The sequence below is a fragment of the Melozone crissalis genome, unplaced genomic scaffold (genome assembly GCF_028551555.1).
Source record: "Melozone crissalis strain CALT ecotype California unplaced genomic scaffold, PUWL_Pcris_2 ptg000056l_1, whole genome shotgun sequence".
Classification (NCBI taxonomy): domain Eukaryota; kingdom Metazoa; phylum Chordata; class Aves; order Passeriformes; family Passerellidae; genus Melozone; species Melozone crissalis.
In genome coordinates this window covers 714,336-858,514 of record NW_026535834.1, presented here as the reverse complement: position 1 = coordinate 858,514, position 144,179 = coordinate 714,336, and the positions used below count along the sequence as shown (strand labels likewise).

At 43.9% G+C, this 144,179-nt stretch overlaps 3 protein-coding genes across 18 annotated transcripts; 1 reads left to right on the top strand and 2 right to left on the bottom strand.

Annotated features, from left to right (window-relative positions):
- Nucleotides 1–5,247: 5,247 nt before the first annotated feature.
- TRMT61A (tRNA methyltransferase 61A) lies at nucleotides 5,248–28,529 on the bottom strand. The gene is made up of 4 exons (XM_054286754.1): nucleotides 28,462–28,529; nucleotides 25,480–25,843; nucleotides 15,338–15,604; nucleotides 5,248–7,154 (listed from the first exon to the last, which is right to left on the bottom strand). The coding sequence occupies exons 2-4, from the start codon at nucleotides 25,808–25,810 to the stop codon at nucleotides 6,826–6,828; spliced, it is 927 nt and encodes a 308-aa protein (XP_054142729.1). The 5' UTR covers nucleotides 25,811–25,843; nucleotides 28,462–28,529; the 3' UTR covers nucleotides 5,248–6,825.
- A 4,281-nt stretch (nucleotides 28,530–32,810) lies between these two features.
- Nucleotides 32,811–42,270, top strand: CKB (creatine kinase B). 2 transcript variants are annotated; one of them, XM_054286747.1, is made up of 8 exons: nucleotides 32,811–32,894; nucleotides 34,407–34,594; nucleotides 35,076–35,230; nucleotides 36,118–36,250; nucleotides 37,148–37,319; nucleotides 38,769–38,892; nucleotides 39,589–39,778; nucleotides 40,308–42,270. In XM_054286747.1, exons 2-8 carry the CDS (start codon nucleotides 34,417–34,419, stop codon nucleotides 40,484–40,486), a joined length of 1,131 nt encoding a protein of 376 aa, XP_054142722.1. In that variant the 5' UTR covers nucleotides 32,811–32,894; nucleotides 34,407–34,416; the 3' UTR covers nucleotides 40,487–42,270. The 2 variants fall into 2 exon arrangements, with proteins under 2 accessions (XP_054142722.1, XP_054142721.1); XM_054286746.1 differs by lacking the exon at nucleotides 34,407–34,594 and adding an exon at nucleotides 33,748–33,960.
- Nucleotides 42,271–60,924: 18,654 nt separating this feature from the next.
- Nucleotides 60,925–123,018, bottom strand: MARK3 (microtubule affinity regulating kinase 3). 15 transcript variants are annotated; one of them, XM_054286809.1, is made up of 20 exons: nucleotides 122,674–123,018; nucleotides 114,522–114,560; nucleotides 109,997–110,188; nucleotides 104,190–104,243; nucleotides 97,286–97,334; nucleotides 96,469–96,534; nucleotides 93,918–93,988; nucleotides 88,715–88,771; nucleotides 87,568–87,804; nucleotides 87,305–87,424; nucleotides 86,551–86,650; nucleotides 86,174–86,286; nucleotides 85,280–85,433; nucleotides 83,577–83,794; nucleotides 78,219–78,322; nucleotides 73,345–73,509; nucleotides 72,333–72,548; nucleotides 70,032–70,058; nucleotides 65,437–65,481; nucleotides 60,925–63,379 (listed from the first exon to the last, which is right to left on the bottom strand). In XM_054286809.1, the coding sequence occupies exons 1-20, from the start codon at nucleotides 122,722–122,724 to the stop codon at nucleotides 63,034–63,036; spliced, it is 2,424 nt and encodes an 807-aa protein (XP_054142784.1). In that variant the 5' UTR covers nucleotides 122,725–123,018; the 3' UTR covers nucleotides 60,925–63,033. The 15 variants fall into 15 exon arrangements, with proteins under 15 accessions (XP_054142784.1, XP_054142787.1, XP_054142780.1 ...); XM_054286812.1 differs by having other exon boundaries at nucleotides 72,333–72,506; XM_054286805.1 differs by having other exon boundaries at nucleotides 72,333–72,590; nucleotides 122,674–123,017.
- Between the last annotated feature and the right edge of the window lie 21,161 nt (nucleotides 123,019–144,179).

Sequence of the window (144,179 nt, the reverse complement as noted above, 5' to 3'; positions counted from 1 at the left end):
AACTACCATAAACAGCTGATTTCTATGAGGCAGATGTATTTATAGGCTTGGGATAGAATGTCGATTTTTAAAATGCCACTTTTCTACTTCAAAGAGATTTGACTTACATTTTTAATCTGTATAAAATTAATGCAGCTAATTAATGAAAATGGCTACAAAGTAAAATGAATTAAAGTTTCAGAAGATCATTAAGCATTGATATGGCTGCATGCTCTGATTTGGTAATGAGTTGTGACATGAGTCAAGACATTATCTAACTGTATTTGCATCCAGGTACTGTAAGAGCTTGTGGGCACTGGGGTGCTGCCATGTGAGAGTTTTGCTCTGGAGGAGATTCTTGCTGAGCATTAGGAGAGCACTGTTATTTAAGAAGGAGCTGTGAGGAGATCTGGAGCATCAGGTCCTGTTTTCCATTCTGCCACTGCCTTGCACAATCCCCTCATGCATCAGCCTTTGGAAGGAGCATGGTGCTGTGAGATTCCCAAAGAAACCTACACAGCCAGGGCCCAGGTGATCAAGGGAGTTGTGCTGAAATCCCACTGAAATAAATAAGAAAAATCAGTAGGAGCTGGGGCATGAAATCCCTTTACCTTCTTTGAGAAACTGCACTTTCTTCAGGCAGCTCCCTGACGCGGAGGTGCCACCGCGCTCTCACAACAGCCGCGGGGATTTCCAATCTCCTGCCACAGCCATTTTGCAAAGCCCTTCCCCTCTCTTAGTAAATGTTTGCAGGATCAAAGTCAAACTGCATGATAAATGAGGAACTGTTTCCTTATGAAGCAGAAATCCTGTCTCACACAGAGATTTACCATGAGGAAGAGCTGCAGTTTCTATTCCTGGGCAAGCACGCTGCACCTTGACTCTTGGACTACAGCTCTGTCAGAAGCGGCACAGAAATGGCAGGTGCAAAGGCACTTAGTCTGAGGGGAACTGAGCCCTTGTGTTCCTTGGGGACAGAAGATGCTCCAAGGGATAATGCTCAAGGCCCAGCACTGTCCCTGAGGTGGAGGAAGCCCTGGGTTTGCTGTGGTGCCACATGGTTGCGCACAGGTCACACTTTGCTGGTGGCTTTGACCAGGTCACACTTTGCTCATGGCTTTCTCAGCTGTGACAGGTTCATGTGTTCAGCCCACCTGGGCCTCTTGGTGCTGCTCTAATGCCAGCAGTGCCCAGGGCTGGCTGTAATGCCTTCAGAGGAACACAGTCCCATTTATAGTTTGTGTAAAAACCTAAAGGAGCCCAGTGCTGCCATCCTGGCTCTGAGATGTGTCTGCAGGCTGGTGATCAGCTGTGACCATGAAAAACCTGCACACCCTGCTGCAAAAGGGCACTTCCCTCTCTCTTTAAAGGGCTGCTAAGATCAGTGAGGAAATGTCAGCAATGAAGGATCCTCCTGGGAACACTGGCTAGTAAAAACTAGAGGTCAGTCTCCTGTCTGGGAAGATTGATGTGCTTGTGGGGTCTGTATTCCACCCAAATATTATCCATTTTCTTACATGTTTTGACCTTATCCAACAGAGGACACAAAAACACATCAAGAGAACATGCAGAAACTGTAGCTGGTTTCTTAGTTAAATCTGATTTTTCAATATAGGCAATCAAATCTCTGTTACTCAATTCTCTTGCCCAGTAATGCCCTTAAATGGGTGATTCTTTATTGTATAATACATAACTACATTGCATATTTTGCTGACATAATTTGAACCATACTGAACTCCTCTAACAGTGTGACATGATGCACCTGTAATCCAACAGGCTGAGCTGAATGCAGGCTTCTTTCCCTCTCCCTCCCTCCTTTCCACTCAATCAGCTGTAGATCCCACCCTACATCTCCTGTTAAAACAGCCTGATTGAACTGACATCCTCACTAATGAGCATTTCTGAGCCACAGCTTTCAAGAGGAGAATCTGGAATTTCCTGGGAAATTGCCTCTTTATTGCAAAAGGCCAGGAAAGGAAGGGCTTTCTCCTAGAAATCATTCTCCACCTTACTACTGCTCCTTCCCCTGCTTCCTCCAAGCAGATTTGGTTCTCAAATCCAGCTGATTCCTACAAACAGGTGGCCCTTGATTCTTTAATTATTCTGAAATGGTACTTTATGGACAATTTCTAAGGGGAGGAGGGGCCAGTGTGAAAAATATCAGAGCCTATAACTTTAACATCTTCCTCACCACTCAAGTGGAATAAACTTCTGGCTCAGAATATTTTGACATCACAAACTTTCATTCCATGTGCCCAGGGACCAGCCATGCTGAATTGCAGACACATGGTAGGCAAAACCACTGCAAATGTATTTTTGGCTCAGGTTAGAAGGGGGGAATACAGCTCTCCCAAAGCAACATGAGGGAGAGGAAAATCCCACTCCAGACTTCCCCTTCCTGCACGGTGCCCAATACAAAGGGAGGTTGCTAAAGCAACAGCTTCTCTGAGCTGGCTAGACCTAGTCATGCACATGGGCTTCATGGTGAATCAGGATCAGAAAGATGATGGAAAAGGCTCAGAAAGAGATGGAAAAGGCTCCTTCTCCTCCTTACATAGCTTTGACTGCTCAGCTTGCACCTCAGGCAGCAGAAGCTCTGAATTCACTCAGTCCTGGTCTCTGACATATCCTGCAGCTACCCGAACCTCTGGGGAGAGCTCCACTGGAACCACTCATGCAGATTGCCCTCTCAGCAGCTGTAAAGGAATATGAAATTTAGCATCAACCCACTCAGCCCCCACTGAAATAACTTCAGGCTGAGGTCTTCAGCAGCTCCAACCTGCTGCTATCTGCAGGTGCCTGGTCAGGAGCACCCAGCTGTACCTGCAGATCCTGAGGGGTGGCAAAATACAGCCCTGGTCCTGCACTGCAGTAAAGAGGAGAGGAAACTGCTCTGCTCAAAGCCTGGCTGTGCAATCTCAGTGGGCTGGGAGCAGCAGGAAGAGTTGGTGCATGCTGTAGGAATGGCTGCTGGCTTTGGGTCTGAGGGCAGGAGCAGGGATGATGAGAGAGGACCCCTCACAGCAAGGAAAAGCCCAGTTGTGGGCACTTGACTTTAGCAGCCAGGGGGAAGCACAAGGTGCAGTGGGATGCCCACAGGACTGCTCCCAGCTGCCTTTGTGGTTGCTCCTATCAGCAGCATATCAGCCAGTTTACCTCAGAGTTCAAGACTGCTGCCCTGCAGCAGAGGACAACAGCCTGCAAAAGGACACAGATCTCCTGGGTGAGATATGCAGGTAAAGGGCTAGATACCAGTGAGGAGATTTATTTTTATTTCACTATTTAATTCAAGGTTTCTCTGTTGCCTGTGTTGGTGCTGATGCAGATTCATTCCAGTTCAGAAGCTTTCACGTAGGGAGAAAGGAAATAACAGAGTCTGGCTCCCCTCTTTTGGCATCTAAACAACATCATTCCTCAGGAGCACTCGAGAGGCCAAGCAGCATGTAAATGCTTTCCCTCATGGTGACAGAGAGAACTTTCTGGTACTCCAGCAACCCCTTTCCTCCCTTTGACTGGTCACAGCTGCACGTACGTTTGGTGTAACATCATGGTTATGCAACGCTGACTCTCCCACTCTGCTCTTATCATGCCTCTCTCCTACTTGTGCAAGCACAAGCTGAGACTGAGTCCAGCAATGGCCTCCAAGAGCTCAGGCATTTCCCAACCTTCCTTTTCTGAGCCTGCTCTGCTCCACTGGCACAGAGGTGAGCTGGGATCACCAAACACCCTGAGCTGCAGCCCAGGAGGGCACAGTTCTCCAGTCTCTGACCAGAACAAACCTGGAGGGCATGAACACCCAGGCTGCCCAGTGCACTCCTGAAGCCAAGTGATGCAGCCCCTGCAGGAATGAGCACTCATTCCCAAGTACATCACTGCATCTCTGGGCCCCCCTCGTTTCTGGGTCACCATGACATCCTGCTCACCAGCACTAATGGAGCACAGATGGATTCTCAAGGGAGAGAGTGTGAGCCAGAACCCTCATCTCTGGAATGCTTCCCAGCAAGAACCATCTCCTCACCATCACGTATCCCAAAGTACCTAAGGAGAAGGCAGAGCAGGAAATGCAACAGAAGAGTTCTGAATTTTTGTCACTTTATCCCTTTAAGGTTCTCAAGCAGGATTTATGATCATCTTCAGAGAAGAGTGTTGTGCTAACAGGTAGGCAGGAAACAACCACAGTGAGATGCAGATCTGTGAAGCTTTAATTAAAGCACAGGTAAACTGTGAACAGCAGCAGAGCTCTGAGTGTTTCTCATGTCACTCATCTTCGTCACTGCTGTGTGCCTTGTGGGCTGCCAGGTGTCACAGCCTGCTCTCCATGCCAGCCTGCAGGGCACAGGGCACAACAGGACCTGGCTGCTGTGCAGGGCTGTGTCCTAGTGCTCATCCATGGCTGAGGGATCCTGGTGCATGGCAGCAGTGAAAGGTGCACCTGAACATGAGACTGAACTGCACCAGGGCAGGAAGAAGTGTTTTGTTCCATACTGGAGACCAAAATGTATTCAGAAGAGAAATGTAAAAGTATGGCCCAGGCAGATTCCCCCAACGTGGAGGGAAAAACCCATCTTTTTGATCTCCCACTACCACTTTTGGCAGGGAGTGCAGCCAGAATGTAGGACACAGGTGACCATAAGCAGCATTAAACAGTGGAGGGTCTGTCAGCACAGTACTGTCCACATTGGACAGTGTGGGATCCTCCCTGTGACCCTGACAACAAGGCAGCAGCAGGAAGTGGTGCAGTGCTGCTGGCCATGGCTGTCATCAGCAACAAAACCACAGAAAGCCTTTTAAATATTGCAAAGACAGAAATGAAATCCTTCTCTTCTATGCAATGCTTGCCCTTCCTCAGCAGAGGTCAAATCAATATGGCATCAAGCAAAGTCAATGGTTTATTTCAAGGGGTTTTGAATTGGGCTTTGTAGGCAAAAAGGCATCAGCCTTGTTTCAAACTCCAGGAAGACACATTGGTATTTCCATTCCACATCTATTTGTAGCACAGAAACGTGACTTTGTTCCTTTTTAGTCCTGTTTAGATGTTACATTACTTTAAAATAAGGCCTGCCTGGCCCCCAATCAAGTTTGGGGCTGGAATTATCCCTGGAGAAGCTTGGGGATCCCCCTTGTTAGTGAATGAGGATGACCTTGAAGGAAGTTAAGGAGAACCTTGTGGTTGTAATTCCCCATCCTTTCCTCTGGAGTCTGGCAGTAGCTGTGCTGTGCTGCTGGGTGGTGATCCCAGCACACACAAACACAGACACACACACAAACACACACGCAAATACACTCACACATTCTAACACAGCCACCAAACCCCACACACAGCATCAGCAGCACAGCCTGGAGAACACGAACAGCAGCAGAAAGGGAACTTTCCCATAATTTCTGGGGAAATGCTGCAGTTGTAGGCCAACTTACATAACTGATTTAGCTGAACAGAATTGCTTTCTGCCTTTAATCTGCTCAACAGTTTATCTTTGCAGCCGTGATCGGTTGAGCTCTCTTTAAACCGTTATGGATTAGCGTTCTGCTGAACCACGTTAAAAGCTTAGCTTTGTTTATTTTTGTCAAGAAAGGGGGAGGGATATCAGGTTAAATGTTCAGGCAGCACTTTATGAATGGCTGCTTCCCTTGCACAGCAATCAATATGCTCAGGTACATGCAAGGCACAGCTAAATGCTTTGAGTGGCAGCACTAGTTGCTGGGTTAGGAATATTTGTAAATTTACTATTAAAAATAAAATCAGAAAAAAAGAAGGAACTTTAATAAATTTGCATTATTATTTTAATCTATAAATACAAAATGTAATCCAGCATTCAAACAGTTCCTCACACCCACCAGCTCTGTATGGAAGACCAAAAAGTAAATGATCTGAAAACTTAATTAATAAGGTTGGTTGAGGATTTTACTAAGTTTGCATTATTGATGTGATTTGGAGACAGAAATCCTGCCAAAAGCAATCTTTCTGTCATTCAGCTGCAGGAAAACAATACACCATAATGGAAAGAAACCACCAAACAACTGGAAACTCATCCACACCACTTACAAAGAGGTGGTCAGATAGTATTAGCCAGCTGTTCAGTTAATTTTCACAGTGGATTCATCAACTATAAAAGTGGCTGTTCTTTTAGAACACGACCGTATGGATCCAGGTTCAAATTTCTACTACAAAATGATGAGCACAATATACCAATTTAAATTAAATCCAACAATTACCACACTTCTTTGACCTCTGTGTAGTCAAAATGATTTGCAAATGCCAGCTTGGAATGGAGTGAGAGGTTGTGTTCCTGAGTGTTGCCAATAATCCTCTGGAACACTATTCCACGGAAACACTGATTCTGTGAACAGTTGTGCTGGCAACCCTGCAATCTTGGAACTTTCTTATCTAAAATGGAGGAAGTAGGCACTTGCACATTCTTCAGAGCAACACAGACACTAGAGAAGTTAAAAGAATAGTGTCCAGTGGTGCTAGGGAAAAATAAAAACATAAACCTGGGAAAGTAATTCAGAAAAAAGGGAGGAAAAAATCCAACTTATTTGTAATTTGTCTGTTGTTTGTTTTGCTTACTTATGAGAGATCTCAATTCTGCACATTCCAGTGAATGTCCATTTGCTATTAATTTATCTTCTTTCTGGCAGCAAGTGGAGCACCATTCCAGAGTTTCAACATTCCCTTGATGCTGCTCTGCTTAATGCTTGTGTGCTATTTAAACAAAGCATATTCCAACCAAATCTGACTATATATGGAATTCCCTGACAAGTGAAACTTTGGATGCCATACAGAAAAGAGCCATGAAAACAGAATACACTCAAACTCCACTCCAGACTGCACAAACTGGGCAGGTACTAGAGCAGGCTCTTGGTGGCAAAGGTCAGGTACCCAGTGTGCCCAACCACCTCCCTCAGTGGCACGCCACTCTTGAACTGCACAGTCCCTGGCTGCAGATTAGCACACGAGCTGCCTTGATGGGATGGGCTGCTGCTCTCAAAGCCAGGGCTGGAATTATCCTCAGCTGCTTTTCCAAGGTCAGGGATTTGCAGGCTAACTGTCCTTACATTGTACACTCGGAGCAGAATTTCCAAGGTGTTAATCTCTGTAAAACCAGATTCTTCCAGGGCCAGGCAGGTTCTCTGAACTTGCTCAATGCAGGGGGAGAAAGAGCAGATGCGGCCACCTGCAAAACAAGACAGGTAGTGGAAAAGAGGGCAAAAGCCAAAATGAAGCACTTTTCATCTTTTTTCAAATTCTCACAGATACCCATAGAATTACTGTTATACAGGCAAAGTGGAAACATTCTTCAAGAAAATCTTCACATGGCAACTTTGTTGGTTTAAAGTGTCAGCACAAAATGAAACACTGACAACCCCACAGGATGCTTCAGACCCTTTAAAAACAACAACAGCAACTTCATTCATCTTCCACATCCAATGCTGCCCTCCACATTTGCTCACAGCAAAACTGTTGAAGTTGGTCCCTTTAGAGCACAACTCTTTTGGAATCACTCTCCACTGTTCTGGAGTGAGCACCGAAGTGCAGCTGGCACGTACACAAAGCCAGAAGTCATTCTCCACACAGTGCCCAGGCTGCAGCCCCAGCACTGCACACGCCCTGACAAAGAGGCTGTGTTTGCTGAGGACGATGGTATGCGTGCACAGAATAAAGGCAGCTCTCCAGGCCATAGATGGAGTGCTGTTAAGGCTTTACCCTTTTAGTCAACATGTCTCCTGAGCATTGAACTTTACTGGATATCACATCGTGCAGGCTTACAGCAAAATGTTGTAAAACTCAAGGACAAGATTTTCAAGTGATAAACTAACACTTGTCTCCTTGTCTATGCACAGTTCTGATTTTTGATTCTTAACACGGGCTATTAATAGGCCCCCTACACCTTTCTAAGTGCTACAATGTCACCTTAACAGCTGAGAATAGAATGATTCAGATTTACTCTGAAAAGCCACAGCCAAATCAGATCAAAGAATTATAAGGACACTGTCTGCCATAAGGCCAGGGCATGTGCTTTCACCCAGGACACAGCGTCCCCCAAGGCAACTGCCCTTCCTGAAAAGCTTTTGTGCAGGAGGAAGGAACACTGGGCAATGCAGCTTCAGCTATTGTTGCATTTATTACAATTAGATGAAGATGCCTGCTGGCCTGATTTGCATTCCTCCCCAGTCCTCTCCTGGGCTCCAGTCAAACCTTCCAATGCCAGCCATCCAAGCAGTTAAAGAACCCGTGCAAGCCAGAGCAAAGCATCCTGCTAAAAATAGAGGCAATGCTAGCACTACATGAAGCCTGCTTTATCTCAAACTCCCCTTTTTTTTTTCCTTTTTCGTTTCTAAAGTCAGATCTCTAAAAAAAGAAAGCATCAGGTCTGAAAGCGTCACTGTAGCACTCCAGTTACTGTGCAGCAATGATGTGCTCGTGCTGCCTGGGGAAGAGCACTTTCCACAACCATTAATCCACCATACACTAAGCAGGATTTAATTTTAGTCCTCAAATGAAGTCTCTGCACCAAGGGGTTCTTATCATGAATCTTCAGAACAAAGTACCCTGGACAAGTAATTCCCTGGAGTGACAATTAAAACTCAAATCTAATAATCACCTGCAAAACTAATGCTGGTATGTGTCTTTATGAACCAAGTCTGTTGATGCTGATTTAATTGCACGCCCAGTCCATTAACTCCCATGAAATTAGATTTGTATGTTCATCAGGATGGCCAGCACTACCAAAATGTCCCTGAATCTGACAGCTAATCTTTCCTGCCCAAAGAACTTACACACTCCACTCTACGGTTGCAGATGTAAAACAGAAAAGCTCAGGAAAAAAATTCTGTTACATAATAAGAAAGCTACTATGATGCACACATGTTACAAAGAAAGAATTTATATTCTTATTGTGTAGGGAACTGAACAAATGTCTGACTTAACTAAATGTCAGCTCACAATAACTCTTTGTCTGCAAAGCAAGAATCTGAGAGACCAGAGACTACTACTTCATTCAGGCTTTTTGGTTTTGAGGTTTTATATTGCAATAAAGAAAGCAAAATATATTTACATCGACAGTAAGCCTGTTTTTTATTTATTCTGACTGTAAGGGTCTGAAGATAGGTTTAGGCTTTTGAATTCACATGCTCTGGATTTAGAGTCAAAAACTCAAAGCCTGCACACAGCTGTTGCCATGCAAGCTGCAGAGCCACCTACGGTTCTTGTCAAGCCTTCAATTAAAGGCAGAGCACCCTTCCCCTTGCCTGGGGCTGGTCAGCTGAGCACAGCACGTCAACACCAAACTTGGTGAAGATTTATCAGGCTGCCTCCTCACAGCTGCTGGGGGAAGTAGGGTTACAGAAAACAGCCTTTCAAGCCGTTTAATAAGGAGAAAGCTCTTGCTTGCAGTAGCAAATATCCAGAAGGCAAGCACAAAAATTATTACTTTACTTCTTGCACTGCTGGAAGTTTCTCAGGTGTGAAAGATGAGAAAAGAGTGAACTTCCATCTAACTGAGACTATCCAATGGGTTTTAATAGTTCTGCCAATTTTGTTTTCCCCTTTCATGCCTATAGTTCTCATTATTTTTATACATTCCTCCCAAACAAATGTACCTACAAAGGGCTTAGAAGCAAACCCATCAAGCATCTGTCCTTACAGATCCTAACAAGTGGGAGAGGAGTCCCCTCTGCTTTTTCTGTACCATCAGGCAGGCCAGATCTGACTTGCAGCTACAGGCTGGAATTATGTGATTAAGCAGATATTAGGAGTGAAGATTGGAAAGCTACAGTTAGCAGAAGGCTGCAAGGCAAAAATGAAATTGCAGCTCCAGACTGCGAGAGGCTGTCTAAAATAGAAACATTTGGAAGTTTCAATTCCTGTGGTGTGTTTAGACCAGCAAAAAAGAAAGTAGAAAACCAGCACTCAGAAGGAGATGCTCATCTGTCCCAGGAGCAGAGACACTGTCATCTTGAACAGAGCAGATGCTTCTGAATTCTGCACTCTGAGGGCTGCCCTCTGTACCCAGCTGGACTACCAGCCAGGCAACACCCCTTCTGTCACAATCACCAAACAAATATAAATCTAGGTTTCAGCATTCACACTTCTCAGACTCTTGAGAGCCCTCTTGTCCTTTAGACACCAAGAGGCTTCCAGGGCTAAAAGGAATTGAATGTGCACTGCTTTGTCTTGCCCTGCCAAGGATTCCTCAGTGAATGAAGAAAAGACATGAACTCCCCACCTCTCCTCCCTGGGGCACATTGCTCTGTCTGTGGATCACAAAGGGATGGACTAGACTAGAGAGCAGTGAAAACATCTGAATGGAAACTTTTTTGTACAAATTGGGTTTGTGTTCCTTCAGAACTCTCCTTTTAGGAGAGCTACCGTTCCTAAATTTGGTTAATGAGATCTGTGTGTCATCATAAATTGATATAGTAATTATGAGAGATTAATCCTGTTCACATTGGGAAGCTGTGTGAGCTTTTTGATCTCAAGAGCTGTCTAAAAATGTGTTTATTCATGTATAATGCATCTGACAAGTGCTACAGTTGAGGAGAAGAGAATAATGAGACTGTATGAAAGACTTAAGTTTTTTTCTACCTTCAGTTTTACAGGGAGTGAGTTAGTTTGAAGCATTAATGGAGAGGTTAAATGTCCTGAATCCATAGCCTGGAACAAGCCCACACAGTCCTGGCAGTCATTGTAACCAGCAACAGGGTTGAGAGGACATGAAAATGGAAGTACAACTCTGACTGGAATGATTAGAAAAATGAGCTTAAGGGAAGAGGGAAGCAGAAGATTTTCATCCATACAGTACTGTACATTTCAACAGACTTTATCTAATTGGTAATTGAGGGACCCACCACTGCATCTCTACAAGAAGCCAGTGCCTCAAAAGTTGCCAGAATATTCCTGTGCAACTCTAACAAACAATTTTGTTTGTGGTTTGTCTGAGCAAGGACTAATATCTCTACCAGTTCTGTTTAGCTGTTGAGTGCATTAGGTTTCAGGTGTGGAAAATCTCAGTGCTATTATTGACAAGAACTCCAGTGTATGCTTATGATACAGAAAACATGTCCAAGAAATGTGCTCTTATTTTTGTAGGTTATTGTATGTGTTACAAGTGCTCTGACAGGTTCTTTCATCATTTCAGTATTATTCAGATGATGCACATGAAGTGCAGCACCATTAAGTTTTAGGGAAAATGGCCAGTAATTTTTAGAATGATTCTGTGACATAAAGAACACAGCACAACATTTTTACCTCTGGCAAAAGAACACAGCTTGGGTGTGGGACTTCAATGCATTGTCATAACTGGAAGATTACATTACAAAGATCCCAAGGAACAAAAAAAAAACCACACAGGCATTATCATTGTGTAGGGGTGAGGCAGGAGAGTCACTGAGCAGCATCACTGTGGCATTTACTGTGTGACAAAAATATTGTCTCTGCAAAAGGGGACAGAATGTCCTTTAAGTGCGTGTGCTCGTGGGCGATTTGATGTAGCTTCCCTGACAAGTGAAATTAGAGGATTTGGCTGTTGGAAGAAATTAAAGGATGTTTCTTGATTCAGAAAAGAGAATTTTCTCCAAATCACTTGCCAGCTCATTAATAGGAGCTTGATGTGATTTTCTGCAAATGTGACCTTAACCTCTGCACTTGTAGGTGCATCATTCAAAAGGAATTTACTCCTGCTCATTATTGTGGGCTGGTAAAAGCATGTAACAAGGAAATTAAAGAATCAGTCAGCTCCATACTGGGGAAGAAAACCTAACAACTTTCTTTAGGGATCCTTTCATCCCAAACTACTTCCTTCAAACTGTGTCAAAGCCAGTAGCTTGGCTGGCCAGTGAGGATTTTGATGCAGGAATCTTTCTGCTTGACTCTCTACATGTGAAAGAATCACTTCAGGCAGGCCCAGTGTGTGCAGCTGACCTACCCAAGCTAGGGATGAATTAGGAGTCCAAGTCCTTCACATGGTGAGGGACAGAAGCTGTGCCTCAAAGCCATACCTGGGTGGTTTAAAACTGGGATCTCTTCTGGAGATCAAGAAAAATAGCCAGTGAGGCTTCCTACATGGACGTGGAAGTGCAGAGGCCCAAAGAGGGAGATGTTCAAAGTGAACTTTATCTGCAGAGCTCTGGGGGGAAAATTGAGAGCACCATGTTACCTGATTCAGTTATTTTCAAGGATCACAATTTGATAAACTCATAATTTAGGGGCTTTATGATGCTCCAGAGGGAATGGAGAATCTGAATTAAAGAGTAAAATCTTTAAAGAAAGAAAGGAAATAAAAGAGAGGTGGTTTTAATAATTTTGTGACTCAGACTGTTAAACACCATAAGGAGCAACTTAAAATATAAGAGGCTAATCCACCCTAATACATGGCTGTAATTTTCCATCCCCCTACCTGAAAATTTAAAATCTGTATGAAAATTATTGTACCAGTGGGTTTCTCCCTCATCTTCCACAGCTTTGGAAGAAATAGACAGTATTTATGAGAGTAGAGTAGGTGGGTGCAGAATTATATTCAAAGCACTACAGTATTCAGCTGAGAAATGACTGTGAGTCAAAAGTTTCAGGGCATTTAAGAACTGTAGAATATTGAGGATATTTTTGTTACCTCACAATTTTCTCATTTTCTTAATTTTTAGAAGTTTAGCCTGAAGGGGTTAATGTCAACTTTGCAAAAACCACCAAGGTCAGATATTGGGAACAGCAGCTATGACAACAGAAAAGCATTAATCAGCAGATGCTGCAGAAGAAAAACAGTGCAGGTCTGGCAATGAAAGAAGTTCTGCAGTGCAGCAGTGCCTCAGAGATGCCACAAGCAGCTTTTCTGCTGGAAGTGTGACTGGTGACATCAGCACAAAAGGATGCAGCTGAGATGCAAACCTGAAGCATCACCAGAGAACAAGAACCTTCCAGTCACAAACCTCCTGTGCCATTTTATTTGTTCAGCTCTTCAGAGGCTGGCAGTGCTTTAAATGGGAGGCCAAGCTGCTCCAAGCAGTGTATTTACAGCATCCTGCAAGGCACAACGTGAGTGATAGTTGCACTCTGCAAATAGGATCATTAACACTCAGCCTACTAGGAGTGGCAACTATTCAGGACCTTGAACTGAAGTGGAAGAGAGAACACTGATCTGATAAGGTTTTGTAAGGCTGAGAACTCTCCCATATTATCTCAGCTGAACTCTATTGTGAGTATTGAGGTTTGAAGGAAGAGAGTAGCTAATGCTATATTTAGAATTTCCTTAACATACCTTAAGACTTCAGGGACTAAATTACCACTATCTGGCAGTACAGCAGGGCACATCACAAAACCCACAGTGTGAATGGTTCAAATGTGACCCTGTCCAGATTTGAGAGAGAGGGCGTGGACAGAAAAGAGTGGAACTCATTTCCTGCAGTGATGCTTTATCACTACACCAACCCTGGAACAGTAACAGCAGAATGTGCACAGGCTGTACTGCAGAAGAAGCTTCACTCTTTGAAAACAAAACAAAGGAGCACTATTAAATTATCTGCCTGTGGTAGGGAAAGGGAAGCAGTTACAGATAACCTTCTGCCATATTTTAGATTTAACAGCAGTAAAAAAACCACAACAAAACTACCCCCATGACTCAGGATAAAACAGGGAAGTGTCTAAGTTTTTACATTTTACTATGACAATCAATTACATTTTATATGAAAACTGGTTTTTGTTTATATGCAAAATAGCAAAATTTTAAAAATGCACCTATTCAGTCAGGTACAAAGTTGCCCAAAAGAGGAGCCTTAGATCAGTACCAGATCTCAGACATGGGAGGCTGGCTGCAGCAAAAACTGCAGCAAGGATCAGCAACTTCCCCTTTTGAGTGGCTCATGAAGTGAATGACACCACTCCACAAACACGAAAATGTGGGATTCTGAAGTATTATTTATATTGCCTAAGCAGATGTAACCTTGTAGCAAAGCACAGAAAAGCATAGCCAGATGGTACGGCCGGTTTGGGACTGTATTACATTTTCTAGGATTTCAAATGCTGGAGTGAGACAAGGATTCAAAACTTGGAACTGTTCAAGCAGCCCTGCTTAGTATGCTAAGCATGCACCACTTAAATAATTCAAATTGGACTGCGCAATGCAGCGCCTTCTAAGCTGGGAAGTCAGCTGAGCGTTGTGCTCACTAGATTAGATAATTTGAGCATGGGAAGGGCATTGTACAGTGCAGTGATTTTCTTCCCCCTCAGGACACACTGGGAATCTGCTACAAATTGAACTGTAACCATTGCAGGTACAGAGTGCTAACAAGGCTCACTGTGTTTATTCACTTTTTAAAGGCAGTGTGTTACGTGGGTATCACAAAGCTCTGTAGAAAATTATCAGTAGCAGCTGAGGTAGCCTAACAGCAGGGCTGGTCCTGACTCAGCAAGGCAGTGCACATCCAGTGACCTTTAAGAACAAGCTTCAATCTTGTGATTTCAAGAAGACTTTGTAATTCACTTGAAGTCCAGCCTGTGACTATATATTTTAACAAAGAACTGGGCCTTGGCACATAATCAAGTTTTTTTAAACTCACGTCCCAGCATGGACACTGTTCAGCACTTCATGCTCTCCTGATTAGAGAAGTCACTTTTGCAGATGGAAGCAATTTGGCAAAAGTTAATTCAGATCCACAAAATCGTGAACTTAATTAAAACTTATTTCAGGATAAAAGAATTATTTATTCACTGAAGTTTATTTTTCAATAGGGTAAAGAGGTATAATAAAGTGATGAAATCTGTGCAAAATCTCAACATCAGTTCTCACTTGCTGTCAGAATCCCAGAGTAACTGGCATAAGCTGAGGCATCCTTTATGTTCCATTCCCACTGCATCCAATGGCAAACTTCTCACTAGCTCCAATCACAAAGATTTAGGACATAAACTGGCAAGCATATTTCAGTGTAATCACATTTTTTTTAACATTACCATTGGGGTGCTCTGTTAAACGGGTACAAATCTGCAATGATTGATGTGAACTGAGGCTGAACACCTTTTATACAAACACCTTTCTACTGAATTGCCAGAGAAATTTGTTTTCAGCATTTATTGTTACTTCTGCTTCCCACACACCTCAGATCTAGCAAAATGCACTTGAGAATGGTTCAAAGGAGTTTTTATAAACTGCCCATGCTAATTGTAGCAGTTCTCACAGGCCTGCAGGAAAAAATTGTTCTTCTCCTTTCAAATCTTCCACTGTAAATTGAAGACGCCTTTTGAAGGTTTTATAGCCTTAGAAATGCCTGGAGATTGACATTTGAGAACAGTGATCACACCAGGGAAGGGAGCACACCTTGTGTATGGCTCAAAGGCACAGATATGCGCACAGAAAGAGAAAAATGCAGTTACCTTCAGCTTTCAGTGCTGACTTGGCATGTCCTATGGCTTCCCATGGAGATGGAATATCTAGGAACACAGCATCCGCAATGCTGGAGACCCCAAAGCCGTTTTTGCAGACGTCCTGGTTGGTGACAGTGACCAGGTGCTCCACCCCGTGCTCCCGAAACTCCTCCCGCGCCTTCTCCGCCCTTTGCTGGTGGAACTCCACCGTGTACAGGTGCCCGGTGGGAGCCACTGTCCTGATCAGGGCATGGGAGAGGGAGCCACTGCCTGTACCTGGGGAAGACAAACAACTCAAGAAATTGGGCTTGTCAGGGACAAACATCAGAACTAAAGTCTTCTGCATTCATCTTCCTGCTTGGAACACTCGTTCAAAACTCAAATGAACACAAACCACTCATTCAGCTCCCCAAAGAGGACAGTCCTTCCTGCACAAGGAGGGAGGGACTAGGTGTCCTAGGAAACAGTCTTCCGGGTCCTCAAAGCATTCATTACAAAATCCTGCAAACCCAGGATCTGTCCTATCTCCCTGGATGAGGAAACTAATTCCAAGGGTCAGCTATACCTCTAACAACTGGCACTGGAGAACATAAGGAAGTAAATGCAACAGGAAAAATTCAGGGAAATTAACTGGAGAGGTTTTTTTTCCAAGTGTCAGGCTCTTCTAGGGTGAAAAGAGATTAAGGCAAATTTCAATGGATTTTCAAAACCTTATACTTTACTAAACAAAGAAAATACGTTGGCATGGGTTTGTGCTTGAAAATCCTATTAATATCCATGCAAACAAATGGCCTTCAGGATATGGTTTGCTTTGCACAGATCTCTTAAGAGACATCCTCAATTCCCACTGGAATTACCCCAAACCAAGGCCTCTTGGCTCCTTGCAGCCACACTCATCAAACACCAGTTTTCACAGGTCACTTACACACATACTCACCTACACAAGCTTAACTTAGTCTAACAAAATCTGTCACACAATTGTAGGTAACTACAATTACCACACACAAACAGGGACTGACAAGACAAAGATTTTTTTTCCTTGTTTTAGTTTGATAATTTAGGAAACTTACTTTAAATGATCCATTGGCATATTAGATAGATGGATGACTAATAACAAAGATTTTCACTTAAGAAAACACCCATATACCAATCCCATTGCAAATTAGTCACTCAAGTGGCATTTAATGGAGTAATCCCCCAAATTCAAAACCCCACAGCAAGCCTGAATTCTCTGTGTTTATTGATTCATAATCTTGTGCTTAGAACACATTTCTCCTGTAGAAATAAAATCTGTCTGTAGCTATTTTCAATGACTGTTTAGACTGAGGCAAGTCCTTTCAGTTAGCATAAATCTTAAAAAAACATATAAAGGCCAGAATCTGAAGTACAGCAGCTCAGAAACAAGCAGAAAGGAAATTAATTAGGGGGCACAGGGGCTGGTACAGCCGCTTAATTGGCGCAGTGCTTTCCATAATCATGCAGGAAGTCTGAGTTCAGTGGCAGATCCCAGGCTCTTGCCCTCCGGTCACACAAGGGGAGGAACACTGCTGTGGCACGGTATTTAATCCCACAGCTCTGAAAGGGGGCACATTCAGAGTGTAAACAGAGCTCAGGGCCCGCGTTTGCCAGCACGGCACCGCTGCCCTGCTCCCCCGGGAGAGAGAGGGGGCCCTGACCCCGGCGGGCACACGGGCATCGCGCAGCTCAGCACGGCACAGCACAGGGAGGCAGGGATGGATGGAGGAGCTGCAGATTTCAGCACTGGCTTCAGAGAGGTCCGAGAGAAGAGAGAAACATTTACACACTGCATTTAATAAAGTGAAAGTACGGGCAAAACAAAGAAAAACCAAAACGCACCTACATGCGCATACAGCAATAACCACCCTGTCACAGCATTTGAAGGATCTAAATGACAAAATGAACTTTTCCCTTGTCAAAGGAGTAAAGGTAGCACAGCAGTCATGTGGTTGTGAAAACTCAGTGATATATGTGCATAACAAAGAAAAAGTATTCCGTTGATAGGTTTTTTAATGACAAAAGCAGGGTACTATTGCTCCCAGGATGCTAAAGACTGAAATTCTGCCTTTGCATTTCATGCCAAAAGGGAGGATTACACAACTGAGAGCTATTGTAAAATGAGGAAATTTAATTATTGTACCTCTCAAATGTGTAGTGCTGCACACTTTCTGCATCTCTCCCTGCTAATCTGAAAGAGGGAACAAGCCTGGGCTGTAAGCAGAAGAGCGAGGCAGCTTGTGCATGTATCCAGTTTCCTTGTTCATATTCTTTTACATTTTTAATCACTTTCCTTTTAAATCTGCTCTTAAAAACACCACAGAAGATACCATTGGTCTCCTCCATAGGAAAACCCATTAATATTTTTTGGCTTCTTTTCTAAAACTCTTCTTTTATTCACAAACACTCCAAGCCAAACCCTGAATTAAAACCAAGATATTGGAAGTCACCACTTACAGGCGTATTACAGACAGAGCTTTTGTTAAACAAGGTTGCCAGGAATTATTTATTGTTGACTGGCTACCACAAACATGAGAACAATACATATGTATCACATTTTAACCTATCAAATTCTATCACATTAATATTATTAATGGGAGTATTTCTGAAGATGCTGCCTGTCTTCTCCGTGACAACACTCTCAAAACTGCAGGAAACAAGATGGTTATGAACCACCCACTACTGTAAAAATCTCTCCTAGAAAATACATTCTGAACCCAGACATGTGACATGATGATGACCCTTAACTCTCATGTGCCCAATAGATCTGCACATTTGATGTGATCCATTAATATGAGTCTGGCATGAGTCCATACCTGCCACAAGCCCTAAAGCCCAATCAGCACTGTCTGCACAAGGCAGGGGTTCAACCCTCTGGTTTTGCGATGTTCTAGAAGGGGAAATGAATGTTTATATCCACAGAATCTGAACTACAGCAGCTCAGAAACAAGTAAAAAGGAAATTAATTAGGGGTGTCCCCACAAAGGTGCAACATTCAATATTTTTGTCCTCCTGCAGCCATCTCAATTTCTCTTTGACCTTATTTCAAAATCACTACTGATAAAAAGCAAAATATGACTCAAAGAGTCTTAGGCACCAGTTTGGAGGAAGTTCTAGCTGGGTACAAGTTTCCTTGGGAAATGAAATGTATCCTAGCATGATACAGAATCAATCAGGACAGCAACAAAACCGAGGAGTACTACTGCAGACATAGCAGAATGTTACCAAACCAGAAATAGCATTCCTGAATTACCTGTACACAAATTACCTGAACCAGAAAACTGGATACTCAAAAATTAACATTTTGTATCAGAAAAAGCAAGATCAGAACTGGAAAAACTCCAGTGGATTTTCTTTCTCATAGAGGTGCAGTGAAATGTCTGTGTTGATATGTTCCTGATATGACCTAGAAAGCAGAAGGTAAGACAACTAGAACAACTAATTTTTAATTTTTACACCAGGATGCTCCCTTTCTGACAGCCTGCACAATAAATAGCCTTAGAAACTGGTTACTGTCTACAGGACAATGCTCACTTGACTACCATGGTTTAATCATGAATGGACTCTACAGAAGAGAAGTAAAACAACACTTTAAACTGTACTGAAGATAACCTTAGCAGCACAGCTGCTGCTTTAGAGCTCATTTAGGTGAGCACTTATGTCATTGCTAATTTTCACTTGGAAAATGTGATGCTCTTTTACATTGACTGTTCTGTGATCTCAAACATCTTAGTCAAAAAGCAGACATCTGCATTGCAGGCATTTAATGAGACGCTGCAGGGGCCCCAATATGCCACACTCAAAGCTCAACATCTGAGGAGGCAGCACTGTGCAGGGGATCAGCACAGAGTGAACCAGGAATGGGCTCCACTTCAGTCCAGAGGCAGGAATTAAACTCCTGTGTTACACCCATGATTTAGGGGCTAATGGCCCTGCACATTGATGCAGTGCTCTTTCCTTCTTCTTGGGCTCAAGCACATGACATTCTCCTTCTCTGATACATATAAGGTCCAGGGGAGTGTTTTTGCCCCTCTCCTAAAACAAGCAGAACACTGCAGCTTTAGGATTTCAGTCCTAGCAAGTGGACATCTGTATAAAACACTCTAGCTCAGCACCTACTGATAGCTCCTTCTGATTTGGAGACAAGCAAGTATTGATCAGATGAACTTCTCAACTGCCCTGACCTCCAGCAGATCTGTTCCTCTCACTCTCTGCCTATTCAAGTGTGAGGTTTTCCACAGAGAAGCCTCCACACACCTCAGCCATCTTGAAACAATGACCATGTTAAAATAACTTCTTACCTTCTCAAAAGTTGAAGTGGATAATATCTGAGCTGCTCAAAACTAAAGCATGTTATTTCAGCACAGAATACTGCCAAGACTGTCACCACAGCATCACAGCACTTAACTGATATAAGATACAAAGTACATTTTACACTGTTTTCTGTTAGTCTGGTTTCCTTATTGCAAAGGGTATTTGTCTAATCTCCTGGAATCCTACCCATGCCATAAATATAAGTGACCTGATTATGTGCTCCACTACATTTTCTCTTTGCAGGTTGCTGCTTGGCTTGTCTTCCCTAGAAGTTTCTCATCGTGGTGCTTCTTTTTAAAAAAGAGCTACAAATTGTCATTTAGGATTTATAGATGTGTACAGCTGTGTGCAAGCAAAAGCATTTTGGAATAAAGCTGAATAAGCTCTTAAGTGCATAAAAAGCTTCATATTGCTTGGAAACGGGAAAAAAAAGAAAAGTATGCAAAGTGTCATTTAATACTGGGTCTCTAAAATACCTCATAACATTTTAGGAGAGCTTAAGCTTCTGATGCATAATTTGGCTACCTAAGATATTCTGAACTGCGTAAATACAACAAAACAATGACAGTGTTGCTCTATTTGTCTCCTAGCTACACCACTTAGTCCTAGCAAATAGTAAGATAGGTCATGAATCAGCCATGAGAACGGAAGGAGCCTCAAAAAACCAGGGGAAAATTAATCTTGAGACAGAGCTAACAACTCCACAGCTAAAATCTGTCAAGAAACAGAAAGACTGAACAGACAGACTGCTCACTCTACATGACAAGTTTGTGTAATGACTTATAATGAATACATGAAAAGACATTAAGCATTTGATGGAAATTAACCCAAATATCTTCCTGGGAAGATAGTCAAGGGTCCAAATCATGGTAACAGAGATAAGACACAGGAGGAGCAGGGACAAGAGAAGGAAGAGAGGGAGGGAAAAAATTTCAAGGAGTTGAACTGATGGGTGAAAGAGAAAACACCTAATAAAAAATGTTCACTTTGCAGTCAAGAAGTTCCCATGACAGAAAATTAGCTTATCTGCCTATGTGTCATGGACACCATGCTGAAGCAGGCATTTTAATTTTAGGCAACAGGCTGGAGGTCAGAGAGGGCCACTGCTCACTGACCAGACTGAGGAGCTGAGGGAAGGAGAGTAGGGACGTTTTCAAGGCTGGCACTGCCTAAAGAGAATATGAAGAATTATTTTTTTCTTTAGAGATTCAAGTGAAGAGACAAATTTTCCTTATAGATTCAGAAGTCTGATTTTTTTAGGAAGGAATCTTCTACAGAATGGACACAATATGGTTAACAACAGGGTTAGGTTCAGAGAGGCATGAGGAGTGTACTTGGTGGTCAGGGGAAATTACAAGATCAAAGTGAGTCCAGAAAGTCTGGAAACAAACACTCTAGGGTATGAACAGCATTCCTCATCAGCTAATGACAGCCACAAGTCTGAATACACTACAATGATGCCTCATGTGGTCGGAGATTTGGTTCATAGAATCATCACAGACTCACAGAATGGTTTGGGATTAACAATGTTTAAAGATTCTTTAGTTCCAACCCACCTGTCTGGGGCAGGGACACCTTTCCACTAGACCAGGATGCTCAAAACCCATCCAGTCTGGGCTTCAGCACCTCCAGGGATGGGGCATCCACAGCTTTCCTGGGCACTCTGTGCCAGGGCTTCAGCACCTTCACAGCAATGGGTTTCCTCCTAATTCACCTTTCAGTTTAAACCTATTACCCCTTGTCTATCACCCAATGCCCTTGTGAAATTCCCTCTCCCAGCTCTCTTGCAGCTCCTTTAGGCACTGGAAGGTGCTTTAAGATCTCCCTGGAGCCTTCTCTTCTCCAGGCTGCACAAGTCCAGCCTGTCTCCATAGGGGAAATGCTCCAGCCCCCTGCTCATCCTCATGGCCTCTTCTGGACTTGCTCCAATGGATCCACATCTTTTCTACTCCCCTCTGCTGGGGCCCCAGCACCAGTTCAGTGCTTTGGTGAGGCAAGAGAATGTTGTGGTTTATGACATTTGTACTGATGAGGCTCTCCTAATACTTCAGAGGTGCTGTACAAGGATCAGGTTTTCTAATTCTTCTCCCACTCTAACCTGAACAGCTGCTAAGAGGTAGATAAGGGAGACATTATAAAACACAGACATAATTAGTTTGGGCATATTCCAGAATCAAATTAACTTTGATCTGTACTTTACACTAAAAACAGAGCTGCAAACAATTTAGATGTACTTATGACACAAAAATAATGAAGACAGGATCAGTATTTGTCAAAAAGTCTATAAGCACTTCAGAAGAGTCATAAGCATACAGCTGACTTGATGGGACTCCACAACAAACTCTTAATCATTTATTAAGTATCCATTAATCATTAAGTCCTCATTAATTTTTTATGGGTGTACTCTTTAACAAAATCTATACCCAGGCTGTGAGTCTGAAAATTTCATAATTGTTTTCGAGAAGCTCTAGGGTAAGGCTGGGTGGCAGCTCCTATTACTCCTTCTCTGAGAAACCATGAGAAGCCAGAACTGCTCTCAGCCTTCAGAAATCCAGTCCCACAGCTCAGAAACCCATTGCTGTGCAGCAATGAACAGGGTTTAGCAATTTTCAATTTGGGATTTAAAGCTGAAGGGAAACAAAAAATCCAATTAATGTTTTTGCTCACGTGAGTCTGATTTTGTGAATGCTGAAGGATCACTGGGATGGTGGTTAAAGTACTTTTGACTAAATTATGTTTTGTCTAAATACTACACTCCATCAAAGCCAAAATATTTCTGAGATTTATCAGATTAAATGAGATTTCACATGCTGTACTATTAAGACAGGCACTCTTTTACATCTCACCATGGAGAGAGAACAGTAAGAAGCCTTTATGTGTGGGGACTGGAAAGAAAAGGATTTTGCTTGGAAAAAATATTTGAAAGGTTTCATATTGATTCCAGTACGGTATTAAAAATAAGCATGAAACCCTCAAAACCTGTTGTCAAATGGCATTATCCTACAGAGAGCCTAGCCTGGGAAGTTGATGATTTGGAGAGTGGGGTGAGACAGAAGAGAAAGATTTAGCCTTTTCCTTTATCTAGGCATTGCTGCACATGCAATAAACACAAATGGGATTATTACAGTTACCTGACAAGAATGAAACTTTCATACTATTGGGCCACTCACAGCAGATATTTAAGCAGCTATTTAGAGTATCATAATTTTGGAAAGATAGGGCTGTTAAAAACTGTATCCAAGTGTGGAATTTCTTAGAGCAGGGACCAATATTTTAAAAAGATCTTAGTCCTAGTAACAGTGCTAACAGTTTTAAAACTCATCATACCTTTATAAATTAGAAATTAGCAGAAGACAGAAAAAGGATCATATTCCCACACCTCTGTCATGAAACATCAGGCAGATGCAGAGTCTCCTTATAGCCTCCTCAACACAGCATGCCTGGGTCATTTTAATTATGCATGTGCTGCTGACAAGCTTGCTCTTTATGTGTTTACTGAAGATGATTAAACATAGCAAAAACTATATTAATATATTTGTATCTTTTAGGGCAAATAATGACTAATCAATTTAAACTATATCATTAAAGCAACATAAAATTAATCCTTCTGGTTATTCTACTCCATTTTTATAATCACATGCAGAAGATCATTTATATTCAGAGCATTTCAACATGACACAGAAGGTATTTCCTCTTACTTTTTCAATCATTTCTTCTCACAGATGGGGAAATCAATTCCAATTCTGCTAGCTCAAAATGGCTAAATACACACCTCTACAGCTGAGTTAGTAAGCCAAGAGGAAAAGAGCCCAGCATGTTGTACAGAGCCTGCCTTGCCAGTTCATACAGCAACTGTATATCTGAGTTCAAATAATAAAAAATACAGACCTCTGTGCTAATTAATGCTTAAAATACACCTAAACTTGGTACCAGCAGGAAGCAGACTCAAGTTTTACTATACCAGACTTCCTGTCTTGTTTCTACTCATCACCATTGGGCTGGTTCTGTCTAGCCCACACAAGGCATCATGATCTAGAGCTCATGATTTTGGATCACCAAACACCACAGAACTTAGGATGGCACCAAAGTAGGTTACATCAGCACAAAACAGGCTCCAGTTGTCAATACCTGTCAAGTTTTTTATTCACAGTAAATCTGCAGTAAGGTCTCCTGCTTCAAGGTTAGTCAGATGGATTTATTATAGTATTCTTTCCTCTTTCCTTTCTTTGTGAAGAGTGAACCTTGCAAGCGATACAAGCATAACTATACCTGTAAAAGTGTTCACTTTGCCTGGAAAGCTGAAGTTGCAATACAATGTCAGTACAAGCATTAAAATGAACTTGGGGACAGTTTCCCCTTAGCAAAAATGATTGATTTGTGGCTATGACTTTTGACTCACAACATTTTTGGAAATCATCAAGTGTTTCCATTTTTTAGATGTTTAGATAAGAAAGAGATTAAACATTTTTATCCTCTCTAGACACCTTTGACATTATTGAAAATATTTCATATACAGCTCTGTACATTTGACTAGTCTGAGTGAGACAGGACATGGAGCAATTCCAATCTCTTCCCCCTGCCCCCCAAATAATTTTCTGTTTACTTTTCCCATCCTGTCTAAACATAGCAGGGAGAGGAAGAGCTGATGAATACAGAAACTTCCCATGACAAAACTAAAACCATCTGATCATCCTGCAAACCAAATCACAAACTCACAGGACCCAGCTATTTTCACAGTATCAGAGGCTTCTGCACAGGGCTTTGCCTGCTTCAAGTGCTGCTGTACAGCAAGCAGCTAAACACAGTGCCTGGTTCTCAACTGGGTGCAGAGATAAGTGCTGTCTCAGTTGTGTTGGAAAGTGGTCATTATGCCTGAAAAGCTGCCCAAAATTATGCATGAGTGGGAACAGGAAATGGTGAATGTAAGAAAGCACAGTGCATCACAGCCCTACCATGCTGATCCTTTGCCGTATCTATGCTTGAGAGGGAGGTGTATGAAACTGCTTCAAAAAATGCTCCAACAGCCAGAAAAAACAAGGACAAACTACCTCAGCTGCTATTTCTCCTAACTACAGAGATTCACTCAAATGAAGCAAAGCCTCATACTGCCTGTAGTAATAAAGTTAGGAAGACATTATTATAAACTCTATGTAACCAAGATAATATTTATGTCAATTTTCACTCCTTACTGCCAAATTAAGCAAAATCATGAAAGCTGTAATAAATTAAACCGAGTTTAGAAATAAAACACAGCCCTGTGATGAACACATCATCCATTGTATTTAATCAGTGATTTTGCATGAGGTTGTGGTGCTACAAGTAGATTACACTTGGGAAAAGAAGAATGAAATTTATGTACTTACATGGTAGCACATATAAATACTGACAATTTATTTCTCTTATTCAACACCCTATCACCAGAATCTGTTTCACCAGTTTATCTCAACTACATCCTCTGAAACTGCAAAGCCTGAATCTTGATTTAAATCATGTATTTACAAACATTTTTAAAGTACTTAACTACAGTTTTAGAAAAGGGAAATGAAAATGTTTACATATTTGTTCCAAGATGAATTACCCAAACACATGCTCAGAGGTATACCCACATAAATGAGGCTGCATGCTGAGGTAGCACCAATTTTTCAAGAACCAGTTGATAACATGTGCACATGATATAGCATTCTTCAACATGTGGGCAGGGAAAATTGTATCACAGTGGGAAGAAAGTACAACTTTCTGCAAAATATAAAGAAAACCCTGTTTTTTTCATGGAAGTGTTGGTGTTAGTTCTTAATAAAGGATTTCAACATAGTAATTATTACCTGATTCACATACTATGGAGCCTGGCTTCAGTTCCAACATCATGGTGATGATGGAGATGTCAGTGGAATACAGAATCTGCGTCCTGTGCGGGAGATTCATGGTCCACAGTTCTGGAGTTGGATGAAGAATGAACACCCATCCTCCTTTACTGCAGGTCACTTTGGAGCCATATTTCTTGCCTATGAGGTCTGTGGAGTGCCTGATGACCCCATACTTAGTCTGTGTTACAGAGCCATGCTGCACCTTCACAGGAAACATGGACTCGTGGCCCAGGAACACAATAGCCGTGTCACCATCCTTTATCGTATCTCCATATTCCACAAAACTCATGGTCACAACCTTGTATTGGCTGATGACTGTCACCTAGAGAAGAATAAATATGTCAGGAGAGTTGCACAGGACCACGGTGGAGCTGAACCTACAGACATAAAACCAAGTGATTTTATTTTCTCCAATACAGAACAAAACCACACTGTGCAAATAAGATGCTACAAGAGAGCTCCAGGCAGTTCAGGGAGCTGCTCTCCACTGTACTCTTGATCCAATTACAATCAATGGAAGTATCCCACAGATTTGAAAATAACAAGTATTTGTCTTGGTTTATGGTACATTTTAAAGAAAAATCAGGAAATACATTGTAATTTACTCAGCCTGCTCCAAAATGTAACCAATCTGAAATTGGTTAGTACCAATTTCAGCACCCTGTTCAATTACAGTTCCTGAGCACTCAGAGCATGCTATTAAGCTTAATTCTATTCCCATCTTCTTGCTTATTTTTTGATGATTTACAACATAAAGACACTCTGCTACTTGCCTGGACCTCAATCACCAGCTATTAGGGCCACTAACAAAAGTATACTTGAAAGTTTTCCAAATGAACGTTTAGAGATAGGCTAAGGGCATTAATTTATGCATAAACTTGACTAACTACATGGAAAAAGAATATTGTGGCCTTTAATTTGCCATTGGGGGTGCAAAGTAATTGTCTGGGAAGTGATCTCTGCTCCAGCTAAATGTAAACAACCACTTGCAAGCTAATGCCAACAGTTGAATCACTTCAGCCCCATGGTCTCAGAGCTGTTTTAGAGAATTACAATTAAATTTTGATGGTTTAGAGAAGACAATCTAGAAATCAGAAGGTGGCTTACAATGAAACCTGCCATTGCCTTTCAGATAAAGCAGCTAACTGTCTGAGCTGCAGGTTGATCAGTTCATGCAAGAATAGCTTAATGAAGTAAGAGGGAGCCCAAAGTTAGAAATTAAAGCCTGAGATAGAAGGCTTTGAAAGTCAGATTTTGGTACACCATACCTGGCAGAATCAAAAGCAGTGTTACTTTTACTTTCAGAACAATTACTGAATTCATGTACTTTTGTGTTGAATGTTTAAGAGTTTGGTCCTGCTTCCTCATTTCAAGTAAAAACATTCAGTTCTCAAAATGTAGTCTGGTGTCTGTAGTCTGGTTCCTGCCTGGAACTCCATGTAGCTCAATTTACTGTTAAGCAGCTAGATTTATAATTTTTCCACTGCAGTCACTGAGGTTGATAAACAGATGTGCTTGTGGCTGAAACTTCCAAAGCTTATGACATGCTTATTGCATAAGGTGTTCAGATGCCAAGGCAGAGGAGGCTTGTCTGGACATCTGGTGAAATAGTAAGAGCATCCCATGAATTCAGAAATGTATAGATAAAGGACTTTGTGAGATAGAACAAATGCCATTTTTTATAGCCTGCACCCTATGATTATGTTCATGTCTTAATCTTTCATAAATGATACTCAGAGTTCTCATTCCAGATACTTTTAATGCAGTGCAGTTTTCAGCTCTCACAAGCGTCATCTGAAAGGACCTCGAACGGAATCCATTTCTTTCACAGTATTTACTGCAGTTACACCCATGTGCAAAAGAATCCTGTAGCAAGCCTGCAGGAACACTGAGTGAATTCCTCTCCCTTTGATTACACCAACCAGCTGGTTCCCATCTTCCTTGCCTTCCTTTGAGCCACTACACTTACCACAGCTAAGAGTCACAGCAGTGAATCACAGAATCTTTAAGGCTGGAAGGAACCTTTAAGATCATCAAGTCCAGCAAGTCCATATCAGTGCAAGCTGACATCCTAAGTGACACTCCATCCCTTACGCCTCATCTGCTACATTATATTCATACATTTGGGGTGTAATTGGCATCTGTGAGGAATTTTGGAAGTTTCTTTGCCTCATCCCCTTGTCAAGGGACACAGTGACACCACCACTTCCAGTATTCTCCATCGCCTGGCAGTGCAGAGGCTCCCACACTGTTACATGTTCCCCCGGGCAGCACTCAGGGGATTGCTGCAGCACCGCTCTCGCCACACGGTGTGGGGGCAATGGCGGTGGAGGGATGGCAGTGGGGGGAAACCGAGGCGGTGCCGCCCGACACGGGGTCAGGACTTCCCTCTGGGTTTGCCATGGCTGCAGCGACCTAAACCCAACGCCCCAGGGGAGCCCTCGCAGCCTCACAAATAAAACCACTAACATGATTCTGTGTTCCCTTCAATCAAACGCAGGCACACATCTCTCTTCCCTGAGCAGCTCCCACAGGACCTGGCAGGCTGCCCTTGCCCTCTCCTGAAGCCGGGCTGCTTGGCACGGGGAGCCTCCGGCAGGCACGGCCCCCTCGCTGCCCAGGCGCACGCAGGCTGGGGAGCTGCTCCGTGCCCCCGCTCAGAGGTCACCCCAATACCGGGCTGCCCTCAGCCCCTTCCGTATCCCGGGGGCGGTAATGCGGCTCCTGCACCCCAGCAGCGCATCGGACCGGGGAACCCCAGCTGCGGGCAGGTGAGAAGCACGGGCTGGGCATGGAAGGGGTGAGAGGCGGCATTCGCCTGCGGGAGAGCAGCGTTAACCCGTAACGGCCCCGGGCAGCCGCTCCGCGGGGCAGGAACTCCCCGGCCCCAGCGCCCCGCGTCCCCGCGGGTCGGTTCTCCCCGTGCCCCGAGCCCGTTACCTCCCCAAGCCCGGCCCGGCCCGGCTCTCCTCACACGCGGAGCCGCCCAGTGCCTTCTTCCGCCTCGGTCGCAGGCTGCTGACGCTCCCACTGCCTCCGCCCCCGCCAGCCCTGCCTGGAGCCGGCAGTCGTCGCCGCTTGAGCCCGGCGCGATCAGACCTCGTTCCTGCAGCCCTGCTGAGGCGCCTGTTTCTCTCAGCCCGTCATGCCCACGGCTCCATCAAGGCGCCCGCTCCCCTGAGCCCGTCATGCCCACAGCGCCATCGAAGCATCCGTCCCCCTGAGCACACCCGTGCCCTGAGCCCCTTCGAGGCGCCTGTCCCCCGCAGTGTCCTGCTGACCGCCCCCGCCCGTCCCCTCAGCGCTCCTTGCTGGGTCCTGCGGAGTGGGGACGGTCACTGACCACCCTGAGCAGCCCCCCGGCATCCCGTGGGGTGCTCCTGCCTCGGGAGCTGCCCTGTCAGTGAAAGTGATGGGTCCCAGTGGGTCACTGGGAACAGCTGCAATGGGGACTGAGAGCCCCAGTGGGAACTTGGCGTTGAACATGTAGGGTGTCTCAAGGGCCACCACCAGCAGGGCTGAAGCCCCTTCTCCAAGGAATGGCTTTGCCACTGGCACACCTGGGCCTTGCCTCCATGGCCCCCAGGCAGACAGCTTCCAGAAAGTTCTGCGTGCCCTTCCCCCAGGGCAGCCTCAGGGAAAGGCAGCTCAAGGCCAAGCAAGCTCTTCACAGGGGTTTCATAAGGCTGCAGAAGAAACCACACTGTGGGCTCAGAAGCAGCAGAATTGTTATCTAACCCCCTAACAGCATGGTACTAACTCCTACTTCTGTCTCGTGTTTAGGATGGAAGTGATGTGGAGAGCCCTGCCTGCCCTGTGGTACGGGGGCTGCAGTCAGGAGGCAAGGAGGAGCAAAGGAGGAGAATGTTGCCTCATCCTCTGCTCACAACAAGCCCAGGCCACCTGGCATGGGAGCGGTATGGGCATAGCAGGGAGCATGTGAATCACCTTGGACGTGCTGCAGGTAGTGTTCCCAGCTAAATCAGATAATGCTCTGTACTGTGGTGCATTCACCAGTAACCTGTAATACACAATAATGGAGAAAAAGTCATCCTTTCACAATCACAAACCCAGTAACGGAGAGCTGTTTAGATGATGATCTGTGATTTTTTAAATTAATGTGGTTACACTAAGAATAAGGGAATTTTTTCCCATTACCTTCAGTGAGAACATATTTTTTGTTATGGTGTTGACCTGCCCATAGCATAATTGCAGTAGTCTTTGTTAGTTATGAAACTCTTCTCCATCTAATCTAAACATAATGTATGCAGTTTCAGAGGTTTCTTAAACTGCAAACTCCTACTCAGCTGTTTTTCTGACTGGCAATCATGGCTCTACTGTGCCTTTATATTTGCACCCACTTTGTTTAATTTTCTGTCATTTTTAGTGTCATTGGTTATATTTGTCATTGTTTATGTTCTCATGTCCTTTCTTTCCCATGATGGGCTGCTGTTCAGATCACTGTGGGCCTGACTGTGTGCAAGATTGAGACACTCAGCAACTCCTCATTTCCATAGGCACTCAGCTCACTGGAAACAATCAGTAATTTTCAACAGCATGCCTAAGCAGTGAGAAAAAAATACACCAAGGATAATAACTAAGAAAATACATTTTAAGTGATAAATGGGAAGAGAAGTTTCATTTGACAGGTTAAGCAGATGGAGCTATGGCCAATTTCTTTAATCTACTGGTACATGAGTGTTATGTTTAATTTTCAAGTGGTGTTTAGTTGTAGATTAGGAATTGGAAACAATTCAGTTGTTCACAGCAAACCACATTCTCTTGTTGTCTCCTAATTTGGAATATTGTTCTCTGTTTCCAAGATGATGTTTATCCCCTAATTCTTCAGGTTCATATTATGTTCACACAAGTAATTTCAGAAGACACATTCACTAGCTAACACCCATCTCCTCTTGCACTTGCACACCACACAACATTTATAATTAAGCCTCTTAGGAAGTTAGCTGCGTGGCCCTTGATTAACTTCCCTTAATTCTTCATTGTTAAAGCTCAGTGCAAAGATCTCTGGAGTAATCAGCCCACCTTTCCAACTGGAAATGTAGCATATAAATCAGTATTCACTAAGATACCATCCCAGCATGGAAAGTGAGTATTGGTGCCCTTATCACAGTCTAACAGGCCATACAGGCTTATCCATGCCAGTGTTTCCCAGCAGATGAGGCAGATAAAGCAGGTGATCAGAGGCTGTTGACACAGGGCACAGCATCTGTAATTAAGTCACTAGGGAAGCTGGCACGGAATGCTGTGACAAAGGTAGGATCCAATTTACACACAGCTTTCAGCAAATCTTTAAATGCTGTCTGAGTAAAACCCAGCCACTTCTGACTTACTGCGTGCTAGAAATTTGTCAAACAGTGGTGAGAAAAGGGGGGTAGAGGATGCACTGTTCGTCAAATGTGTAAATTGGATATATTTTAGTGATTTTATGTTCCTGATTCTTTCCATGTCACTCAAGTCCTGTGAAGAAGAGGTGTGTGTTTGTGTTGGAAGTGCTGTAATGTTTGGCACACTGGGACTTCTACCTGCTCACCATGACTGGTATTCCCTGTTCTGCAAGACTGGGAGAAAAAGAGCATATGCAATGAAATGGATCCTTGGGTTTTGGATCTTGAGGTGACCTTGACTCCACAAATCTCCTGAACAATTAAACTACAGAACAGTTGATTGCTTCTTTGTTTGTGTGGCAATAGATTATGGAATAAGATAAAAGGAGCCTTCAGAACCTACCCTTACTGGCTTTTTTTTTTTCTTTTTGTGGAGAACACCACCATGAAAATATGCCATAATGTAAGAAAATTATTTTAGTATATTTCTGACTTACTACTTGTCTAGCCATGCATTATTTGCAATTTAGACTATTCTGAAGCATGAGCATTGTGTGAAACTATTAGTGTATAGGGGAAGACTTTGTGAGGTTAAAAGTGCAGAGGAGACCAAGAGAGAGGATTTGTTCTTTGATCCGGAAGCTGAGACCGGACTTGCACAGATGCTGAGCCCTTGGCTTCTCCTGGAGATCTGTATACTCAGCATCTCAGTCTACCAGACCTGGAATAACTCGGAAATCTGGATGGCAGCCAAACACAGCACATTTTTATTTGAAGCAGTCTAGGCTTTTTATTTTGCAATGATTCCCTCTATATGTATATTATTATTTTTAAGTCCTAACAGTAAAGTGCTCATGCTTCTTGTTGTTAGGGTGAGGGTACTGGTCATGGTGCTGAAAGGATTGTGATGGGGAAAGTTTCAGGTGATGTCTCCTGACATTCACAGCTCATGTCAAGGAAAGCAACTCTGGAACTCAGATTTGCACTCTCATGGATAAATACACTCTGTTTGGACAGGAGGATAAACATGGGTTCTGCTGTGAGAAACACGTCAGAGAAAGATAAAGATACTATTATGTAAAGGTGAAAGTCAAATCAAGATACTCATTCACATTGTTAACATATTGCAATTTCTGCAAACAGCAGGATTCTTAGCTGCATCTTTGCTTTGGGACAAACCTGCTCATTCCTTCAAAGACCAATGGAAGTCACTATTTTCGTGAATTTCAGGTGAGCTTTAGATGGGTCAGATCCCAGAGTTCCTGTGCCTGTCTTTAGCAGGAAATCACCCTCTCTCCAATCACAGCTGAAGAATTTTTTTTTTTTTTTTGGCACATGACAAGAGCAGAGGATTCACTGCGATTTACACCATCACCCTACTTCCTTTCGAATGAAGCTGTAAAACGAGCCCACGGTTTCGCAGGTGTTGGAGGCGAGGTGCAGGTCCTCCCTCTACAGAGCCGGGCTGCCGGGGGCTGGGCGCCACATCCGCAGCCGCCTCAGCGCTTCTGCCAGCTCGGGGCACCCACCCGGCTCACAGCACGGCCAGTCCGCACGCCACATAACCCTTCCTTTGGGGTGACGCATTATCAGAGCCGCGTTTGAACTCCCGACCAAGGTGTTGGCAAAGGTGTGAAGCCTTCAACCAGCCAAGTTGGTGTGCGATGACACGCCCCGGCCGGTGGCACACGAGATGGATTCCCGCCCTCACGCCGGTGGTAACGGGACAGTGCCGGGGCCGCCTCAGAGCCGCGGGAGCGGCCCGCAGCGTCCCACCACCCACCACCGACCTCCCCGACGCCGAGCAAAATGGCGGTGAGCGCGGGCCCGGCCGGCGGCGCAGCACCCGCCCCGCCCGCGGCTGCGCGGCCCAATGGAATGAATGGGCTATAAATAACGGCCAATGGGGCTGCGGGCTGGCACTCTATATAAAAGACGCGCGGCGGGGCTACTGGAGCTTCACTCGGAGTCGGGCGGTGTAGTACGCGGAGCCCTGCGGAGGTTCTTGCTGTAGCTGCGAAGCCCGCGGTAAGTCCCGGGGCAGCCGAGCTGTTCTGCAGCCTTTAAACAAAGGATTTTATTTTTTCCTTTTTTTTTTTTCCTTTATTCTTTTGGTTTTTTTTCCCTCCCCCGCTGTGTGGGGTGGAGCCGGTCCGGCTGAGGAGGAGCGCGAGGGGCGGCGCGGGGCAGGGGCGCAGGCGGTGCGGGGGGCGCGGGGAGCGGCGCAGGTGCTCGCCGGTCTGGTTGGGCTCTAAAACCAGATTAACCCGGTATTTAGCAGGGTAGTTACATACGCTCGCCCCGTCCAGGTCCCCTGAGGGAGCCGTCTGTTGTGTAAGGACTTGTTGGATGCTGCCCTCCCCTCCCCGGTCGGGGAGTAGCCGCCTGTCCGCGGACGCGGAGGGCGCCGTCGCTCCGCCGGCTCCCCTCGCCCTTCAGCGGCGAGAGGAGGCGCGGCCGCGCACCGAGGGTGCGGCGGTGCCGCCCCGCTCACCTGCCGGCCGGCCCGGGGTCCCGGCGGGGCCGAGCACCCCCGCCTAGGGCGGCCCGGCCGAGCCCCGGAGCCGCGCGGGGTCCGCCCGATGTGCTACGGCTGCTCCTTGCGACCTTGGGCGCGTCCCCTCAGCCGGGCGGCGCCCCGGAGCCGGGAGAACCTGTGCCCCTGCGGCCGGGATGGTGGGCACGGGGCAAGGCTGCTGGAGGTGAAGAACTTACTTTCTTTGCTCCTCTTCGGCGCCTGTGGAAGGCGGTGTAGCCGCAAAGGTGTGAAGGGCGCGGGTGGAACGTGAGCCAAGGTGACCTTTTGGGTGCCTGGCGTTCCCCCGGGCGGTCCGGAGGCTGCCAAACCCCCAGTGAAAGGCTTCCCGTCTTTCTCCCCTAGTGACTGCGGTAGGGTCAGCCATGCCCTTCTCAAACAGCCACAACCTCCTGAAGATGAAGTACAAGCCTGAGGATGAGTACCCTGACCTGAAAGCTCACAACAATCACATGGCTAAGGTGCTGACCCCGGACCTGTACCAGAAATTGAGGGATAAACAGACTCCCAGTGGATTTACCCTGGATGATTGTATCCAGACTGGGGTTGACAACCCAGGTAATGGGATCGTTAGGTCTGCATAATGATCTGTTCTCCCTCCTGACTGGAAGTGCTTCTTGACAATGCTTGAGAACCCAAAGTTCTCAAGCTACTGAGGGACAAATCTAAAGCATTGAGAGACTACTCTAAAGGCATGGCTCTGTTGGGAGGCCATGTTTCCATCAAGCTATGTTTCATGCTGTGATCTGACACACCAATTCCCAGCCACTTCAATTATGTAACTGCTCTGCTAAATACTTTCAATCTGGAGAGAAAAAAAAAAAAGTCAAACCAAATGCGTTCTAATTATAACTCATCTGAGGAGGGGGGGGAAAAAAGATTACCTGGCAGTCTTGGTCTCTTCCTATTCCAAACTGGTTACATTATGTTTTCTAGCACTTCTATGAAAAAGGGGGAGCAGATGTGTTTACATGTTAACATTACAGTATTTATTTTTACTCTAGCAATATCAAAATGGCCCAACTAAATAATCAGAGACTGCCTCCTGATGAGGAGTATCCGGACCTGAGCAGCCACAACAACCACATGGCCAAAGTTCTAACCCTGGAATTATACGAGAAACTGAGAGACAGAGTCACGCCCAGTGGCTTCACCCTGGATGATGTCATTCAGACTGGGGTTGATAATCCTGGTAAAATGCATTGAGAATATTCCGTGTGAACCAGCTGAAGTAACTGGTGCTTTTGAATATGGTGACTTAAAACTAATCTTGTGGAGGTGGCATTTATGAGCAGACTACAGAAATGCAGCTCTGTAGCAGAAGGAGCAAAAAGCAAAGCATGCTTGCTTGCAGCAAAGCATGATTGTTTAGACATAAAGTTCTATGCAGTGATCTAAATTAGCTAGTCAAATTAGATGTGCTGTGCAAATTTGTCTTAAACCAAGCTTGACAAATGAGCCTGGTTTAATGACAATAGCTATGGGTTTCCATAGCACTGCATTTGACAAACTGGATGAAGTGTAAAATGTAGGGTCTCTCCAAATGTTTCTATGTAAGAATGAACTTCTGAGTGACTAGACTTGCCACTAAAGAACTTGCCTGGTTAGTGCTGCACTGGAGTACAGCCAAATGTCACCCAAACTTAGCTCTTCTGACTTTATTACCACTCCAGGCCATCCCTTCATAATGACAGTAGGATGTGTGGCTGGTGATGAAGAATCCTATGAAGTGTTCAAGGAGCTCTTTGATCCAGTTATTGAAGACAGGCATGGTGGCTACAAACCAAGTGATCAGCACAAGACTGACCTGAATGCTGATAACCTGCAGGTATAAAGTTTTGATCAATTACAGATTATTGGTCTGAGGACTGTGAAGGTGTTGGCAGCTGCCTAAGCTGGTTGCTCAGGCTCTGTCCCCTTGCTTCCACTGAGCAGGGACACTTGGGCTGTGAGTCTGGTGCAAGCAGCCTGAAGAGCTTGCTGCTGTGGGGTGTCAGTGGCTGGGCAGCTTGTGTGCAGCAGGAGCTTTTCTCAGGTGCTGCTGCAGTGTGGGTTGTGCCAAACACCTTCAGTGTGTGTTTCTGTGAGCTGTGGGCTCTAACAGTCAACCTAAATACTGCCCTAGAAATCAAGGACTACCATAAAATTCAAACATTTTCTTCTATCTGATCTTGGATCTTAATTACCAGCTGATGGTGTCATGCCATTGAATATTTTTACAGCTAGGAGTAAGGATTCTTAATTTTATGGATTTTAAAGGTTGCTGTTAGCTAAACTCTGGGAGTTCCTAACTCCATATTGATTCGCTAGCCATAAATCATGTTGAAAATAAAGAGACTTGGCAGAACAGTAAAGAAAGAATAATTCTCATACCTAAAGAAGGTTTTTGTCTCACGTTGATATCTCTAGATGACAGATCTGTAAGGGATAACAGAAGTCCAGACCACAGTCTGAAACGGACATGGAACTGATGTTCTGGTCATATCCCTGTCTTCTAGGACTATTTAGTATCTATAGCCTTGACCTCAGAGCAGGAGTTGTGTTACACAGGTGCTTGATGTGATGCTGAAGAGAATTGCCCTGAAGTGAGGCACTGGCTCACAGGCCAGGGAGTCACTGCCTCAGGTGTAAAGTGCATTCTTAAATGCACGGAGGCTACATGTGTTTAGGTGTCTTGGTGCCAGGGTTGTGCTCACTGGTTTGCTCCCCTTGCAGGGAGGGGATGACCTGGATCCCAATTACGTGCTGAGTTCCCGTGTCAGAACTGGCAGGAGCATCCGTGGCTTCTGCCTCCCCCCGCACTGCAGTCGAGGAGAGCGGCGCGCCATCGAGAAGCTCTCTGTTGAAGGTAAGGTGAGAGCTGGGTGCACCAGGGACGCTGTCCTGTCCTTTGTGCAAGAGGTGCTCTTTGCAGTTTGAAATGGAGGCATTTGGCCAGAGGCAACTCCCTGGAGATTTAGTCTGAGCTTGGAGCTTTCCCTAGAAAAGGCTCATTGCTTTAGAGCTGCCTCAGCATTGCAGCTTGTAGCTGAGAGCGAGAGCACGTGGCAGAGGGAAGTTGGACTGCGTTAAAGTTGACCTCTGCTGATCTCAAAAGCTTCTGTCTGTGTGTGTGGGGAAAGAGGTTGGTTCATCAGGGCTCAAACCTGAAATGTAACAGGTATGTAGCAACTACAGGGCTTGAGTCATGGGGTGCAGTGTTTTGTGGCTGCATTTAATTGACTTTCATTAATGTTCAGCTTGCTTAGAGATGTAGTCTTGTTCCAAATCTGCAGCTGACTAGAATAAGCACTGGTTTTCATTGAAGCTCTTCAGCTGTTTTTTTCTTTTTCCTATTGCCTCCCAGTGCTCAAGGTGCAGTTCTGGAGGCTGACAGTGTAGTTGTTTCAAAACCTCTCAAGGGCAGGGTAACAGTCCTTGACTAGAATAAAATACTGCTTGTTATATTCATAACCTTGGCTCTCCTTGGAAGAAAAAGCAGTCTCCGTTTGTAGAGTTCAGCCAGCAGTAATGATTCTATACTGCATGTAAGGGAACAAAGGCTACTTGTACAAGCCTGGAAGGTGCAGACAAATCATCTGATACTGCCTCAGGTTGTGCCACAAGGGCATTGCTATTGGAGATGAAAGCAAGGGAGGAACCAGACCCAGCAGATCAAACATTGCCATACTTTGTGTGTGGTCTCCAACGTGCTGGGAAAGTGTAGAACCTTTAGTCCCATTCTAAAAGAGTCTCTCTCTTTCAGCTCTGGGTAGTCTGGATGGTGATCTCAAGGGGAAGTACTATGCTCTGAGGAACATGACTGATGCAGAGCAGCAGCAGCTGATTGATGACCACTTCTTGTTTGACAAGCCAGTTTCTCCTCTTCTGTTGGCATCTGGGATGGCACGAGACTGGCCTGATGCCAGGGGTATCTGGTGAGTATGGCTGTGAGGAAACAGTCATAGAAGTTAAAATCTTGCTGCTTCAGTGGTGACTTGTACTATTGGGCAAAGTAGTAACTTCTCACCTTATATTACTGTATTTGATGAGAAACTTCTACAGAGAACTTGCAGTTAACCAGCAAAATTTGGACAAGTGTTCTTATTCTGGTAAGAACAGCCAGCTTTGCTAGCCCAGAACCAGGGCCTGCATGGGTTAGTGAGCTACCATGCAAAAACTGAATCAGCCTGTGGGAGTGGATCACTTGTAAAGGAGCAGATGTGCCACTACAGTCAGCTTTTTCCACAAGAGTTGAGGGTAACTTGTGGTACAAACCGTAGCATTGTCTTTGCTCAGGGGTGATCCTGGATGCATGGTTACTCCCCTGTAGTCTCTTCATTTCTGTTTGCAGAAGCTCACTGGTGCTGGGCTGGTATGGCTTTATCTGTGCTAGTGATGAGCTCTCCCCCTGTCCCCAGAGACTCAGTGACAGGAATGGTCTGATGCAGAGGTGTGGAATAGAAGGATTCTGCTTGTTTTAAATGTAGGTCACCTACATAAAACTGCATCTCAGGAGCTTCTGCAGCATAATTAACTTGCTCCCTTGTAAGCTAAGGGCTAGGTTTTTATCAACAGGAATGCTCCAATCTTATTACTGCAGCTGTTTCAGTACAACCTAGAGGAAGCACACTGTTTCTGTAGGTCACCTTTAAGATTGCATCATCTACCTGCAGATTGCCAGCACCAGATAGCGCTGTCATCTGAGCATGACTAATCTACAGACTTGAAGTGTGTAATGTCTTAGTGTTGTCTGCATAAAAAACTTTCCTCGGGTACTAGCTAATTTTTGATCCTAATCAAGTTCAGAAATTACTAGCAAGATAAACAGGGATGGTAGTACTTGCTGTCAGCTACAAGCTGGGGCAGGAGGAGTCCACTGTTCAGAGGATTTTTATATAGCATCTCTGAAGAGCCCTGATCTAAAATTCATAGTGAAAGCAAGATACAAAGTGCAGTTTGACATAATCTGACAAAATACTGCTAAAAAAGCTTGTTACACATGGTGTCATTATGAACATTATTGTACAGGACTCCCTCAAAGTCTATTGATCACCTTTCTGCAAATTGCTGAGCAGAAATACCTTAATTTGTAAACTGGAGCCACAGTGAGCTAGGGGGATGAGGGGGTTTTAGGTTTTGATACTGTAAGACTAGGTAATGCCATGTTATTACTCTGTAAAGGCCAATTCAAATTACCTCTTGAAAAGAGCAGGGTAACAACTGCCAGCTTAACTCAGGTCCTGTGTGGGCAAAAGAAGGAAGATCTATATTGTTGAAGCAGCTAAGTGAGTATCTTGAACTAAAAACTGCAGTGATGAGCAGTTTGGGGCCATCTTCAAAATGTGAGGTGGGCAAGACAGCAAACTGATTGCTTTGTCTCCTAGGCACAATGATAACAAGACTTTCCTTGTTTGGATCAATGAGGAGGATCACCTTAGAGTTATTTCCATGCAGAAAGGTGGCAACATGAAGGAAGTGTTCAGCCGCTTCTGTACTGGACTAACAAAGGTAAATCACCATTGTCTGGGCTGTGGGTTCAAATGGCACATGGCTCTCTGGTTAGAGATGAGAATGCAGCTTTCAAGCCCCCTCTGGAGTCCTCCATGGTTGTGTTTCACAGCCTGGATCTCTGAGAACACCCTGATGAGATGCAGAGCTGTGAGGGCTCCAAAAGAGGTGTTTTGGCAAAAAGCTTTGTAGCTGTGTAATCTAGAATGTTTGCTTGATGTGGTGGCACCCTTATCCAAATGTCTCAACTGTATTTTAAAGAAATTCTGCATAGTTCTCCAAAGCTTTGAGACACCTTGGGGAGGAGGAGAGATTGCTTGAATGTGCATCGGCAAAGCTGGGCTCAAGTTCTCTATTTCTAGTCTTGATAGAAGCTTGAGCTTTACCAGCCCCTGTCCTGATCCTAAGAGATGTGCCAGCTTGACATGTATTAAATCCAGCTTCCCAACAGATAGTGACATAAGGAGTGTAGCTTTTAAACTTAGCCAGTCTCACTGCTAGGAGCAAGATGAAGGCCTGGAAAGCCCCTTGTTGGTGGCCATTTTTTCCATAGGGAGGAGGCTTATGTGGCTGAAATCTCTGTTCTGAGTGTTGTGGCTGTTGCTGAGTGACTGAAGCTGCAAGTGAGCACTAATGGATGTTCTACAATCTTAAGGTAGAGAACAATCTCTAAACATTCATTCTTTCTATTTATAGATAGAAAGTCTCTTCAAGGCCAAAAACTACGAGTTCATGTGGAATCCACACTTGGGCTACATCCTGACCTGCCCATCCAACCTTGGAACGGGGCTGCGTGCTGGTGTGCACATCAAGCTCCCGCACCTTGGGAAACATGAGAAATTTGGAGAAGTCCTCAAGAAACTTAGGCTGCAGAAACGAGGCACAGGTGAGAGCTGATAATAACTCTGATGGGCTGAGTCAGCCTGCCCCAGGACACCAGCAAATGCCTGGTTATGGCCAGAGCCATCTCTTGGTTCACACTGTCAGTGCCTGTCACACCACCCAAGAGAAACCCTTGTAAAGCACATGGAGAGAGTCTGGCTGTCTAGTTAATGTCCTGTGTGTCATTTTGAGCACCAGATTAGGTGGACCTGGGGACAGCTGTTCTTGTTCATAAGCAAGGGTGGGAATCCTGGTTTAACTATGGCTAGGAGATGGCTCCAGTGGGTTCTTCTGACCTCAGGTTAGATTGCTCATGGGTCAGAAGAATAAAGAGCTGGCCTGATTGCATGTTCTGTGGTTCATGTTGGCAGTCACACAGGGCTTTATCTTCCTGCATGTAGGACGAGGCACCAGTGGCAGCTTGTAGAGAATGGTCCTGCTGTGTCCCTGCCTCAAGCTGGTGAGGGAGGAAAGGCAGACTCACCTGCTGAGGCTGAGGTCAATGTTGTAACTGCATCTCTTGCTGCCTGCAGGTGGTGTGGACACAGCTGCTGTTGGAGGAGTGTTTGATGTCTCCAATGCTGATCGTCTCGGCTTCTCTGAGGTGGAGCTGGTGCAGATGGTGGTGGATGGAGTGAAGCTCCTCATTGAAATGGAGAAACGCCTTGAAAAAGGCCAGTCCATTGATGACCTCATGCCAGCTCAGAAATAAAGCACTTTATTCTCATGCTTCCTAACTTATTGGATGAATAATAAAATGTCACTCCAATTCAAACCCTTGGGGTCAGAGCCCACTTAGTTACACTGTAGAGAAGTCTTCCATCCATCTGTGTTAGAGTTTATTTTTTTGATGGTTGAGATGTTGCTGAAAATGAAATGAAATAAACTATTGTTTGGCCTGAGATGTCTTAGATATGTTAACTGAATGTCTTTGAGATTTAAGTGACTTGGTTTTCATAGTTAGGCTAGATGGTCTGGTTTTGTGTGCAAGCACATCTTCCTAGGTGTGCTGCTGCCGACCAGCTGAGTTGAAATGTTGTTAAAGCAGTTTCAGAAGTTGAACCTCTTAACTTGATTGTAGTTGCTGTAAATTTGAGAACTAATGTTAAACATGAGTCACTGCAAACATGCCCTACCTCCAAGGCTTTGACTTGTGCATCTGCTCATGCCAACTGTAAACTCTCATTATCCTGGGTACTGCAAGCCAGGCTGGTTCCTGTGAGGGAGGGGAGGCAGGGCTGGGGACAGAGGGCTGCTGCTCTCAGATGGGCCCTCGGGGCTGCAGGGCAAGGCTCTGAGGTCAGACTCCAGCCCATGGTATTAGTGACCCTGAGCTGCTTTGTGGGGAGGAGCTTGTTTTCAACACAGCTAGTGTAAACAACAACACTTTAAGGGGTGAGGTGAAGCCTAGATTAATTCAGCCCATGGTTCTCAAGTGATTTCAGCTCAGCCAGGACAGAGATAGGGGCTGGAAGCTGCCACTTACAGGAAAATACCAGCTAATGAGCTTTAGTCAGCTGACTCTGCTGGCCCCTGCACCGGTTGCCCCATGAACCTAAAACTGAGCAGCACAGTCAATTAAAACATGCTAAATAGTTTTTCCCAAACTGGGCCTGGCTTGCAAGCTCAGGTAGTTGTCTGGATATGAGCTCAAGATTGCATCAAGTAGGTCTGTTCTCCAGAATGGCTGTGCATGTGTGCTTGCTGTGTGGAAGCATCACATTATTAACATACAGGAGCAGCCTTTCCCACAGGTATTGCTAACTGGAAGCATCAGACCCTTGGGAAGAGCAGCCTTTGCAGCTCATGCAGATGCACCTGCTCAGCAGCTCTACCCACTGCTAAAACACAGCTTTGATGGAGGGAGCGTGATGAGGGGTTGATGCAGAGCTCCTTGGCGTGCAGCTTTATATAGGTTTGTGTAGATAACTGAAGCTTTCTTTTGTAAAGGCTGTGATATTTCTAAGGCTGTGATTGCAGGCTGTCATTTAGCTGAAGAGATGATTCCAGCTGGGGTAAGCTAATTTAATTTTGGTGAGAAAAGGCTGAGTGAACATTTCAGATAAGATTTTTTTTTTCTTTTAATACAGCTTTGTATGTGAAACTTTGTATTCAAAGTTAATTGGGTGGGGAGAGGAGATCATATGTAAGAGTTTTGTTCTGTACTGGGTGTTCCTGTATTTGAGTTAATCAGCACAGGAGTTTCTGTGTGAAGATTCTGAGAGCAGGGAAGAGAAAATGGTGCAAGAGACAACCGGTTGGTTCTGTATATTCTTTAGATCCCCCATGCTGTGCTTCATGTCACTGTTCACAGACGCTTGGCAAATAGCTGGTTCTGCTTCTTGTAATCAGAGAGTGTTCATTTAGTGGTGCCTCTCCTCAACACAGCGTCGTTACTGCGCTCACAGCAATTACCTAATGAAAGGAGTTGCCTGAAAACTTGTCTATTTTTTTCTAGCTATATCAGCTGGACTAATAAAAACATTTCTCTCTCTATGCATCTTGTTTCTCCTATGTTCTTAACCCCTCAGAGCTGTTACATTTGTCTGCTTTCAGCCCCTGAGTCCCTGCAGTCTGAGACAGCACCTGTAGCTGGCTAAACAATTGTGCTCAAAGCAGCAAACCAGTCTTTAATGCCTGCATCCAGCTAGAAAATACTTCTTTTTAATTGGTTTTCTTTCCCACCCACTACCTTTGCTGTGTTCCCTCGTGTTGCTGCCATGCGACCGTGCTTTTGTTTCAGCCTGTACAAAGCAAAACAATTGCAAGTGTTTCAGAGAAAGAATGTGTCCTGGCAAAAGGTGGATACTGTGACCAACCCCAGGTGGGACTTTCTAAAAACCTCTGATCAAGAAGGAGATTAAAGCTCCTGCCGCCTCACCTTAAAAGCTTTGGTTTGGTCTTTGGCATTACTCACCCTTGTGCCCTGGGTGCCCATTATGGATTGTATGGAGCAGCCTTGTTTGTGCTCTGGGCACTGAAAATGGTGCCAGGTGCTGGCAGGCTGCCATGGGGCAGGAGAGGAGAGGAAGGTTATCAGTCAGTGCTGTGCTTTATCCAGGGAGCCTGCATTAACCACCTGTGCCCCGTAGCTTTTGGAAAGGAGCTGTGTGGCTCCTGCTCTCATGACCCCCACAGTGATGGCAGTGTCCTCATCAGGCCTGGAACAGGGACTGCTCTGTTGGTCCCAGCAGTGCTGGGGGAGGAGAGGGGCCAGGAGCCCTTTGGGCCATCTTTGGGCTTTCCTGTGATGTTTCAGCTGAGATTTTCTCCCCTATAGACAGGGGAGCAGGGATGGTTGCTGCCATCCTGCTGCTGCAAGGCAGCCCCTTGTGTTGTCCTGTTTCACTGCCCCTGCTCCCCCAGGCTGGCACATTGTCCCCTTGGGTGCTGTGAGACATGCACCACTTTTATAATGTTCTAAAGAGAAATTTCTGTTTGTCATTACATTTTCCTCCTGTTTCTGCTTCCCTCAGGGAGCAGCTGCCCAGCCCTGGCTGGTGGGGTGCCAAGCCTTGCCTCTGGACAAGTGTGGCACAGGCAGCACGCTGCCTGCTGGCACCCCAGAGCCCTTGCTCAAGAAATGAATCTCTTTGGGAAACCATTTGCCTCTCATGTTACACTCACTGGCAGCTTAAATGCTCCTTATCCCACTTCTGTGCTATCTACTGGAAAGTGATTCATGGTGTCTCACCCTGCTGTGGGCTCAGCACCACAGCCCTGGCGGGGGAGGCTCCCAGCCCTCAGAGCAGGGCTCAGGCTCCCCGCGCACTCCCTTGTGCCTCTGGCCAGCCCAGGGACAGGGTGGCTGCTTCCCAAGCAGCTCCAGCTGCTCCAGAGTGGCTCCTGCTTCCCAGGACAAGGTGGCCAAACCCTCCTCTCTCACAAAAATAAGGGATGGAGCAAGGTGGTTTTACCTGCTGGATGCCTGGTGAGTGCTCTGCCTGGGGCACAGGAGGCTCCTGTTCCAGTCCGGCTCTCCGCAGAGGATTCTTGCTCAGCTCCAACCACAGCCTAGGGCAGGGCAATGCTTTCTCCCAGCTTTCCATTTTGCTCAGCATCCATTGCTAGGCCAAGAAGGAAAAGGAAGGTGCTATTGCCTAATGTCTCCAGCACTCACCTGGGAGGGTTTAGGCTCCAGCCTGTCCTCAGATGAGCATTACCATATTTTTACGCAACATGGAATAACTTGAGCAGAAGACTTTGAGTGATCTTTGTTCTTTTCTCCACCCACCCACCCACACACAAAAAATGTGGTAGTGTGGTAGGCAAGGCACTCTTCTGAGGATGGAGATGGCATCACAAGCTTTTCATCTCCTGTTTGCTTTGCTTTTCCCCTGAGGAAGCAGCAGGCCAGCAGGCTCCTTTGGCTGCTCCACATTCCTCTGGCTAGTCTGCCTTCCCTCCTCCTAAAAAAACATAGTTACAAAGCTGGAAATAGCCTGGTGATATTTTCTCCAGCTCTCCCCCAGTGGGGCAGGGCACTTCCCCACTATCACGGGGCTTTGTTGGGCTTTATTTGTCTGCTGTGGAGGGGAGCCCAGCCCAGTGATGGAGAACACCCCACAGCACAAGATGAGAAGATAATCACAACTGGGCCTCTTGCATTGCTTGACCCTCTTGCCCTGGTTATGACATTTTAGATTTATTTTCTTACACAGAAATCACACAAGCCCCTGACCAGCTGCTGTTCAAGGCCCATATGGGACACTTGCCCTGGACTCCCAGTCCCTGAGCACCTCACCAGGCACGAGCCACTGGCCAGAGGTGAGGGCTGCCCAAGGTGTCAGTGCTGAACCACGGGGCTTCCCCCATCTTTTGGAACACCATCTGGGCAGGGTTTTTTGTCCAAATGCTGCACAGAGCCAGGCTGAGTGTGCCAGGTGAGAAGTAGTACCTGCTACACCCACAGTGTGAGTCTAGTGATCAAATTGGCAGCGTGAGCTCAGCCTGGGATTGACAATTAGCAGGGGAATTCTGCAGTATCAGACAGGGTAAAAATAAACTCAGATGCATCCAAACCTACCAAAGATTTTTGTTTTTCTTGTTCAGCCAGTGAGTAAGACTCTGAGAAAACATTTATATATATGCACATACATATATATATATGTATGAATTAAACTTTTAAAAGGGCAGAATGCCTCATGTTCAACACCCAGGAAAATGGGTAGAAAAATGTTAATGTTGAAGTTTTTAATGAATGTGAAAAGTTCAGCTAAAAATACACAAGAATGGGCAACCCTGAACTGTCTTCAATGCAATTTCAGAATAAAACCAAAAGTGAAGTTTAATTTACCATATGCATGCAAGCTCCAGATCTTTGCAAGGACCTCAGCTTTTCTCTGTGTTTTGTGCAGGTGGGTGTGAGGTTTGGCTGACAGCTGCAGTCTGGTTGCTTTTTCCACATCCATTATTGATGACCAGGGAGTGAAACTGAGAATAACCTGGAAGACCTTGGAAGTGTCAGCAGCAGTGCCTTATTGTGATGGTGTTTGATGGTAGCACTCAAGCACAGCAAAGCTTTCCTGGATTACATGAGAAAGGGTGACTGGAAAATTACTGAATTAACTCACCTGAAACCCCATGCCTGGTCCAGCAGAGCAGAGAGCACATTCAGCAAGAGCAGGTTTGCTGGGGTGTGAATAGTGTCTGTCTGTCTGCAGTTCAGATGTGCTGCACATCCAAACTGCAGCGAAGCTGGAGGGTTCTCTCTAGTGCCAGCTCTGCCCGTGGGAGCTGATGGAGGTTGGGCACTGTCTTTGGCACAGAGGTGACTCCTCCTGCTGCGCTGTCCCAGCTGGCCAGGGACAGGCTGGAGGCAGTGAGGTGCAAACCTGGTGGCTTTGGGGCACGGTTGGTGAAGCCATTTCGGGCAGGGAACCTGGTGTTTCACTGAGGCCCTGTGGTTTGCCCACAGAAACTGGCCCTTCTCCCTGCAGGCTGTGGTGAAATCCCCCTGAATCATCACTAATCCCTGCTGGGGCTGCCAGCGCTCCCAGGCTGCCATTACTGGGAGCTGGCACTGCCATCCTGTGCTGGCACTGCTGACCCAGAGCCCCTGCTGGAGCCAGGGACTGCACCTGTCCAGGTGGGCAGGAGAGGAGAGGGGGAATGGGCACAGGAGGGCCATGGAACCCCTCTGCTCCATGAGGGGGTGGGCTGTGCTCAGCAAGGACAACGAGATAGCTTTGTCTTGGGTTGTTGCTGTAACAGCCTCCAAGCTGGAACTTGTCTGGGAGAGAAGGCTCCAGAAATACTTGTGGGAATATGCATGACTAGGAGATTGCAATAGGTGGCCCCAGAGTTTCAGCTCCTCTCCTTGGGAGAGTCATGGCTGGCTTTTTTTTTTTGTTGTTGTTTCTTTTTTTTTTTTAAATAAGCCATTATTTTAAGGGAAAAAGGCATTGAGCATCTTGAGGATGCTCTTTCCCTCATGGTTGGAATGGGTACCTACCTCCTTCCCTCTGGCATGTCCCTGTCAGTGCCCCTTCCCCTCCTCCATCTGGTGGGTGGCACAGGGTGCTCTCTGATCCTGCCAAGGGATGGCTAGTGGGGCCCCCAAACTTTGCACTTGTCTAAAGGGTGAGAAGGACCATGAGAAATCAAACAGCTCAGCTGTTTCCTACTGCTGAGAGCTTCAGGAGAGGCTTGAAGGTTTTTTACAGCTGTCCTGGAGGCCAAGGAGAGCTGAGGAGGGAATGCAAGGTCAGGTGTGCATGGCCACATGTGCAGGGGCTGCAGAGTGCCCAGCTGCCCCAGTGCTCAGCTCTTGTGCCCACCAGGTGCTTGGGCAGCTCCCAAATCTGCCTGTGGCTCTCCAGAGGCTGATCCCCAGCCCACAGCACTGCTCACAACATCCCTCAATGTCCATGCTTCCCACCTCCCAACTCTTTTTGAAGCCCTATCCCAGCAGCAGGAGGTAAATGCTGGGGATGGATGGATGGATGGATGGATGGATGGATGGATGGATGGATGGATGGATGGATGGATGGATGGACCTCCCCACAGCCCCAGAAGTCCTGGCCAGAGTCCCCAGCCAGTGGTGACTGTACAGACTGCTGGTCACTGCAGCCAGCTCCTGACTGCATTAGGTGGAAGAGAGCCAGGTGGATGATCATCAGCAGGGCTGCTCCAGCCAGCCCTGGGAAGGCTGTGTGAGGGGCACCTAATGCAGCAGTGCTGGCAATCACACCTTGCACCTGAGCAGCATCACCTTGTGCAGCAGCTGAGCTGCCCAGTGCCAGGTACTGCTGTGCTTGCTCCAGCTCATTCCCTGGGCTGCTGCAGTGGGGCAGGGCTCACCTGGGCACCAGGCTGAGCCAGCAAGCAGGGACTGGCCAGCCCAGCGCCCCAGGGTCTGTGTTTTCTGTTACTTGGTGGTTTGGCCTTTTTTTTCTGTGTGGTTTTTCTTTTTGCAATGAATCCTGTGCTTTGCAGAGACTTGTCAGCAGGACAGAGACCTTGCAGCTTAGTGTGGGGGGAGCCTCAGATTGCAGGCAGCAGTCTGGGTCACTGCTGAGCTGAAACAGAGCTGAGGACAGCCTCAGCATGGCATGGAGACATCCATCTCTGCCAGGCCTGTCCCTTGCAGCAGAGCAGCACCCCTGACACAGGCTGGATCCTGAGTGTGTCACTGGGGAAGGGTCCCTGTGGCAGCACGGGGCTGTGCCCTGGCTCACGTGCATCCCCTCCTGGCACTGACCTAAATTTTGGACAGAACCAGGCCCCAGTTCCAGTGGGAATCATCAGTCTGGCTGCACCCGTGGAGCAACCAGCCTCTCTCCCTGCAGCAGCCACAGGTGCTTGGCAGCATTTCATGCTAGTGGTCACCTGTGTCCTCACACCAGCAGCAGGACTGCATGTTTTGGGATGCAGCCCTCAGCTGCTACCCACTGTCAGAAAGGGACAGTGTCCCTCTCCTCTCCTGGGGTACCAGGATGTTTCCAGGGGCAGAGCCCCCCTCTGCAGCCCCCTCCTGCTCCCTGGAAATGCCTTGGGCTCAGGTGGCCCTGCTGCTTGGGTGTGACACCCCAGAACATGTGTCTGGGAAAACCCTTGCATGTGGTATAAGATGGAGCTTTAAAAGCAGACTGAAACTGTATTTTGTTTTTCCTCACAAGGAATAAAGGACTGTCCCTGTAACAGTATTTATGAGAAATTATACCAAGCAGTGGGTTAGCTGAAGTGGGAGATGGCCAGCGTATCTTTTCCAAATACTTTTATATAAATCAGTGCCAAAACCAGCAATGACATGTTTTTGTGGTTGGTGCATGGTCTCCATCAGCCTGGACTTTCCTGGGGTATCTGTAGAACCTTCTTCTCTTTTAAGATAACTTCCACTGCCATTGACATGGCCACACGGAGATTAGTTTCTTGCTACTTAGTTCAAGAGTGAAGTTTCCACCAAGAGCAACTTCCCTGGAGAGCCACCATCTTCTGCAGGAGTTAAGTGCTCACCTGACTTGCCTTTCAGCTCAGTTTATTCACTTCCAGTTAAGGCCAGCCCTGAGCAGGGACCTCCAAAAACAGAGATAAGATTACTTAAAAGGGATTTGGAATAAATCCATCAAAAAGATACAGAGAAACAATGAAATACATTTAGAAACTCAAGAGCTATTTGAGGCTGAATGGGCATATTGAAAAGACTCAGAAAACTAGCAAGTGAGGTAAATAAATTTTTAAGATACTAAGAAACATCTACCAGCAAAGGGGGAAACATTTTGTTGTTTGGCAGCACTTTTAGTCCCATGACACTCCCAAACTCAAACCTCCACCATTAAACTTCACTAATCCTCCCTTCAGACTTCTGTGTGGGTCATTTAGAATTACTCAATACTGAGCTCAGGGGAAAACCTAATAAGCCAACCACTAATCTTTGAACTTGGCATAACAATTCTCTCCTTGCTATTTCTCAACATGTTCTGTCTTGTCCTGCCACCCCACTGAGAAAGCCCTGGAATGCTGGCAGAGGTGGCCAGTCCAGGCTCACACTGGCAACCAGGGCAGGTGGCCATGGCCAAGGGGCTGCAGTTTCCAAAGGAACTGTTCTGGGAGACATTTTGGGACTTGGAAATGAACCTCTCAGAGAGGGCAACCTGTGGTGAGAGACTATTGAGAAGCCACATTGACACTGGGATCTTTGGAAAGTAACACAAGGAAATTAGAGATGTATATATTTGTTTTAAGCAATGGCACTGTACTCAGCATGAAGCATGAGGCTAAAACATGTTTTAGATGCAGATGAAAGCTTGACAGCATTTTCTCTCCTTTCCAAAAAAGCCTCCTGACACACCCCCAGGTGCTGACCCAGGTGAAGGAAATCCCAAAGTCTGTCTTGGAAAAGAAAACAAGATTGCTCCTTCAGCTTATGCCAGGCTTAGTGCTAACAGTACTTTGTGCTTCTGTAACGTTGCATTTAGCAAAGCATCATTCAGGTTTTTTACCAGCCCTTGGAGAGTATCTTAGCCCCGTCTCACAGCAGGGAGGAACTGCTTTGCTGAGGCTGGGGACAGGGTGACAGAGGTGGCTCTTGGACATGATCCTCTGCTGTGCTGCTCACCCTCTTTAGAGGTGAAGGTTAACCTGGTCACTCTCCTTCTTCTCCAGATGCAACACAGAGAAAGATAAAAAATCCTAGTCTGAGATGCAGAATCCTCCTTTAGCTGAGTGTCTCTCTCATGTACAAACTTACCCACAGTGCTGGGCAAGGATTTCAACCAAGTATTTTTGTCCCAGCTAGCTGGATTTTATTTATGCCTCTTTTAGCTGTTCCTTCCTCAAGATTAAAATAAAAACAACAACAAAAGTAAAAATAAAGTACAAAGGTCTCGAGAGAGATCAACCTTTCAGCTCCCTGCTGCCTTTCCTGCAGAAATAGAAAATTCCTGCAGAATTTCTCTTGGGAGTGGAAAAGACTGTAAAAAGCATGCTATGAAAGGTGAAAAGCCTTGGGGTCCACTTGCAGCTGGACACCTTGGTCTGTCCCACAGGTCAGCATGAGGAGAGCATCACAGGGGCCCCATCCTGCAGCCCAGCTCAGGACAGATCCCTGGGCCAGCCCAGGAGCTGGCAGCAATATTGCCCTGCTAGAGATGTGGCTGAACCCTTGTCTCAGCCCCCAGCCTCACTGTTTCGGGCAGGGGGCTTTATCCTCCAAGCTGTGCCCGTTTTGGGGTGGGACCCTTTGTGGGACCCCTGCCTTGGGGTGCTGGTGGGGGCAGGACGGGGCTTTGCTGCCCCAGGAGGGCTCAGAGGCCTTGGGAGGCAGCGGGAGAGGCTGCAGAGAGCAGGCCCACAGCAAGGGCCCTCCCAAAGGAGCCCCGAGAAGGAAAGGGGGGAAAAGCAGGGAAAAGCTGGGGAGAAACCGAGCGGGGTCAGAAAGGCAAGGCCAGGGCCGAGCTGCCGTGGCAGGCTGCGTTCCCCGTGTTCTCATGGAAACGGGAGCGGTGCCCTCCCGGCTGTTTCCTCAGGTTATTTTTGAAGGCAGCTCCTGCGTACGCAGAGCAGCCCCTTCCCGGGAGGAGCAGGGAGTGCCGGGCACAGGAGGGAGAGCATTATCTAATCTGTTCGGCGGGGGAGCCCCATAAATGGCAGCACCAGCACACCCGGGAGGCTCCTGGGCCTGCTCCAGCTCCAAGTCACGGCCGGCAGAGCCCAGGAGCAGAGCTGGTGCCTTTCGGCTTCCCCTCCACACTGAGCAGGCCAAGCATCCTCTAAATAAAAAGCCTCCCTTGGCCTGTGTGTCGGAAACAGCCGCATTTCGAGCAGCTGGGTCGAGCAAGAGACTTCCAAATGAGGGCATGGCAGCCCCGCCGCGGCGCAGCGCTGCCTGAGGAGGCTCCGCCGCTCCCCGCGCTGCGAACTGCGCTGCCTGCTCCTATGAAAGGATATTGTTTACTCCCCAGCCGGGCGATGCTCACACAGGCTGGAAGCTGCAGCCCAGGAGAAATCCTTGGCAAGGGTCATTAGGATGTCAGGTCTGTTTTGGGATGCCAAACGGGCTGGGTGCTGCTGCTACAGCTGAAGGTGCTGAGCCCCCACTCCACTGTCTGCGTGGGGCTGCCCTGCCCTGCCCTGGGACAGACCCACACTGGTGTGGGACTGTGAGTCTTGCAGCTCTGAGGGATGCCCTGTGAGCCTGGATGTCACTCTGCAGGTGACAAGACCACGTGTCAGGAGAGGGGGACGTGGGCCCCTGAGGTCTGGCTGGACAAGCTCCACCATGGGGGTGACAGGTCAGGGGAGCACCCACCAGACACTGTGTACATTGAGGGGTCACAGCACGCAGGTGCACCAGGAACCCCAGCACCTGGCTGGATTGGGGCTGGGCTCAGCCTGGGCTGGGCAGGTGAAAGCTGCCTGCACAAACAGTGCCAGCAGGAAGGGCACAGTCCTTCACTGACCAGGGTTTGTGACCTCCAATTTCAGTGCTCTCAGCCCAGGCTGACCCCACAGCAGCAGGTTTGGACAGGATTCCACTTCCCTTTGAGGCTCTGTTTCCAGGCATTCACCTGCAGGCCACACACCTGAGGCTACCATGAGTTACTGCAATTTGTGACCCGTTTTAAACGGTTAAACCATTTAAACCCGTTTTAAATGGTCCCTACTGTCACCTCAGAGTCCACCAAGGTGAGTGGGGCCAAACCTGACACAAAAGCAAAGCATTATGGTTTCTGCTGATGTCTTCACCTCACTGAGGTGTAGCGTGGCTCAGAGGTTCACAAAAGCCATAGCTGATGCTGCCCAGGAGCAGTGAAAGGGGCAAGGAGCTCCCTTGCTTTCTCCTACTCACACACGAAGGCATCAAACTTTGCCTTTAGTCCAGGCACAGCCAGGTCTGTGTGCTCTGAGCCACCTCTATCCCTCCTGCCTCCTCCTCCTCCCAGCTCCCCAAAGGCAGGGAGGGGTGCTCATCACAGGAGCCGATGACTTTTTCCACAGAAACAGATGCCTGCTTCAGCCAACACATTGTGTTGAGCACAATCTCACCTATTCTGATTGTCACTGTTGTTATTATTTCCATAACTGTTTTTCCTCCAGACTTCTGGCTCCAGGAACAAATTACTTCAGCCCTGCCCACTCCCAGGGCTGTGAGGCTTCAAAAGATGTCTGAAAGACCTGTCCTTCCTGGTGACAAGTGCTCCTTCCTTTGTATTCTCCAAGGGCAATGTCTGCAGCATGTCACAGGTAGGGAGGAGCTGCCCAAGAGAGCAGGACCATGGCAGAAGGGATGGAGTTCTGGCAGCCAGCTCAGGATGGGGCAGGAGGGGAAGGGATGATGCTCCTGACTAGCACCAAACCAGAAGTGGCTTCACTTCTTTGCCAAAGGAGAAAGCTTCTCTTGAATTCAAGCATAAGACAGTCTGAGCAGGAGCCTGTGCTCGAGATTTTGATGGATCACTGCAGGCTGAGAGGTTCACAAAACAGCCTGCTGCTTCCTTCAGCAGTGGGAGTGAGGCAGTCACAGTTATCCATCCAGGGAGATTTCAGCATGGATCCCCAGCTCCCTCCCTCCCTGGGACACGCACAGGATTCCCCAGGTCCAGCTGACACAGGCAGCCACGCCTCAGCCACAGGCTGTCAATGAGATGCACAGTCCTTTTCAGCAGCTTCAAACAGGCACCAGCTCTGTACAGTGAAGATCCAAGGGACTTTCTGGCTCCCCAGAGACTTCACTGGCTGATCCTCAGAGCTGACTGACTGTTTATGACCTCCAGGAAGGACAGCAGCAGCTTGAGCACAGGACAAGCAACCACAGGGCTGTGGTATTGTGCTTCCTCCTAGTTCTTTGCTGAGCCTTGCGACTATAAAACAAACCTGAAGGTGCTCCTTGCATACTGTGAATCCCTTCTCCAGGAGAGAAAATTCCAGAAAGGTTCTCACAGCACTGTGAAAACATATCACCTCACTTTGCCAGGAAGAAAATTTGGGACCTTCTCAAGCGACTCCACTTCCATTTACCAACAGAGTGCTTTTGTTGTCCCACACGTCAGCGCGGCGGCCAGACAGGGATCTAACTTGAGCCTTGGGAAAGTCTGACTCCTACTCTTCCTGCCTTGTGACAGACACTTGTACGAGCTGCACCACTCCCTCTGAGTGAGAGAGCAGGACCTTCCCTTCCTCTTTCACACAGGCTCCAGTCTTGGCCATGTGGAAGAGCAGCAGAAAAGCTTCCAGCCAGCCAAAGAAGAAGTTGGTTTAGCAACTAGACAAGAAACCAGGGCTCAGAAGTGTCCTGGCCCCAACCCAGTGTGTGTTCAGACCAGAACAGAGAAATGAAACCAGCTGAGACAGGAAGAGACTTTTTGCTACCATCAGGCAGAGTTTTGTCCTTCATCCCCTGGGGCAGCTGCCACCCCTGCCAGCCAGAGCTCTGGGATAGAGGGTAACACAGCACAGACCAGGCTGCTCTGCTGAGGAAATCCACACCTGGAGAGGGATGTGCCAGTGGGGCTCTTGTTTCTTGTGCTGCTCCCAGGACTGCCAGACTGGACCCTTGCTGCAGGCAGGGGTGACCACTGTGACCACACACTGGTAGTGGCTCCCTGTTATATACAAGCACTGGGAGAAGGAACAAGTGGCTGTCCCAAAAACCGACCCAATCCTCCAGCAATGCCTGGGAGAGGTGTGCCAAGGGAAGGAGCTGCTGCTACTCCCTTTTGAAACCCATAGATCTATTTCACCTGCTTGAAAATAGAAGACAAGATTAGATCACCCCAACCTTTCCTCCTCTAGATTTGCCTCCATTCCTGCTCAGTCTCCTGCCTCAGGACATGGCCTATTTAGGGACCCCCATCACCCACAGAGACAGATTTTAGTACCTTTCCCTAAATCTCAGCACACTCCAGGATTTTCCTCACGGCAGCTGGTGAGTGGGATTGCTGGCAGCCCTTTTTGTCTCCGGTGGCATCAAGGCTGAGCAGGGCTGTGTTCTAGCTCCTACTGGGTTTAACACCTCATTTCCTTTGCTGTCTGCCCCAGAAACATGAGGAAAGGAGGCTCTGTGCCCTTCAGGCTCAACAGCAAGTTGTACAGCACCACACAAGCACCAGCAGCTATGGGCTGAAGAACTGGTCTGGGAGCCCAGGTTTGCTGGTGACTGCAGACTCTTTGCACATGCACTGATTTCTAAATGAGCACAAGCAGCTCATTGGGTCCTCCCAAGCTGCACAAATTTGGCCTATGAGCTAAATAAGCTGCTCATAGAGTCACAGAATGATTTGGGTTGGAAGGGATCTTAAAGACCATTTAGTTCCACCTCCCCTGCCATGGGCATGGGTACCTCCCATTAGACCAGGCTGCTGAAAGCCTCATCCAAGCTGGCCTTGAACTGTTCCAGAGACAGGGCATCCACAACTGGAGATGGCAACCTTTTCCATGGGCAACCTGTTTTTATGCCCCTTGCAGCACAAGCCAGGCTGGAGGGTGCTCTGCAGCCAGGGGGGGTTCAGTCCCCTTTGAGAAGAGACTGAGGCTCAGTTCTCAGCTTGAATGTTGTGCCAGCCTTGGTTAGTCACCATCAGGGCTGGGGGTGCCTCCTCTTCTTCATTGCACTTCCACACCTACAGCCTGGCTGTGAGGCATCCAGAAAATCCTCCAGCATGGCCAGTGTAACAGGTGCAATCAGCATAACCACAAATTTCAGTGCAGCACCGTGCTGATCCAGAGCTTTCCTTCCAGGCTTTTGGTTTTTCCTTTAGCAGCATGTCTATCTTTGGTTCAGTCCCAATTTAGGACTTGTTTTCATCCCCTGCCTTCCCTGAACTCTGCTGCTAGATCAATGAAACTCAGCTTTGCAATGAAATGTGGAATGCTACTGCTCCCAAGACAGAAAACTGGGAAAAGACATCATCTGAGTGAAAAAAAAAAAGCAAGGATGAAGCATTCTTTATTCTTACACGTTGTTGGAGGACAGAAGGGGAGGGTAAGGTAGAGGTAATAGTAAGTTAATGAGAAGTGCTGGATGCTGGTTAAATAAACAGCATGTCTGTCCCTATAAACCTTGGCTCTCATCCCTCTGCTTTATTTTTAGCCTTGATGAATGTCTTTGTCACTGCTTTTACTTCTACTGCTTTGCACAGGTGGTTCCACAATTCCCCATTCCTTCAGCAGAATTAGCCAGACATAAGACCATTTTTTTCCCTGACTATTTTGCATCATGCAACGCCCACCCTGGCAGACCCAGCTCATAATGTCAGCAGTAGACAGAAAATTGGAGAAGCATCTTTGATATTTTAAACTACCCAAGTTATTTGGTGCACAAAGCAGAGCTCAGCTCTCCTTTGCACCCAGCAGAACTCTCTCCTGTTCCATCAGGATTCACCCTGAGTGCAGCTCTGACCTAAAAAGTGACCTTTAAAGATGAGATGCCCCTTGGCCAGCAGCTCTGGTCCCTGCTGTGAACTGTCACAGTTTTTGGGCTGGTTTCCCAGAGAAACCAGCCTCATGTGGCCACACACTGTGTGTGAGAGCTTGGGCTCAGTCTGTGCCCCCTGGAGCTGTGGCACCTGCAAGTGAGCAGGCAGAAGGGTCAGAGAGAAACCTCCCTGCTGGTGCCCTGAGAGGAATGAGCCCCTCCATGCAGCTCCTGTGGGCTGCAGCTTCACTCCAGGAGCTGTTTGTTCCAGCTGACTTTTATTCCAGAGACAACATGGGGAACAGTGCACTGAGCTCCAGACTCAAATCCACACAAGCAAGGGGCCCTTTGAAGTGGTGCTCACTGAGCTCCTCTTCTGCCACTGGTAAGCTCCCACCATGTCTCCCTTTTCACCCTGCAGTATTCATTTCCATGTCTGAGTGGAGCTGAAGGGCAACCAGGAAGAGAAATGGATGTGGTTTTCCACAGCAACATGGCCAGGACACGTTTTTCCCCCTGTTTGTGGCAGCCTTGCAGTGAGAGCAGGCTGCTCCCCGGCAGCCCCAAGAGCAGGACAGCCCTGCCCTGCCCGTGAGCACCCAGAGCCTCCCAGCCCCTCTGGGGTGCTCTGTGCTCCCTGCCCATCTCTGCCCCCTGCGTTACAGAATACACCCAATAAAGAGTGTTCTGGTGAGGTGGCTGATTCCTAATGAGAGGCCTGGAAAACACCCAGGAACTGAAGCCATGCAGAACTGATGTCTCTCTTTTCCCCTATCCCAGGGACTGCTCTAAATGCTAGATTCATTACAGCCTTGGCTTTAATTGAGCTAAGCCATGCTGCAGGTCTGGATTCACTTCACTGAGCACTGAGGAGATCCCATTGCTCTTGCCATGCTCTGCACCACGGGCCAGCAGGGAGATGCTTCAGGGACCCCAGAGCACTTGGAATCTTTCTCCAGCCAGAAAAGCACTCACAGATCTGGTCTGTAGAGACTCATGGAGCTCTGACACCACAGGAGACCTTAAAAAGGGACTGTCCCTTGAAGCAAGACTGAGCTCAGAAGGGTTCAGCCAAGGCTTGTCTCTGGAGATAAGCAGTAAGCAACAAGTTTTGAGAGCCAAGGATAAAGAGGTTCATCAAGGGGTCAGTTAGATAAAACCACTAAAATATATTTGACCTAACAAAGTTACTCTGGTGCTGCTCCCAGATCAGTGATGAGGAACAGGACTTCCCAACAGCAGAACTCTGCTTTTGCTGCCCCTGCTGCTGTCACACACAGCAGGTTGAACCCTGTTCACTCCTCTCACCACAACCAACACTCCAGGAATTGCCTTGGGAGGCTCAGAAAAGGGCTCAGCTGCAGCCCATGGTTCTGGGACTGCAGGAAGGAGGGGATGAGACACAGGACTCCTTCACAGAACAAGCACCAAGGAGCCTGAAATAAACAGCTTCTCCATCCCCACTTGCCAAGTCCAAACACTCCAGTGATAAATATTAGTACCAGTCACTATTAATCCCACAACAGCAAAACTTGGATTACAGTACAAGCGAAAGCTGGAGCAAAATATGCAATTTGAAAAAAGCTCCTGAGCAAATAAGGAAGTTTCACTTCTTGCCTACTTGAAGCACATGTGACATGATTTGTTTGAAGAATAAAATAGACTGCAGGCATGGAAAATGCCAGGCATAAAGCTTTAGAGAGTTACTAACACTGTGGAATATAAATGGAAGCGATCCCAGGTTATTTTAGAAAAGGCTGGCTGCAATTTACAGCCTTGATTAGACTGATTACTAAAGGATGAACAGCAAAATAACTTCGGTAATTAAATTTCCGAAGAGGAAACCAAAGGTTCTTACTTGTAAAATGAGCTGGAAATGAATTTAAATATTCAATATGACTTTTGCCCTTCTCAGCAGAAGAGCATGCTGCCTGACATGGTCATTTTCTAGGGAAGGAGACTGAGCAAGGCTTAACAAAGAAATGAAAAAGGGCTTTGTAGCCCTATAGCTTTTCCATGGGAAAGGTAAAGCCTATTGGAACTACACTTCAGCTCAGAAAGCAATACAACTTAATGGAAAAATAAACATATAATTAGGGTGTATTTATTTCAAGGTGAAAAATAGTTTCCCTCAATATCTTGTGGTCAGTTTCCCTCTGTAATTAAGTGAAAGGTGTCCGAGCAGATGGTAACACCGAAAACCGATGTGAAATCGCAGGGAGGGAGTGATCCATGCTCTTTTCTAAAAAAATTTCCAGGAGAACCCCAACCAGAGCTGTTTCTGCGTTTGGGAGACATCCTGTGGCCACTGCAGACACTGCACGTCCCTCTGCAGCTCGCTTTGCCCTGCAGAGGGGACCGACCGACCATCCATCCATCCATCCATCCATCCATCCATCCATCCATCCATCCATCCATCCATCCCTGACATTTCAGCAGGCACATCCCACCACCAGCCCCTGCTCCTCTGGGCACCACAGACACAGGACCATTGTGACAATGCCTCCCAGCTCCTATCATATCAGTGTTTTTCCCATCCATGAGGGAACACGTGTGAAAACATTTCATTTCATGCCTTTTCACTGTGTGAGCCAGGGGAGGAAATTATCCCATGCTCAGAGACTTTGCTGTTTGTGGTGCTTACGCTGGTCTTGGTAAGAGGCACCTCCAAGCAAACAGGATTTTACCTGAAGACAGGCAAAGGATTGAAAACCACATGATTGAAATGCCAGTAGAATTTTGCTTTCTGATTTTGCATCCCCATATGTTTTAACATAACTATTTTCGTGGTGAGCTATTTTGTTATCTGATTTTATTCACCTAATACATTCAATGTGATCAGCAACTACAAGAAAACATGAACTGTACAAGTATTTTGGTTTTATGCCCTGAATTTTTAAAGGATGTTAAATGATAACATAAGGGTATAAATGGAATGAGAACTGCAACATATCTTTGCCTTGAAACTCCATGCTGTGGTTCCCACAGCAACCATAACCATGGCCACTTCTCATGGATTTTACATCCTAGTCTGACGCTGTTCCAAGTGCTCAGCACACATAAGCAAAAACCAAGCAAAGGCATTTTTCCCCTGCAGTAAACATCTTACCTGCTAAGTCACAACCACTACAAGGTGTTCATGGCACTCCTAGGTGAAGGTGAACTCCCAACAGCTGACAATTAATGCCCTGAATGTGGCTTCTGTGCAGAGATACTTGCAGGATTCATAGCGTTGGTATTGACACCCTTCTGTTTTCTGTTAGTGCTGGAACAAGAGCCTGCTGTTTGTACCAAAGGTTAAAACATTCTTAGAAGGCTAAAAGAGAACAGTTAAGGGTCTTTCAAATTCCTTTGTTTTGAATACCAAACTGTTCCAACTTCAGAAGCACTGAGTGCTCAAGAGACTGTTCCTCCATGGTTTTGCTCATTTTATCCAGCCCCTTTGCTGGTAGGCAGTACCTGGTAGTGCACTAAAAAGAAACTGGCAGAAACAGGAACATAAAAACCATCAAGTTATCCAAGTTTACTGGTTTGCCTTTTTCTTAAAGGCAAAAATTTTTTAAATTTTAAAAATTAAACTTTTTCTTGCTCTTAAGTTTGCCAGAAGTAAGGAGCACACACAGAGACAGTAATTCCAACATCCCCCTTGTTCTTGGTTTTCTTTATGCATTTACTGCTGTTGCAATGCAGGACTCTGATTGGTCTTGGGTATGAAAAAGTTGAACTAACAAATAATTCATTTCTCTAGGTTGAGCTTTATCCAAAGCTCACGCCCCTTCCTGCTGGATAACAGTTTATTCTATGAAGTGATAGAGTAATTGTCAATTGTCAGTGTGAAATCAATGAAATGATTCACTGCTACTGGAGGGGAAAAACTCCAGTCAAAGGTGCAATTTTCAAAACTCCACTTCATCAGAATGTCAAATCAGGGGTTTAATTGGCAGCACCAGTGACCTGTAATAACATGAGCCTGTCTTTACTGGAAAGCTCCAGGACTTTTCTGTGAAAACTTACAGAAATGAGATAGTATAGACAGTTACAAGCCTGCATATTTAAAATTAAATGTTAATCCACAGTGGTACCAGCTTTCCAAAACTGTATTTATTCCTAAACATCTGCTGTAAATCAGAAACCAAAATGTTACATTAGTATGACCCCCCCCACCACCACCCCCTGCCCAGATGGCAGAAATACCATCAACTACTGAAATTCTCTAAATATTTAACACTTTAGGTTACTAAGAAAAGATGTGGTCTTGGATAGCACAGCAAGAAACACCCGACCAGCCCCTCCCTGAGATCCAGAGAGTGACACTGGCTCAAGGGGCCTCTGCCACACCCAGGGGTACCTGAGCCCTCTGGGGACAGTGGCCACTGTGACTGAGCAGGGTCCAGCCCAGGGGGCACACACTGCTGCTCCAAGGGAGAGCAGCCCTCTGGGCTGGCTGCAGGCCTAATTAAATTGCAATCCACAACATGGTCTGTGACACAGCAGCTGTGAGAAATACTGATTAAAAGCATCTACACATTATCCCAACGGGCCCATGTATAGCTGAGCTTTTAACTGAATTGGAGACAGCTCTTATTTAAATTCCAGATATGCCACAGTCTTTCCATATGACTGGGAGGACTACTGAACCCTGCACTTCATTCCTGCAACATAAACGTGTGGATATGAATTCCATATTTTTATAAATAATCTAATTTATCTTGACAGAAACTTCTGGAATTAAAAAAAAAATACGATACAGTATCTTGCCATATTTGACCTTGAAGCCTCAGTGTGATTCAAGAAAAAAGCTCAACCTTGCCCAAATCTGTACTATACATCTTTAAATCCCCAAAGACTGGATCAGAACAGAAATAGTGTGCAAAACATTTAGCCCAGCAGCACTAGCTGTTCCTCCAGCCTACCTCTCTCTACTTCTCAATATGGTCAAGGACCTCAGGTCCCGTAAAGAGGTCAAATAAACTGCTGGAGTGTTTTAAAAATTCTAAGTACAAGGAAGATTTGCATAAGAAAAAGTGTATCTGAATTTGTTCCTGCTGAGTGTTCATTGTTTTGTTTTATGTATGTATCTTTAAATGCTTTTATTTAATAAAGTTAAACCCCACAACCCAAACTCTTAATACATTTTTCTCTGCCAGATCCAGCAATCAATAGACATTGTCAGTGCAGGCTGACACAGGTTTCAGTGGTCATGAGCCCATTACAATCAGCCCCTAACACAGCACTTGGACCACATGTTCCAGGACTCAGTCATGAAATAAAAACACTTCTTGGTTGCTGTTCAGGTGTCTCAAAACCCTGAGACCTGCTGCTGCCTCCTCACCACACACTGACCTCTGATTATTTTTAAAACTTGCCACTTAAGGTGAGAAAAACCAGGTGTGGTTCTGCAGAGCCTCATCAGCAGTGGTGCCTGCAAACCTACAGAGATTCCCAAGAAATATGAACAGGTAAAAAGCCTGTGCTGGGGAAGCAGTTCATCTTTGGTTTGGAGAGCTGAAGAAAGAATTTTCCTTCCCAGGCAGCTCCCAGAGGCTTGAACACCAAGCATGCAGGGTGCTAAATATTCTCACAACAAGGCAATTTTACAAGGCATTTGGGAAGGAAGCTGTTAAAAATATTTTTCTGATTATAATAAGTGATTTTTTTTTAATACCTCAAATAAAGATTTACTGAAAGAACCTTTTGAGAACACTTTAAGAAAAATACCAAAGTACAAACTTTAAATATCCAAAGTATGATACTGGTGCACTTTTTAGAAACACTTACATACTTAACAGGTGAAGTAGGAAGAGAGTATTTCAGAAAACATTTAATATGAAACCTTTTGGAACTTCCATCGAATACAGATTTACATAATTTATCAGAACACTTTTTCAGTTCAGACAACAAAGTGCACTGCCAGGTGAAAAAAATACATTTGGAGGAGTGCTTAAAATGTAGGGAGTGAAAGGATAGGTGACCATTCACCTGAGAAAGTACAATGACTGCCCTGAAATGTCTTATTGCTATTACAAAATGGAGTTTTCATGGAAAAAACCCATACTGAGCAGCACAGGCATGGGCAGAGCACTGAAAGCCAACTGAACTCCGGTAGCACCTGGAGTTCTCAAGCCATGGCATGATACAGAATATACAGAGAATAAAATGCAAATTCAGGAATATTTACTACATTTAACAACTATGATTACCCTTTAAACTAGCATAATCAATACCAATGCTTAGGGGGGAAAGACAGGGGAAGTCTGCTGCCTTCACAGACTACAGATCACAAGAGCTAACTTGCAAAATATTAAGGACTTTGCATTTTCACCTCGGGTCAAATCTGAACTGTGTACTATGAGTAACTATTAGCTCACTGCAAATTTAAAATGCAAATTTAGGCTCCAGTTTAAAGCACATGTTAAGTACATGCGTAAGTGCTTCACTGAAATATAACCACAAAACATTAATACAAAAAGTCAAGTAGATAATGCAGGGTATTATCTACACAAGTCCTCGATGAAATAAACCGAGTATCAGTAGGAAACAACACGTGAAGAAATCTCCTCGTGCTAGTTTGCAAAATCAAATCCCTTTCACCGCTGGGATGGTTAAAAAGTGGGGGCTGTCCCAGAGCAGCTCCACGTCCTACCCAAAGCCAGCTGGCCATCAGAGTTCATCGGGGCAGGTGCCACAGTGCACGGGGACAGGGACAGGGGACTCCCTTGGCAGCATGGGGACAGACACGCTGGCACAGAGCCATCCACAGCAGCACAGCCCCAGCCAAGGGCAGCGCGCTGGGAGAGCTGCAAGGAAAAGCTTCCACTGCTCCTCCTATGGCTGTAGTTTGGCAAGCTGGAATTTGGACAGAGCAGACCAGGAGCCAATGTGATTCCCACTGTTGGGTTTCAATGCTGAGGGTGCCTGGAAGGCGAGGGACAGCACTGCCCCATGTGCAGCAAGGCCTCGGAGCTGGCAGAGAATGGCCATGGTTTGGGAGTCCCTTTGTGCTTTGTATCTGACCTAGTCTAACGTGGCAAACTCGCTCTGAAAGAAAACCACTACTCAGCAATTAGCACCTCCTTTTACAGTGCCTCATTCCCTACAGGAACAACAGAGAAACGTTCGTAGCTGCGATCAATACTCGTAAGCCAAAAGGACAAAGATACAGTTTTAGTAGTTTAGCAGAAGCAGAAGAATGGAAGCGTTTACCCAAATATTAATGCACAAATTAACTACATTATTAAAATTTGATTCAGACTTAAATAATAAATAGGTGGGCAAAATATAATGCAAGACTTACTCAGTAGAAGTGAATTTTTAATCATCTCATGAGATCTACTTAGAAAACAGGACTAATAATGTTCACAACCATAAATCCAAACCCTTCACACACTTTTTTCTTAACACAGCAGTGAACTGTAAACCTGCGTTTACTGGTTAATGCTTCAGTCATTTTAAATATTAACTCAAGTGTTTCCTCCTTGGCCATTTCAATTTTTAGCACCAAAATTAGCCCAAAAAGAGGTACTGGTACAGCTTGATGTTGTAAATGAATCGTTTACATATAATACTTTATATATTATACACACATACTGTACATTCACACATCCACACAAACAGGAGGCATATTTAAATGAATATATTCTGTGTTTCAATTTGTTGTCAAAGACTTAGGAGCAATGGAAATAAAGCAGAAGGGGTAATATTTTACATAGTAGGCAACTTTAATGCTGTAGTGCACTTATAAAAAAGTCCAACTCTCCCTCCCAGCTCAGCAGCTTTTTTTTTAATATCACTATTCAGAAGGATGCAGAAGTTATTGCCTAAATGTTATTCTATACATTTCCATCGGAATTCTCAAAAACACTTTAAATTGCTAACTAATTTACAACTTAACTATGTTTTTCTTGTTACAGCTTTAACTCATTGGCAATTTTGGAAGCAATGTTTTTGAAAGCTATGGATGTTCCCGATATCCGCTTAAAGCGAACTCCGTTCAGGGACAGTCTTGGCAGTTTACACACCTCCATCTCCCACTGGACGAGGTTTTCTGCGTGCCCATCTCCATGGACACAGAAAAGCAAGAAACGCTCTCTTTGTTCATAGTCACAATTATTGGCATCCAGGACCTTTCGGATTTCCCTCATCATGTCATTGGGATCCATGGAGCTGGTGGTTTTCATGCTCCAGGTAAAACGCAGTGACCGAGGCTTGGCTTCCTTGTTCTCGTCCTTCTGATCCACGGCTACATTGCGGCTGAAAGACAGGAATTCTGCAGTGAGCAGGGCCAGCCACCCTCCCCAGGGCCACCTCAGTGAAGCCACCACTCAACCCACACCAGAGCAGCACTGGAGGCTCTGGCTGTGGCCAGGCCCAGCTCCCCCAGCTGCTGTACACACACACACAGGGAAAGCTGCAGCTGCTGGGGCTGGAACGAAGGAATGGCACTCACTGGGACACAACTGGCACTCACTGGATTCAGGAGCACGGGGGCAATGACCTTCTGGAGGCAGAACTACATGCAGCACCTACAACTTGATTTTAAGGCAGGTTCTGCTCAAAACTCTACTCTTGGGCCAGGTGGGCAGCTGGAACACCAGCTCCCTGCTAGAAGTTTCTGGAACATTGAAATAACAGCTCCCTGTGGCAGGAGGGGCTCAGGCCAGGCCCTGGGAGGTGCCCACTTGCACAGAATGGGGTGAGCCCATGCACAAAGGTGCTGGTGTTCCTCTGCACCTCCTCCTGGGCAGCAGCCAGGAGACAGAGCCCTGGGAGGGCCCCTGGAGCCCACAGCAGCTGAATGCAAGCAGAGGGAAGGACAGCAGGACCAGGGTCACCCACCTGCTGCCCAGGCTCACCCTGAGCCCCCAGACCTGGGCTGGCTCAGTTCCACTCTGGCCATCCTGATGGGGCGAGTTTGAGGTGATCCCTGGGGACACACCCTGGGGGCTGCCCAGAGAGGAGATGCCTCCTCCTGAGCTGGTCAGTAATTCATTAAATACCAACCACTGAGCTAAAGTGATGAAATCCTCTGCAGCTACAGGTCTACAGTTAAGTGCCTCTGATGGGGATGTGCATAGAGAGAGCTGGAAGTCACTATTAGACACCTCTTCAACACAGTTTGTAAAGATGGTGAGAGGGTACCATTATTGTCACAGTTTTAGGAGATGAAGCACAAAATATCTAGAGTGTGTTCCCAAATCTGCAACTTTTTTTTTTCTTTTGGTATGGGTAAGTGAAGTTAAACAGGACAAAGGAAAGAAATGTTCCAGAAATTTCTAGTTTGCAATCATTCTTCTACCCAAATTAAAATCAGTAGTCATGCAGCTAAAGAATAAGGAACTACATTTGGACCCTCAGGGACAAAACAGATTTGTTTTATGAATATTTGTACACTGCCAGTCACCTCTTTAAATTTAATTAAATATATTGACTGTCATACTTAACTATTAGCTAACCTGACTGGCCCCAGCCATGCAGTTTAGGTCTCATGTTGAGCCTCCATATTAAGCCAAGCTGCTCTTTGAAATAGATGGCAATGGTTACACCACATTTTATTTCTACTACCATTAAGCAGGCAGTTATGCAAAAGTTAAATAAAAAGTGATAGCAAGGCCACAACTAAATAAATATATTTCTCAAATATAACCTATTTCATAATTCTTCTATTAAAAGATTTCTTGTGACTGTGAGAATCATAAGACTAAGCAATGTGATTTGCCAGATGTTACAAAATTCATCACACAAATTAAACAGTATTTTGTTTTAAGGTTTTAATTTAATAGGGCTGTAAAGGGCCAGGGAAAACTCCAATTTTTATTCAATGCTCATTTTATTTTTGGAAGCTTTTTCTACTTGAAAACAGTCAGCAAACCCAGCAGTTTGATAATTTCTAATATTTTTTTGATATGCTGATTTTGCAAGAAGAGTATAACATGAAAAATATTTAACTACCTGTGATTTTGCAGATGAGAAATATCTTATCACCTTTCAGTGGTTATTCCACACATTTGCAGCCTCACTAGAGACCACTCATCTACACATCTACACGACAACAGCAAATTACAATGACTAAAATGCAAAAAAAAAGAAAAACCACACAAGGAAGAAGGCAACAGGAAAGATGAAAGTTTAGAACCAAGTCAGTCAGTGCTTTAATAGCTGTTTTGCAGACAGAAATGCTTCTTTGTTTAGTTCCAATGACTTACATGAAAAAAAAAAAGCTGCTGCCTGAAGCCACTATGCCACATAATCAAGGGAAGAAAGGTTCAAACTCACCTAAGCAACGTTTTAAACAAAAATTTTACCCTCACCTTGAGCCCTCAAATCTCCCGTTCCTCTCATATTCAGTCGGGAGCCTCAATGAAAAGAATGCAGAAGCAAAAGGAAGTGGGAAAGAGAAGACAAATCTTACACTACAATATATAATATCTGAGTAGTTGCTAAAAGATACTGCAATCATACCAAAGGTGTGTTAAAATGCAAAACAACAAAGATGTAAAGAACTTGGTAGGTCAGGACAAACACAGAAAGTAACATATTGTCAAACCAAATGGAAGTCTATAAACTTTCATTTTTTAAGTTTTTAAACTGACCATAACTAATTTTAACAGTATATGTTTATATATTAAATCTGTAGAACTCATGGAATAAATCTGAAGTTCTAAAAGCAGAAAATGTGAAAGTAAAGTTACAAAGCATATTGAAGTGACGGTATTATTTACTAAGCACCTCCTAAAAGAGAAATAACTCCCAAATATTTTTAGTCTAATGTTATTTAGAAGTTTTATCTGGAATAAAGTATATATTTGAAAAAAATCCCCATAACTATTTACAGGCAAGTCTGATCACCTTGTGTATTTGCATCAGATCTGCATGTTCAAACAATACCAAAATAAATTCAAAAGAAGAAGATGCATATACATTTTAACAGAACTTTAAGAGCCAAATCCAAGATTTCTCAAGCTGTGGTAACTCCACCCCAGTAATTCCACACCGCTGCATCTTCCCCACCCAAGAACAAGCTTAAGCTTTCTGTCTTCTTGCAGTGCTTAAGGCTACATTGCTGGTCACTACCATCTATTGAAAGCCCAGGGTCAAGAAGAATTAAGGGGAAATTATCTTTCTCTACCTTCCCACAGTTGAAGGAGGATGGTTTACACATCAGCATTAACTCTGCTCAGGGGGATGCTCCTGTACACTGATTTCATCCAGACCAAGGCAGTGCATGGCTTCCCTCAGTACCACAAACACTGCAGTTTGGGTGGCAGGTGTCTAGGGACAGCAATGTAAGACAGTAACCTGATTTCTGATGCAGTGATATTTATATCAGGGTGTGTGGGGTGTTACAAGGCGTGATTTCCTCCTTTCCTTCCTTTTGAGAGCTCTGCTGAGGGATCAGCCTTGCAAGGTGACTCTGGCAGTCTGTGTCACAGGGGACCAGGAGCAGTGCTGGCAGAGTGAGGGGCAGGGTGGCAGCACTGGCTGCACAGAACCAGCCCAAATTCAACTCAGGGGCTACTGCAAAGCAGCTGCACTCAACAGGGTGCAAAGCTGCTCAGCTGAGAGCTGCTGGTCATGGCAGCATCCAAGCAGGACCCTGCTCTCTGAGGTACCACAGTGCTCGTGGTACAACAGGGACAATGCCATTGGCAAATGCACAGCTGTAAGCAAAAAAGATACAGAAAAAATGAGAAGAAGATAATTGGAAGTCCCAGAGCAAAGTGAGCAGTTATTGAATTTATTTTCATGAGATCTCATGCTGCTAATCTATGGTGGATATAAGAGAAGGTGGAAAAGGATTTTTCATGCCTGTATATACCAAGAGCATGAAGTCCTCCCCTATGAGAGCTCTGCAGGACCAAAAAAGGGGTAGGTAGGAACCACCACATGGACCAACTGAACAGATCCTCCCTTTTCAGATGATTATTTTACTGGGCAAAGCAACCAAAAAGTTAGAAAACACTCCTCAACTGAAATATTAAGAGTACTTAAACTTCAGAGAGCCTTCTGTGTTCCTAGGAAGTGGAAGATGGCAGCTTTAAGAGCTGCAAACATTTACAGATTTTTTTTGGGTTTTTGGTGTTTTGTTTTGAAGCTTGCCAAAGGTTGAAGAAAATGGGAGCACAACCAGTTTCCCCAACAATGAACAGCCTTACTGCTGCTGGAATCTGTCCAGAAAAGTCTGTAAGGAAAAATCCCTAGTGATGCTCTCACACACTTTTCAGCTTGAAATTAAGCCAAAGTGTTCAGTTTGTAAACCACAGTACTCTAAATCTAAGAAAGGTCATTATTTAGAATATACCTGCCACTTTGAAATAATAAACATTCTCATGGAAGCCTCTCAGAAAACCCTCACTTTGCTCAGTTTTTCCATGCATCAATGTTCCATTCATTGAGCAGGAGGAGCTGCATGAAGTGACACAGAACCTCAAGTGTGAGCCATCATGCCAAGCTTAGGAGAGCTGTGCCAGTGTCTCAAGGTGCTCCTTCCTTCATGGTTGTGGTCCAGCCCTCTGCTCTGGGAACAGGCACTGCCTGTACTGCCAGGATTGCTCTGCTTGGGCTTTGTGAGTCAGAGGCAGCCCTGAGGCCTCCTCAATTGCCAATACCATCTTCACTCCTGTGCTAGTTTATGCTCTAAATGTTCTGCTTTTGCTTGTGTTTTACATAAACTGATTTTATGGACCAAGATGCTTCTTGGTCTTGAGAATGGAATAAATACATAGACAAGTTCTGTTCTCATTTGTCATGCCATGCTTACACATTATCTACCTTATGGTTTATGAAGGGCTTTCACAAATCTGATTGTTTCCACACATCTGTCCCAGATTATGCTGTGTTTCCTGTTCTTTACATCTTTGTATGCTGTTTTAAATATCCAAATAAACACAAAGAAAACTGTCTAAAAAGATACTGAAAATCAACAAAAAGTGCAAGATGATAAAATAAGATCAATTTATGGAAACAGAGAAATGATGCTGCAATAAAATCCAGAACATTGAGTCATTTTTGCTGTCAGAGAAAAAAAAAAAGTTAAGACTTCCACAATACGCAGATTGGCAAAGACAGTGCATAGTACAAGATATATACATATATATATATACTCACACATATATATATATTTGATACCTCTGTGTACTGAGCACAATATTGAAACTCAGCAGTTTAACAAGGAGTGACTGATCATCAACTTTCATTCAGCTCCCTAGCACTGATGTTGTGGCACTATGTATACATGCTACTAGGTTACTGTAGTTCTTTCAGAACCACAAAGACAGTGAGCTCGGGTAGGATTCACAGCAAATATAGCCAGGAGAAACTGCCAAAAGCCCCAGCATTTTCAGGTTTTGTACCTACATACCGATGAGGTATGGAAGGACATATTCTTAAAACAGAATTTAAAAAGCACATTGCTCCTCTGCAGGTTGTGTAAGATTTAAAAAATTCTTATTCAAAAAGACACATTCATGGAAGCTGTAGCAGATATTTCCAACATGGTTGAAAACTCCTGGCCTCAAATCAAAGGTAATTTTTAAAAAATTGCCTAAAAATTACCTGAACTCTCAAATTTACAATAACTTTCTAGCTTAAAACTATACCTATATTAGCATTTCCCATCTTTCTTCAGAACAAATGTAGATGCACCCAGCTGTGGAGGGTTGCACAGATCAAAGTGCTTTTTTGTACAAGTGGGCTGCAGCCCACAGCTGATGATGCACACTGGGTTAAAGCCACTGTCCCTGCTCAGTTCCAGCTGTAGGCTGAGTTGCATGGTTTCTTTCCTTTTCTCAAGTCAGCTGTGACAATGCCAGCCAAGCCAAGCAACACCAGTTCCAAACATGGACATGTTTGGAAGAGCACTGATTATCATCACCATGGCAGGGGATTTACTCAGTTCATCAGGTAGGGCACTTTCAGCCTTGCACTGTACATAATAAATCCACATTCAGGCAGCAATTTACATATGTCAGGACTCCCTAATCTTTGTATTCAGCCTTGTATTCTGAAGGTTAAAGCAGATGCCTGGTTTCTGGCCCTATCTCCCTGGTTTTGATCAGTAGCAGGAAACTGGAAGTACCACCCTTTAAGAAGTTTCAAGATGTGGTACAACTAAACAGGCTATTAACAAAACTCTACTGGAAAATTGACCTGCACATCGAAATTGTACAAGCAATTTTCATGAATCATTATGGATTAATGAGAAATATAGCAGCTTGATTCATTCCCAAATTGCAAAACTAAATTCATTCCTTTGGCTTGAAATGTGAATCAGACTTTTGAGCTTTTCCCTTTTGTTGATAAATTTGCATAAATGTTGTACTTTTTGTTTAGAACTGAAGAGCTCTATTTGCACTTCAGCTGCAACTCACTCCAACAAATGCACCCCATTTTAAAACAAATATACAGCTATTGAATCTTCATTCAATCTTCCACACAAAACTTCATCTCACAGCTGTGCTCAGCTGCAGGCAATGTTTCAAACCTTTTATTCTCTTCAGTATCATAAAACAGAGAGATAACATAAATTTAACAACACTTACCTTTATTTGCTTGTAACTTTATGTTTTGTTTATACTTTCATCATTGTTATCAAACACCTCATTCTTCAAACATAAGCATGCTAAGTGTATTAGTACAGAGAACAGAATTACTTTGGCACTACCAACTCTATCAAAGAAAGAAGAATTCACAAGGCATGCTTAGCATCTTGTTATACAACATAGATGGTGCCACAGATTCTTAGGTATCATCATGAGTTAATGGATTTATTCTATGCTTTCCTCTGAAGAAAGAAAGTATTTAGTTCTCAGCAGGAAGTTTAGTTTTCAGAAAACCAAGGCTAGAAAAGCCAAATCTTTTGTTAATTGCAGGAGCCACTTTTTTTTTAAATATAAATAAATCCTACCTTTTGATAAACCTGAATGACATGTTTCTAAAAGAAATTAAGCCAAAATAATAATTAACAAAAAAATTTGTACAAAATAAATTGAAAAAGGCATTTAAAGCGAAACATGCAAAAATATCTCATTTTAAATGCACAATTAAATTACACTTCAATACATTCTCAGATTAGGCAGATGATTTAGGGGCTGAAGAGTCAAACTCCTGGCACTGTTACTTTCAATTTTTTCTGGGAAATATGTAACCAGTATTTATTATGAATTAAAATACGTACTGGTGTCAAAATACTTGAAAACTCAAAATCTGCAAGGTCAGGTAAAAATATGTTTGGATTTTCTTCATATATTTCCCATGGAAAGCAAAAATCAGTAACACTACCATAATTCTATCTTGAGTATCTTCAGAGTTAGGTTGCTTCCTTTCTTCATAACATTAGGTCAGCCATGCTGTGCTAAAAACTGCCTTAAATATTTAGCTATTTTAGTGGCAGAAGCTGTAATAATTGTCTACACCAGAACATAAGTAGTTCATAACCAAAAGAAATCTGGTTCCCTATAGAGAATGCTAGAATAAATAACTGAGTAATAAGGTTTAAAAAAATCCATTTAACAGGAAGAAACATAACCATGTCCTTCAGTGGCACTATCCATCTCCTCAGTAGTTTGTATAGCACTGAATATAACAGAGCCCCAGCTGCAAGAGATCCTCCAAGAGCAAACTAATCATCTGTAACTGTGCTATTGTGTTACAACTGCATGTTATTTAATCAAGTCCAGATGGAATTTAAACTACTGTCAAAAGTCGTGGGGAAAGATTTCTTCAAGAAAACCACACTGCACTGCAAAAGATGAAACTCTGAGGTAATGATAGAAGTTTGAATGCTGCCTAAACAACTGAGTGAAAAGTTTGCATGTTCACAGTTTGAGCGTCCACATTTGGAACGTCAAATGGAAAATTAAGTAAGGATATCACAAACAAAAGTACAGAAAGAAAGACCTGCCAAAAGGATGTGGCTGATTAAGACTTCACTTGACATAAAGCAGATGGCTTAACACTTTAAAAATATTCAAATTAAACTTCTCTCTCTCTCAACATAAAAAGAAGGGGAAAAACCCAAACCAAATTTCCTACAGCACAGTTTTTCCCAGAGAAGTGTTACCTGGCAGAGAACTGAGCAAATTAAAACATTTATCAAAGGATAGACTCTCATGTTCTTGTTTTGCAAAGAAGCAACTTCTACATTTTTAAAGAAATTCATTCTCTAAACTGAAATCAGCCATTTGTGATAAACTGGAGTGTGGCTTAGCATTATTTTGTAGGAATGGGAGACTGCAAAGGTGATACTCAGAGGGAGGCATCCATAGCCATAATGCAGACAGGAAGGAAATGGCTTGCTGCTGACGTGGTATAAGCTTCAAACAAAAGCTAGCAGCCCAAGATCAGAATGATCTTGTCCAAAAAACTTCACGTGATAAGGAGTGTACAAAAGCTTGATGATTATCTTACAGCAAAGACAAACAAGCCCTCAATTCAGCAAATGCAAGTTGTGGAGATCAATGTTCTGAAGTATGTGGTGTGGGAACTGAGACGTTTTAAATACAGAAGGAAAAAAAATCAATTTTAGGGTTTGTAGTAACTAATCTAAATAATACATGGATTTGAAACTAGAAGTTCAGTTAGAATAAAATTGTTAGTGCAGGAGCAAGACCTGCTGAAACTTGGCTTTGGCTGGACCACCACACCTTCACACCTAACACAGAATCTGCACATCAACTATAGGCCAAAGTAGGAATAAATTTTGAAGGCTTGACCAGACTCCTGCATAGACTGAAACACTAATACTGCCATTATTTTAAGATGGCCTGTGACAGCACTACTGCCAACAGAAGCTTTTGTCTCCTGCCCCTACCCTTTCACCTGGGATATTTCTGTGTTGCCAGCAATGTGATGCTGGAAACACTGATGGGAAACACAAGCTGAGTAATGCTATATCAAATATCTAGACTGGGCTCCTAGTTTATGCCGTCTACTGATGGACTATGAGCAGCTCTTCAACTGAGCTGAAATGTTTCATCTCTGCAGACATGAGGCTGAAGAGCACAAAAGAAACAGCACAGATCAAACTGTTTCCCATTTAATCCCATTTGACTCAACACCCAAAAACAAATGGGTGAAAAGCAGACCTATGAAAAAATCCCATGCAACTGCATTTTAAGTTGCAGAACTTCAGCCATTAATCAGTGAAGTATTCCTACTACAAAAAGGAGACAAAAGACACGCTGCAGTGGCACTTGAAGAGGCTTACCTTCTGGTCAGTTTGGAAGTGAGCTTGCTGAAGAGGTTGGTGGAGCCGCGGGCGCGGGTCTGCGAGAGCGGCGTGGCCTCGTGGGACAGGCTGGGCGAGGCGGGCGGGCCGTTGTAGGTGGCGGTGCGGCGCTCGCGCAGCTGCCCGTGGAACGTGCTGCGGCTGGCCGTCCCTCTGGGGAAACGAACACGGTCAGGGGTGCTCGCACTGCTAATGCTGTGGGTGGAAGCAACGGGAGTTCTCTGATCGGGAATAGCGCTAGGGCAGAAAACAAAACAAAGAAACCAACGCTAGAACGCCTTCGCACGGGCACTGCGGCTCAGCAGGAAACACAAAACGCTACGTTCTACGGTCAAGCGTAAGCACACACTTTGGTATAGGCCCGGGTTGGAAATACCAACGTTATTACAGCACCGTATGGAATCAAAACTTGTAAGAAGCTAGGAGTAAGAGGCTGCCGAAACAGAAACCTACATAGGCAGAAAAGTGCAACAGGAGTATCCTGGAAGAGACCAGATAAACCAGGCCTACGGTGTTTTGCTGAGAAGATTGATAAAAGAATAGATCGGTAAAGTTTCCTCCCAGGAAAGAGAATAGGTAACTTTAATGTCTCTCCCTCCATGTTCTGTACATAGAACTTTGCAAGTCTTGCTAATTTGAAAGTATCCTACACAAAATTATTTTGAAAGTATCCTACACAAAATTCTCTACAAGCGAACCGCTCCAAGTAGTGAAGTCCTTCGGGATACACAGTTAAAGTCTCCCACAAACTTTGACAATTGGGAATGTCCAATACTCCTAACAATAGGAAAAAATTAAGATTCACTATTGCAGGATTATGTCACAGACAGCCTGACACACCACAAGACAAATGTAAACGAGACTAAAAAAAATGAGGAAACACACATCTTGTGGGCAAAATATACTAGAACAATCTAGGACTAAAATTCCACAGCACAAAGTTAAGAAGCAGTGGGTATAAGTTAGTGTCACAACGATTTCTGGTTCTTACATAGGCCTGAAGTTATCTGCGCCATTGTCTATTGGAGGCAACATCATCTTCGTGTGCACAGAGGCTGACATGGACATCGACTTCTGATGTCGCAGCCGAACACTGGAGAAGGATGTGGTACAAACTGAAGCAGGGCTAGCTGCGTAAGCGAACATTTCTGTCAGGCTGCGAGGGGGTTTGGGTTCAGGCAGAGGCAGAAAGAAGAGCATGATGGACCAACAACAAACTACTGCATAGAAAAAAAAAGCAAACTTTTCCTTCTATTAACTGGTTTTATCAAAGAACACGAACTCTAACAGCCCTCCTCTTCTATGTAACAGCAGTAACTGCCCTACACTCCCCTTAAAAAGCATCCTTACTTACATGGTACTACACATCTCTAAAAGCTCCCCTTAAAAAGCATCCTTACTTACATGGTACTGCACATCTCTAAAAGCTCCCCTTAAAAAGCATCCTTACTTACATGGTACTGCACATCTCTAAAAGATCCCCTTAAAAAGCATCCTTACTTACATGGCACTGCACATCTCTAAGTGCCCATGCTCTTACCATTAGCATTAGTTTGCAGTGATTCCCTCCTTGATGTACAGAACCTGAGTAACTCAGAATTCTATGCCAAAGCTCTATGATAAAGCACTGATGTAACTTGTATTGCTCTTAACAGTAAACAATGCATTAAAACCCCCACCAAAGGCACTTTCCAAAGGACTCATGATAGCTCCATTACTACAGCAAAATCCTTTGTTTTCAGAATGTTAAAAGAAATTAGCGAAAGCTGGGCAAGCTGTTAAATCTGTATCAGACAACTGAGAGACTTCACAGGTACAGTCAAAACTAAAAATACCATGATCTTTAACAACTCCAGAGAGGCCAAAAGAGAAAGGCTGCTAATAATCAACCTGTATGTGTAGCAGGCACTGAACATGCTTGCTGTTCCCTAAAGAAAGAAGAATGACTGTTGAAGAGCATCTTGTATTGCTTTGACCATAAACATTAAATTTTCCAAATTACCATTCAGGCTTTGAAGGAAAGTATAGAGCACTGTCTTAGCAGAATGGCCAGTAAGCTGCCAGCTGCATGGTATGTTCAAATAGGAACATTAAATTTAGTTATTTATTTAGGCCAAAATACTCTTTGCAGCCTTCACATTATCTAGTAATGATAAGGATAGGAGAAAAGTGAGAAGCCACAAGACATTTTGGGCCTTTCAGACTATACCACCACCTCATTCACATGAAGTTTGCTTTAAAAGTAAGACACCTGTAATTCAGAAATTTTGCTCAAGGTTAAGAAATCAATAATTCTCAGTGACAGTTTCATGACCCTGCATGTTCACTTCCAAGTTACTTCTAGGTTAAACACAAAATCTCAAGTCCTGTTACCGAATTCTGGTACATCAGACTCTGGAGAGAAGAATGCTAGTGCAGCTACAAGTGTCAGCTCCCCCCTTCTCAGGCTTGGCTCCCAAAGCACCACACAGCTCAGACATCTGAACTGCTAGCTGAAATGCTTAGCAAAACATACTTGGTTTTGGTTTGGTTTTAACTTTTCAGGATCTGAAAAACTTTATCTGACTCATGCATGCATCTGAACAACGTTGAATCCATCAGGATGACAACTACAAGCACTACTTACAATGAAGCCTTCAATAAAGGCCCAGCATTTACATTACCCCAGGGTTTTAAGGAATATTCAGAAAATGAACATTCATCTCAAAACTAATACCCTGAAGTCACAAAATTGGTCACTAGTCTCTCAAGCTCCTCCAGCTCATTTCCTCTATATTTACTGCTAAAGATAAAGACTCTAGTTTTACAACACAAGACCCAAGTCACCTGCCTCCAAAGATGTGACATTTAAAGGTATCAATAAAGGACTTTTTCCTCCTCTAATGCTTTGCTAGAAATCAGCTTCTTTGGATTACTAGCCTGGGAACACAGGAACAGTGAACTAACAATCACCAATTAGTGCCAAGGCTTATTAAAAATCTGAAGCTGTTGTAAATCATTTGTGTTACAAATGATTTAAAGCAATTGCCTATCATTATGAAGAGTGTTTCATGAGTCCCCAAGTGCGTTAATTAATGCTCAGGCTTTGGAGGAAAGCCAAAGGAGTTGTCTCCAGCAGAACGCCTGTGTCAGCCACACAATGTGTTAAAGAGAGATGGGAGACTCAGAACTCTTTGCTTCCACCAGTCTGGCATGGGTCTTCAAGACTACTGTCTCCAACATCAGATCTACTGACTAGTGATTCTTTAAAGGTTTCATACTTTCAGAAATAATGCCTTCTCAGAATTCAAGATAAAAGCAGAATAAGCAATATTTTAATGCTTTCTCTACAGAAAAATAGAGATTTTAAATGTGTGCATCTTGCCTTTTATGGTAAGTCTCCCAGGTTTTCACTGAGTCACAGTCAGTATCTGAGTAGCTATGGAAAATCTAAAATCTAATCTGTAATAAACCAATTACAGCAATTACTCTAGCCTGTAACATGTGCCACCAACAGACAGTTCAAAAGCATAGAAGCAATTTTTAACTAAACCTTGGATATGTACAAAGCCCAGGTTCAACTTCAGATCTTGCTTTACAGAAGAAAAAAGAACAAGTTTCTAGAGTTACTTTCTGCCAAGCTGAGAGTACAGAAACATTAAAGATTAATTCAGAAGAGCCAGTTCCATCAATCACCATGTTGATTTTTCCTGCATTAAAGGTCCCTGCACTTTATGTGACCAGTCAATGCTTCACCCAGTTACAGCAACAAAATGCATTCAGATGTAAATTCTGAATTCTGTGCCAAATCACAGTAATTCTGAAACTGTGCCAAAATGAACATGCAGTTTAGTACTGAAGCGTTTCAGACAATGAAAGGTCTCCAACTATAATACAATTAGCAATGCATTCTCATTACCTTCTCTGGTTTTAACCCTCTATAAAAAGTAATGAATGTAAAATCAAAAAATGCATTATAAAAGCTATGAAGACATTTTTTACCTGTGCAAATATAAGTTCTCAGACATTTTAAATGACCCAAATAAGGCTAGTTTATCAAAAAACTAATGATGTTTAAATATCATATTGACAATAAAAGGTAAATTACACAAGGATAACCAATTATGAATATAAACCATAACTAATAAAGTTGTCAAGTGCTACTCAATCTTAACTTTGAGTTTAAGGTCTGTATGTGACAAACCAGAAAACATCAGTTTCCTGAGAAACTGAAAGTTGGGGAAACAAAATTACTTCATAAGATAGTTCTTTATAAGTATGAACTTACTCCTGAATTAAGGGAATATCTAAATCTCAAGCATTCCTAGTAAGCAATATCTAGTAGCTTTTAAAAATGCAATAAAGAAACTGTAGGCAAGATATTAGTTTAATTATGAACAGAAATGGTACTAAACCAAGTAATCAAGTAATAAAAAATTATCAAAACTATTACAGACAGAAAGATTCATTTTTTCAAAGAGTGTTTGGAAAGAAAAAAGCTATTAACACATCAAATCAGAGAAAGGATGGTGACCTTTACCCTAAACAACTTGGTATCATTAACAAGGGGTAACCAGTGAGGGCTGAGACAGGCACACTAAGGGACAGCACCAAAGAGCTGGGCTGTGCTTCACAGGACAGGTGACTGCAGGCCCAGCTGGCCAACTGCACTTCTGGCAGTCTTCAAACTTACACCTGACTGCTCCCGTAATCACTTTCCATTTGCAGAGAGCTAGGAGGAAGAGACAGGGTCAAAATCATGCTCTCTATCCCTAGGAAACAGGGAATAGACAGGCTTTCCAGTCAACATCACAACTCCTCATCAACTCCCAAAAGGAGGGAAAAAAATTTTGTTCAAAAACACAAGTTAGAAAATATCCAGCCTTTACAAAATATCATAATATTAGGAAGGGCTGGAAAAAATTGGGAAGCACAGTAGAGGGGTACACATTCTTTTAAGTACCCACTATCTGAGTGCTCTCCTGACAAGGGTTAACTACTTAATTGTTACCATCCTTTCACAGCAGTAAAATTCTGACAAGAAGGGCTGGAAATTAAAATACCTCAGGCAGGCAGGAAATTTGGTGGTGTTCCTCCCAGCTGCTACTCTATACCTGATATCTATGTTCACTATAATATTATTTCTGACAGCTCTTCTCAGTCTTCACAGGCTGGCAGTAGATGTGACCACAGTGCCAACACATACAGTGGTTAGCTCCAGTTCCACTGCATGCTCTACTCAGGCTTTCATTCAGTAAATTAAAAAGAAATGTGTTATTTCTCTGATTGTTTTCACTCAGAATATGGAGATAGCCTGAGGAGGGAAGCAGCTGAGTTCTGTAAATCCTGGGAAACAATTAAACTGCCAGAGTATCAGCAAGGAACACTGTTAGTCCCAGAAAATGGTGGATCACCATTTCATCTTTGCTCAAAAAAATTACTTTCTCCCTGAGACTTTGCAGCAAAAATGGTATTTCAAATGATCCCAGTGAAGCAAGTTTAGAGTGAAATATAAAAAGAGAATGGTTCAAGAGAGATGGACTTTGTAGTCTGACACTAAACAAGGCTCTTCTGCAAGCACATGCAGAAGAGTTTGGCCACAGGAGTTCACAAAAGATTTAAGATGAAGGCTGCTACAAATATTTCATGTATTTAACCAGAAATAAGAAACTTCCTTTTACATTCTAAGTATAGAGACTATAAAATTAAATATAGAAAAAAAAAACCAAGCCCCAACATACTTACAGGTGCTCCATAACCAAAGATTTGTACTTACCTTTCATTATGAATTACATTAGAACACCATTTATTTTTAAATTAGCCATTAGAGTTTTTTTGGAAAGGTGAAGACAAGTGACATACACCATAGGAAGACATTTCATATACCTGTTCTCCTTGCCATTTTGTATCACTGAATGCCTATCAGCAGTGGTTCTTTCACTACAAACATAAGTGTTGCGCCGTGTCATTGCTCCAGGGGTAGTATTATTCTACAATTAAAAAACACAGGTTTGTTATTCCCCACAGAAGGCTTTTCTGAGGTTAGTCTGCATGTAACAGAAGGCTTTTTACTTAATGCTAGTTCTACACAGCTCTAAAACTTACAATAATGAAATAACTCAATATACAAACTCCATCTAGTATTTGTAAGGAATATTGCAATCAGAAAAAATAATTCTAACAAGTTGTTCTTGTATTTCATACTGATGGCTCAAAATTAATATTCCTTAAAGGTTTTAATTACAAACGTTCTGAATTACAAATTCTGAGTATATACAGCATTCTTCTACATCTGTATAGCCTGTGTCTTTATAACCTATTTTTTAAATACTTTACCACTTGTAGCTTGGAGAATTTTCCTTTAAGTTAAAATCATACCCTTAAACAAGATAGGAAAAGCAAAGACTTAACAAACAAATGTGGTAAAATTCAGTGGGAAGGTAAACATGGACTTCTAAATATTAAGATACTATGAAACACTAGACAAGTTTTAAAAACAGGGAAGAATAAGAGACAAATTGCAGAGAATTTTAGTAAGACATTTTTAAAAATACACATTTCAATACAAGCATAATACACTGAGGACAAGAGAACCAGGGGGACTTAAACTACAGACCTTACTTTAGAGGGGAGAAAAGAAATAGAATTACTTTGCCTCTGTCTTTACAGAGAAAGAGGGTGGAGATATGCCCAAGTTGGCGGTCAATTTTCCAGGAACGACTGAGAAGCTATAGGTAATTCACAGATAACAGAATTATAGAGAGTTAGATGCAATTACTGTAGGAAAAGCAGGGTGGTCCAGACAAACATGCACCCCCAGGTCGTAGAGGAAGTAAAAGCTGGCAAGCCTTTGTACTTTTTTCTCCCCACCCCAAGAACAAAACACAGGAAACTGCAAATGGTTGAAAAAGTAGAAAAAAATCTTTAAAAGTTTTCTTTAAAGAAAAGGATCACGGGGCAAAGCGGGAAGCAGAAAAGGCTATAAACTTCAAACATCACTGCTGGGGAAAGTCTTGGAGGAGGTCAGCTCAAGGGAATGACTGGTCAGCACCTGGATAAGCACATGTTGAGTGAGGAGGGCCACTAAGAATCAGGCAGGGGACTTCATGCTCAACTAACCTTTTGGAGCTCTTTGAAGAATTATGCTATGACGGACAAGGGAAACTCAGCGGATTTTAAAAATAGCATTAAGAAAAGGTTTCGCATAAACGGTCACAGGAGAGAATCATGGCAAGAAGGATTAAAAAAAAAAGAAAGGAAAAGCTAGTTCAAGCACAAAAGCAGAGTAGCCAAACCTTTGTTGTTTCCCAACCTGAAATAAAACTGTTAAGTGGAGTATTCTCAATAAATACCAAAAGATCCTCCAGGGCTTTAAGGCAAAATATTTGCTATCTAGGGAGTCTCAAGCAAATGAGCTATTTAACCTTGAAGCCATCTTGTCTAAGGGACTGCTGACCTGTTTGTTACACACCTTTTTACACAAATGTACAGTGAAGTGCACAACCTCCTGGTGTTAAAAAGTACAAAGACAAAGGATATTTTAGATTGGCAGAACAATTAATTAACATGTTAGATGCATGCAGCTGTCTATAGGGTTCTCAAGTATTCTTCACTAGATATTCCCTAGGGATAAGCACGTGGCAAGCATCACATGCCTTCCTGACCCTTTCCTTGTGCTTTATTCCTTATACATCCCTTGTCTTCATATACATTTATTTATTTTAAAAAAACTCCACCACCAATTCTTCCAGTTTGACATTTATCACTGTATAAACTCCTCTCTCTTTACTAAGCATGCCAGCAATGAAAGCTGTGCACCTAAGGTGAGGTTTTGTTTATCTGCTCTTGGGAGGCCACACTGTGCAGGACTCTTCTTGGAGGCCTCACAAACCAATGGTACAGCAAAATATTGCTTATCAGTATTTGCAGATCATTTTGTTCTGTGTTATGAACATACTAGAGGATGAAGCACCTAAAACATCCAACACCGGTCTTCTGGTGGGAAATAAGTGCAATAATCAGTGGCTTCCTTCTTTCCACCTGCTCCCTTTGAACACGAAATGTTGGTTTCCCTTGAGAAAACACGACAAAACATTACAATGTATTGTCATATGGCACATCTGGGAAGACAAGACTGCAATCTCTGTGCTGGACCAGACTTTTAAGACTATGCATTTTCAGGTTTGGGAGTTTTGATATTCATATCTGAAATGAGAGGACTGCAAGGACATGCTCTCCCAGCTCATTCTGAAATGAAAAGATGGAAGCACCAGTATACATTTTTTCCTGTTTGACTCAGATTTCAGAGGTCAGAGGAAGAGATTTAAGCACTTCAAGGTTTCAAATTTCAGTTTTGGCAAGAATAGTCTTGGTATTGGGGCCTTTACACTTTCTAGTGTATGACCTTTCACGATTCATCAAGGGAGCTCTTCAGCTGTGACTTTTTGTTCAGCCAATCTGCAGACTGTTAATCTCTGGACATGACTAAACAGCACAGGTGCACAGCCCTGGAAACTGGTCAGAGCAGCATTCCCTGATGGAATGACAACTCCCAGGGTCAGGGGTGGCTGCCTAAGTTCATCTTCATGGCACTGTGTGCCTTCTTTGCAGGAGGAGCTGACACAGCCCAGCACATGTTGAGACTTGTGAGCACATGCTCAAGATCCAACACTGCACAGAGGATGAATTTGTGGTACAGAGTCCTCCTCTTTTCCTAGAGAGAGTCTTGTGTGCCCTGCTCAGGCAGGCTGCTTCCCATTAAGAGACACCAGGGGAAGGAATGATGAAAAACTTTCATAAAAGCTTCTGACTAACGAGAGTGAACCAATCTATTTAGTTAAGAGCACTAGTATGGTATTTGGTCCTGGATAACTTTTCAAATGTACCACCTATTCTCCTATTTCAGTTTTCTCAAAGCTATTCTAAGGGTTCTGGCACAGCTTTATTACAACATTGAGGAAAAAATCCAAAGCTCTAATAAACAATCAAGGAATTATTAAGACACAGATATATCAGTTCCTGCTAACTATCCAATGTCTGTAGCAGATTTTCATTATTAATTTGGTATTTGCCCAAACAGCTTGAAGATTTTTGATCTGTACTTGTTCAGCTTGCAGAACAATTTTGTTTACAAGAATTTAAACACTCTTATCAGCTTTAGAAGTACAGCTTGGAGCCCCTCACTCCAGTCCCAGACTCAGCTATCTGCTCTCCAAGCACAACTCTTATCCTTAAGTGCAGGCTTTTATGCTTTGTTACTCAATAACAGCAGCACACATCTGACTAAGGGTCTGCAGCAGGGACTGGTTCTACTGCTTTTGTTGTTCTGTGAAAATTTTAATTGTTTTTATAGGATATTTTTACATCTCTTCAGTGCTTTTCCATCATAGTACAGATTTCAGGACTTCAGTGCTCAGTAAAACAGAAACTCTCTTCACCTTAAACTTTTTTCAACCTCAGGACAATATGGTAACTCCTGTATTTTTTTTCTTTCTGGATGCATGCCAACACTGTAAGAAACAGAATTCCCTACTCAGCTGCAGGAAATGACTAAAAACTCATTTTTTCAGTGCTTCCCTTCACTCCCAACAACCAGAAAGCCAAAGTGTCATTTTTGCAGGGGGGAGAAAAAGGAAAGGAAAAAAAAAGAGTTTGAACTGTCTGGTGTGAAGAGCTATAAACAGAGACAATTTTAAACACTAATTATTGAGTGACAACATAAGTCTGATTTCCTGTTCACCACCTGGTATCACTGCTAGTAAAAGATCAGCTGGACCAGTTGCACACTGAGTCAGGGAAGTATTGAATGATTATGAGCTGAAATTTCATTCAGGTACAGTAGTAAGAAATTTGAAATAAGCCTACTGGAATAAATCCCCAATATTTGGGAATGACACAGAATAGCAGATGAAAAGATACTGAATGTAAAGTATGTTGTAACTGTGACACAAATCTTTTGAACAAGGCACCAAACAATACCAAGTGAAGGCCAAAGTAGGACAAAAACTGATTTGATTATCCTACCATTTTGAGGTTCCATAGCTAAGAACTGTCTTTTAAGAGAAAACCAAATCTGAATGGTTTCTGGACTGATCAAGAACAAAGGGAAACTGTGGAGGACCACAAAAACAAAAAGGGTCCCCCAAAATCCTGAATTCTTGTTTATGAATAACAGCTGCTACAGTAGAAGATGTGTTTTTCCAAGGAAACTCTTGGGCTGATATCCTAGAGCCAAGTCACTACTAGCCACTGAGTCAACTGAAAATACAGGGCCAACGAAGTAAACCAAATTTCATTTCACTTCTTTTGCTTCAGACTGTCCTGCAGCTCAGGAAGTTATGTTCTTATTTGCTGTAAGTAATGGTGCTAATTGTGACCAAAGCAACTGTGACTGCTTTGTATGATGAGTTAAAAAAAATAAAAGTTCTGTTGCAAGTTGAACAAATTGAATAAAGAACTGAGAATTTTTTTCTTCTGAAAAGAAGGAAGTTTTTCAATACAAAATCCCAAAGTTTTAGAAATTAAATGTCACATGACTGAAGCATTATGTGAAAACAGATTTCCAACTTTGCCTTTGAGGGAGGAACCACAGAGGACACAAGTTAAAGCCAAAATGAACAAAGGATTTTCTTTCTTTTGGCACACTGCCTGTTGCTAAACCATGAACATTTACTATTTTGCTCCTTTGTATGTTTTTATTGTTGTTGTTGTGGTTTAGAGGCAGGTGGGGGAAGCCCACAAGGACAAAAGCCAGGAACACTCCTTTTGAATACAGGCTGAAATACATCTTTAAAGGGTTTTTAGAACTACATTTCTTTGATATTCTTAACAACATAACTGTGACTTAAAATAGTAATGTCTGAGGACAAAGATTAGGTGGTTCCTTATACACATGAATCTATAAAACAGGATAACAAAAATAGAGATTTCACAGTCTTCTGTACAGAGGCCACACAGGAGTGGCTGGTATCAGGAGTAACATAACTACTTTTTTTTGGTTTTACTCTTTCTTAATACCCAAATCATGTCTGTTTACCAAGAGCTACTTTATGCTAATTATGAATACTGACTACTTCAAGACTATTAAGAGGTAACTTGAATAGCTGACACTGCAAGGGAAAAAACACCTACATTTACTCTTGACAAATAAAAAGTAAAATCAGCACCACTGAAAAATCACACATTTAACACTTTTTTACACCTCAAAAAAATTCAAGGTTTTGATAAATAAACGTTTCTACTTACACTAGGGACAGCTGAACTTTTCTTACGTTCAGGAATATCAGCCTTGTTGGGATTGCTGGCATTCCCAAGCATTGGGCTAGCTGGTGCAATTCCTCTTCCTGCAACAGCACTACTGCTGGATTTTCTTGACTGAATTCCTTCCTCTTTGAGGTCACTGTCTGTGGTACTAGTCTGGCTTCTTTTAGGATATGCCACTACTGAGGGGATGGATGGTCCAGCTTCAAAAACAAACAAAAGAAACAGGAAAAGGATTTTTCTTCTCAGAAGTTCAGTGACTATTTTTTACCACAATGGAAATGTATTCACACATGAGAACCAACACAGTTAACACTGGGAACCAGAGATGCAAAAATATAATTAAATTATTGAAATAAATGTATTTCAGGAAACAGTAGAATATTGTGAAAAACAAAAACCTTTTAAGGTGAAGGTACAACTTGATTTCCATGAAAGTTCCAAGAATTTCATTAAGGCTTCTCATTTGGCTGCTAGAAAAACATTTTAGAGACATCTTAAAGACACTTAACAAGCAACTGACTCATTCAAACCAGAGCATCCCTCATTAGCACAGAGCTGCCATGTGCTGCTCAAGCCAATTTCCTGAGACAGGCAGGTGGTGACACAGCCCTGGGGCACAGCAGCACTGGTGCCTGCTGCTCTGTGCTCCTGCACCAGTGGCAGTGGCTCAGCCTCCCACGTGTGCCAGGAACACACGACTGCCCCACACCTGAGAATGAGGCAGCTCCTTCAACAGTGCCAGGCTCCCTCCTGCTTTAACAGCCTTCTGACACTGGGAAAAGTCTGTGGGGTGTGTCAGGATTGTGTTATCTGACATCTCACACCCCTGATGTCACCTCTGTAACATCAAGTTGCATCAACTTCTTAGTTAAATGTTTTAGTCAGAATTAATCAAAAAGTGTAAGTATGTATATACACACACAGAAAAAATACATATAAATGCATAAGCATATAAATATATAATATGTAGCTAAAACATGTTTTACAAGTATCAAAAACCCCAGTAACTGGCATCCCAGAAGACTCCCCAAGCAAAGCAACCTCTGAATGCAGAGAATGCCTAAACTGAGATTCCTTTCATGAGTTAAGTGTCTGAGCAGGAGGATGTTTAAGACATTTAGAAAATCCTAATCTACTACACTGCACTCTCATTAAGCAGAAAAGTTGTAAGTTTGTCAGAGTCATTGTTCTTCAGAAATGGAATTCCTGGGGGACAACCAAGTGACACTAGCCTCAGGAAACAGGAAACCAGAAATATTGGCAAACTGACATTTCTTCAAGTTTTAGACACAAGCTGACCTACTAGTGTCAAAAGAAAACAAAAGCTGAACAGACATTCGAGAGGATGGGGGAGGAGTGCTGTGCTTTTCATGAAAAAGGGGGCTGCAACATTCTCTTCAATTTGTGTAACAAGATTCTGCCAGCACAGTCAGGAATTTATGGGACAACACAAGGCAGAACAAGAGAATTAAGTTGGTGTATTCAGTGCTCCTCTAAAAGCTCTTTTGAAGGCTTTATAACAAAACCAATTTAAAAAAATCAATTATTCACTAAAATATTCAACCACCATGCTGTGAACTATGCTGTTGTCATCCTCCTTACACTTGGGGGATGGAGACAAAGCCAGAAACTGAGCAGAACTGGCAGTCACTGTACTCTGCAAGATGGAAATGAGAAAAGCTCACCGTGATCACTGTACCGCCGCTGCTTCTGGCTGGAAGATATGCTTCTCTGAACTTTGTGATGAGGAGATTGTCCAGTGCTATTGTTAAGATCACTACTGGGCCTAACTTTGGCAAGTGAAAGATTGCTGCTGGAGCTTGAATCACTTGCATCCAACTACAACAGAAATGAGAGTATGAAAATGAGAAGTTCAGACAAAACAAGTTACAACATCCAGCACATTCTGGGAGCAGGAACAGGGGGGTGGAAGGTGGCTCTGCTGCATGGGAAATTACTGATGGCATGGGCAGCCCCTTAGAGGTCCCACCTTCTTTAATGTTGTTGTACAAGTGTCTTAGTGTAAAACTCAGTAGAATTTGCAGCTCCTCAAAGGATAATCAGTAAAGAAAATCCATTTGTCCTTTCAGAACTGTCCCCTCACAGTTCTCCAAGATTTTTACAGGAAGAGAGGATACACTTTGTAGAGGCCACCACACCTACTCCTCTAGCAGAGGAACCAAGAGCACCTGGCTGATGCTGAGCCCTCTCAGCACTGTATGGAAGGGTAATGTACAATGAAAGAACTTCTTCAGGTTGGTCAGTCCTGCTCCTTGGTTCTGTCAGAATAGTTACAGCTGGCACATTCACACCTGAGCTCCTAGACTAGCCAGGACAGCAACTGCTGAGCAAACAGGGCAGCTCTGGAAAGCCTAAAGGCAATAGTTCACTTGCTCAAAATCAGGTGAGACCAAATCTGCCTAATTTGGACTGCTGATGAGTAGAACAACATGACTTGAAGTGCAATGGATTTTTGTGCAGGAATGCAATGCCTACAGTAACTGACTTAATTTTTGCTTCTAACTCTGCTAAGGACACTTTCTGATTTGCTTCTTTGCAGTTTTAAGAATGGCACTTACCTCTGATGACTTCCTTCCTAGCAGTAAGTATGTAGCTGTGATTTCATCATACTTCATTTTACTAAGGGATTCTTGAATTTCTTCTTGAGAATATCCCATTCCTACCATAATATCTAAAACCAAGCAGACATTCTGTAAGTAATTGAAACTCTGATGTTCAGGCTGGCTGAGTGTTCAAAAAAAAGGATGGAACATTTAAAAAATTAAAACAGAATTATTAATTTTGAGAACATAAACCTGATCAAGTATCAGTTTTAAAGGATTAGTTACTTTTTCCAAATGTCAAACAAATACAGAGTGGTGATAGAGGAAAAAAAAAAAAACAACCCTCTCACATCATGCAAACAGTACTGTGGTCCTGGAAAGTAACCAATTACCTATTCTTTTCTGGTCCGAGATGTCTAGTTCTGGTTCAACAAAAGGTTTAAGTTCATCCTCCTCATGCCCTGCATTGATCCACCTGTCCTTCATAATTTGCTATGAAAAAAATAAAGTTTTGTTAGTACAGTACCCTTAGCAGTAAAGAAAAAAAGCTGTGAGAAGAACAACTTCTTTATGCAACAAACACCAAGGTTTTTATTTTCCAGAACATTTCCAGCACCTATTGCTTTGCTCCAGTGAGGAGAATCAACTATACACATCAAGCCAAGCTTCTCCCCACAGTCAGCTGTATCCCAGCTCACAGCTGAGAGCCTGCAATGCAGACCAGGAGCAGTGTGACAACTTTTGACATGGCTTGGAATTCCAAGCTCCACCAACAGAATTCCATGGAAGCCCTGTTTTGGTCTTTACTCCTCCATGAGGGTACAAAAGGCAACTGCAAGAGGCAATACCTCCAGCTCACAACTGAAAATGTGGAAAACAATGCGGTGGATCATCCATTAATGCAGGAATCCACAAGCTAACCACCAAGAAAAGTTATATGACATAGAAAGTGTTGTGACACATTGATTTTGGAAGTAACAAGACAGGTGTATTACAACCCCAGTAAACAATATCTTTGAAGAGTCGTGTGCTTTCATCAACAATCCCACCTCAACCCCAAATATGCATAGGAACAGTGTGGAAATAATAAATTACAGCTCAAAAATGCACTTTGCAGAATTTGATGCACCTCATTTGTGCAATTACCTCTAGAGTGCCTCTTTTTGTTGGGTTTAGCACCAGGAAGCGTTTGAGAAGGTTTTCACAGTCTGTGGACATGTAGAAAGGAATCCTGTATTTTCCCCTTAGCACTCTTTCTCTAAGTTCCTTGGCAACAGAACAAGAACAGACAGTAAGTTGTAAGCAGCAAGTCACTTTAAATATTAGATAAAATATTAGATAAAATATTAGATAAAATATTAGATAAAATATTAGATAACCATGGCCAACATAGCTCGCAAAAAAGCTACCTTTAAGTTCTGTCCATCGAAGGGAAGAGATCCACTCACAAGAGTATAAAGAATAACACCTAAACTCCAAACATCTACTTCAGGTCCATCATATTTCTTCCCTTGAAAGAGCTCTGGAGCAGCATATGGTGGGCTGCCACAAAAGGTGTCCAGTTTATTTCCAACTGTAAACTCATTGCTAAAACCAAAGTCAGCTATTTTAATGTTCATATCTGCATCTAGCAATAGATTTTCAGCCTGGAAGAGAAAGAATGGTTTGCAGATGAATAAAATACTTGATTTAAAATGCTGTTGATTGCTTTTACTCATTCTTAAAAGGCAAGAAGCTGAAATACCCATGAACATTCCCTTCCTTGCAAGGTTTTTAGGTGTGCTTTAGTCAATCATTAGCATGTCCTGTTTTAAAAATCTCTGTACAATGGCTTCAGACTATGGGAGCTGTTTCACTGTCCAAAAACTTGTTACCATGTTTTTCTCCACAGAAATGTATCTTACATTTTGATCTATTCAGATGAAAATAAGATATAGTCTCACTATCCATACTTGATAGCATGTGGTATTCTTGCAGTAGTTTGGTAATAAATATAAGCGTTAAAGTGCTTTCAAGTGTTTTTTATTTTTAATGGTGGTATTGTTTTTTGCTTTTTTAAGTTACAAAGCTATGACAAGTTGAACAAATTACGTGGCAGTACTATTAATATAAAAGGCACAGTTTAAAGAAGAGATATGCTGTTTCATGCCAAGCTACAAAGAAGCCACACTTCAGTTTCATTATCACTACTGGTAATTCATTCTGTTCAACATCAATTCTTGTCATATCTCTATCAAACTACCACTTAAAAAAAAATTAAAAAATTCTCCTCTAACACTGACCTGCATCAGATCTGAATGCGACCACTGGGGGAGAGGTTATCTTTCAGCAGCCATTAAATGTTTGCATTTAAAAGCTTTATAAATCCTCTTCCTTTTATTTAAACTGGTTCTAAGCTGCAAATATTTCTCAAGACTCACTATAACATACGTAAATAAATAAATACATAAATAAATCAGAAAGCTCAGTATAAACTGTATTTTATAAACAATACAGGTCACACCCACAGGTACAGAAGCTGACACACAAACACTGCACACACTTTTTCCTACTCACCTTGAGATCTCTATGAACAATATGCTTTTGATGGCAATACTGCACTGCAGATACTATCTGGATAGAAAACAAGCCAAATTATGTAAGTGACATCTCAAAGAAGCAGGAGCTTTAATCAAAGATTTCAACATTTATTACTGAAGTTGACAAGAAGTTATCCAATCAGAGCCACATAACCAACTCCTACAGTGACCAGTATATTTGGGAAAAAGCTGCTGAATAACTTCAATGTTATTTGATCTATTTGCTTTCTCCTATACTTGAACCAGGATTTTGTTTTTCCTGTGGGGCTAATTATAGACCAGTAGAAGCAATGACTTTCAGAAAGGTTACTGAAGTATTTCCATTCCAATACTGTATACAGCTATAAAAGCTTTCCCCCTAGACTGAGGTTTTCCAGGCCCTCTCCAAAGGTGATTTTTTATGCCACGCCAGAGAGAAAAGGGTAAGAAATGGGCTTTGATTACTTGAGAAACTACTGGGAAACAGCCTGTTTGTCAAAATTTATGCAATGAGAAGCAACTAGGCATCTGACAGAGATCTGCTAAGTGCATATGGTTTAGTGTGTTTTGTATACCACAGCAAGCTCAATGGAAAAACTCTCTCGTGTCTCTCAAGCGTAATGAAATAATTTCTTCCATGATAATTTCCAAATATCATAAAGATTTTCCTGCAAACCATATAAGCTATTTACACAGTGCAGTGTCGTAGTACATTGCTTCTCAGAGTCATAAGCATTGCTGCAGAACTTCACATGTATGGAAAAGCTGGATAAAGTCTTATTCTTACATGACCACAAATGCAGTCAAATGCATTTTGTCATGCATGCATGGTCAGAATTGAGGCAGATGTTATGACTTGTTTAAATAAGTGGAAGTCCACATAAAAATAGTAATTATATTTAAATAAATATATTTTCAGTCTTCATTCAAGAGTAAGAAGACTTCCCCAGCAGAAAGATGAGGTAGCATTACTGTTACAAGAAAATAACTCCTGATCAGATCACCAGTTTAGTTAAGGATCCCCTGCACTGGTGAAGGAGCAAAGGTTCTCTCCCTCAGCATTCACAGCACATGAAAGCTGTTGGTGGGTTCTTGGTAGGTCAAATAACTGAAGCACCAGTAAGTTTTGTATTTGAAACTTAAGCACCAAAGTGATCTTTGTGCCCTGTAACATTGAATCACTCCCATGCAAAATGTCACCTTAGAAACCACGCAGACGGTGGAAAGCTGAAGTACTATTTCCATTCCCTACACCTTCATTCTGGTTTGGCTTTTTCCTTTATATGCTGGTTCCCTCTTTAGACTCCAAGTTCAGCTTTTTCCAGTTACTGAAACTGCCAAGGTGCTCCCGTGCCACCACTTGTCCCCTCTTTTAGTTTCCCTTCCTTTTCTCTCTGCTGCCATTACCTCAGCCCCAGCCACAAGCTCACTCTGCAGGGGCTTCCAGTGCTGACAGCATGACAAACACCTCAGGCTTTATTCAGGACTGCAGAGACACAGCACCAGCACCACTCACTCACTCCTGAGCTGCTTTATTGTGCCTGCCTAAGAGCAGAAGGCTGAGCAGATGATCAATCAGCAGCTTCCTTTGGAGATGCTTTTGAACTCCTCTGCACAGCAACAGGATGGCACAGAGACTGCAGAAGTGACTCCAATCCATGTGAAGTGAAATAATCAAATGTGTAGGACATTAATAATTGAAGAACATAACTGAATGAAAAATAGCACAAAGCACGGCTTTTCCAGACCGAAACCTTTGTCTTCCAGCTCCCATCACTGTTTCCACTGACAGCTCCCTCACTTCCTAACCTTCTTGTCTGAGGAATTTTCTGACACTTGGCAGGTGAAGAGAAGGGGAGGAAAGGCATCTGAGCTTTTTGCTAGAAGTAACAATTGGAACATCGAAAAACTTTTCTAAAGATTGATTTCAAAAATCTGTATAAATACAGGTTTTGAAGAAGTTCTCTCTAGGTAGAAGAACCATTCTTTAAAAGGATTAAATGACAAAAGGATGATTGACCTCTCAAGGCCCCTTCCACACTGCTAAGAGCATTCTGTTGTTTTACTGGAACACATCAATAAGATGCATTTTGTGGATTTTATAATTTTCTAAGACATCTATCGCCATTAAGAATTCTAAACTGCTTCAGCAGGGAAACAGTGAGAACACTGAAAAAGGCCATATCTTATTGCTTGCAGAAAAGAGAGGGAATTAATACACACAAATTTAACAAGACTTGCTGCTCTGCATCAGATTTTTTGTGGAAAAAGGATGAAACTGAACCAGAACTGTCTGGAAGTCTGTAATGGGGAAGAAGAATTAAGGTGACATTAAGAATGCAAAACATTCTCAATTTGAATTTCTCCCACATGGCTACACAAAAGGAGTTTGAAATGGAGAACTGTGTAGCATAGTTGTATTCTTAGACTTTGTACCTTCTCCTGTGTTCCTTGTCAAGTGCAACTGAAATAATGTGATTACTGTCTTTTAAATTATATGTTCCTGCTAAAAACCTTACATATGTTTAACAAAATCGACTAAAACCATTTTTTAAAATCTTTAACAAGCAAAGAAGGGAGAATGACCAAATCCTGCTCTTTGCCTGCTAGAGAGGAAGTGTCTCCTCAGACAAAACACAAGTGTTTGATCCAGAAATCACATCTACTGGAAGAAGAAACATGATCTGAAAACAATATATAATACAACCTATTGTAAGAACTAATCTCAATACCATGGCACAGCTGTTTCTTCAGTTTAGAAGGAGCCACTGTCTGCTAAAACAGTTAACAAATTTAAAAAAAAAAAGAAGACTATTATGTCACAAGTCTCCATCTAACAGAGAACAGCTGCACTGCATCAGATAAAAGGTCTGCAGAGTGCATTCTTCCTCCAACAATGACCAAAAGTGATACAAAGCTATTCCAGGGCTACAGTAAGGTGAAATGAATAGTTTCATGACCTGTGAACCCAGCAAGATCTAATTTCCTTGTTTCCTTTGACACTGTCCCTCAGGCTGAGCTTTAGCATCTAATAAAATGCCAAGCTCTGATCAAAGTTACCTGACTTTCATCCAGCATCAATGCTTTTCTCTCCTGCTTAGCCCAATCAGCTTGTGCTACAGTTTCTCTCCTCTGCTTATTTCCAGGCTTCTCTCTTTTTTCCCAGGAACTGAAGCTTTTGAAGCTTTAAAGAACCTCCTTTCTTTGAGATCAAGGTCCTCTAAAACTGGTTGAGCTCAGCAGCCAGGAAATCAGCTCTTGGGGGAGGACAGAGCACAGCTGGCTGCACCAGGAGACTTGCATGAAAAAACTGAAAAGTGTATTCCAGAGCAAACAAGTGAGGCCATCTATATATCTTTATAAACTGCAATTATTCTACTGAAATACAAAAAACTCTACAAACCAACTCAAAAAATCATCAGGCTGAGAGTACATAAACCCAATTCTTGATGGGTCAAACACTCAGCTCAGCAGGTAACTCCCTGTTAAATTCTTTTCCTCCACATTTCTTTTTGAAAATGAAGCTACATATATCCTGTACTACCCACATTATCCCATAAAATTAAGCACTAAGTGTACCTGTAAAACATGTTTGACCTGTTTGTAAGTATGTTTTTACTTAAAGGGGAGTAGAATCATTAGAAAAAAATAGGTATTTATTGAAGAAACATGTAATTTTAATGTAATTACTGCAAGATCTTTTTTCCACATAGCTCCTGATGAAAGAAATTGAGGACTGAGAGCAAAGAGTCCATCAGCAGAACTTTCCAATATTCACATCTGAGAGAGAACAGTCAATCCTCTCAAGTTACTCTGAAGCTCTTCAAGTGACATTACAAAGGCAACAGGCAGGGATGTAGAAGAGATGGCTGAAGTGGGAATGACTGTTCCACATCCCACCACTCCTACTGCCAACACAGCACAGAAGCACAAACCAGAAACCTTCAATCACAAAGGAAAACTCCCTACCTACCAAAATATGAAAGTGAAGGCAGCAGCTTTAAAAAGACACATAAGACTGTTGAAGAGTGAGAAAACTTTTCCTTACTGTCAAGCTGTATAACTCCAGTAATCACAAATGACTTCTGGGGAGATGAAGTCTACAGCTGCTTTTGGGTTGTTTTGTTTGTTTGGTGGTGGTGGTTTTGGTGTGGGTTTTTTTTTCCCCAAAAAGATTTAAAAGGGTAAATACAAGATCAAATAAGATGAGAGAAAACAAAGCAAAATCAATTACTTGGTTCCTGGAAGTCTCCTATCTTACATCAAATTTCTATTATGTATGGCTATGCTTAAGAAATGAAACCATCAGAGCCTCCCCTTCCAACAGGGCAACATCACTGCCCTGATCCAGCAGTTCCAGAGTCCTACATACCATTCAAAAAACCACTCTTGTCCCTACTCATTATTTTCAAGTGCCATTAAGCTGGAGCATAATCTTGACATTTATTATTTGTCACAACATTACTGAATCTATCCAAGTGGCCAAAGGCAACAGGCATTTACAAATTTCAGCACAAGAGCAGAAAACAAGTGTGTAAGACTGGTGAGATCTGAAACTCCACATGCTACAAGAGCAGACATTTGGATTTAAATTAGCTATGCAAAAATATCTGGTTTTGTTCAGTACTGCTTGACTGTAGAATGGAAATGCTTTTTGCAGATCAATGAAATTCCAACACCTCAGCAGCGCTAGTTTATCCAACATAAAGCTAAACTAAAAAGTCTAGACATTACTTTTCCGAGACTTTTTAGAACAACTATTAAACAGTATCTTCTCATGTAAGCAGATGAATGTGAATGGATCCCTACTACATGCACTGTCTGCAGTTTGAAACTGGCCTGTTGGTAGCCTGCTACATTTGAACAACTTCCAAAATGCTACAGACCTGCTGAGCTAAGGACATATGAAATCAGCCCAGAGGAAATGCATTTTGGAATGGAATACACTTCCAAACCAAGCAGTCTCTGTGTTCTGGCACTCTTGGACACCCTGGCACTCAGCACTAAGGAAACAGCACCACTGAACAGACTCTGACTCCTTAAAGCACTGCTGTGACACAAGTTCTTTCTAACTCAGAGCTACAAGCCCACAGCATGCTGAACACTGCTGTAAGTCAAATGCAAAGGACAGCTGTTTTACTCATTTCACCATGAAAAACAGGGGTGAGGGGAAAGCTGACATATAGGAATGTTATACATACCTGTCTAAATTTAGCTCTAGCCTCCTTTTCCTTCATTCTTCCATGTGCAACCAGATAGTCAAACACCTCCCCTACAATCCAATAACAAGATACATTAATGCCAATTTCAGAATGTAGAGATTCTTCTCCAGCAGTTGCCCACAGCAGCTTCACTGGAATTACTGTATTTCAAGTTTATGATTACAGGACAGCTCAAGAGAACAAGGCACAACTGCTGTGCAATTTACTACACCATCCTCTCTTTTACAAGAAAATAATGAGTGACTGGATATACACAAAGGAAACCATTTCCTTCCAATTACTTAGGATAGAAACTGAGCAGCATACTTCTGTTTTGTAAACAAAAATGACATCTACCCCTTCACAGACTTTCTCACCAGAGTTTCTTTGGCTTCAGAAAAAAAAAGTTTCGTATGTGAGAACAATTGATGATATTTGTAAATGCCATCATACCAACACTAGAATTTTAATTTGTGCATGTGTATAAAATGGTTCTAAACAAAATCAAAAGCCTTAGCTTTAACCTAGGCTTGGAAGAGGTACCCACAAGGAGAGTAAAGAATGAGCACAGCAGGACACACTGATAAATCCCTCACACAACCATCACACCTGTAAAACACACAGAACAAGGCCACTGTTGTACAGCTGTGCATGACCAAAGATTACTGAAGATCTGTGTTTCAGTTTTTCCTCTTTTTAGTCAATGCAGTCATTTTAGAGCACATCAATACCGACTACAATGTTTGAGCTTTAGGTGCAGGCCACTGGCCCATGAAACACTGACATGTTTGTGAAAGCATGGGAGATTTCTCTACTAAAAACCAACAGTCATGTAGGTAAGAACTACAAACAGAGAATAATAACACAGCTTTTAAAAGTACTCACTAGTATGCAAAAACCATAAAATCTTCAGAAGTGGTTCAAATATTTAAACATTCCCTACTGAGCAAGGAAACATGGTTTTGTAGACAGCCACCTCACAAGGGAAGAGCTGAGTAATATATTTGTTTTTTTAAAAGACACAACTCTACCAGATTGCAATAAAAAAAAAGGAGTCACACTGCAGGAACAGCAACCACTGAGCCATCTGAGGGAATGTCAGGACTTGCCATGAAATAGTCTTCCCTCTGCAGTGTATTCTGTAATACTCAACTCAGGTAACTCTCCCAGCTGTATTTCACAGCTGTTTCTTAAAAAACCTTGAAGCACCAAACCTGAACACTTCTTCATAATTCAGGGAAAAGACACCAAGGAAAGAATTATCCCCAATTTATGTGAAGTGCTGCAGCTGTAGCAATAATGTCTTTCATCCTGCAGCCAGAGTTCATGTGCAACATGATGACCTCGACCTTGATAAAGAGGAAACAGGGAACGTGATGCCTGCTCTGTGCTTGCCAGCCATTCCTGTCTTGCACAGCATGGCACATCTGTGCTCTTGGCCTTTTAGACCAGAACAGGGCTTACCTCTCCCTTATCACCCAGGAAAGGTCCTTACTCCTTTAGAGAACCACTGGCCTTTCTTCCTCCTAGAAGCCAATCACTAGATGGCAATAAGACTTCACTTTTAAGTCTAATACTATCAAACAACACAGAATGTCTCCCCAAACACCTGTACTGGTCAATATTTTAATGGGACTATTCCCACTCTGTTCCTGTTTAGGCAAACCTTGGCTAAGCATTTAGGAAGCTGCTGGAAGAAAAGACAGGTGGGTAGAGAATCTTGCTTTATTTGCAGCAATTGATTAAACTTCACATAATCTAATGTAAGAGTCTGAATTCAACACTGATTTTCTCTGAAAAAAGTCTATCTCCTTCCTGCCCCTAAAGAAAAGCCCCAACTGTTTGAGATTCCCAGATGCTGGTGCTCAAGGGTCACACTGACAAGCTGAGTGATATTAAGTTCTAGCCAGCAAGGAGTAACTTAAGCCTGAATACCTTAATTCTGGCTCTGGTGAAAATATCTGACACTGCACAATGTGCATTTTTCCATCCCCTGCAGAATGAGGAAGAGCATTTAAGCTCCTTCTAAAATGGCATAAGGCTAAGCCTAACAATTCATGACAGTAGAAGGCCTGTGATTAAGATATGTAAGATGTCATCAACATCTAAAAACAGAAGTTGCAGTGCTCATGCTTTTGAAAGCAACAATTAAAGAAACACAGAAATGTTTCATCTGAACATGATTTTACCAAATATCTTATACAAAACAGGACACCAGAGGTAGGGAGCTGAATACAGTAAATTGAGAACATTAGTATTTGTTATGGGCAGGAACAATCAGTGGCTCAGAAAAGATTCCCAGTTAATTAGAGTTGTGAAAAAAAGCAAATATTACTAAGTAGTAGTAAATTTAGAAGCTGGTTTTACAAGTTACATGAATTATTTATGTTGACCAAACAAGTCCCAGTGAATATTAAAGATTTTGCTTAATATTTTACACTACCTTGACATAAATATTTGCTGAAAAAGAAAGCAAAACTTTCAAGAAAACAAGTGCTTTGTCTCACTTGGCAATCTGCTTAGAGTGTCACTGCAGCAAAGAGGTACTTACCCCCACTTGCATATTCCATTATTAAATAGAGAGTTTTTTCAGTTTCAATGACTTCAAATAGCTTCACTAAAAGAGAAAGACATTTAGTCATCAGTTAACTAGCTGCAGAAGCATTATGTTAACACCCCACAGAATCCTGTGAGAGAAAAATGCCCAAACTGTTTGCCTGCCACTTGATAATATCAGACTATTTACTCTAAAGAAGCTTTCTGTCTAATGTTCCTAAGCAGAAAATACTCTAACACATTTGGTCAACTTATACAGAACAACATATTCTCAAGAACCAATACTTTGCTTCACTTACATGGGAACATAACTGAACTAAGCAGAACATGCACAGATTTGAGCATCAGCAATACCCACATATGTGCACTGAACTGACACACGTGGTGACAAATCAGTTACCAGCCTGCTGACACTCCCACAGGAGTACCACATCATTTAAATGTACAAACTTGAAAAAATTCTTGACCACTTCTTGGCTTTGATATGCTAATTTTTAATGAGATTTTTTATTTTTTAAATTTTAAATGTTAATTTTTAATGAGAACCTGAATTCAGTCAAAAATCAATACTATCTTCAAAAGGAGCAAATTTATCAGTTAGCTATGTAAATAACAGTTCTGTGCAATGGGATCACAATGTTTATTTTATTTTATTAAACACACAGTTCTGAAATACCAGTTATTACTGCTATCTTAGAGTAAATTCACACTCCAGTGCAAAATAATCTTTTAAACTCATGCCACAGCAATCTTAACAGTGAAAAAGCTAAAACTTCTCTAGAGATGGAAATTATGTGAAAGAAACATGATACCTATATTTGGATGATTTAAGATCTTCATTATTCTTACTTCTCTAAAGAGCTGAAATAAACATAAAACATGAAATAAGTTAATGAAATCACTAACAAGCAGCCATTCTCCTTAAAGATTGAAGACTTTGATATAGTCATTTAAACAGAAAGGGCAAACATTATTAAACATTATCAATGAAGTTCATTAAATAGGCACTTTTTGAAGGGAAGAGTTAAATGCCTGCTTAACACCCCTCCCAAACAAATCAACCCTCAAAAACGTGCAAACACCCAGAAGAACTCTGAACAGCTCAGGAAAGCAGTGACCTTAGCCCTGTGGTTTGCAGACTTTTGGGGTCAGAAGAGCACTGTGAGCCCACACAGCTTCCTGCTGACCAATACATCTCACACATCTTTCACTCCCTTCACAAAAAGCACACCTCCAAGTTCTTGTGAATCCCCACCAGAACACCTTCAGAAGACCACTGCAGTATGAATTCAGCATTCTTCAGAACGTTGTTAAAGCCCAAGAATTCCTGTGCTACAGCAGCAGCTCACAGGTGAAACATCAGCTGTTTATATTGTGCAAAAACCATGTTATCCACCTACACCAGCAAGTTCTGCAGAGAGCAGGGAAGATAAAGCCAGCCCTGAGCCCTTCAGAAGCATTGCTGCAAGGCAACTGAGGCACAGCAGCCCTGGGTCTGCCAGCACAGCTCCCCTGATCACCCCCAGACACTGCCAGGTGCAGCACACTGAATGTACCGGCCAAAATTACCAGGGCACAACACAAATGGGGCTTTCCTGACCCCATCTGCTGCTTCCCTTCCTGCAGGCACTGCTGCTAACCCTGACTGACACACAAGGTACAGGAATGATTTAACAGAAATCCCTCACAAAACACACAACTTCCCCATATAAAAGCACTCCATCTCTAGCCCACCCCAGCAGGATGATGGTGAGGGACAACTGCCCATTTCAAGCTGCAGGATGACATTATATCCCCTGCCCTAAATCCAGAGATTGTGTACTGACTGTAAGGATATTGTCATTTTTCATGTCCTGTCTGTTCCTCCCCAATGCCAATACTGGTGTGAAGAAGGCTTTGCTTGAGTAACTATTTCTGAATATTTCAATTTTGCCTGTCACACAGAGCAAACTCCATCCTTCTGCAGCTTCATGAAAATAGGGAGTGACATTTAACAAACTAGAAATGAAAGCAAAGTCATGACTGAACAGTTGTAAATTATTTTCACCTCTCTTCTGCAAAAGACTATTGTAAGATACACAGAAATTCATAACCATAATACTAAAAATGCCACAGGTGGTGTTTCTGCACTATAAAACATTGCTTTGAACAAAGCTGGTAAATAGCAGATAAATGAAAAGCAGTTCCAAGATAAAATATTACTACAAAAAAAGCATAAATACTCTTGTATTCAGAAAACCAAAGAATTCTCTTTTTATGCACAACACTGCATGGCAGCCAGGCGTGGAGCTGTTCTCCCTCTGCAGCTCACCCATTCCAGCCCAATGTTCTTCAGTGTCAATTATTTTCTAACAGCATGCTTCAAAAAGTGGGAGTAATCAAGAGGTTTTATGAGAAACCTAACACAAATTTCTACAGGAATATCAGTAACTTAACATCATATTGAACTTCATGTAAAGAGACTGAAGCAGAATAGAAGTCCACAGCTTCAGGTGAATGCAGACATAGGAAAAAACCCAACAGTTTTGTAAATATAGAATAGGGAGAACAGCATAGTTAATTACAGTAGGGGAAAAAAAATGCTGCTGGAGGATTTGGCTCAGGTCAGATTTCAGATAAAGTGAAGAAATGTGTTATGTCTACACATATTAGTAACAACTCAAAAACTTGTAAGTGTATTTACTCAGTAATAGCAAAGAAAAGGTGAAACTTTGTAATAAAAAAAATAAGAGGTGAAACATTAGAAACAAACAGAAAACAACCAAAGAGTCAACAAAGCAAAATCCTTGTGCCTTTGTGATTTTTAATAAAAGAAAATGCAAGGGGTGGGTTTTAAATAAATCAATAGGACAAATTCACAAGTTGGAGACCGGCTGTTCTAACCATGCTCTGCTTTCTGATATTTCAGAATCACAGAATTTCTGAAATGCCAACATCTGGGGAGCAATCCTCACTGCACTGCCCTGGAGACCATTTCTCTGCTACAGCACCAGCTGGGATTGGCACACTACCTGAACAGAGAAAAAACAAACAGTTTTCCAAATGCTTTCAATTATCTTGTTACCAAAGGCTGTGCCTGACACTTTGCTGATGACAAGCTGCTTAAGTGAAATCATGACTGATTGATCAAGTAATTATTGGCCATGTAAAATAGTTTCAAAACCTCTGTGCACACATTTTCTTTATCCTCTAGAGAGGTAAAATTGCCTTCTTTTCTTTTTTAAACTATGTTATTTCTGGAGCTTTTTCATATGTAATCAGACAGGGTAGACTACATCATCTCTCTCTTGATCATCAGGATCAGGAATTTAAAAGCTGTTGAATCTATAGCTATTTTTTCTTGCTTTTCATTCATTTCAGCTAAACTGGTGTATAATATATTCTGAATGCTCCATTAATACTTTTAATCACACCTTATGTAACTGAAAGGCTCTTATCAGTTGTTACAATTTCAAAGAGAGTTGGATTAATTCACTCTCAATTGGTATCTGATATCTTCCACCCCCAATACCCAGATAAAGCCTACAGGGTCACACCCTCACCAAAACACTGGTCCACAAAATGACTGCTCTGCTTTACTAACCCAAATGAAGCATGTCAAAAAGCAGCTTCTCCTTCATGAGCCATTTGTTCAAGTGGGTGACTAGGAACAAACTCTTTTAAAAAACAGACTATTTCTGCCTCAGAGGAAATTAAAAATAAAAATACTTGAGAATAGGATACAACCACCACCAAACTGTAATTTTAGTTAGATAAATGCACTTTAGATCGTGCACCCTTAGTCAGTTTATCTGTTATATGTCACATTTTGACAAAGATGGGGATATCTGGCGAAATAGATATATTTATCTATAAAATCCTGACATTGTAATATGTATTATAGTCTATTTCTGACAGAGGAATAAAATGTACACATTTATACATACAACTTTCCCAAAGTACGCTGGATAAAGGTTTTACAGATTTTATTATGTGCATCAGTTTCTAGGAAATGACATAACTATCATCACCCAATAAAATTCATTGCAAACAGCCAGGTATGATAAAACCTCACACCTCTGAGGTTCCCTGCCCACAGGAACACAGAACAAGGAGCAATATCAGAAAATGTAACACAAAGGTTCTCAATATAGAAACTTATTTTTTTAGTATTAGGAAATTACTGGTCATAATGAAACCATAAAGACACACAAACAACTGAAAACAGTTCTCATCAGTTTAATTTCTAATATTGAGTTCCAAAACTACTCCCAGCTTGTTGAACAGCTCATTTTCCGTCAACAGGAGCTCTACAAACGTTTCCAGGCAAAGACAAACATCCTTAGTCTGCCAAACAAATGGCTTTCAGCTTTGTTGTGGTCTGGTCCTCTGAGTGCAAGCCATGTCAGATACAGAAAAAGAATGCCATTTAATTAATGCTGTGAGCCAAAAAACTGAGTAAAAAAACCCCAACGAACCAGCAATGGAAGCTGGTTCTTTTAGGTTAACTCTCTTTGAACACAGCAAAAGACAGACTAGAAGTGCTCCCACAGTAGCTATCACAAGACTGTAACAAATTGTTTTAAAAATACTGAAAAAGTTTGCTAAAAAGTGAGTCAGTGCCAGCTGCAGAGCACCAACCCCTCCTGGTCACCTTGTCCCTTAAAGGAGGAGGCTTTTCACAGGATGTTGTCCCAAGCCAGCTCAAGCCTGACCTGTGTATTTGGCTTCTCCTGGTAACTGCTCACTGAAATATGCCCTACAGCTAATAAAGAACCTCAGGCAAAAAGCCTTTACACAATACAAGTTTGCCTTAAACTAAACACAACTTGGAAACAGAAAGGGATACTCATTACAAACAGAAGAGCCTGAGCATTTAAAATTCTCATACTTTTCTTGCAGTTCTTAAAACACTGATTGACCCATGGTCAGAAAGGACGTGAACCATGTTAAAATTGATGTTTAAGAACACTTAAATGCTTTAACAATAAGTATTGCCCAACTAAGTGGCAAAACATCTGCACATAATGAACAAAAATATTTGGCTGAGGAGCCAAGTTCTAAAACAGGAAAATGAGAAATGATTTAGTGCTATTACATGGGCTTGCTAAAAAAAACCTTTGCATATAATGGCATTGGTAAATTAAAGGAAAAAAAAAAAACCCAAACTGTTTTATTTTTTGTTTAGGAGGAAGTGAACTCTGTAGCATCAGCACTTGTTTGCAGTGAGGACCAAAATCCACTGGAATTGCACACACAAGTCCATTTGTGGAGAACAGTGACTTATGACTAACACCACCAGCATGGGAAAAAACCTCTAAGAATTCCCTTTTCTTTCAAAGCAGGGAAGTACCAGTTACAGCTTCCTCTTCACTAAGCAAGAGCAGCAGAGCAGTAATTAGGTCCTAAAACAACAGTACAGAGTAGCTGCATGTGGCTGCCACAGAACTTCCTCAGCAGCAGACAAGAAACCCGACCCTTCAGAGCTGCGCTGCCGAGTGCCAGCACAGAGCTGTCAGGGAGGGCATACCAGGAATTGCTGCTCCGGAAAGCAAAGCCTGTCCCTAACAAGGTTAACTTCTTCCTGGCAGCTGAAGTATCGATGTGCAAGATGGAGCACAAAGAAATCACAACTGGCAGCCTTTCATCACCATTTGTTTCCCCACCTAAGGATGACTCGGGCATGCAGCTACACCGCAGCTGAGACACTGCACACCACACCCTCTTCTGGGCACAGCCCTTCCCTCCCCACCATACCTCAAATATTTTATCTCTCTCTGCAGAAGTGCAGGATCAGAAGCACTTCCATCTGAGCTTCCCCCGCATCCACAGGTCCTGTGTGCAGCTGAGGCTGCGGCGCTGCCGGCAGCGCTGGGGGAAGGGGCAAAGGCTCGCAACACAAAAAGCCACAAAAAGTCAGGCAAAGCTGGCAAGTTGTATGTTGGGCATTCCCTCTGCTTCTTATGGCAAGCAGGAATTTAATTTTAATAAAGCTGCTTTCAGTTTTTTAATTGAAAACTGATACACCTTACTAAACTCTTCTTGTCCTCCTATATCAAGCGAGCTTAGAAACAAGAGCACATTTGCAATTTCACTCCACGGATTTGATCTGATATCTGCCCTGCCATTTGTTACTATTCTTCCAGACTCCCAGTTAAGAAATTCAGTGGTACACAAGACCACACTACAAATCACACTTCCTAATCTAATTTTATAAATTGTAAATAAAATTTAAACTACAACAGAGATGGAGCCATTTGTGGACACTGAGCCAGCTGAAACCCAGTAATCAAAGGACCATCATGCACACTGCCAGCTTGTAGCTTTTCCAACTGAACATCTGTGATTTGTAAAAGGTTTGTGTTGTGCCCCCATATGAGCTCAAACTGGCATTAGAACCCAACTCAAGTAACACAGTCCACATTTGAAGGACTATGATTTTACATTTTTAGCTGAAAACATGGCCTCTTTACTTCTCTTTGACCATTCTTCCCATGCCCTGGTATTTCCCATTTTTATCACACACTTTGTTTCACTTTCAAGTGCTTCAAGCATTCAGCCATTTTTATTTAGGCATTCCAAGTTGCAATCTGCCACAGAAATCAACTTTATCTAATCCATCATATTACCTAATTTGCACTTTATTTTCACCCTGCTTACCCAGAAACCACCAGTAACCTCAGGGACTAAACTGAGAAAAATTCTGAGAAAAATGGAACTAGATTATCTACTTTTACCCTGTCTACAGAGTCATACAAAGCTGCCACCTGCTTGGATGACGGAGCCTTTCTTCTACAGGTTATTCTTTGCCTCTCAATGAAACCATAAAATGTAAGAACTTGTGTGTTTTTCCAATTTACTTTTGCACCATTAATCTTGATAAAAAGTCTAGTCAAGTGATCTTTTTAGTATTTGCATAAAATACAAATGTGTATATGCTCCAGTTTGCTCTAGTTATCCTCTTTCATTTTGTTTGCAGGTAAATTCTGCATATTCTCTTGTTCAAACAGAAATATTTCAAGGGGGTTTTTATCAAAGTACTCAAAAGTAAACAAAAAGCCTTTGACTGCAGAACTTAAAAGGACAGAGTTAGAGAAGTCCCAAGTAAAAGTAACACTTAAATGTACTTCCTGCACAGATTCCCAAACAGACTGGGTTGCCTAATGAAAGAGCAGGGTTTATCACTCTGTACTAAAAAGATAAGGTGATACAACTGTAACAGCACATTAAACATTCAGAGCTAGAGGGAAGAAACCAGAATAGACATGGCCCAATTTGTTTCACACAACTGCATCACCTCTCCTGCTGCAAGCTACATGAAAGGCACAGATACTGCCTGGCCTGCAGTCCACAAGCAGTGTTTTCAAGGCCAGCTTAAGAGGACAGAACATAAGTTTTGCATTTCTAAGTTTAACAAAGCAACAGGCACGAAGGAGACATGGGGGGCATGACACCAAACCACAGGTCCTCTCTACAGAGTCAGCTCTGCTTGGAAGACAAAGGAAGTGGCAAATACCACTGTTTTCTCAGTTTACAGCTCCACACGAGTTCAGCTTGAACAACTGCAGGGCTGTCAGAAATATCTGTTACAAAACCAGTTATTAAATACAGTAGTCAGATGTGTGCAAAGGTATGCAATGCTTCAGATTCTCCAGCACAGGCATTCAGGGTTAATGGAAGGAGGTGGGGAAGCAAACAAGTAATAATAGAGTTGAAAGATTAAATGTAAAAACATACCTTTTGTAGACTAGTTGGGTTCAGCTGTGTTTTGTCAATTATTTTTATGGCAACCTAAAGGAAGAGTTCATGATCAGTATTTTCCATAGGAATAATACCACGTTATTACAACATGCTCAAACCCAATAACAGACATGGAAAACACGAAAATTACACAAAAAACACTTAAGGTCCTTCTGCAAATTATACACTTGTATTTAAACTAGAAGCAGGAATGGAAAAAGCCTGGTATTTTAAGGATATTAAGATGAGAAGCTTGCTGAGTGTTTGACTTGACATTAAGACCACCACAGTCATGACAGTGGAAACTCCAGCAGCAGACAGTGCCCTGATAGAGAGCAGTGTGCCTACAGATAATATTTACACAGTCTAATTACACAACAGATTACACTGTAGTGACTGGGCACTGGCAGTTTCTAAAAGCAGAGATTTCAGAGCATATTGAAAGCATTTCCACACAAATTTGGCAAGAAGTAAGTTCATCTTTGGAAATTCACTAAATATTTGTGTCAATTTGCTCCCTGATGGGTATTAAAAAAAGTATCACTTGGAAATCAACAAAAACACATTGGCTGTAGTACAACACTTTGGGTAAGTACATTCCTTGTTCTCCTCTTTTCAGTAAATGTTGCACAGAAATATTAAAGAACATAATAACAAATTCACACAATAAGCAGAAGAGAATTCCATACCATGCTAACTAGTCAGAACCTGAAGATTTGAAGCAATAAATAGGCAACAGAAACTTCAGTGCAATGCAGTTTGGATACTGGATGAGGTAGAACAGGAAATGAGAATCTTTCTAGAATTACATGCCAATTGGTATTTTTCCTTTCTAAATTAGAGACTAAAGACACCAGAAGAAGCTCTACAGAAGGAGATGGTGCCTCTCAAAGAGGCAAGATGCTGCAACTCAGCTGATTATAATAACCTCACTGGTGCAAAGCAAAGGCTTTCAACTCCACTTCAATTTTTGGCTCAAACAGTAGATGCTGCTCCTTCCCATGCCACAGCTCCCATTTCCCTGCATCACTCTGAGCTATCTTTGTCACCTCATTAACTTGGGGTTGGTGACATATGGAATAAAGAATATCTTACATCAAAGCCAATTTATATCCCTACATTCAAGTGCAAAAACACAGGGATGGATTGTCACGATGGAGAGGGTAAGAGGGGAGCAGTGTTCAACGCTTGGGTGCATCACAGAGTTATATAATGGATATGGTGCTTTCTGAAACTGATATTCAAGACTTATTTTGAGCTCTTCTAGCTGCAAGATACGATGAGACATGACTGAGAAGCCATCTAAGAATGTTTTTACTCTGGGGAGTGTTTTCTTCTAAGGCAAGCTACTGAAATTATAGATCACTGTTTCCCAAGGCAAAATTCCACTGCAAAACCTTGAGAAATCACTTCAAAAATACAAACAAGAGAGAAAGGCATTAAGCAATAGGTATTTTTATATTAGCAGCTGTGTACAAAACCAAGAAAGATTCTTATCTCTACCTTTATGCCTGTTGTTAACTTTGTGACAATAGTTCAAAGTTACTCACTTCCTGCAATCTCTTATAATTCTGGATTATACTGCTGGACTCTTCTAATGCTGGATATGTGAGCACTGCTTTTGTCAACAGCAGATAATGTCATTTGAAAGTGACCTGGTGCCCCAAGACTACCCACAGCTGTTCACTTAGTAAGCACATTCCACTCAGAAAAGTTTGCATTTTTGTTCTTGGCTGTACCATTCTGGTGAATCTTTACAAGATGCAAACTTTTTTTAACCCACCAAGCCTTAAGGTGCCATGTTACTGCAAAGCCAGCTCACCTCAGCTCTGACACTGTCAAGGAAATTCAGCCCTGGAGATACAGGGAAGGTAGAGACCTCAGTTTTCCAGAACACAGACTCTCAGGCCTGTTCAGTGCACTAATTATAGCCTTAAAGGCAGGGTGAATTTAGAGAATTCCTATCCACACGAACACTGAGAGTACAATGTGTTAACATGGGCTGTGAGAGCTTGAACCCATCATTAGAACAGGGAACAACTTGAGGTGCCTTGATAAGGTCTCCAAATCACAGGCAAAGGCAGCTTGCCCTCAAGAGCAGTTCTGACAAAGTTAAATGGAGACTTTTCTAAGTACAGTTAATAAAACATTAAATTGCTTTTTAAAGCAGAAACTTTGCTCTCTTTACATAAAGTGCTTTTGGAACAGTTTCATGCACTGTGAGCTAGGGCCAGTGCTGAAAAATGCACATCCACCTACACTATTACACCATTGCCATGATATTCTGTGTGAAATTGTTAATAGAATTAAAACTGAGTTTGCTTCCACCATTCACAATAATGTGACTTAAAACATTTCTCCTACATGATTTGAATAAGGAAGTGAAAGAAATTAGATGTTGGGACACTGAGCAAATTGGCCAAACTGCTACTATTCAGAATGCTTTCTCCCTCTTAAATTTCACTTTTTCCAAGAGAAGAACAGAAAGAAGATGACAATAGATTCCTTGGAGTCAGACTTGAGTTCTGAAAGAATTCAGCCTCACTGGGAAACTTCAGCTCCCTGGCTATTAACTGAACATGTCTTTAAAGAACAGAAGGGTCCAGAATAATTTTGGCCACCTCAGTAACAGCAGAAGGTAGTTTTATCTTTTAGATTCGTTTTGGCAAGTACAGAAAACTTGTCAGAGGAAACACCTTTTGATAAAAGTACAACAGCAAATACATGGATTGCAGTCAAAGAATTAAGAAAAGCAGATTGACAATGAAGACTTGTGGTTTCAAAAGGGCAAACAGCCTACAAATAACACTCTCCCAGACAGAGGACCAAGAAGGATGGTGTGTCCAAGCACCAGCCCTAATGCAGTGAAGCTGATCTCTGGCCTCACACTCCTTGCAAGACAATTCAACCCCCTCAAATTAGGCTGATGTTCTGATCATTTCTTCCTTTCAGTAATTTGAAGATGGGCACTCATTTAGACATACTAAAAATGGAAATGAACAAGAGTCCTACAACTTACTCCAGTTGGAAACGTGAAATCTTCATCTCAAGCAACAGGAGAACTCCCAGGGAAGGACTCCAGATGCAAGGATATGAGCAGCTACCCTAAAAGAATGCTTAAACAAACATATCCTCCTCCCAGGAAGGCACAGAAAAGTGCTGATCTGCTTCAGGATTTGGAAGCTACTCAGCACAGAGATATAAAGAAGGAATTGCCAAAAAGTGAACCTGACATGGTCACTTAAAAGCACATTCAGAACAGAGACACAGATAACAAGGAAAAGATAAGTGGGGTTCAAAAACAGCAAGAACACAGCAGAGATGAAAACTCATTTCAGTGTAACTCCCAAAGCCAAGCATTTAGTTTAGGTTTTGGTACATAAGATGGAAAAAAGAACAGGAACAAAGACAGGGCAGGCTGCAGGAGAAAGAGTGTAAAGCAGGAAATCACAAATTCAGAAAGCTAAGTGCCATCTGGCTGAGGCCAGGCTGAGAATATGACCCTGGAATTCTTACAAGAAACAGATTTTCAAAGGAGAAAGAAAAAAAAGCATTCTTGCAGCACAGGTTCCTAGCATCTACCAAGAACAGAAGAGCAGAGCTGGGTTTAGAAATGAGCAGACAATTTTTTTTTTCCAATTCATCATAAAATTGCTGAACTTGAAACTGGCAGGGAAAACCAAGAAAGAGAAGGTTTAAATGCAACATATTTTCCTACAGTTAACTGTACCCTATGGAAACACACAAGACATGACTACCTGGACTAATGAAAAGCCTCATCTAAGAGGCTGCATGGAAATTTTTCAACTAGGTAAGCTGAAAAGTACACAGAATTGTTTTTATCTTTTCCTTTAAAAAGAGGCTAAAGAGATATTAAGTTGGAAATAAATGAGTAGGAGTTTTTCAAGGACAAGATTTTGGGGCCAATCTTGTTTAATATCTGTATCAGTGGCCTTGGCAGAGGATGTCAAAGTATAATGATTAAATCTGTTGAAGGAGTTAAGAGGCACCATCAAACACAATGGAAAACCAATTTAAACAGCCTTGGAGATGAGTTAGCAATGAAACTGAGATTCAACATACAAGGTTGGTGCTGTTGCTGATCACAAGCAAAACACATCAATTTAACAGCCATGAGAAAGCCTAGCACAATCTGAAGATTGATCAGATAAATACATATAAAAAGTAAGGGCAAGGGTGAAGTAATGACATTGGGGAAATTGCTCTCCAGAATATTGGAAACAATTCTGGTCACAGGCACCTAAAATTATCAACATTGTACAGTTTATCCAGCAGGAAGAGAAATTTTACTCTTCTCCCTCTTAAAAAAAAAGAAAAAAGCTTGAAATATCTTGAAGATATTCCTATAAAATTAACTTAATTGTTCCCTTCTAAGGAATGACACTCATTCTAATGGTCACAACCCAGAAAGCATTTATGCTCTCAATTGATCAAACTACATCAATTCCATGATAGTGGAAGCAGCTTAGTATTCAAATCTTTCCAAATTTAGCCAAAAATTTTACACTGTCCCCTTTATTTGTTGAAATTTGAAACAAATATAATGAACTAGAGGTCAACACAGTTATCTGCAAGTAAAGAAATATGTACTTCACTTTTTGCAAAGTGTGACACATATCTATCTCCAAGTTCTATACCTATAGTAAGAGCAAAGAAATATCAACCAAATGCTTGCACATCCCATCTTAAGTATCAGTAAAAAGAGGAGGGAACTTAAGCGGAAAGGAATTAATCAAAAACTTTCTCTACAAATGAGAACTAACTTTAACATCAGAAGACAATGGGAACTGTCAGCCAAAAAATATAAAATCTATCCCAACAGCTCTTGCAAAATGATGTCCCCTCTCTTCTTCCCTCTGTTCCTGCTACTGAACCCTGTATTAGCTCAGAAAAGAGAAATTCCCTTAAAGCACTGCAGTCAGCAACACAGCTTCTGTAAAAGTCCTTGCTGGTATCAGCAAACATTCACTTCATCAGACAGGTTTGGCAAGGAAAGGTTAGCAAGGTGCTTCTCCCTCTTTCAGTACTTCAGAGTTGCTTTTAATAAAACAGCACCAAGAAACACCTTCTTGTAACAAGCAGACAGGACTACAGCTCACCAAATCAGAACCACCATTAAGGGCAAGTGATTAATTACTTGCAATGGCATGCAGGAACTAAATATGGAGCTGAGTTTGACTCCAAGAAGAGATGCAAGAGGAAGCTTGTCTATACTGCACACATTGAGGAAACTGTCACTGAAACAAGACTATCCCTGAACAAACTGAAGCATCCTCCCAAAGCCACCCAGCACTAAACACACCCCAGGATGATCCACCCTAGGATTCCTGGGACAGACATGGCTCTGGCAAGAAAATACTGCACTTGGGCTACTTGGAACATAATTAACACAACATTTAGTTCTCATGCCTGACTTTGCCTCCAATACAGCCCTGCAGTATACAGACATTAAGAGGCAGTCCTTCCAACAAGCTTATTTAACCGCTGTATATTGATCTGGTTTTTGAAAATGGAGGATTTATCCAAGAATATTAGAAGCAAATTGTAACATAATTCAGCTGGACAGAGACTCGCCAAAAATACAAGTTTAAGAAACCATTTCCAAGAGAAACTGTTTTGTAATCGTACTAAAAAAAAAGAGTTTTCAATTTCTGCTTTTTTCTGCATCAGTGGCAATATCTCTAGTAAAATGTGCTCTGTGTTCACCAACTTAGATGGTGCTATTCCAAGAGAACCTTCACACCTACAGCAACTCACTGCTGTTTACACCCATACCACGTTACCTCTCTGCCAGTTAGGATGTGCCTTGCCAGCTTCACTTTTGCAAAATTCCCCTTTCCAATGGTTTTAAGGAGTCTGTAATTTCCAATGTGTGGCTGCTCATCAGCACAGGAGGCTATGGAGTTCCTGCAGCGAGCTCCAGAGCGCCCAGTTCTGGAGGAAACTTCCTGCCGTCCGTCTCCATGGGACGTGTGCTGCAACAAAAACACACACAGGGTAAGGCTGAGCGACACACACAAAACACAGCAATGAGGACAAGCACGCAGCATTCAAAAACATCAGCAATGCCTTTGAAGAAACCTTCAAAGGATCCAACTGAAACTTAACGCTCACACTGAACTTTGCTCTGATGGGGCAATAGTGGGGCCCAGTTCATGACACAGAATTCACCTCGTCACCTGGTCAAGACAGTGGAACATCACCTGCACTGCAACAGCTGAGCATTTCTGAGTAACTTACTTGGACTGCCACATCAGGCACAAAATATAGAGGTGTTTAGTGTTATTTCCCATTTGCACAACTAGTGCAGGAAAGCCTTTGGAAAGGAAACATGAATACAGATTTTCCAAGATCACAAATTGTCAACCCTTATTGGACAACTTACACTAATTAAAAAAAATGGGTTTTTTTCTTTCTTGTGGTACTAAACTTGTGTTCCTACAGATCCATATGACTGCAAACACCCAGGATGACCTGGAGAACAAGGAAAGAAATCTTACCTAATATACCTTGAATATTGATAAGCTGAAAGCCAGTTACAGAGATCTGAGACACTGTCTGCAATTTTTCAAGTTCCTTTCACTCTCATTTCCCTGAACAGCTACTGATTGCAAAAAGGAATGGTTATATATTATCTATAACAGTCTTTACTCATTAGATTACATGGTTAAGATTTAAGTATTTTTTGACTTCCTGATAGCCTGTTTATGTAAGAGCAGATGCCCTCTTACATTCTTCACTCATGGTTGAGGCCCATGCACCAACCACACTCATTAAAGTATTAGTTAGAAATGTTTAGGGGCCTCCAAAGGTGGAACAAATATCTGACTCCACCAAAGATGACACATTAAATTCATAGTCATACCAGAAACCCCAGATCTTGCTCTTCTACTACTCCTCCTCTTGCTGAAACCCATTTGGGACAACCAAGAAACTGGCATAGAGCAACATTCGGTCTGCAAATCACTGTAGTGTGAGGATGAGATCATACCTCAAGAGCTAACAACCATGGTACAGGCACAAATGAACAAATCCGTGCTTGCATGACACTTGGCAAGTTTCATTTGTCTGATGTAACCTTGTGACCATACACTCTCCCATCTTGGGCTCCTTGATTTGTTCATTTGAGTGCAACAGTTGTGATCAAATTATTTTTAAAAATACTTTCATTTAAGAAATGCTACTGATAGGAGTCTATGGCAACTCCCGGAAAATTGTTTCAATAGTTACTATTTTAAAAAACACACAATGTTTTAGCATCAATCTGGCTTTAGCTTCTCCTTACTGCCTGGCTACTGCATTGCCACAAGATTTGCACTTCCCATGGAGGTACTTCATTTCTCTGGTGACAACACCCTTGCATTTCAGTAAGTGATATGTATATTGAGCTCCCTGAATGGGCTGCTGTATGAATGATTAAAGACAAGGAAACATTTCCTGTACTCCTGTTGAGAACCCTCCTCTATTCTTCCAACATCTTTTTGTGAGGTTCATGGTAGACATGGACCTACCATACCAAGAGTAGGTGCAGCAGGACTAAACACAGAGGCTGCATCTTCTGTTCAACACCCCACTGATTTCACAGGGGCAGAACCAACCCTCTCTGCAGAAGACTATCTGTACCTGACCACTCAACATCAATCCTGATCTGCTGCTTCTTCTCATTCCTGGATCCTTACATGCATGACCACACTTGGCTGAAGTGAAATGCAAAGTTTCTTTTCATGCAGAATATCAGGTGCTCCTAAAAAAAGGCCCATCCTGCCCTATTTCATAGTCAAGCAATTTTATCACAGTTTTCAGGAGCAAGAGTACACGTTTTTTCCAAACCACTAATAACTGGCACAAGAACAAGAAGCACATCCTTAGCAATATCCAGTAAAAATTCAAGGCTTGATAATAATTCAGTGTTCTCAATAATATCTTGAGACCTGCAACAACTGGGTGTTTATCAATCAGTAATTCTCAAGGAGAGGAAGGAAAAGCAGTCATCAACTGAAGGACCTACTAAAGCCAGTGAAATCCTATATCAACAATGTCAGTATTTTGCATGTCCTTAATGCCAGGCTGGTGTTGACTGTTCAGGCCACCTTAGCCACCCCTGTGTGTACTGGCACAGCAATGCCAATCCTCTGTATTTCCCTAAACTTTGACTTCTAACAAACCTTGCAACACACAATGCAGAGAACTTCTCAGTCAGCTCCTTTCATACCTTTCAGTGTCAAATTATTCAGACCAGCTAGAAAAAAGCAGCAACTGCTGATTCTAGGTGCTAACATTCTCCTACATTGCCACCCCTGGTGATCAGGGACTGGGATGTTCTGCACAGGGCCATAAGGATATTTCTTGGATATATTAGAGGAAGGTTCATTTCAGTTCAAGTACAGCATCCCAGGAATACGGCTGTACTACTTACACTGCACTTCACTAAGTTGATAACCTTTCTCAAAAGAAGAAGTGTATCAGAACTATTTAAACTGCAGCCCTTCCACACCTGGGCACTCAGCACAAGCTGCCTGCAGCAGGAACCAGACTGCCTCCCAGCACGGCTTGTTAGCTTAGGCTCTCCAGCAGACACATTCAACAACTTCAATTCAACAGCTTTTGAACCACACAGCTGACACTGAAAACACAGTAGTTGTGCTGGAACAAAAACACTGTTAGCCCTGAGCTAGCCTAAGAAGCAGCTGAGATGTGGGCATCAGGCACGACATAGTCACAAGCCAGAGAACAGGTTACCCAAAATTGATCTGACTCACACCCTACTTCACACAAGCACTATCAGGAAAAGGAAAGGTTCTGTTATACTAACAAACTCTATTCCACATAGAAAACCACCAGTAATTGTGTCTTGAGAGCTTCACTGTCCCCTTGTTGAGAAATGACTTCTTGTGTCCTACACTTTTTTCATGCTTCCTAGCTCTGCATTTAAAGGGCAGCATGAAAAACTGTGAACTGATTTGGACTAGGGCTGATAAACTGAACACAATCTCCTTGTATGGAGGTTTGCATTTCCACTCCAACCCAGATTATTTCTTTTCAAGAATATGACCTTTTTCAGCTGTGGGGTTTTAGTATCAAGCTGTGTGTTCCTAAGCAGTTCAGTTCTCTCCAACTGATTTGCTCAAAGCCATGCTTCCCTCTATAGAAATCCAGCCATTTGCAACCATATCTAATTTGGACTATATTCCACTTCACATAAATAAATCTATCAGCAAGTCCTTCCTCTGTCAGTTACATTATTATACTGAACAGACAACAAGCTTTCTAAAAACCACAGAAAACAGATTGTCCATTTCAACATGGATTTTCTTTTGCATATGGAAATGAAGAGAATAAACTCAAAACTGAGCGAAAGTGTTTCTCCCAGCCTAGTCATTTTCAAGAAGCCGTGATAGGCAGATGGAAAGCTAAATGGTGTGGGCAAAAAGCAAAATATAGGTGGTCCAACAAAAGCTCAAATCATGCATTGGCTTGTACAGCTTCTCGCTGTGCTCAAGTATTTCCCAGGGCAGTTTCCTCAGCAAACACGGTAACAGTGCCAATCTCAGCCCAGAGAAATGGCAAAAGCATCTTCTGCTCCCCAAATTGAGATGAATGTCATTTATCTTTTTCCTCAAATCTCCAGATTTTGCCTTCCTCACTATACTGATCCTCCAAAACTCTCTTGAATTTCAGGCTTCTTTTCCAGGTCCACATTTATATGGTTTCAAGAAGATACAGGCTTTGTCTTAAAAACATAAAACTTAAAATCAGTATGTGTTCATTTCTAGTAAGTTTCCATATATTGTAGTAGGTGAGTTGTATTTCCTGGAGGTGTTTTCTGTGTAAGAATAACACTTGCTAATGAACTCACCAGGGCTAAGTGATTCCCAAAATATCTGTCTTCATTAAAGCAAGACCATTACACTGTAGAGGGAAACTAAGGCAAGGAGATGAGGTACTTTGTGCAACTTCAGGTTTGCCAGTCACCACCTCTTTTAAAAGAAAAATTTCCTCAAATCCACTCATGACAATAAAGCACTTTTTTCCATATCTTGGCATGCACCAGATTGCATTTAAAAATCTTTTAAATACTTTAAACGTTTGTTCTTTTTTTGCACCATCCATTTTCAAGCTAACAGGACAACCTTTGTCATTAAAAAAAACCCCCAAAACAAAACATTCTCCTCCTCCCCTCAGCCCCACCCTATGATTACTCAACCCAGAAGGAAATGAAGTAAAACATGTCCATTTGTGAGAGACCTTACTGCAAGGGAGGGACTGCACCCAAGACCAGCTACATTTGGAACACAACACAAAACCCACCTTTTCGCAAAAGCCTTCCCCCAATGATGAGCCGACATCCTTTCATAGCCAGATAATGATTAGCATGAAGAGAAAGAAAAAAGAAAAGGAAAAAAAGTAAAAAGCAAATGAAGTATGAGGGTGTCAACAACTGAAATCTTTTTGGTAGATGTTAGTTTTATCCAGCATCTGTATGGTTTCAGATATGTTAACATTCAGAGAATTAGAAACACACAAGGCAGGGGATGACTAGTGTCAAAGTTCTTGAACTGCTTAAGAAGGTGCCAAAAGTTGAGGAAAAAACCTGAAAGAAACAGAATCTGATATGCATTCAAAGAGCTGAAAAACAGTAAGAAATCAGAATGTCCAAGACCTGCAAAAATCCATGTTTAATTACAGTAAATAGGAAACTCTTTCTGAAATGTAGGGAACAAATGGCATTTTTAAAAAGTATTTATTTAATTAAATACTGAGAACTAGCGTATCATCAGCAAAAATGAACCAATAAAATTTAATCTTACTGAAGTCTCCAGGAATGTTTATTACCTTAGCTGTTACCTAACCTCTGCATGAAATACTACAAAGTGATATTACAGAATTTCTTGGAAATCTGTCAGACCAGTAACAATCATGACAGCCTCATTTCATTCAGCTTTTTTAATTGTAATAAGAAAAAACTGTACTTAAAGCCTATCCCTTATAATGTTTATAATGTAAGGAATCCAGGACATGAATTTTTGAGACACTAAATTGCTTCATTACCTTAACCCGGGCACACAATATATAAATAAATGGTAATTTCTGGCTGTGCACTTTCCACTAGCACTGTATTTAAAGAAAAACAGGAAACATAGAATAGGTTGTTTTTTTAAAAAACCTCAAAAATATTTTAAATCAAACATGCAAAGACAAAATATCACTGCAGCCCTTCCCAACAATGAGATGTATTTTATTTCCCATTCTCATTAACATCTTTAAGAAGACTCAGACTGCTGAGTACTACCAGTGTAAGAGCAAAAATGCAGCCCTAAGGATATACACAGGGGTAGCATCTTACTGAGCACAGATATCCCTGAAACAGCACAGCAGGGCATCCTGCAACTGCTGACACAGGAATTCTGCTGGAAAGTCAAAACACAGACTTACGTTTCTGGCAGCCACCAAAGGGTGTCACAGCAAACACTCATCCACAATTGTTTATATACCAGTTACTGCTCTGGGATTCCCTAAATCATCATGTATTATAAGATATTATATTATTTTCCTCAATTATAAACAGGAATGCATCAGGTGAAGATGTCCTGTACTTGTCTTGATTTTACTTCCCTCCTACCAGTGATCAAGGCACAAATCAGGATATGGAGTGAGGTGGGTTTTGTCAGACCCAGCATGCATATGTTGATGCTTGCATAACCAATTATTTGGTTCCAACACATATAATTAAAAAGCAGTTTTTAGACTAGCTTGCTCCATAATCACTCTTAAGGGTGAACAATCATGGCTTCCATCTCACAAAATTTTGAAGGGTCTGCTATGAAGAAAAATGCTATCCACCTAAAGTGACACTGAAGCTATCAACCCATGAGGGCAGATTTATTCACTGATATAGGCTATAGCCCAACCATTATGGATGTTGTGATCGAGTGGAACAACTGAAAGGGTCAGAATTCGTCAAGGGAGACAAGCAGACTTTAGAAATATAATATAGATGTTAAGGGAGAGAAAACACTAATTGGGATGCTTCCATTGTCAAAAGGGGAAGATTTCACTGCGCAGTCTCAGCCTGTCACAGCGTTCATTCATGTAATTGGTATGACATTCATGAAAACGAGTGGCTCTTTTAATTAGGTCAGATCTGTCAAACCACCGGATTAAAGGGGGAACCTGGAGAGTAAACAGCCTTTAGCACATGGAAGCTATACCTCTGACACACATTCCTAATTCCTCCACACCTCAGTGGGGAAGGCAAAATAAAAGAAAAAAACCAGGAGTAATGCTCAGGACATGGCAGATCCAGCTCAAAGTGAGCACAGCAATGGAACAGCCTACACTGGGCAGTGTGATGGAGGGGGACAGTAGGGACACAGGACACTTTCACCTGGCAGAGGGAACACTGCCACAAAAGCAACACTAGCACACCCCTTATTCTGGCTACTGACCAGCAGTGGGAATTGCTAGTGACAAGTGCAGCAGTGCCCTGAAGACCAGAGTGGGGAAGTGCTGACAGCCAAGCACCAAGAGTCCTCAGCAAAGGCAGGATGCTCCCCCCACAGACACACAGGGTCTGGCTCAAGAGTCCTCCCATGCAAAACCACTACAGCCTCTGAGATGGGTTTGGCAGCATTTGGTTCATGCTCTATACAGCATATGAAAGAGAGTGAATCTGTAATTCCATGATTAGCACTGAACAACACAACAGTGAAGAAATCCTGCTTATATAATCAAAAAGATAAGTCTGGTGCCGGTTAGAAAAGCTCTTTAAAAGCTCTTTTGTTGCTTCACATTATCAAGATCTGACATTCATCATATCTTTCCAGCCAAAGTTCCTTTACTGCTGATTAAAATGGATATTTATTGACATCAGCCTGGGGAATAATAGCTAAAGAGCCAACCATATTCTATTCTTCATCAACAATACTGCCAACTAAGTTGTTTCCAGAATCATCACTGTCAGTAATTACATGCTAAACAAAAAAGAAAAAACCCAACCACCTCACAGTTGGTTTTCAAAAACCACATTGAGCTTGCAGATAGAAAGCTTTGCTTAGGTTTTAACCCGCAGGAACAAATTTTATTTGAAAGTCAATTTCTGTTTATATGTATATATATACATATTGGGCTCAGCAACTCGCTGCTTTATGGGGCAGTAATTCCTCCTAACCCAAGGAGGGTTAGGGCTTCTTCCTCATCACAGGTGTACTCAGTATCTTTCAGGTTTATGTTTTAAGAGCAGTATGCACCTATTTATCATATGTTCTAAAGAATTTTAGTGGCAGATGATCTCCACGCTAAGCAGAGCCAACCTTGATATGCCATGAGCCTAAAAAAAAAGTGACCTCCATTTTTGATCTGGCTGACACCCATGAGGCAGCATTACTTGACTGAGGAGAAGAGGAAGTTGCAGACACATGCTACTTATATATCATATGAAATGGAGACTGGGAGAGACAAATGCCTCCACTCTTTGAATTCCTGTGACTTGAGTCACCTGAGACATGTTGTCAACAGGAACTGTCCGCTTACATCAACATGAATATAACTTCTGGCTAGAACTAAAATGGAGAATTGAGCAGGTAGGGACACCAGGTGAGTGGGTAACAAAAGCTAGGAAGAAGACTGTGAAGTTCAGCGTACTAAATACTGTATTTACTCTCATTTTCTTTCAGCAATTCCTGTAGCTGTGTTCTGTTTTTCAGACTGCTACTTCTAAGCCCACAATATAAGCCACATTTGGTGGTGCTAATGAATTAAGTCTAACTATGTAACATTTTCTGGAGTAAGGTCCTGCAACCTAGTTTTTCTGAGTTATTGAAAAAATGTAAGAAAGGAAGAAAATAAGATTCTTTCCAGGAATAAAACATCCCAAATAACACTGTTGTAAATATGTATCTGTTTGTAGTTGCAGCACAACTCAAGTTACCCCAGCCCTAGTGTGCTGTGCTATGACTGGCTTAATTCAAACCAAAACAAAACTACTAGGAAGCATTTCTAAACTTCCCCACCTGCGCTGGGCATTCTGTTTACAGCCACAGCACGGGGATAACTCCACTTTTCTTAAGGGTTTCTACCAGTCAGATCAGAGCTGACCAGACTCATCTCAGAGCCCCGTGATAATCAGAGCTGGCACAAACCGCGGGTGGGAAGGGGCACCCGAGGCTGCTGCCCCCAGCAGCCTCCCATCACTGTGAGCTGACTGCAGCCAAGTGATTAAACACCACAGCACAGGCTGCTCAGCACAGCTGAGAATTAAATGTCTCACTGCAAAAATGTGAAAATACTAGCACTTGATGACTTGCAGTGTCATGCAGCTCACCAGGTATTTTCTGAGGACACAGTACCAGGCTTATCGAGCATCAACATTTTTTTCTGCTCTGGGGAATTTTGGCACTATAAAATACATGCCAGGTGAATTCCTAAAATATTCTTTATTTCTAGTTATTTTGCCATCTTTGCCCAATTTAATTCAAACCAGAACATTTATTACAACTGGTGAAAAATATGGAATAGTGTAGATGGCCCTGCAGAAGAAAATCTGTCAGAAGTCTTGGCCACAGGAACGCTTCCCTCCTCAGTCCCTTCTTTAAAAAACCCCACAGGATTTCATGCTACGGAAGAAAGCATTCAAATTACAGATCTATCTGTAATACGAGAAGACTGATAAATAATATATAGAACAATGCAAGCTTGCATATTGTCTGCAAATGCTCTAATGCATTTCATACTTAATTGGTAATAAACCAAGACATACTGCACTAACTTTCCCAGTAGCTCAAAATACAATTTTGTACCTAACTCTGCGTTTGCTAAATCTTTTTAAATAAAGAAACAAAAAAAAAAACAAAAACCAAAAAGGGGTGGTACTTCTGCTGCACAGAATCCTTTTGTGCAAGCACAGTTGCCATCATGCTGGCATTTTTCAATAGCAAATTTTTCACATTAGGCACAGTCATGGAGATAAGAGTATATTTTAGTCTTGCTTTCCCTCAAATTATTTAAATTTTTAATTCAGATTGGCCTGCAGAACCAACACATTCAAAAGAGTTACTCTTTCTTCCCCCCCAAAAAACACAGCTGTGCAACGAACACAGAGGTTTTAATTAAACTCTTTAATGCAAGATTATTCTTTTCTGTTTCATGCTGTTAAAAAAAGTAATCTTCCAACCTCCATACCACCTGTATTTCCTTGTTTCTATCTATAGTTTGCTATCATCTTCCCACTCTTTGAATATTTTTTTTAATGAATAGTTGTCCTACTCCTCACAATCTTGTTCCTTCTGCTCCTATTTCTTTGTCACTGGCTGTCCTCCATCCTGCCATATGCACATTTCTCTGTGACTCCTCTCATCTTTTGTTTTCCACCTTCTATCTTCCTTTTCCACTGTGTTGCCACACTCTATTCTCCTCCATCTTCTCTCCCTTCCTTCTCATCACTAGTAAAACAGGTTTACTCATTCTTCTGTCATCTAAAGTCCTTCTTCTGTGTCTATCCTGTCTCCCAGATTCGCACGAAGGAGGTCTCTGCTGTCTCTGCTGCTTTCTTTCTCACATGCAGGACATATTTTTGAAAAAGACAGAGAAGATCTGATCCTGTCCTGCACTTCTGTCCCCTGAGCAGCCCCTGCTGCACAAGACATGGCCAGAGAGGAGCTGCTGTGTCTCTGCTCATGGCAGGCCACCAGCCAGCTTCCAACTGTCCAAGTGTGAAGTTCCTATGATCACAGATCATCTGGGATGCCTTTCCTCTCAAAACCAGGTGACTCGCAGCCAAATTCTTTAATCTCAAAGGCACCAAAGGCTTGGTAGCTCTGAGTAGCTTTTGGGGAAAGCCACTGTGACAGTCAGTATTTCCACTTCAGCATGTCTTGATAAGAAGCCTTAGGGAAAAAAAAATAAAAATCAAGCACTGGCAATTACACTTTTTTATTCAACAGGACCTGCCAACCACTGAACGCGGTTAAGTGCAAGCACAGACAATGATAATTTACACTCACTGTCATTCTGGAGGCTAACTTCATTTTCAAAACTGCAAGTATAGGCACGGATAAGCTGTGATCAGCACACTTCAACCAGATTCAACACCAGCCAAGCCTTTGTCAGCAGTGGTAACCTTCCAAGCAGAGAGAAGGCATTAATGGGGTCCACAACCATGGCCCCAAAGGCTACCTGAATACCCTGGCACCTCCTAAGCCTCTTCAAAGAGCCCTCTGAGTATTAACTAATTAGACTTCTCTTATGTGAAAGAGAATGAATCAAGGCTCAATTTACCTGCCAACATAATACACCCAGATTTGGGGTAAAGAACAGTTAGTTGAAGAATCAAAATTATTGCATTTGGTATTAAAAAAAGAGACCTTGTGTTCATAGTTGTAGGGGTAATTCAGACAGACTAAATGCCAGATTTAAATTTACTTTTTAAGCAAGGCATAACAAGATAGAGTTTGGTAAATTTCTAGATAGCTGATGGCCAAAACATCAGAGAGCTTCCAGAGGAATATGGCATTGTACTGGGGAGGGCTTGGCTGACTGGATCTGGCGAGTGCTTGCATTAATCACTCCCTGTCAATATCACTGCCTACAGGTATTTCTGTGGACACCAGCACAGAATACAGCAGCTTAAAAATGCGCCTCATTCTAAACCTAAGGCAATTTATCTGCAAGCAAGACAATCCATGTATGTCAGATTATGAAGATAACTACACAGAAGTGTTAGACCAATATTTTGAAGTGAGAATAAGGTGCCTTAAGTGGAAGACATGTAAAAACCTAACTTCAAGTGCTAGAACACACAGCTTGTGAATAATTATGTTTCCTCAAGCACACATTAAGTCTTTCCACTGTTCAGTTATCCACAGAAGAGTTTGAATTAATTGGGGAATCTGATCTGAACATTTTCTAAAATTATTTGCTATGTGGCCTCCATACATTCACATGGAGCTTGAAAAGTCCAGTCAGGTTTGATATAGACCAAAATCATCCAAATAAACTCTGCACAGTATTTTGTAGAGTATGTTTCAACTTCAACTCTCCCCATGGCATAGGAAGGGCTGCATCATATTTTAATTATTTTCTTCCACAAGACAGGAAGCTCATTGAGATTTTACAACCAAATATGCTTAGTTGGCTTTTTGCTCAATTCAGCCCTTAGCCTGCAGGTTGCATGTAGTGCTAAAGCAAATAAAGATCACAGAAGTTAGAAGTGCCTATTATGTCAATAAAATCTAAATCCCTGGTAATGCAGTAATTGTTCCATGCAGCATGTTTTCTAATGCTTTGTCTGGTCTTGTTTTAAACAATGGGGCTACCATCACTTTTCTCAGACTATTTATGGTCTGGAACAATCCAACAGTTTTTCCTGATCTTTAACCAAAGTTTCCACCTTTTATGCCAGTCCAAAACATAAGAAACCCTCACAAAAAAAAAAAAAAGAAAAAAAAAGAAAAAAACCAGCCTCTTCTGTCAAGCTTAGCATCTATCTTGTAAAGAATATCAGATAGCCTTCACAAAAAGCTGAATACAAAGTTCACCTATCAACTCATTTTAGACCACAGTGAGTGACAACTCCCTTCTTTTTATCATTTGAGGACATGTCAGAGCCTATGCAGAAAAATGGTCAGACAGGATACACCAGGATCAAGTAAGTTTTAACTCAGGAGAAACACAGTTTCTATCTGCAGAAAGGGAGTCTCCTACCGAGCTTCGTTTGTTGCTATATGCTCATGTGGTAGGTAGGACTAGCTTATTTTTTTGTTCTTTCTTCCTTTAGCATACGACCTTTGCAACTGACTTAGTATTGTAAATAAAGTGTCAATTCCTAAACCTTGGCTTTGTCAAGGTAAAAAATAAAAAAAAAAAAAAGGAAGAGGTATTCGGTGTGAAGGGAACAGGCTCCCTTCCGCAAAGGGTAATTCCAATAAAGAAACCCTTTTAATGTCATCTGAACAGGTGACTAGCCTCACAGCGTCATTACCATCGAGAACCCTGCAAATTAAGCAGGGAAGAGGCCTATTATCTAGGTCACCTAGCCCACCCCTAGCCAAGCTGAATTATTCCCATCTGTTTACCAGAGGTTTATTCGGGTGCTTTGGCAGTAAGTTGGCATATCAGGAGAAGGCAGCAGCCCCCCAGCGCTCCCCTCCCCACCCCGATCCCCGTTACCGACACGACCAACCCGATCCTCACACCACCCTGCGACACTCAAATAGAACCGGGGGAATTAAAGAGGGGACACCGGCTTTGGGAGGGGGGAGGGATGCCCGCAAACGCCACGGAGCCGGCGAACCGTGCTGTGGAGGGGTTAAAAAAACAATCAATTCAGAATAAATCGGCAATTTGGGCAGCGTACGGGCGGCTGCTGACAGCGCCCCGCGGGGCGATGCCCGCGCGGCAGGGCCGGGCGGCGCGGGCCGGGCGCGGTGCGGTGGCGCGGCGGGTCCCCCGCGGCCGCGGTACTCACGTTCTCAGTGTCGCGCTCGTTCACCGTGGGCAATGGAGTCCGAGTGGACATTTTCCCTCACTCGGGCGGCCGCGGCGGCGGCGCGCACAGACACACACACGGGCCCCGGGCTGCGCGTCTGCTCCGAGATGGTGGTCGCAGGGAGCCACCATGAAGGACGAGGTGCCTGGCGGGGGGCGGCGTCGCGTCGGTGCCCCCCCACTAGATCCTCCTCGGGGAGCGGAGCGGCCTCGCCCCCTCCGAGTCCTTCGGGCTCATCCTACAGCCGGGGTCCGCAGGGGTCAGCAGCGGGCAGGGGGCCGCCTCATCCAGCGGGGAGGGGATGGAGCCGAGGGAAGGGATGGAGCCGGGGAAAGGGAGGCGGCGAGGGAGCGGCTCCGGGGGGGAGGGGGTGAGCGCAGGGCGGGCGGGAGGAGGCGGCGGCAGGACGCCGCGCAGCCCGGCTTCTCTCCGCTGCCGCCGGGGCACGGCTAGCGCAGGCCCGCCGCCCGGGGTCTGCCCTCTCCTTCCCCCGCCGCGGCCCCGCTTCACCGCGCCGCCGCTCGCATCGCGGCCCGCCCCAGGCTCCGAGAAGGCCGGCGCCCCGCGGGCTGCGGACGCTCGGTGGGTGCCCGCCCGCCGCTCCCTCCCTCCGTGCCTGCCCCCCGCCCGCCCCGCCGCCGCTCCCGGACGAGGCAAGATGGCCGCGCTGCTCCTCCGCGCCAGCCCAGCGCCGACATGAACCGGAAGGTCCCGCCCCCCGCCCGGCGTGTGCGGCGGCCTCGGGGCCGGGAGCGGCCCTGCCCTCCGTGCCGGCCCCGCTGGCCTCGGGGATCGGCCCCTGCCCTCTCGGGACCGGCCCTGCCCTCCGTGCCGGCCCCGCTGTCCTCCGGGGATCGACCCCTGCCCTCCGGGGACCGGCCCTGCCCTCCGTGCCGGCCCCGCTGTCCTCCGGGGATCGACCCCTGCCCTCCGGGGACCGGCCCTGCCCTCCGTGCCGGCCCCGCTGCCCTCCGGGGATCGGAGCAGCCCCGGGGGGCACGGCTTGGGGCGGGTTCGCTTTTGTGAGACCCCACCTGGAGCATAAATACAGTTCTGGTGTCCCCAATACAAGGAGGGCATGGAGCAAGTCTAGAGGGGACCTTGAAGTTGTTAAGGGGTCTGGAGCATTTCCCCTACAAAGATGGAGAAGGTTGGGGCTGTTCCGCCTTGAGAAGACAAGGTGGTGTGGGCACCTCAGCAACCTTCCAGTGTCTGAGAGGGTCTGCAGGGAAGCTAGAGAGGGACGCTCCATGAACGGGTGTGGTGATAGGACAAACAGTAATGGGTACAGATTGAAAGATGGGAAAATTAGATTAGATATTAGCAAGAAATTTTTTACCGTGGGAGTGGTGAGGAACCAGAACAGGTGAAACTGTAGATGCCCCATCCCTGTACATGTTGAAGCCCAGCCTGGACAGTGCTTTGTGCAACCTGGTCTGGTGGGAGATGTCCCTGCCCATGGCAGAGGGTTGGCACTGGGCTCTTTGAACCCCTTAAAAGTCTCTGATTCTGATTCTGTAAAGAGGCCCTCAGGGAGCTATGGTCCCCCACAGCGTGGGAGGAGATGTGGGGTGGGGATCTCAGGTTTTGGGGGCACCGTGGGGCAGAGGGGATGGTGCACAGAGTGGCTGGAGAAATGGCACATCTCCCTACAGAGCCAGCCCTTGGCTGGGGAAGGGGACAGACCCCACTGCCCGCTCACAGCCAGGGAAGGGACACAGACAAGTGTAGTCCAGGACTGGTCATCCATGTTCAGGGCTCTGTCCTTGGGCCATCTGCCAAAGCATGTCCTTCCTTTCCTTGGCCTTTCCCAGCCCAGAGGATGGTGTGTGTTACAGAGGGGAGCTCACACCTGATGGGCATCTGAGGCTGCTGCTGGCAGATCTCACCTGGTGCCATCAGACACCCATACAGTGTTACAGCACTGTGTTTTCATACCAGCTTGATGCTTGGCTCATTTATTTAAGGAGGGTGGAAGCCTGAGCTATCAAAACATTCTTTGTGTATCCAGTGGTTACTCTGCATAGTCCTTGTCAAGTCTATGAAGAAGATCTTGGTATTGTCATGAGTAGATCAAGTTATGAATGAAAAACAAGAAAGAGAAGTAACTTCTGTATATTCAGCATGTAGATGGTTTAAAACCAAACCTATTTCTGTTTAGTTTTGTCCTTTTTTTTTAACAGAAAAATATGAACCTCTGTAGAAAAAAAAAATGTTGGGTCTGGTGGGATTTGTAGAGACTTGGCATATCTGTGAATCTGGCAGCCTAGCAGTAACATTTTGTCTTTCTAAAGTGGAAAGATTAGACTAGACTTCAAAACTTTATGGCTCTCATAAATATTTGCCAGCTCAGTCCTGAAATCCATCCTATGATGTAGATGATATTTCCCTTGCTTTTAGAGACATGAACAAGGAAAGATGGCCTTTGAATGCCCCCCAATAGTGTTGTATGTCTGTTACTTCATCATCAGGACTACAAAATGCTCCACAATGTCTGACCTGCAGATTTTCCTTCCAACCTCTCATTAAGCTGATGTCTTGCTCTGTGTCAGTGACAGGAATTTTGGATTTCAGGACTCACCCCTTGTGCAAATGTTTGTATTTCTGTGTGTACCTGCACATCCATGTGTGTCTTTGCTCAGGCAATACATGCTCATAGCAGAGCCACTGTCCCTGGGAAGCAGGCAGGACCCCTTGCACAGAGCAGGGAGTGGGATTTGTCTATATCTGACTCGTCAAGGTCAGTCACAAATCTAAAGCACAGCCAGGAAAAGTATCCAGATCTCCTGACTCTGCTTTTGCCACAGGGCTGCTGCTTCATCTTTTTCTTTTTGGTTGCCAGTAGAATGTGTTCTTTATGATGTGTTTGTAAAAAATGGTAATTGAGTTATGACAGAGTCAGAAAAAGGGCAGCAATTGGGCAGAGGTTTCTTGGGGTGGTTACCCAGCCTGGAGCTCTCACCCTGCACTCTGTGGCACTGCAGCCAGCTTGGGAAGGCTGAGCTGCCCACGTTGGAGCTGTTGGCACAGTGTGGGAAGCACATGTAATGCTGTTTGCACCTAGGAGTGTGCCTGCCCTGATCTGTGCAAGTTCTGTGCACGGGCATGAAGAGGCATTCAAAGCAGCATTGTGTTTTACATCCTTGCATTTCTGCTCCGTGGAAGCAGTAGTCACTCAGGTAAAATCTGAGCTGTACAATGGTGGATAGTCAGATGGAATTCCTGGGCCTGTTGATACAGTAGGAGTTCCACTATTGCCCTTGATAAAGCCTACATTTAATACTTGCAGTCCAAATTTAAAGGGCACAGGGAGCAGGGGGGCTGTGGGGGATGACTCTACCTTTCAGAGTCACGTTTTTGATTGGCAAAGGGATTTTGAAGTAAGAAATTCTGAAGAAGTGCTTAAGACCACAAAAATAACAGTAGCTGATTTTGCTATTTTATTGCCATTAAATGACAACGTTGATTAGAGCTGGTTTTACTGTGTAGCAAAAGTTGCACGGGGAATGACAAACTGCATAGCAGGTGCTTTCTTCTGCATTTCATTGTTGCTATATTCTGCTTCTCCCATTTAAACAGATAAGTTAATTTCAAAATGTATTCATGTTCTTCTTAGAAATTGGGCCATAGAAAAAAGCTGATTGTATGGATTTCGTCTTTCTTTGTTTTCCATAAATATTCTGTGTATTATCAGGTACTGCTTAAGCCACATTCACAAATCACAAGGTGATTTCCTATATAAAGGTTTTGAAAACTCAGAAAGCAGTCTGATAATCCTATCATGCTTTCTGGTTCTTGTGCTATCACTAGTAATAGTGGCAGTGATTTTGTAAGGGGGACTTCAGTGATAGTGTTTGTATCTTACCAGAATAGGCTGCAATTTGTGTTTTGAGCTGTACTGGCTGCAGTGCTAGCAGTTATAAAAACTTTTGGCAGTAGAGCTGGAGAACATGACTCAAAAACATACAGGAAGCAGATTCTGCCAGTTAAGGTAATGTTTTTATGTCACTGATTTGGCTGCCACCTCACAGAAAAAAACAATAAGATACAGAATGACATCACTATGGGGAAAAATTTAGAATTTTTTCTTCTGGACATTAAAAGCCACACTAAGAACCCCTTAACACTGCACTGCACAGAGTAGAGTCCAACAGCATTTGCAATCAGAGAAAAAAAATGTTGGACTTGATTACAATTGCTGGGCAAAACATAAAGATTGAGTTTAATGTATTCATATGCACAGGTTTTGAGTCTTAATTCTGGAAGAAGGATTACAAATGCAGAACTGACTGAGGAATTTGTATTCCACTCACTGCTCTTTAAAGGCTGGGGACTGAAAGGCATCAGTTGGTAGAGACAAGTAGAGAATCAGTTAATGTAATTGTTATAGGTGCTCTGTTGTGTTCTGCAGCTATGACAGTGCTTACCAGCTGGAAACCTGCCCAGGTATTAAATCATTTTAGTTTATACAAAAATTCCAGTTTAGATTGATAGTCGTTAACCCTGATGAAACTTCTTCATTTTTTCCTTAAGCCTTTGAAAAACACATTTTTAAATATGTTACATCCACTGGGATATAGATATTATTAATTCTTATTCCAATGCCTTTTTTCTTTCTCTTGTAGAAATTCCAAGGTAATTCCATGCAGTGAAAGATTTCCAGGATTGTTTTATCATTAGTGCTGTCTTTAGAACGGAATTCATTCCTTGCATTTGAAATCAGTATTTGTATTTGGTTTTAAAATCTTAACTTCCAGGCAATACATAATTTTAACAGCGTGATTTTTAAAATGTCAGTGGCAAAGCTATTGATGGAAAAGGACTGATTACTGTCTGCAACCTGAATCAATAGTCCACACTCAGTTTTGATGAGGCCCAAGTGCAACCTCCTGCAAGGCCAGAGCAAAATGTGGTGTGGACAGCAGAGAAAACATTGGAAAGGGAAAAGATCTTCCTTCAAGCAGAGACTGCAATCTGAGAGGTGGGAGAAGATTTTGTGTGTGTTAGCTTCTCCCTCTGGTCCAAACCAGTGCCTGGGGACAGCAGAGTGGCCGTGGCACTGTGGCTGCTCTGCATTGCTCAGGTGGGGACAGGTTCAGGGGCTGGGCTGCAGCCATGGGCAAACAGGAGCAAACAGTGCTGGTTCCTGGACTGCATGCCTCATTTATTTCCCTTCCTGCAGGGCCAGGCATGCTGTGCTAGGCCTGCAGAGCCATGCAGTGTGGTGCAAGGCACATGAACATGAATCAAGTGCCTGAACTGCACTAGTTCTGGTGCCATTTGACACAAATGCCTGTATGGATCATGGCTCCAGGACAGGATCACAGTGCTGCAGAGAGCTGCTGAGAGCACTGCTCTCATGGCTTGGCACAAAGTCACTGTTAGAGAAGCAGAGGATTGAAAATACCTCCTTGGCTTTCCGTGACCCTGGCACCATGTGGGTTACGAAGGCAACGCAAAGGACAAGTAGCCAGTTGGTGGTGGTGCTAGCTCTGAATTTGACTCTGTGTGTTTGAAGCTAAAATAGGTGTTTTATAGCAAGCCTCTTCCATTCTTAGCCATGACCCCACCAAACAACATCCTAGATGCTTTGCCATCTAAGTCAGGCATGTTACTGTGCCTCCTGTGCCATTTCCTGTGTGGTTGATATTAAATCAATGACTCTATTCACAATGATAGGAAAAGAATAGATGACTCCTGAAAATGTCATGTTTTCAAGTGCTGGTCAAGAATTGGTGTGCCCAAGCAATAGTAGGAAGTAAGTGTTTTGTAGCAGTAAGATAAATTCCAGGGCTTTTGGGTACAGGTTGTACTAAAAATTGGTACAGCCCACACTTGTTAAATCCACCTTGTTCATACTAGAGTGTGTGTCAATGTCCAGACATAGGCTGAGCTTCAGCATTTTCTGAAGGCACTTTAGGTGAAGACCCAGGTTTTTGCTCATACAATCTCCAAGTTTAGCAGAACCAAGCCCTGAAGTCCCTCTGTGTATTTCCCTGACATAACTTGTGTTTGATTTGGATTGTATATTTTATTTAAATATTACCAGAGGCAAGGAATCAGTTAGCATTTAGGAAGACTGTCCATGTGATTGTTCCTCCTTGCTTTTAGAAACCTTTGCTTCTGTTCTGGGTATGCCTGCTAATGACATCTTCCAGCTATGGGAACTTTCCCACACTGTTTTTGTGTCATGGATGATCAGACTTTTACTCCAAATCAGGACCCAGTTCAGCCCACATCCATCTCTTCAAGAGACTAAAGAGATTGAAGTCTTGGGGTCTGTTACCAAAAGGCATCCTATTTAAATTTGTAAGCAGTAGCATGCATGTTTCCTCTGATTCATTTCTGCCTTATCCATTGGTTTGTGCTGTGGATACCAGATGTGAACATGGTTTTTCACCTGCAATAATGTGAAACCCAAATACAGACATGACACAAGTTATTTAGCTGATGCCAAAGAACCCATTTAGCCCTCTCAGCTACTGTAACTGAACTCTGGAGACTCACATTCAGCTGTGTCTCGTGTGCCCTTTTGGTATCTCCCATATTGAAACTACCCTTTATTATTATTATTCCTACAGGTGTGATTTTTACCTTTTGTCATACTCAAATGTCTATTGTTCATCTGAATGCAATTTTTAAACTGGTCTGCTTGTACTGGTGACACATCTTTTATTTTTAGCCTTTTTTCTCTGTCTTGGTGCCATCCACAAACCTTATCAACAATCCTTTTGTTTCTTTACAGTTCTTGATAAAATACCAGCTGGTGAACATGAAGAACCAATTGTGCAGGGTTGTGGGACCATACTGCATTTTTCTGATGTTTAAAAATTGTCAGTAAGTAATTGCCATCTTGAAAATTCACACAATGCATGGGCCATCCAGGGTGGGAAAGGAAAAATAAACAGCTCTGAGAAAACACAGCTGATTAATGAGGTCTTGCAGCAAGCAAAGGGGAGGGGTGCAAGGACTGAGGACTGAATAAATGGTTGGGGTGGGACATTGAGCTGAAGGTCCCAAGGTGGCATCCAGCAGTGCCTGCTGCTCACAATGCCCCAGGCTGGCACCCAGCAGTGCCTGCTGCTCACAATGCCCCAAGCACCCTTCCAGGAACCCATGGTGGTGTCTCAGGGATGATTAGTTAGACACCCAATTTGTATGTGTCACGTTGGCTTTGGACTGTTCCGGTTTCTTAATCACCATGTCTTGCTGCAACAAGTTGAAGGCCTCAAAGAAATCCAAGTGTTTTACATCAGCTTCGTTGCATTTATCACTCACCCTTACAATCTCCTTGGTGAAAGATAACAAGTCACTTTGAAAGGGTCTCTTTCCATAAACTCCTGTTGATTGGCATTAATGATATTTTCCTCCTTTGATTCTTTGTTAATCTGGATCCATATGAGTCATTCCATTATACTGCTGGGACTCGTGTCAGGAGACAGGCCTGTAATTACTTAGATCCTTCTCTCTACCTTTCCCAAAACCTTTTCCAACATTTGCTTTCCTTTAGAGCTTTCCCACTGCCCAAAAACTTACTGGATATCACAGGCATCTGTGTTGCTGTGCTTATGTGTTGATAATTACCCAGACAAAGTCAGCAACATTATATGTGCTACTGAAACAAGGGGGGGTTGAACAATATACTATAATAACTCTATAATCATAAACAACCTTTATAAAAGGAAAGAAGAAATATTTTATTTGCATGTTTATCCTGAGTTTCTGTATCACAACCTAGTGTTATGGCTACAAAGGGTAGAAGGTCAATAACTCCAAACTGAGTTGGAAAATACCACATTAATGCTATTGCCCCAATCCTGATTATAATTCACATCACACAAGAACATAAAAACGCTTTTGGAGGGAGAGGAGATGTTTTATCATCTAAGCATGGGACAGTTTTCAAGATGCATGGAAAAGCAAGATGAATTAGAAGGAATGCTTTATTATTATCATAATGAAAAGCAAGAATTAAGACTATCATCATTTCAAACACACACAAAAAATAAACTCAAGTCCTTTATTCAGCTGCATCTGTATTTATGAGCAGGCATCTGAAGTTGCTGTAGAGGGCCACATTCCCCCTGGCTGCCCCTGCAGCCAGCCTGGCTGGTGCTTCCCAGTGGGAAAGATGTACTCCCTGCTCAGGCTTTGCAGGAACAGGACGTCTTTGTCCCAAAATAGTCAGGGCACCAGCTCTGCTTCCTCCTGGCCAAGAGTGCCTGTCACAGCTTAGCCTTTTTTCACTGATGACAATAAACATTCTGGGATTAGGTCTGTGGTCTGTATGAATCACAGAGTTTTGTAGGACTTGCTTTAAGTGCCTGGCACTGTATAACCATAATAAATGAATAGTCCCTGTTGGCAGTGGAGTCCATGCCTGCTGCAGGTATTCTGAGCAGAGAAAATCAAGCTGTGGTGCACAGCTGAAGAGTTTTCTCCGTGTGTCATGGAGTTTCCCTTTCAATAACTTGCTTCAATTTTCTTTTCATGTTACACACCATCACATGATTTATAGGCAAGCATCTACCTACAACTACATAGCATTAATCACCTTTTACTGCTTTTAATCTCTTTTGCCCTTCTCTCTCTTAGCCCAGTACTTCTATGACTTGTTGGACCAAAATCTCCTTTCACCATTCATAAAAACACCACCAGAGCAGCCACAGCTGTGAGCTGCTCTGAGCAGGGCAGGAGGGGAGCCCTGGGAACCCTCATGCCTGGGAAGTGCTGCTTTTTGGGGGCTCTGCACCCCTCCCTTGCCCTCAGTGAGGGCCCACTTTGCCACCTACCTTCTCCTTGGCCCCTTTTCTTGTCTGTCAGCAGAGTGATAATTCTTGCTGGCTGGATTTACCCTTGCAAATATAGCATCCCGTTGAGCTAATAAATACTTCCTGTCATTGCCTAGGGTTGCCAACAGTAACATTCCCTTCCCCATTTATAGGAGATGCTGAATATGACATTGGTACTATTAACACCTTTAACATTTCTCCCATTAACATTTTCTGCCTGTAAAAGGATTTTCATATTTTCTGTTGGTTCTGATTTTACTTTCTTTGGTGGCTACTGAAGCCTGGACCACCTGAGCTTCGAGGAATCAGACCTTTAAATTTGTTTTAAAACTTTTACAATAATTGTAGATTTTTCAGTCTAACTTTGAAAAGCAAGATAATATTGGAGAGAAATGTGGGTGTATGACTGAATGCTTTAGGAACCTTTTATATTTACTCTTTTTTTTCAGCAACAATATGGAACCAAATATCCATGAAAAAGAGACACCAATAATTATTAATATGGGACTTTTCTGTAGAAAAAAGGGGAATAAAAGAGGAAAGATTGAAAAAAAGGGAAGATAATGGAATGGAGAGGAATTTGCAGGTTTTTAAAGGTTCAGTAAACGCTTGCTCCTGTTTTCCAAAGAGCTTTTCCTGAAAGCACTTCTGTGTGTCTGCATTAGCAGATGAGGTGGTTTTAACCCCAGTAAGCAGGGACGTGGGAGCAGTGCTGGTTCCTGCTGCCTTGTCCCAGGAGGCGAAGTGGAGGATGGCATTGGAGGAGCTGGGTGGGCTGTGGGAGGCTTCCCAGTGGGAGAGGAGGAAGGAACACACATGTGGACATGAATGAAGAACTGACAGACTGGGAAGGCACATGGATCTGAGGGATGGGGAGAGAGCTAGCAGCTGGAAAAACATGCAGACACTAACCCTGGGAGTAAATCTCTTCTCACAAAGAGGAGTGAACTCAGAGCTGCATTAGGTCCCATGCTGGGTGTGATCCTGGGTGGTTTGAGGTCTTGTTTCCTCATCCTACTGGGCTTCAATGAGTATTACAGTTGGTTATTATGGGGCTGAGCCTCTAGGACACCCTTTAAGAGGAAGAAAACCATTTTGCCTTCTTATGTGAGGGAGATGACCTGTGAGGGCCCTTGTCTCCAGGTGCTGCTGAAGGTCAGACACATCCATCACCTTTAATCACCTGAGACTGAGCCTGGGCTCACCTGGGGCCAAAGTCTGACTGCAGTGACTTGAACAACAATGTTTGGAGGACATTGGAGAGCTCCTTTAGTGGGGCTGTCCATTAGAGAAAAACCTGCTGTTTCCACTGGGCTGCATTTGCCATTCAGTGCCGTGTCCTGCAGGCCTCTCCATGGCACTGTGCCACCGATTTCAGGAGCTCTGGGGAGACCCAGCACAGGCTGGGAGAGGACTCAGGAAATGCTCTCTGTCCTCAGGAGACAGCAGTGTGGGGCAGGCACAGCCAATGCTCCTTGGCAGTGCTGGCAAATGCTGTGTAAGCATCCCTACACACACACACACATTTATGTTCCTCTGTGTCTGCATGCATATAGCAGGAAATCTTTTGCTCCCCTTGTAGAAGACCCTCCTGGTATCTCTAAGCATGACACACACCCCCCTTGGGAGTCCATGGAGGCTGTAATGTCTCACAGGGTAGGATTTATCTCCTTCTCTAACACCTAGGGAAAAGACTAATACTATTTTCTAAAGTGCTGCATTGTTTTTGGGTGCATCTATATTGCTTTTAATATTTTATGTATGTGAATATGATGTACTGCGATGAAAATACCTTTCTATCTTTTTCTAGTAAGTGCGTCTTTCAGAGCTAGAAATGATGTCAAATGATGGAAAGGAGCTCTGGGTCTGGAAGGCACAAGGAAATGCATAAAAGATGAAGGCCTATTTATGTTTCTCACACGCACAAAAAACCCTCCAACCAAAAAAACAACCCACCTACATTAAAGGAACACTATTCAAGCTACAAAGAGAACCAGCCAGCATGTGGTCTCTCAGCACTTGCACATTAGGATCCAGGCTTTAATTACAGGAATTCATGCTGCCTTCCCAGAGGCCCCTGCACACTCTCCCTGCACTGGAGCAGAGCTGTGTGTGGGAGAGGAATTCCCTTTGCTGGGTTAGCTGGGTTACAGCAGGTACCTCTACCAGGAGCAATGGAAATGCAATATTAGCATAGCAGAATGGGCTGATTTCCTCTCTGCTCAGCAGTTACTGCTTTAGGGCTCACACAGAGCTGCTTCAGGTATCTCTCAGAGCAGGATTGTGGCTCTGGTGTCGTTCTGCTGGTAGGAACCATCCATGTTGTGCATGGAGATGAGCCTGGGTGGGGAGCCTTGAGGAAACAGTGAAAGGGGAAACCTGCAGAGGCAGCTTTGCTCGTGCCCCTGGAGTGGCTGTGTGACCTCAGCTCTCTGAAGGTCACTTGCACACATGCTCACATCTGTGGGGCTGCTCCTGGGTTCCAGCAGAGCACATGGCAGTCACCAGCAGGCCCACCTGGGGGTGACAGGGCCAGCAGCACAGCAAGAGTAAAGAGGCCGCAGGGAGAAGTGTTTTGGGATCTAGCCCAGTGAAAGGCTGCCAGCCACAAAGCATCAGCCAATGTGAGACATGGGGCCAGAAGGTTCCAGCTGATGAAGGAGGAGAAACACAGGTGGGAATATGTGATTCTCCCCAGACATGGCTGAGGACACATCCTAGTGGGGAGAAGGGACTCCTCTTTCCTGCTGTCCCATCTCCTCTGAGGTGCACTCCTTCCTTTCCCCTAGCTCTGTATCCTCATCAGCCATCCCACCCCATCTCAGACTTCCCCCTCTGTTCCCAGGATGCCCACATCTCTTCTCTTTACCTCTTCATCCCAAAAGGGGAGGGACAAAATCTGTCCTCTCCCAGCCTCACCCTTGCCAGACTCTCCCAGCCTTCACCTTGCCTGAGATGTCCTGGTGTGGCAGCCAGTTGGCATCTGTAGGGCCAGCCCTGGTGGTTGGAGCCTGACAAAATGTGTCTGAAGCAGGTTTTAGAGAAAGCACCCATGCCATGGTGACAGCAGCAGAGACACCCTGTGCCTGAGCAGCCTGGCAGGGGCAGGGCCCCTGTGTTCCTGCAGCCCTGGCTCCTGGTGCCCATGTGGCTGTGGCCATTGGAACACAGCTTGAGGAGCATTCTGCCTTATTAATCAGGAAAAATAATTGGCTTGCTTCTCATGAATATCCCTCAGCTCCACCAGCTCTGGGCTTCATGGTGAGCCAGTTCTGGGAACCAATTCTGCAGTTAGGAACAGACATTCCTGCTTAAGTCAGTGGCTTCTGCTTTCCATCAGGCAAGGTGCTGGCTCTGAAATTCCTTGCAGTTGCCCTTTCTCCTGAGGAAGCTCAGTCCATGCATGGTTTTGTGGGCTTGTAAGCATTTCATAGCTTAATAATAGGTCATATAAATTAGTTTTTTTGCTCTGCCTTTACTCTTTAGAAAGATGGAAGTTGTTTTTTAAAAATAAAGCATTGCATATGCTGTATGTGGGAAGTGGTGATTTCTAGCTATGGACTGAGGGGGCAAAATTGTATAATTCATAACTGTATAAAAAATAATGAGTCTGATGCCTATGTTACTGTGATTTTATACAAATCTAAAAGTGGAGTCCTGAAGCCAAGACTCAGCCCTAATATGTTATCACTCCACTGCAGAGCTACAAAACAGTGGAAAACAGATCCTTAGTTAAAAAAGAAAAGTTTCTTTAAACTTTATTTCTCAGTTCAGCCTATGAGCCAGGCAGTAAATCCATTGCATGATTCAAACCTCTGACTTTTGCACCAGAAGATAGGCTGGGGTAGGTGTGGAATCCTGGACAGGAATCAAGGACTGGCAAGATGTCAGGAAAATACCTGCTCATCTGGGCTGCCTCAGGGCAGCTACCCTCACTTGTCCCAGCTGATGAGCTGGCCCTGGAGTCACAAGGCAGCACCAAACCTGCAGCATGCTGTTCTGTGCCTCTCATTTGTTTGACAGACACGAGTGCAAGGCAGGATGAAGTCTGAACTTTCTCAGCACTGTGAGCTCAGAGAAGCAGAGTTTGCTGCTGACTTGCCAAGTCTCAGCCTTCCTCAAACATAACCACATTACCATAGCTCTGCTGCCTTGAGGGCTGAGGTGTTTGGGCTGGGTTCACAGCACATGCATTCAAACACAGAATATGGGCAGGGTGAAAATCCAGACCAAACAACAGCCACACAAAATGCTGAGTGAGGTACAGCTGATAGCTGATAGTTGTGTCCAGCAAGTGTAGACTCCAGCAACTGTAGAGTCTGGATAGGAGGGAAGCTGAGGCCCTCTGCCCTGTGCTGCTGGGGTGCTGTCCCAGGAGATGGCAGAACATGGCAGACTGGACCTGTGTGCAAGGAGCCCCAGGCAGGCTGCTCCTCATACACAGGCACAGTCCCTCTCCTTCACAGCCTCTCACACTGAGACAGACACACATGTGATTTGTCCCCATGGCTTTATCCATCCTGACACCCTTGGGCTGTTCTGTCCCCACCCCACTGCTGGGAATATTGTCCCACTTCCAATGCAGCTGCCCCTGGGTGCTTGCACCCCTCACTGCTCAAAGGCCTGATCCTCCTTTTGTGCCAGAGGGACAGGCAGTATCTCCACTGCTGGCTGCAAAGTCTATCCTGATGTTTCCATGCTTAAACCAGAGAAAGCTCAGGCTCCTTCACCGTAGGAAGAAGGCTCCCTGGACAAGGGAAGAAGATATCCCTATTCCTGTTCTCCTACCAGTGAACCCTTTAATTACAAGTACTAGCACACCGTTCACTACAGCACACAATAGGGAAAACCATAGGTTTGGATGCCAACCAGAAACTTTCTAGTCTCACAAATTTCACACTTTTCTTCTCCCTGACCATCCCTCCAGTTGCAGGACCAACACTGCAGCAGGACTCCTTCATCTCCACGTGTGAGAGGGATGGGATGGTCCTTCAGTGGGTTTGCCTTTCCTGGGAAGGAGGAACTCTGGGGCCATGGCTCTCATCCCAGAGCAGCTCCCCATCCCTGGGGCACAAAGGAGGATCTCTGGGGCCATGGCTCCCATCCCAGAGCAGCTCCCCATCCCTGGGGCACAAAGGAGGATCTCTGGGGCCATGGCTCCCATCCCAGAGCAGCTCCCCATCCCGGGCTGGCCGCTGCGTGCTTTCCCAATGAGGTTACACAACGGCTCTGGGGAACAGCGTGTTGGGACAAGGCTTGTGAGTCACCAAAGGTACCAGAGTCTTACATAACCCCAGCGTGCATTCTTGGAGTACACTTCATCTGAAGGGGTTGTCAGGAGCCCTGACTAAAGTGACAGCCTGGGAGGAGCAGGGAGGGCAGAAGAAAGCTAGTACTTCTGTTCCTTTTCTTCCACTCTTTATATTTGATCCTGCTGGCAAGACCTTCTCCAGATCCAGGAGGCCTTGGTCAGTCAGAGGACCAGGGCAGTCCTGGTGTGTACCACAGTGTGTGACAGCATCTTCCCCAGGATGGGCTTCACTGTGGTGATTTGGACAACCAAAACACCAATGAACATCAGATCTACATAAACAGAATTAATTTACCTCTAAGACCTCTGCCTTCTGATTCTGACTTTGGCTTTTTCTCTATCAGCTGAGCCTGCACAACCCCATTTTCCCCTCTCTGCTCTTCTCTGAGCTGGTATGAGCCTTTCCTTGGATTTCTGCCATCCCATCTGTACAAGTTCTGGGTCTGCTGGAGTACAGCAATACTGACAGGGCTGACAAGACACGTCTGAACCCCCCTGTACAGGACCCACGTTGGGATCCCAGCAGGGTCTGCCCAGCAGAAGGATTTTGCTTGGCTCACAATCCATCCCCCTCACTGGCAAAGAGGGACACAGCCCAGCATCTAGCCTGGGAGTGTGGCACACTCAGAGGTGTAGTTTGGGAGAGTGTAGGAGGGGATCAGAAGAGTTTCCAAGTGCTGGGGTAAATTTCTGATTGCTTTAACTGTGAACTGAGTACATCTTCCAGTTCCCACATCAAGTGTCATGGTACAGCCAATATTTCATGTTTCAGGTTCAACTGAAGTTTCATCAGACAGCTCTTCTGGCTCCAGGACAGACTCTTTAGGCAAATCCAGGACCAGAGGAGTGTGAAGGGTTATGGCATTGGCTTCTTGCGTAGGGGAGAAAGTGGCACATGAAGGAATCTCTCGTTAAGATTTGAATAATTTCTGCATAAACAAACCTTTAAGAAAGTCTTGGCTCCCTCCCAGCATGGAAGGGGAACACTGCCTGCAGCCTCTACATGATGGGCTCCCCTGATGGCTGAGGTTTCCTGCAGAGCAGGGCTGCTGTGGAGGCACCAGCAGGGCCAGGGGCTGACTCACCAGCAGCCAGGAATGGTGACACATGGGCTGGGAAAAAACGGGCCCAGCTTGGAGCTGGACTTTCCCCAGCAGTGTCCCCCGTGCAGGGGCTGGCATCTTTGCAGGAGAGCAGGGGCTGGCCCCTGGCACAGCTCCCTCTTACCTTGCTGGGGTTCGCTCTCCATGGAAAAGTGTTTCAGGGCTGAGTTTGGAGGCTGCATGTTTCATGTAATGAATGGAACATGTTCCCAGCAGATTCCTCGTCCAGACATGTCCTAGCTCATTCTGGGGCACCCTGTGCAGCACCTCTCCCCCACAAAGCTCAAAGGCAGTGAGGAGGCTGAGAGCTGCCTCTGTCAGGTGAAGAGCCCCTCTGCATCCAGTCATAAGGACCCAGAGGTCTCCCACACGCTCTAATGCCATGCACTCCAGTTCCTTGCCTGCATATCTCCGTATTTCCCAAACACAGGCCCGCTCTTCAGGCATTACACATCCTGGTGAGCCTGGAGGCGTCGGAGGGGTCGTGTGAAAGAGCCATCAGCTTCCACAGCTGGAGGGAAATGATGCACTTGGCAGTGCACCCCACGGCTGCAGAATGAAATGTGGATGCGCACACCAGCCCTGAGCACCCCTGCTTCCCCAGCCAGCCTGGGCTTGGGAAGAAGCAGAGCTGAGCACTGGCAACCTCCTCACCCTGATGGGGCTGCCTGGATGGAGCCTGAGGCTGCCTGGGGCTCAGATGGCAAAGTGCCACCACACCACATGGGGCTGGTTCCTGTGGCTCTTGCCCAACACCACTGCTGGCCCAAGCAAACCCATCAGGGGAGTTGGTAGTTTGGGATTTTGCAGATTTTGCCAGCCCAAGGCGTGTCCCCAAACAGGACAGCCAGGTGCTGCTGTGCAGAGCAGGGAGGGATGGCTGCAGAGCCAGGGCTCCCCTTCCCTGTGCAGCAGCTAATCTTAACTGGGTACACGAGTGTCAACAGGTGCCATGGAGAGCAGAGGGACGAGGGGATATTGGTGCAGCTGGAGGAAGTATTTATAGCTGCTTTTTAAAAAACCCGGTATAGATCACATCTCTGTTAACGTATGTAACACAATCGGGAACCTGAGCTTTTCATGATCCCATGGCTGCAGGATTTCCTGTGGAATCCTCTATGGGCCACAAAAACAAGCTAAAAATAAATGCATTAAAAAGAGACTCATACTGAAACATGTGCGTGCCTGTGCCTCCTCTCTGGCCAATGAGTTGGATAGTGGCAAGCAGAGCAGGGAAGGGGGCAGTCCCTGGAAAACCCCATGTAGTAACTCCTCTGGTGAGACACAGACCCCAAAGGGCTCCAGGCATGCAAAGGTGAGAGCAGGGGTTGGCAATTTTGGCAGGGGTTCCAGGAGTCCCAAACACAAGCAGAAGTTATGGAAAAGTTATCCATCAGAAGAGAGGAGAAAGAGGTCAGGATTCCCCCAGCTGGAAAGCAGACCTGGAGAGTCTGTCTGTCTGTCTGTCTGTCTCCTGTGCAGGCTGGTCCCCAGCTCCTTCCAGCAGCCACACAGCAGAGCCAACAGTTACACAGCCCCAGGCTCTGGAGGAGCAGACCTGCACATTTGGCACTCCCATGTACTTTAGGAAAAGGTGCAGGAGTTATATTTTCTTGTGAACTGAGAGATGGAAAAGGCCACCAGTTCATCCTTCACAGCTACTCAGCTCCTGTCAGGCTGGCCAGCAGAAGGCAAGAAGAGGGGTTTGGCACTGTTGTGGTGCTCATGGGCCAAACCCCACAGGTAACCCCATCACTGCTTGCAGGATCTCTCTCTCAAGCCCCTGCTGGCACCACAGCTTGTCACTGCCACATCCCCAGAGCCAGGAATGTGGTCAGGGTTGGGGCTGTTCAGCCTTCTCCCTCCCTGCCCCACTCTGCATCTCCAGAGCCAGGCCCCGGGCACCAGCTCCATGAAATCGTGGCTGAGGCAGGATGCAGCTGAGCTCAGGAGGCAGCAGACAGGGCCTGGAGATGGGGACAGCATCACCCGCAGCTCAGGTTCTCCCCCTCCCTTGGGCTCCCCAGGGTACCAGGACACCTCCTCCCCTCCCCCGGTGCAAACCATGGCCTTGCTGCTGCTGCTGCCGCCTGAATCCCGCATCCCTGACACCTGCATTCGCTGTGTACCATCAGCCATTAGCGGGATACATCGGTAACAGCTTGTCGAGCTACAAAAGGGGTTTGCAAGGGGGGCAGTGAGATTCCCTGCAGCTGAGCGAGATTCCCTGAGCTGAGCCCAAGCTTCACGCCCTCTCATTGCCCCAGGCTGTCCTTGCAGCAATGCCCTGCAGGCAGCAGCGGTGGAGGGGCGGCTTTTCCTGCAGGTCTATTCAGCCCTGCCGTGCTGCACAGCAGCTGCAACCCCGCACGCTCCCGGGGCACTTCTGTCAGGAACGTGAGCTCCTGGCTGTGTCCAGCCTCTGCTTTTTGTGGGATCCCTCCACACAGGGCTGCTCCATTCCCTGCCCCTCTCGGAGCTGCCTCCTGCAGCCCACACAGAGGCAAAAGCATCCCCTACAGCAAGGGGAGAGGGGAGATATTCTGGAACCTCCCTGGCCCCTCTCTCCTGCTAGGGGGGCAGGTAATGGGATTAGTGAGAAGGCACCTCAGCTGAGCTGCTTTGGCATATGCTCCCTTCCCCCAGCACTCTGCTATTAGCTGCCAGGGATGAAAAGCTGCAGTGTGCAGAAAGACAGCTGGAGGTGTCGAAGATGTCACCTGCAAGCTGCTCTTTGTGGGAATGGGGATAGGATGGGGATGGAGATGGGTGAGAGCAACCAGCTGGAGGGACCAGAGCAGCCCCATTCCCCAGGGGAATGTGCTCAGGGTTGGGGCTGCTCAACTTTCTCCTACCCTGCCCCACTCTGCATCCCCATCTCCAGCCCCACTCCTCCTGCATCCCAACCTCCTGCCCCTCTCCTGCCTGCATCCCCATCTCCAGCCCCACTCCTCCTGCATCCCAACCTCCTGCCCCTCTCCTGCCTGCATCCCCATCTCCAGCCCCACTCTGCATCCCCACCTCCTTCCCCACTCTGCATCCCCATCTGCAGCCCCACTCCTCCTGCATCCCCACCTGCAGCCCCTCTCCTGCCTGCATCCCCATGGCTGCAGGGGAGCCTCTGGCACTGTGGGGGTGCCTCTGTGGGCAGGAGCAGTGGGAGGGAAAGGGGCTGCTGCAGCACAAGTGCTGGGGGGCTCTAAATGGATTTCCTGCCATCACCAGTAAAACTCCCTTCTCAATGGGGTGTCTTGTGCAGAACGAGGTAATGATGTAAGGGCTGGCCTGTTTTGGGTTTTTTGGGTGATTTTCAAGCAGCACCCAGGGAAAGGAGGCAGCCCATTGAGAGAGAAATAGTTTTCACCATTCTGTGTTGGGGGAAAGAAGCACAGGGATAAAGGCTGTTGGTTTCTACCTCTGTTCACAGTGTTTGGAAGTCAGACCCTGTGTACTTGGTTATTTCTGGATATACAAACCAGAGAAGAGCAGGAGAAGGCCCCTCATGTCCAGGCCAGCATCATCTCTCATCTTACATGCTTTAGCCTCTCTGGCTCTGATACCTCCCCTGCCACAGCATGTGCAGCCCTTCAAAGCCCTTCTGCAAAGCTGCTTTTCCTGCTTCTTGCTTTGACAGGTTTCCTTTGTATCGCTCCCCTGGCTCTTCTTTCCTCCTTGCATTCAGGAAAAGGTGATCTGCCTTTTACAGGAAGGCCCTTTATAACATTTTCACAACAAACCTGAACTGCCAGCCAGGGGCTGAGCGCTCCTTTGTGTCCCAGCAAACAATCTTCTTCCTGCAGAGGTATTTCTTACTCACAAAAAGGTTCTTCCAAATACATCTTCTTTTCAGGCCTTCTTAAACAGCCTCCCATTAAACATTAAGCAAATTTAGACCCTTGCAAAGTCCCACTTGCTGCTGCAGCTGTGACCCTCCAGTGGGTCTGAACCGACCCTCAGCCCCACACATGGCTGCCCCACACAGGCATGGCCTTTTTTGGGTTTTTTGCCTTTGTGAGTCTTGAGAAGCCTCAGGAGCTCCTTGAACCCACTTTGAAACCAAATCAGCCCAGCCTCTGCCATCAGCCTTGTTGAATGTCCTGCTTTCTCAGCAACAAAATTGAGGTGAATCAGCCCCAAACACCCTCCCACCCTGGGCTGATATGCCCAGAATAGCACAGCACTATAATATATACTCAAAAAAGAACAGTGCTATTAATACACAAGGGAAGGGGAAAGGATTGTTTTTTCAGAGATGGATTTGGGGTTGTTTGAATAAGAAAGGCTTACTTGGAGTGAGTGTATGGCAGACACATCAGTCAGAGCTGTCCCTGTCCCAGCTGGATGGACTGGGCAGAATCCAGTCCTCACAGGACTGCAAGGCTGGGGCTGTTTTTCTGTAGAATTAGCCATGAAGGCCCGGAGCTTCTCTCTGTCCCCCAATAAAATCAAATTCCTGTGAAGCTGGAAACCTTGATTAGCAGCCTGCTAGGAGAAACAAATCCCTGGGGTCTTACTGTATGTCCAGAAGACTCTGCTCCAGGGTAAATCTGTGATTCATTTTGCTCTGCAAAAGGGAGAAAGAACTGAGCTGAGCTGTCTTCAAGGAAGCTACAGATTCACAGGAAAAACTAGGGAAAAAAAGATAGTTTCTTTGGAAGTCATTTTCTCTTAAGAAGTTCTGTCTGCATTTTTTATTAATGATACAACACCCTGGATGTGTCAAAAAAATATGAGAATACATTTCCTGGTGGGGAGCTCCAACCTTGCAGAGTCAGGCAGTGCAGCTGGGCTGTCATTTGCTTCTTGGAATTTCATTTCCTAATCAACACATCCATGAAATGACTGCATTTTCAAAGCTCAGTTTCCAGAGCTGCTGTGATCAAAGCCTGGGGAGGTGGGGGGAAGCAGGGAGGGGGAACCTGCCATCCCCATCAGCACCCCAGCACAGAGGATTTACCTGCCTGAGAAAGCCTAAACAAAGGATGGTTTGAGGCCCTGACCAGGCTTTAATGTTTCAGAGCCAAACAGGAAAATTGGGATGCAGAGACACAACTTTCATCATATTCCTGCTTTGGTGAAAAAAAAAAAAATTAATCTACTTAGAAATGTGGGGACCACCTTGAGGTTTGCAGGATCTGTCTGTCCCCTCCTGGGGCAGGGGAGGGATGGGGAGCCCTGGAGCAGAGGCCTGCAGGGACCCTCTGAGCCTCCCTGTGCTGCTCAGGGTGGCACCAGCCCCTGTCCGTGCAGCAGATCCATCACCCAGGCCCAGGATCATCCCTCACCTCCCTTTTTGCCTTTGGTGTCCAGCTGGTCCATGGAGAGACTTGTGGTCACCCAGCCGTTCTGTGAGCATCTGACATTGCAATTGTCAAGCCAGAGGAGCTCAAACACATTAAAACTGCCCCAGTCTGACCCAGGCAATCAGGTTTTTGCTTCTCTGACACCTGCAAGGCCGTAAATTCACTGGTCTGGCAGTCACCTTAAAGCCCTCCCACAAGGAGCCTATGCTTGTCTTTGAAGAATTAAGGAATACTGGGAAAAATAATTCTGTAAAAACACCCAGACCCCTCTCGTGTCTTCACTTACCAGGAAAAGTGGGTGTGCACTCACAGATGATTTGCAGATGATTTTTGGATAGTGGCTGTGTCTGTCCTTTCACCTGCCTGGCAGAGCTACAGGGATGCAGCCAGATGCCAAGGGCAAGGTTTTGGACAGCTCAGCCTCCACCAACCCATCCCAGCATGCTGCACCAGCTCCCTCACTGCCCAAGCAAAGCCAAGGTGCTCAGCCTTGCTCCCCAGGACAAGCTTGAGGCAGAATTTGTGGGGAGCTCTCTCTTCCTGCACAGCTGATACTCTTGGCTGTTTGCTTTTCATTTCAGTTTTGCTGTAAGCAACATCATCACAGAAAAATAACATCAGAGCAAAATGAAGAAAAAGAAATGGATTCTCAGATTCCCCCCACTGGACTGCTGAGCAGGAGCTGGGTGATGTTTGCCATCAGTTTTATTTTCTCTGTGGCTCCCTGCAGCTCTGGGTATGTCCATGCTAACACAGCTCTTCAGAGGTGTTTAATTACAGCAATGCAGATGGAGGGGAGGCCATGGAGCTGCACTGTGAGTCACTACTGTGTGAGAGAGGGCACCATCTTCTTCCCAGCACAATCCCCTGCTGGAGGAGGAAATCTGAACAGCCAAGATCATCAGCAGGGCAGGCAGGATCTCCTCACACGACATTTGGGTGAGTGCAGCTGGTGAATGGCTCATTTACAAGACAT

Excerpts from the sequence above, each read along its gene's own strand:
- CKB (XM_054286746.1), top strand. The coding sequence starts at position 33,768 with ATGCCCTTCTCAAACAGCCACAACCTCCTGAAGATGAAGTACAAGCCT. Across the intron at positions 33,961-35,075 it reads GACTGGGGTTGACAACCCAG|GCCATCCCTTCATAATGACA; the intron begins GTAATGGGATCG and ends TTACCACTCCAG. Across the intron at positions 36,251-37,147 it reads CGAGAAGCTCTCTGTTGAAG|CTCTGGGTAGTCTGGATGGT; the intron begins GTAAGGTGAGAG and ends TCTCTCTTTCAG.
- TRMT61A (XM_054286754.1), bottom strand. The coding sequence starts at position 25,810 with ATGAGTTTTGTGGAATATGGAGATACGATAAAGGATGGTGACACGGCT. Across the intron at positions 15,605-25,479 it reads CTCCATAGTATGTGAATCAG|GTACAGGCAGTGGCTCCCTC; the intron begins GTAATAATTACT and ends TGTCTTCCCCAG. Across the intron at positions 7,155-15,337 it reads GTCAGCACTGAAAGCTGAAG|GTGGCCGCATCTGCTCTTTC; the intron begins GTAACTGCATTT and ends CTTGTTTTGCAG.
- MARK3 (XM_054286805.1), bottom strand. The coding sequence starts at position 122,724 with ATGTCCACTCGGACTCCATTGCCCACGGTGAACGAGCGCGACACTGAG. Across the intron at positions 97,335-104,189 it reads ACCCAACTAGTCTACAAAAG|CTCTTTAGAGAAGTAAGAAT; the intron begins GTATGTTTTTAC and ends TGTTTATTTCAG. Across the intron at positions 93,989-96,468 it reads AATGGAATATGCAAGTGGGG|GGGAGGTGTTTGACTATCTG; the intron begins GTAAGTACCTCT and ends ATTGGATTGTAG.